Source organism: Hemicordylus capensis, chromosome 5 (assembly GCF_027244095.1).
Source record: "Hemicordylus capensis ecotype Gifberg chromosome 5, rHemCap1.1.pri, whole genome shotgun sequence".
Lineage (NCBI taxonomy): Eukaryota > Metazoa > Chordata > Lepidosauria > Squamata > Cordylidae > Hemicordylus > Hemicordylus capensis.
The window spans coordinates 3,783,340-3,926,660 of NC_069661.1; the positions used below are offsets into that span (position 1 = coordinate 3,783,340).

Genomic DNA, 143,321 nt, shown 5'->3' on the forward strand with positions numbered 1-143,321 from the left:
CAAGGACTCCAATCTGTAACTGACTCTCAGATTTGATCCTGGATGCATCAGAGAGGTTGCTGAGCTGCAGGGTGGTTTTGATCTCCCCCATCTCTCCTTCCAGTTCCTGGAGCTTCCTCGCTTTCTGGAAATCTAGAGGAGACAGGACTGCCAGGTTAACCTCCAAAGAAAATACGGGAAAAGTATGACAAGGATGGTCTGCTTCGAAGTGGCACTCAAGGAAGTGGATCTAGAGGGCTGAGCTCTGGGTGTCATGTTCACACGCCGTGATTCTTGAGCGACCACCTACCCATGACTCTGTTCTTGTTGTCGCTTACATGGATTAGAAATCATACTCCACGTGTGAACAAGTATTGTCAACAGAGGAGGGGAAAGCTCATCTAATCTTTTACCCTCTTTTAAAATTCCCTCTTCAGATGGTGCAAACTAAAGAGCAGGCAGGGAGGGACGGCTCTGCATACAATGAGTGTGGAAATGCTCCCTCTGAGGACATTGATCCGGCAATTGCTGAGCAAAGGGAATTGGGGGCGCTTTTCTCTCGGCAGGCAGAATTCTCCAGCTTGCTAAATGGGGGTTGATTCAAGTTGAGAGCTTGAATCATTATGTGATGCTCGCTCACGGCTCCGTAAGGATCCAGGGAGGGTTAAAACAAACACAAAACCTCGGAAACCCCCAAACCAGGCAGTGGGTGAGGGGTGCTGAAAAGGGCTGAACTCATCACCCGCCCCGTCCCGCTTTCAGCAGAGATGAACTTCTGGTTTACAATTTTTCATTCTCCTCTCCAGTGAAACAAAGTCCAAAGTGTGGCCTGCCTGTGTGTCTCTGCTCCAGCTTCTTGCCCTCCTCCCTCCCTTCCCTCCCCTCCCTCCACTGCTACCCAGGGCTGTCCTTAGGGCATGGCAAGCAGGGCGATCGCCCCAGGCCCTGCTCTTTTAACCCCCATTAGAATTAACTGGAAGGGGCCCCCCCAAACTGGCTGATTTATCTTGGGCCCTGCACCTCACCAGGCCTCTCTAAGGACAGCCCAGCTGCCACCTCCACTGTCAAATCCCAAATTTTAAGCTCCTTGGGGCAGGGGCCTATCTTTGAAACTGGGGTGACCAAGTGATAATGGTGATAAATCGCCACCATTAGGCGACCAGGTTCAAAGAACCCGGGCCGCTGTCCCTCAGGGGCTGTGCTTCGCGGCCCCGACATGCCCCCACATGCCCCCACATGCCTTCCACCCTGTGTAACCTTTTTTCAAGGGGAGAACCACCCCTGGAAATGCTGGAGGCTCTGCAATCTGAAGAGCCCCTCCTTCCGTGGCAGAAGAAAAGGCCAGTGCTGATTCCAGGGCAGTGAGTGGCACCACAATGTAGGCCACCAACCTGCGTTAGCCTTGAAGGTGGGTCGTGGAATGGAGGCTCGCTGGCAACCCCCACCCCTGTGAGCAGGTCTACTAGGAGGGAGGTTTCAGGGCTTCGGAAATAGGCTATGCTCTGAAGCTGCTCAGCTTATTTTGAAAATAGGAACCAAGAGAGGGGAAGGTGACTAAGCCCTTCCTTACAAAAAGTAAAGGGAGTGGGCGACAAAATGGCAAATGCAGTTCAATGTCAGCAAGTGTACAGCGATGCATATTGGAGCAAAAACCCCCAACTTCACATATATGCTGATGGGATCTGAGCTGTCGGTGACTGACCATTAAAGAGATCCTGGGATCGTGGTGGACAGCTCGTTGAAAGTATCGACTCAATGTACAGCAGCTGTGAAAAAGGACAATTCCATGCTAGGGATCATTAGGAAGGGGATTGAAAATAAAACGGCTAATATTATAATGCCCTTATACAAAACGATGGTGCAGCCACATCTGGAGTACTGTGTACAGTTTTGATCACTGTATCTTAAGAAGGACATTGTAGAACTGGAAAAGGTGCAGAAGAGGGCAACCAAGATGATCAGGGGCCTGGAGCACCTGCCTTATGAGGCAAGGCTACAGCATCTGGGGCTCTTTAGTTTGGGAAAAAGTCAACTGCAGGGAGACATGATAGAGGTCTATAAAATTATGCATGCAGTAGAAAGAGCGAACAGAAAGAAAATTTTCACCCTCTCTCACAACACTAGAACCAGGGGTCATCAAATGAAACTGAAGGCTGGGAAATTCAGGAGCAACAAAATGGAGAACTTCTTCACACAGTGCATAATTAACCTATGGAATTCTTTGCCATGGGATGTGGTGATGGCCACCAGCTTGGATGGCTTTAAAAGGGACTTAGACAAATTCAGGGAGGACAGATCTATCGACGGCTGCTAGTCTGGTGGCTGTGGGCCACTTCCAGGGCTCAGAGGCACGATGCCTCTCAAAACCAGTTGCAGGGGAGCAACAGCAGGAGAAGGGGCATGCCTGTGGGCTCCCCAGAGGCATCTGGTGGGCCACTGTGAGAAACAGGGCTGTTCTTATGTTCTTAAAAAGACTACTCGCATTGCATCAGGTCCTTAAACATGTCCATCTTTCTTTTCTTCTTTTTTCTCAGACGTTCTTTCCGTTCCCATCTCCAGGCCCTGAGCTGACTCAAGCGATTTTTCTGCCTTTGGCTGAAATTAATTCTTGCTACTTACACCCTTCCGTCCTTGTTACCGAGATAGCTTGTTTGCAGGAGGGACAGCTCCCAGGAGCACCCCTACACCTGATTTGGAGTGACAGGTGTGCAGTTTCCATTTAGTCTCTCTGAACTCACGGGATTGTGGGCTCACCCTTGAGCTAACTGATATGGTTATGCCACTTGGCAAGTAGCATGGTCAATTTTAAGTCGTGACTACTGGGGGACTATCCCTCTGCTCGCCTCCCTGATTTTCAACCCAGGTGAGGAAGCCAAAGTAGACATGAGTTAATTAAGCATGATTCTTCTGAAAAAATAGTCAAATGCTCCTTTCTATGTTGGCACATTGGATCAGCTTGAGCTTATCATCTTGGCAGGAAGAAATAAGATTTCAGACTCGTCTCCTCCCTAACAGAAGTGTTAATGGCTGGCTTGAGGACCGGGAGGCACGCTTCTTAAAACATTCAAAGGCACTCCTAAGGCCTTTCCTAACTAGATGGGATAAGCTCTGATGCGCCCATTTCACTCAACCCTGCACAGGTTTCTAAACCTATTCACCTCATTGTGCTGGTAAAGCACACCCAGCAAACCAGACACAAGGTATTCTTTTGTCCAGCACCATTGCCACCCTTTTCAGCCGAAATGGGTAGTCAGCATTCCACCTCAGGACAAGATGCTGTCCATTTTAGCCCTTGAGACCACCAAGCAGTATCTCTCTTCTCTGGATTCACCAATTGCATGTTTGTGCATCTTGGCATTAGCTACACCACCTTGCTGTGCCTGGACTCTTGTGCCCATCCTGCTTTTAGCCTGCAGATCGGCCCTTTTTCCAAGCCCGATCTGTGCAGCATGCTTGGCTGCAGCAAGAGACTGGTCACCCAAGATCAGACCTCTTTTGGACTTTTCTTGGCTCCCTGACCCTTGAGTGGCACTTGGGTCCCCCTACTCCTGCCTTTTGCCTTCCTGCCTGTCCCAGAGGAAAGAGGTCCCTCGACATAGGTCGAGCAACAAGGGTCCAACACCCTACCGGAAGGAACTAGGTATACTAATTACTGCCCTGAAACCTTTTGCTCCCCTCTTTTCCTGCTTTCTTTAAAGTCTAAAGTTGTTCTCTTAGACCATTTCTCTGGTCAGCCTGGAGTAGATTTAATTCAGATCCCAAGCCAAAATGCCTATTGATTTACCGTCTTCTTAGTTTTACTAGTTAATATTGTGTTACTTATTAATCAAAACTTCTCTTCTGTACCCCTAAGCCCTACAATAAACCTGATTCTATTTTGCACGTCAACATCTCTGTCAGTCATTTCCAAGACCGAAGCTTTGTACAAATTTATTCTGAAATGATCTGCTCCATCTAAACCCGCTAATCCCCCACACGAGCCCCAAAGTAGTCAGTGGTGTTTGACTATCTCACCGGAGCAGTATCATTAACATCCTTGTAGGTGAGGAGGTCATTTTTGTTTCCTCCATGAGGATTTTCCTGAATTCAGCCCCATTTTGCAGCCTAAACTAAGTGACGCAAGCAATTGGAAAGGACTATGGGACCCAGGGGTGGAGGGAGGGTGGCGCACCTGCTAGTGATCCAGGCAGGCCCATCAGCCGGAGGTCATAGATGATGCTGGAGTTGGTTCCTAGTTCCTTACTTGCCATAAAGCCAAAGCAGCCTGACTAAAGAACTAAGCTTTTATGCAATGCACCCCAAAATAAGGGTTGGTTGTTAGCACATGGCATATCCCCATCACCAGAAGACCACAAGATGCACAAGGCAAGGGCACAGCTATAATTGAACAATGCGGGGGTGGGTGGTACAAATGCCCCTGAGTTCTTGAGGGAAGAGAACCCAACAGCTGGGCAACAGTTTGCTCTTCACTCTCTCCCTTCTGTCTCCCCGACAGGCAAGATGCATTTTTCAGCCTCTTAAAACACAACTTTGAGGGTCGATTCTGAAATTACCACTGATTGGGTCCTAGAGGGATATACAAAAGGCACTTTTCTGGCATGCAGTCTGAAGGCTGAAATTATGCAAAGAGACTAAAAAATCATTTAAATACCACTTCCTCAGTCCGGGGGGAAATGTCGCCAACCCCTTAAACCCCTATTCAAAAAAGAAAAACTTAAAACTGCTCTAACTAAGCCATTTTCCAATGGATCTTTACCAAATTTGCAGGGGATATGTCTCCCCAACTCACTGGTAGGCTGGTAGCTCCTGATCGGAGGACTGCTCAGGACCTCAAGTGAGATGAGTCCTATCCAGGAGGGGAGCAGGGAGGAGTGTACGGCAGTGTCCCTCCTTCCCTCCCTCCCTCCTCTCATCCTCACTGCCAGGCCCGTGCTTAGGTTTAACCCACCCCTCCCTCAGACTGACTGCCAGGCTCAACAGCAAGGGAAATGTTGTCTCCTGTCACCTAGTGAATGTGTGCTGATGGCCAGGCAGATCGGACAAATGGTTCTGATTTTATAAGCAATAGAATGTTCATGGTGGAACGTTGAACACACTCTCCAGCTTAACTACACTGGCATGATTTCCATCTCCCAATGGAGGGAGGTATAAACCCCAGAGATCACTCTGAATCCCCTCTTCCCTTCAGCAGCCACAGGACTTTGGAATCAGGCTCACCTTGAGACTGCTTAGGTTTGCCCTCCAAAAACAAATCTGGGGAGGAAACAGAATTGGTCTCTGGACTCAATCAGTGAGATCAGTTCTAAAGTGAAGTGAAGAAGCAAGCCTGTCTCAGAAGCAAGACTGATTGTGCCCTTACTGCCTGCTTGGATCCACGCTCCGTTCTCGTAGACCTCCTCTTCTGCCATCTTCCTCCCTGTGGCAAGAACTTTGAACCTGATAATGGACAAACGTTGCTGGTTCTTGATCAGCAGCCCCTTCACCACAGGCCTCTTCAATGTGGCAGAAAACAGAGGAGGAGATCTTTATAATACAGGTCTGCTGCGGAAGAGGACCTCAATATAACCAGAGTGTTGAAACTGTCAAAAGTGAGAAAGTTGTGGGTTTGTTGCTGAAGACTCTAACCAAGCACTTGAGTATCCTGCAGTACAAGTTCAGTTCTGGCTACTAAGGCACTCCCTGTCCACATATTTCTTACTAGAGAATGTTACTGCTTTTCTCCTGCTATGTTAAGGGGCTGAGATCATTAAGGCCTAGTCTTATATTGCGGTGATGTTGGCAGTGGAAAGAGAACACACTTCTCGATCACCATTGCAACTGCAGAGAGCCGTCCAGTGGGGCTTTCTCAGGTGGTGTGGGGCCTATCACATCTGGGCCCCTCCAGTCAATTGGCGGCCACCAGGAATTGGACAGAGGGAGTGTGTCCCTGTTGGTTCTGCTGGGCTTTACAGAGGCTTTTGATACCGCTGACCCTGGTATCTTTCTGGAATGCCTTGCCAAAGTGGGACCCAAAGGCAGTGTGTGTGTGTGTTGCATGCTTCTTCCTGCCGGGTTGCTTCCTGGAGCTGGGGGACTCCTGCTTGGCACCATGGCCAGTGACCCAGAGGTGCACCTAGGTCATTTTGGAGCCTGGACCTAAAGGCCATTGAAGCCCCACCCACCTGGCTGGAGCCCCCCCCCCCACAACTGGAGCCCCCCCCCCACCGCTGCAAGTTAAGCATCATCACCTAAAGGCCTTTAACATATTCCCATCCCACATATTTCTTTCCCCACTCCTAGGGTTGCCATATTCAAGCAAGCTTCCCAAATCAGGGTGGCCTAATTTGCACATTTTGCATATTATGCAAATTATGTGGCAGCTAATTTGCATTTTATTTATTTATTTATTTGGCAGATTTTTATACTTTCCCCTCCTTTTCTGCCTTCCCATGTGATCAGATCCAGAGTAAAATTCGGACAATCGGGGCAGTGCATTTGAAATCTGTGTAAATCTGGGTGGAATTTAGCAGCTGGGAGGAGGAGCCAAAATCCGAGGGCTACCCTAAATTCAGGGGAACATGGAAACCCTTCCCACTCCCCCCCCCCCGCTCTGTCTCTAAAGCACCCGGCACAGATCACAGTCACACTTGGATGCCCAGCACAATGCGGGCCAGCAGCGACCACACCATCCAGGACAGACTCAGGAGGATTTGGGGGCGCCCAGAGGGTGTGGAGGTCTTGGACCTCGGCTCCAAAGTCCAGGGGTAAGAGCACCACTGCACTCACCTATGGCACTCCTCAGGGTTCCAGCTTCTCCCCTCTGCTCTTTAACATCTGCATGGATCCGTAATGCCACATCAACACATGGCCGTGAAACCCTCCTGAAGGAGAGTGCCTCCTCCTGCCCTCACTCTAGGGATATATGGGTGGGTGGGTGGGGGGACTGTGGCCATCAGTGCCTGGGCCAGCTGGGCCCAGTGAACACCATTCCCCACTTCATTCATTCATTCGATTTCTATACCGCCCTTCCAAAAATGGCTCAGGGCGGTTTACACAGAGAAATAACAAATAAATAAGATGGCTCCCTGTCCCCAAAGGGCTCACAATCTAAAAAGAAACATGAGACACACACCAGAAACAGCCACTGGAGAGATGCTGTGCTGGGGGTGGAGAGGGCCAGTTACTCTTCCCCTGCTAAATAAAGAGAATCACCATGTTAAAAGGTGCCTCTTTGCCAAGTTAGCAGGTCTCTTTTTGTGCTCCCAACTCACCAAAATGTCACCCCCTCAAATTTAAATTTTGGTTTTCAGATTTGATCTAATTCTCAACTAATTTTAAAATGAGTTTTTAAGCTGCTTTGTATTACATTTTGTATTTTCTTTTCTTTTTTTGTCTGTTATGAGTTAATGTGTATGTTTTAATCCTTTGTTGTGAGCTGCTCTGTAGCGACCAATCTCCCCACCCTCTACGGAGTTAACAGGAAGTGAACCCTTGTCTTAACTGACAGGCTGATGAACTCCAGGGCTCAACCAATCAGTCTACCAGGTAGGTGGGACCAGAGAGCTGCAGGGGGAATTCTGGGAAGAAGAAAGGAAGTCTGTGCTGGGAACATGGAGGAGGACATGCAGCAATGGAGTTTGTTTATCTTTAACAAACTTTCTCAGTTTGTTGGGAAACAGGCAAATGTATTCAGCTGCCTGGCAGTCTGTCCGTCTAGCCCAGCATTGCCTACACTGGCTGGCAGCAGCAGCTCTCCAAGGTTTCAGAAAGAGAAGGGTCTTGAGCTCAGCCCCTGCTAGCTGCCAGGGATGCTCTGTCACTGAGCTACGGCCCCTTCTCAAATCCTTACATTTGATATCAGGCAATCCTAAAGCCTCCTGGATGTTTTACACACAACAGATTTTACCGCATGTTTCCCGGGAGGCTTTACTGTGAACTTAAAGCTGTTTCAAAACCCCGCTGAAAATAGTGGAGTTTTTTACTCCAGAGATAAATCGGACTACACTCGGGTGCAGTGGAAAACCCGAATTGCACGTGTGGACTGCTCCCCGATAACTTGCAGGAACTTCGAGGAAAATCTGGCCGCTATGTGTACTTGCACCCTCCATGAAGAAACCTTCTCTGAAAAGAAGAGCCTGCTTTCTTTAACCAAATAACGGTTGATGATCCAGCAGGAGTTGCACTGACTAACGAACACAGGCAATTCCAAGATATATAATTTCTCCCCCACCCCACTCCCGCCGCAAATTGGAGAGGGAGAAAGAACCGCCTCCTGCTTTGGCCTTAATTTCACACAGCTTCTAGTTCCATCAGGAATCCAAGAAAGCCCTAATCCGTTCTGGTTCGATGAGCGTCTGGATCCTAGGTGTTGTTTTCATCTGCTGAAGTGCAAAAGGTAATTTACATTTCTGGGAAGTTAAACTATATTCTGGTTTGATTCCACAGGGCGGGGGGACTCCCTGCCTTCTCCCTCTTAACCCCAGCCTTTACTTTCAGACATGGGCCCACTGCTTGCATTATAGGGGAAAAGGTTTGGGGGCCCTCACTGAAATCCACAAGTTGCACCCTCTGACTCCCCCCAGTTTTAGCCAAATCATGACCCCGGATTCTTTTATTAAACGTAATAGCTGAAGAGGCAGCACAACGGATCAGGGGCCCAAGCCCCCTCTGGCCTCCCCGATAATCTGAGCACTGCATGAGCCTTATAGGGGGCTGGAAGGTGGTCAGTGTAAGAATGATACTTTATAAAATGATCCCAAAACGACAAAATGAATCAGCCACACGTCCGAACCAGATAAATGGGTGGGAAGGGTGTTTAAAGTCAGCATTGCCAAACATATCCAAGAACAAGCCTAGCTGGGAAGAATCAGGATGGCTTCTCTAAAAGAAAGTGTTGCCTCACCAGGGCCTTATAGAGAGTCAATACACTTGTAGATTGGTGTGGGTAAATCTGGCGCATATATACTTGGACATTCAAAAAGCATTTGACAAAGTCCTTCAGTCAAGACTTGGGAGAAAATTTAGCAGTCATGGAGTTGGATCTCTTATAGGTTGCAAAGATGTGCGTGAGTCCAGAGGCACTAGACTGCCTACGTTGGAGGCAGAATGCCGGACCGAATAGCCTTCTTACAGAACCATTTATAATGATAGGAGCAACTGACATCATTCCAGTGTGTTGTGACAAGAACACAATTTTCTTGATAGCCTGGTGCTCCGTGCCAGTTATCCGGTTGTCCTGATGCCCAGAAACTGGAGAGAAAAGCATGATTGTTTAGATCCAATATGTAGATAATATCAACAAAACAAGTTCTCAAAGTGATTACATAGCAAAAGAACTGAAGAGAAGGGGCTTGCAATCTAAACCATTTTTAAATGGAAAAAGGCAAGGGAAACACCAGCACACACAGCCAGTGGAAAAGACGCTGTGTTGGGATGTACAGGAGCTCTTTCAGATGGCAACCTTACTTTGGGAGGATGGGTGTGTGTTCACATACTGGTCAGATTTACCCCGAAGTCCGTGTGATATTTCAGAGACCACTTCACACACAATTTGGGTCCCGTCCCCCCCGTACTGGAACCTAGCCTGATTTATGTCTGTGGTAAAAAAAACTTCTTTTTGAGTTGGAGTATCTGTTATGCCCTGAATTCGCAGTAAAGCCTTGTGGTCAACTTGCAGTAAAGCCTGCTGTCTGAAAAGCCTCCAGGGATAATTGCTCTCTCCCTGCCAAATATAAAGAGGACCACCAGTTAAAGGTTGGTGCCCCTTTGCCCAGTGAGGGAAACTCACACTGTGGAGGAACCAAAACACCTTTTGCCTTCAGGAGTCATGCTGCAGATCTCTGGGGTAAATGTCTGGGATCTCCACCCCTGTTTCCATCAGGGCTTGCTTATGGGAGGTAGGGAATGTCAAGAGGGCAATTAATCCAGCCCCTGACTGGATCAGGACTGGGTGTCCACTCCAAGCTCCACTTAGAAACCTGCCTGTGCTTCTAGCTGTCCAAGCAACCATGTGATGCAAGCAGACAGCAGCTTGACATTTGTGCCCTGAGAGCACAGAAACATAAAAATAACCAAAAACGCTGTTCCCCTCTGCAGCTGCCAGCAGAACAAAATAGCTTGAGGGTTCTCAAGTGAGTGAGCCAAGCCATATAACCAGGCCATATGGCCCCTCTCCACCCCCAGCACAGTCTCTCCAGTGACTGTGGCTGGTGTCTATCTTATGTTTCTTTTTAGAATGTGAGCCCTTTGGGGACAGGGAGCCATCTTATTTATTTATTATTTCTCTGTGTAAACCGCCCTGAGCCATTTTTGGAAGGGCGGTATAGAAATCGAATAAAATAAATACATAAATAAATAAATAAATAAATAAATAAATAAATAAAACAACCAGGGTCATCTTTTTAAGGGTGGGGCGTTCCTTCCGAACTCCACATTTGCCAGTATTCATTTGACTAGTAAAATTCATTCATTGAGAAGCTATCACGTGTCTAAACCTATATCGGTTTCATACTGGGATCCTTCCATTCAGTAATTTATTCTGCCTTCAGCTCAGATTTTGACAGGAGATTTTATGGGCATCTACATCATGTTTAAACATAATGTCTCAGTACCATCTGCTGAAAATCTGCAAAAAAACAACCCTATCTTTTTCAAGGTAGAATAAAAGTAGAATTGAAAAGAAATGGATCTGCAAAGATGGTCAGCAAATGGCCAGCAGATGGCACTAAGAAATCACACAGTATGTTAAAACTTCGTGTAGATGTCCTGTAAAATCTCTGGACCAACTCCGTCAGGCTGTTGCCACTTGAACAACACCCCCCTCCCCCCCCCCACAAAAAACATCCTGACTTCCAAGCTTTGCCTACCTAACTTTGGTGTCATATTTTGTGCCATCTACCCAGGTCCAGTTGCCTTCTTGCTGTTGGTCAGTGAGTCCAATCCAAAAGGGAGATTTTTGAGCCTCTCTGGAGAGATATTCCTAAAATAAAATAAAATAAAAATCAAGCCACTTGGGAACTGCTGCATTTTATCCTATGTACACACGGAAGACCAAACTAATCCCAGTGGTGATTGGCACCCGAGGTGCAATTCCAAAACAACTTGAAGAGCACCTCAACACCATAGGGGCCACAGAAATCACCATCAGCAAATTACAAAAAGCAACTTTACTGGGAACAGCCTATATTCTGCGACGATATCTATAACAATTGACAATAAAATTCTGGCATCCCAGGTCCTTGGGAAGGACTCGATGTCTGGATAAAACAATCCAATCAATAACACCTGTCTGACTGTGTAAACAAGAAATAATAATGAAAAAGTTGGGCTAGATGGTGCTGCCCTGCCAGATTGGGCCCGATCCGGGTGGTTATCATGTGGGCCTGATCCTGGAGGTTCTTCCCAGGCCTGGGTTAGGGTGCATGTGAGAACAGGCTCTCTTGACTGCCAGCTGACCAGAAAAAGATTGGCCTGGTCTGCTCTTCTGCCTTTATCAGCAGCTCTATGTGCAAAACATCATATGGGTGCTTTCCAGACTAGACCCTACAATGGGTGCTTTCCAGACTAGACCCTACAACAAGAATGTGTCTTGGAAGTGTTCTTCCACACTTCCTGCGTCCTGACACCGCAGTCCCTATGTGGACAGCAGGGTGCCATTCACATTTCCAATGCCTTGTTGCGAATTTAATAGCTGCAATGTAGAGCAAGGATATTGTACATCCGGCGTGAAAAAGTTGATGGTTATTTGGGTCGTTAATTGCTGCGAGAGTGCTCCCCCTGCTGTTTCCGTCCCGAATTAGACTTGCCCGAACAGAGGGATTTTGCTGCTGTTCCAGCAGCTTGGCTGGCAAGCGCCATGGTGAAGCATTTTGTGGCATGGAGAGATATAGCATGATGTCCTGACTTGGGCAGGGGGTGGGATGTCTCTGACGAGTCTATTCGGAAGCCTGCAGCTCCATTAGGATTTGGGAAGGTGGATGCTCACCATCTCTTGCCGTGAGGTGACAGAAGTCAGGTGTGCCCCGTGTGATGCGCAGGTCTGTTCCGCCTCCTGCCACGATTTTGCCTCCTTGTAAAAGAAGTAGAAACTCCCGTTGTGAAACATCCAGCCGCTGGAGACCAATCCCACAACATCACCTTTGGGAGCAAAGAGCGAGGTCAGCTTCACACAAAGGCATTAGGGGCTTTGTAATTCGGGGGCGGGGGGAGACAACAAAGTGGGGCAAGTTGAACATTAAGCATAGTGCAGATAGAAGGTAGATAGGAAGAATGTTTCTGTAGTGACAGTCAGGAGGACTGAGGGCTCATTGGGAGCAAGTGCTGGGAGGTAGGGGGAGGATGCCTGGGAAAATCAAAACAGAAGGACCAATCCAGAGGAGTGGGCGGGGTCCACACTCAGAGCCACCAGCAGCAGAAGAGAAAGCTTTGTTCTGTCCCAGGAATGCTCTGAGGAACAGGGCCGTCCTTAGAGAGCCCTTGCGGGGTGTGGGGCCCAGAGCAAATCAGCCGGTGGGGGGCCCCCTTTCAGTTAATGCTAATGGGGGTTAAAAGAGGTCACCCTGCTTGCCGTGCCCTAAGGACAGCCCTGCTGAGGAAGCAGCTGGCTGAGAAGCTGCTGGGGAACTGGCAGGCTAGAGACCACAGGAAGGCCCCTGCCAGTGAGGAGTAGAAGAACAGGGGCCAGTTCATCCTTGACTGTGTGGGATCCACAGGAGGCTGCCACCAGCCACTTTATTTTAATGTGGGACAAACCACTCTCTCCATATGAGATTCCTGGAGGTGGGGTAAAGTGGCAAAACCCTCCCTAGAAGGGGCCGAGCAGTCCTAGGCCTCCAGAGGCATGTGACTAAGGCCCATCCAAAATGAAGAGCAGCACACTTCACCAACAAGGGTTTATTATCAGATTAAAGGAAAAACAAGACTAGGCAATAAGAACAATGGTCTCTTCATAAAGCAGATTGTAAGAGTGACAGAGAGATGTTTTCACTAACCAGGCAACAGATTCAAGCAATACAATAAAGGAAAACTACTTCCCTCACATGTCTAACTGAACTGGTCTCTATCTTATTACTCACAGGCAGGGGTCCTCCATCTGTCTCCAGCCTCCCAATTCCTCAGCAGCTTCTTAACCAGCTGCTTCTTCAGGGCATTTTTGGGACAGAACAAAGCTTTCTTTTCTTCTGCTGGTGGCTGTGAGTGTAGTGTACTTTCCACACAGTCCTCTGGGTTGGTACTTTTGTTTGGTTTGCACAGGATTTCCTTCTTTTTAGGAAAGGCCCCTTCTTCCAGCAGCTGCTCTCAGTGAGGCCTAGTCCTCCCTCAAAGCCTTACTAACACTACAAACGTCTCCTAGGTAGGGTTGCCAATTCACCAGGAAAAACTGTCCTGCTCTGCTTCTATGGCTTTAGCAGGAACTCAACTTTGTAGAAACTGGCACATGAGGGGTGGTGTTTTGTTTTGTTTTTTAAAAAAATAAAATATATAATGGTGTGGAGGTAAATGTTATCACCTGCTAATGTCTGCAGATTGCATTGCTGCTAAAGGCACAGGAGCAGGGAACATTAGATAAGTTGGCAACCCTCCAGGACCGAATGGATGGAGCTTGACTGGGAACTGCCAAAAGGCTGTTCTGACCTCCTTGGAGAAAGGGTGGCATAGAAACTGGCCAAGTCACTCTGTTTGCCCAGATGGTCTCCTTACTCACTGTACTGAGCTTGGGCATCCTCCAAATGGGCCTGGATCTCAGAGAAAACCTCATGGATGTTCTCCAGCAGCTGGACATTGGAAGGTGCAGAGCCTGGTGGAATTCAAGAAATCAAGTTTTGGTGTGGGTGGAATGGCAGACCAGAAACAAGGTAGCATTTACTGCCTGAGATTCAATGATTCAAGCTATATATATATAGGACCTCTAGGAGGATAAATAATGGGTGTTATTTATCTGAGAAAATAAAAGAGCAGTGTCAGCACATCTGGCTTTGGCAAGTTATTCTGACCCAAGCTCAGGCCTCTCTGAGTGTCATAAGAGTAGCTCCGTAATGGGTCTGCTGACAGGGCCACACAATGCACTGTGCACATTTGATGTGCCACAGGCATGGTAACTAGCAGAAATAATCAGTCAATCAATCTTTAAATGTCACAGTCCAAGACCAGTGATGACAACAATACATCACCCCAGCACTACGAAAGAAACAGTCTGTATAGCTCCTATACACTTAAATGGAAGGTTTCCTCTCATAATACATGCTGTAGTGCAGAATCCTGCCATTTTGATAGTAATTTCAGCATTGGAGTCAGTAAGGAGGAGGGATGCGTAAAAATCATTAGTCCTAACTGGGAAGCAGAAATAATCTGAAAGGAAGGAAGCCAAGCCATCTAACAAGGCGGATCTCCCCTTGCCACACACATCCTGAAACATTTCCCAGCAGCCTTTGCTCCAAGACATGAGCAAAACCAAGGGCTGCAACTTACTCTCCGATTTGGTTGCTGATGCATAAGAGACATTGCTGCGCTGCAGGGTGGTCCTGATCTTTCCGACCACTCCTTCTAGTTCTTGGAGCTTCCTCTCTTTCTGGAAATCTAGAGGAGACACAGCTGTCAGATGAACCGCCAAAGAAAAACACTGGAGAGGCTGAGAAGACTGGCCTGCCCCACGGTGGCACCCAAGGAAGGACTCTAGAGTTCTGATGCTGCCGTGTGCCCAGGAGTGGCTCGTCCTAACAAGCCGGTGGGGAGGTGGTGGTGGCTTCAGAGGAGGCACAGCTGATTCAGCTTTACAGAGCTCCATTTGCTCCTCTCTCTCTCTCTCTCTCTCTCTCTCTCTCTCTCTCTCTCATCCCATCCACCCTAGAGCCACACTGCATGCAGGCTGGCTGTTCATCAGGTAGAGCTGCACCTAGAGCTCCAGGAAGCAGAGGCGGCTGTGCCTCCCAAGGCACACCTTTGTCTGGGTACTCTAAAGATTTGCTAGTGCAGGTGGGGGTGATGCTGGCAGCTGAGAATAAGCGGGAGAGCAGAGCCCCGCCCCACCTTCTGTAGAAGCAGCTGTCAGCACATCAACACCCCCCCCCCGATCGTATACTTTTTGTAACCGAAAGAAAGATAACAGGAGAACTGCGGTTCGAGCACTTTTTGGAAAATTTGAATAGGAACTTTAAAGAAAAAGGAGAGCAGGTCCTTACCTGCTCTCCGCCACCCCATACAGCTTCCTGCTGGGGGAGGGGGACACGCCTCACAATAACCCCTGGCGCAGTGCCAGCATGCACATGCCGTCCGTGCATGCGTGGGTGCTATTTGCATGTTCAGCAACATCACGCTGACCATGCAAATGGTGCCTGCAGATGTGCGGACGCCATGTGCATGCTGGCGCCACGCCAGGGGTTATTGGGAGGTGTTCCTCCCTAGCAGGGAGCTGAATGGGGTGGCAGAGAGCAGTAAGGACCTGGGTGCTTTCCAGGCAAAATGCCTCCGTTCAAGCAAGTCACATTTGAAACGTAAACAGCAGGGGAAGCAGTCTCGCAGCAACTAACAACCCGAAAAAATAGCAACTTCCTTATGCCAGATATACGATGTCCTAGCTCTATATCACAGTGATTAAATTCGAAACAAGGCATTGGAAATGTGAACAGTACCCTGCTGTCTGCATAGGGACTGCGGTGTCACAAAGCAGGAAGTATGGAAGCACGCTTCCAAGATCTGACGTGACCCCATTGCAGGGTCTAATCTGGAAAGCACCCTGCTCTCCTTGTTCTTAAAGTTCCCATTCAAATTTCCCCAAAAGTGCTCGAACCAACCGCGGTTCATGGACATCCCTACTTGGCAACAAGTAGTGCACAGAAAAGCCATGATCAGCTACCCCAGGGGAGCTTCCAGGCATGTGGTAGATAACCAAGAAGGGTCAGTCTGTCGTAAAATTTAAACCTGGAATTCAAAACGTGGTCGATGTCGTCTATCACTCCTTGCCAAAAGGAAGCCATTACATTGCACTTCCACATGATATGAATTAGGGAGCGAGCATAAGGGAGAAGCAGTGATATGATGTTTACGGAATAATTGTCCAGGTGTGTCCAATAGGGATGGAATATCAATTTTTGCTGAATAGGCCTGAATTTAAGATCTAGGGTAGAAGATTCTATGCCTGCTAGAGCATTGGCTGGAAGGATCTGGGTTTCCAATGCCTCATTCCACTTAGCAAGCAGGAGTGAGTGATCAGTCCTTTTTATTGTGGGACATGTATAAGGACCTGTTGGGTTTAGGCAGATCAGCAATACAAATGATATGTTCTAGAACTCCAGGTCCTTCAGAAGCACCTAGAGCAGAGAGCCCAAATCTGGAAGTTATCTCATATTTCTGTTACAGGTGCTGCCACTGAGCTGTCTGGGGCAGATCTTTTGAACACAACTGTTCAAAAGGCAGGAAATTGTGACTGCTGTCTAAAATTTCATCAAGAGTGAAAAGATTCTGGCCCAGTTATTCCACATAAACATATTACCAAAGGGGTCTTTTTGCTATGGGTGTAAGGATCAGAGCCATGGTGACAGCAAATAGCACTCCATGCGTTTTTCAAAACCTTGATGGTAGAGGGACCTCCAGTCTGTGGAAATTTAGAGCCCAACATAGGCCAATAGTATGATAGAGGTTTTACAAAAGAAAGCTCAGGAGTGGACCATGATCGTGTTTTAATTTAAAGACCTGACTAAGCAAGTATGTTCTATGATATTGTAGGATGTCTGGAAAATTAGCTCCCCCCTCTAGGACTGGTAATTGCAATTTATGGAAGGAAAATCTGGGATTGTCTTTATGCCAGATAAACTGGCGGAAACGTTTGAGAAAGTGGCTAAAGGAACTTTTAGGAATGTATAAGGGGAGACCCCCTTAACACATAGATCCAATGGGGAAGGAGATTCATTTTAACTATGTTTATTTTACCTAAAATGCTGCTAGGTAAGACGATCCCATCTATCAATATCAAGTTTCATTTGAGAAAAGATGAAATTAAGATTTTTCTGAATTAAGGAGGAGATATTACAAATGACAATAATTAGTATTTAATTTCTGATTGGCAAATTTTGAATTTCCAGTTGTGAAACAAGGAGGGAGGGGAATGGATCCTTAGAGGCATCAGGACAGACTTGGACCCATTAATGTTGTAGCTGGAGAGTTGGCCAAACTTCTGAATTAAAGAAAGCAAAGCAGGGATATGAGAAACCCTTCTTTCCCGTCTTTGCTTTCTACTGCTCGGCAATCATTATATACTTACATGCACTGTTGAAGCAGAATTAAACACAAGTCAATAAATTCCATTGTCTAGTCAATTCATTAGTCCCATAATACAGTGGTCCCTCGACTTACAAACTACTCGACATAAGTATTTTTCGAGTTACAAACGGCAGTTTTAGATCCGGTTTTAGATGCGGTTTTTTCGACTTACAAATTTTTAGATGGGGTTTCCTCGACTTACGAATTTTACATGCGGTTTCCTTGACTTACGAATTTTACATGCGGTTTCCTTGACTTGCCTGCCTGTTTACTGCCTGTTTATTCTTGAAAAGAAATGTTCCTGTGCAGTTTGCAAGCCTTACTGGGGGTCTGGGTCTTTTTTCTAGGCTCCGGAACGCATTAATCCGTTCCCAATGCATTCCTATGGGAAACCGCTTTTCGACTTATGAACTTTTCGACTTACAAATGTGCATTCGGAACGGATTAATTTCGTAAGTAGAGGGACCACTGTATATGTTGGAGATGGAGTTCCAGTGCATTGACCTTTTGCACCAATTATCTGAATGACCACTAGGGGCCTTGGGTGTCGAGACAGTGAGGAAGGGTCTCCCTATCTGTCCCTCCTCTATGACCCCTGATCAGACTCTTCAGGGCAATTTCCAGATTAGATCCTGCAACGGGGTCATGGCATATCTCAGAAATGTGCTTCCACACTTCCTGCGTTGTGACACCGCAGTCCCTACACGGACAGCAGGGTGCCGTTCACATTCCCGATGCCTTGTTTCGGATTTAATCGCTGTGATACAGAGATAGGATGTCATATATCCAGCATAAAGAAGTTGCTGTTTTGGGGGGTTGTTAGTTTTTGTGAGACTGTTCCCCCTGCTGTTTATGTTTCAAATGTGACTTGCCTGAACGGAGACATTTTGCTGCTGTTGAGCAGCTAGTCTGGAAAGCACCCAGCACTGCCTGTGCTGAGTCACAATCCTTCTTTTTCTCTTAGAGAGCAGATGCAAACATCTCTCTCTCTCCTTAACTATTCATTATGCAGTCCTTTACATTAGATAGATAGATAGATAGATAGATAGATAGATAAGTTTATTTCAGTCACTGACCCGTAAATAAAAATGATAACAGCACATCTGCATGCATTTTACAAAAGTCCTTTAGATTAGTATTAGAACTTTCCTGTCCAAATGTAAAGTGAGGTAAAGTGTGCCGTCAAGTGGATTCTGACTCCTGGTGCCCACAGAGCCCTGTGGGGTTTTTTTGGTAGAACACAAGAGGGTTTTACCATCGCCTCCTCCCGCGCAGTATGAGCTGATGCCTTTCAGCATCTTCCTATATCGCTGCTGCCCGATATAGTACCAGCGGGGATTTGAACCGGCAATCTTCTGCTTGTTAGGGTTAGGGTTAACCCCTGCTAACTCGGCAAAGAGGCACCTTTTAAACATGGCGATTCTCTTTATTTAGCAGGGGGAGAGTAACTGGCCCTATCCACCCCCAGCACAGCATCCCTCCAGTGGCTGTTGCTGGTGTCTATCTTATGTTTCTTTTTAGATTGTGAGCCCTTTGGGGACAGGAGACCATCTTATTTATTTATTATTTCTCTGTGTAAACCGCTTTGGAAACTTTTGTTGAAAAACGGTATATAAATATTTGTTGTTGTTGTTAGTCAAGCATTTTCCCGCTGCACCACTTAAGGCCTTAACCAATAAATACTTAGTATTTACTTTTACAAGAATCTCCATGTGTCTTCTCTAAATAGCTGCAACAACTCAACCATCCTCTGCTCCCTTCTCTGTAACTGGAGTGTGTGCTCTCTTAGTGCTCTGCTGTTTACCTACTGGGGGTAAAATTAACAAACTCCAACAATATACTGTTAGTGTATAGTTATGAAGGTTGAAAGGAAGCAGTATTCATCTTCCTTTTTTAATTCCTTTTTCTCTTTTTCCTTTTTCTCAGCTATTTCTTTTAAAGAAACAGTCTGGTTCTTGTTAAACTCTGTATGCCCAAGCGCACCAATTTATTTACTTATTCTATGCACGACACACAGTGTGCCTGGGTGTGTATCAGAATAAACTATGCTGGAGGCATTTCAAGCAGCTTCTTGCTTGAATCCCACCCCCCCACCCCCCAGCTTTGAAAGTTGCTTGTTCTGAAAGTTCTTGCTCTGCTTGCAGTTGGTTTGGAAGGAACCCATTGTTAGCTTTTCTTGGAAACGTGAGGTTGTGGATCAGAAATTTTATTCTTGCTTTGCACATGCACAGAGGCACTGTTACTCACAGCGAGGGGAACTTGAAGAGGAGGATGAAAGCTCACAAACTCCACAGCTGCCCAGCGAAGGGATGGGATGGGATGGAAACCAATTCAGATTAATTAATCTTGTTTGTGCGGTGATACTTACACAGGACAGTCACTGCAGCAAGCGAGAGGACCAGCAGCAGGGCCAGGAGGAGAGCAAGGAGAGTGGCCATGAAGAGGGCTCTCTTGTGAGATGGGCAAGCGGCTGTTTCTGGAAACAGGGTGAGAAAACAGAAGAAAATTCTCGATGGCTGCCCCGGGATTGTGCAATGCGCTCTCTGCTGAGATACGATCCTCCCCATCTTTGACTATTTTTTAAAAACATCTGAAGACCCATCTCTTCACCCAAGCTTTTTCAGCTTTTTAAATTTATAGGTTTTAATTTTATGCTGTTTTAAATTGTTAAACTGTTTAAGCCTTTTATATTTGTTTTAATTGTTTTTATGTCATTGTTAACTGCCCAGAGATGAAAGTTTGGGCGGTATATAAGTTAAATGAATGAATGAATGAATGAATAAAATTGGGATTTTTTGGTTCTTGCAGAGCAAGGCAAAGCCATTAAAACCTTTCTTCCTCCTTCTGATGAGACTCTAGGGCAGGGGTAAGGTTCCCAACCTTGGCCCCCCCAAATACTGTTGGACTACAGCCCCGGGACAAGAAGTGAAGATGGGCCTCTGTCCACCTCTCCCCTCCCCCCCCCATGTCTTTCCTGCAGAAGAACTGTAAAGACATCATATCGATTTTTATTTTTTCCTTTATATCCTGCTTCTCCTCCAAGGAGCCCAGAGCAGTGTCCATGATTGTGTTTATGATGGGGACAATGGCCATTGTAGTCCAATGACATTTGGGGACTCCAGGTTGGGAACCCCTACCCCAGGCACACCTACAGTTTGAGAGAGGATGCTGAGAACCAGGGCTGTCCTTAGAGAGCCCTGGCAAGGTGCGGGGGCCCCTTCCAGTTAGTTCTATTGGAGGTTAAAAGAGCGGGCCCCGGGCTGGTTGCCCTGCTTGCCATGCCCTAAGGACAGCCCTGCTGAGGACCACTGAGTTGTGCCCCCAGGAAGAATTCTCCTTGGGAAGACAAATGGGTGGGTTTCGCAGACGTCTGAGTAGGGATGGCAGCCTTTGCCAGCCCTGCTCTCTTCTTTCTTTTCCAGTGTTTTGAGTCCTGGTCTGCAATTAGCTTGGAGCCCACTTTAATGATGGGGGTGGGGGTGGGGATGCGGCAAAGATGCCATCAGCACCCCAGACCCTGGAGAGGGCCATTCTCCCAGCCTTTCAGAGCTGGGTGCAGGAGAGAACTTGGGAGTCACGCAGGGCTGAGAAGAGTGGCACCTTGGGAAACTCCCACCTCTCCACTGGGGCTGGGGTAACTTGTCAGACCGCGTTTGCCCCCATGAACCTGCCAGGGCCCTCCGTTCAGCATCTCAGGGCTGGCTCATGGCCCCACCACTAACGGGGCGGGGACTAGAGACAGGGCCTTTTTGGCTACGGCCCCTCAGTTTTGGAAATGTTCTCCTGGAAGAGCTTCACCATGCGCCTTCTCTCAGGTGATTCTGAAAAACAACTAAAGGCACATCCTTTTCGAGAGGCGTTTAGATGTTGTATCTGCTGCTTTTATCTGGCAGGTTTCTTACTTTTTAGCTTCTACTTAAAACTTTTAATTTGAAACTTTAAAAATTTGTCACTTGTGGTTTTAGCCTGGACTTTTACATTTTATTCATTTTATTGATTTATTATTTTGTATATTGTATCTATTTTATTATTGTTGTGAGCCACCCCGAGCAGTACTGTTCTGGAAGGCTATAAATATTCTAAATAAAATAAATAAATAGTTATGTCCTCCATCCATGGCATCAGAGCACCTTGGGCCTGCATTGACGGGATCGCACCCTCCCTGTGGTGACTCAGCAAGGGCAGGAGGAAGGGTCCAGCCCTCCAACCACAAAAGGAGAGAAGTTGTGTATGCCTCTCCCCCCACGCTTGGCCCTTGTAGGAGCTCTACCAGGAAGCAAAGCCTCCGGACTTCCAGAATGCATCATGTGCATCTAGTCTGTTTATTTTGAAAACAGAAATCAAGAAAGGGGAAGGAGAGGGATGAGAAACCTCTCTCTTGCCCAAGCTGGCTTCTGTTGCATCAGACTCTTGAGCATGTCAACAATCGACCTGATTCTGACTCCACAATTCCTTCCGCTCCCATTCCTAAACGAAGACTGACTCAAGCCATCTTGCTGACAGGTACTGGAATTAAGTTAACCTTTTGGAGAGGACGTTTTCATTTCTTCTATAAAACCTCGCTTGATTGGATCACCTTTATCCTGCTCCATCTTGAGTTATACAGACACTTCCCGACTTAGAAATGCTGGACTTATAAACAAAGCTCCATTAACATATTACATTAGGGAAGTCCCCATATGCACATTCAAACAAGTTGTCCCTCTTGGGAAGTATATGTGTTCCAAGTTAGGAACATAGGAAGCTGCCATATACTGAGTCAGACTATTAATCCATCTAGCTCAGCATTGTCTTCACAGACTGGCAGCGGCATCTCCAAGGTTGCAGACAGGAGTCTCTCTCAGCCCTATCTTGGAGATGCTGCCAGGGAGGGAACTTGGAACCTTCTGCTCTTCCCAGAACGGCTCCATCCCCTGAGGGGAATATCTTGCAGTGCTCACAGTTCTAGTCTCCCATTCAATTGCAACCAGGGTGGACCCTGCTTAGCTAAGGGGACAAGTCATGCTTGCTACCACCACACTAGCTCTCCTCTCATGAATTACAAACATTGAAAATGAAACCTCCCTCTCCCCCGCCCTACCCAATGAACCATAATAAAAGGCAGCAATGTGTATGGCCTGTAGTGACTCCGATTTATGCTTAATTAATCTATGGAACCCTCTGCCATGGGATGTGGTGATGGCTACTAGCTTGGATGGCTTTGAAAGGGGCTTAGACAAATTCGTGGAGGACAGGCTGATCAATGGCTACTAGTCTTTAGCCAACCTTCAAGATGCCCCCAATACCAGTTGCAGGGGAGCAATAGCAAGAGGGAAGGCAAAGAGGGAAGGCATGCTGTCAGCTCTTGCCTGTGGGCTTCTCAGAGGCATCTGGTGGGCCACTGAGTGAAACAGGATGCTGGACTAGAAGGGTCTTGGGCCTGATCCAGCAGGGCTGTTTGTATGTTCTTAATAGAGGTGCACCTAGATAATCTTGGAGCCTGGACTTAAACGCCTTTGGAGCCAGCCCCCCCCCCCCGCCCCCCGCAAATTAAGCATCATCATGTGTTGGAGATGGAGTTCCAGTGCATCAACCTTTTGCACCAACTATCCTAATGAACACTAGGAGCATTGGGAGCTAGTGAGGGTCTCCTTACCTGTCCTGCTTGCCTTTGCTCTATGACCCCTGCCTTGACTCCTCAGGTAATTCCTGTAGGGAGTCAATCCTCCTTCCTTTCCTCTTGAGAGCAGATGGGAGCATCTCTCTCCCTCCCCTCCTATTCATTATGTAGCTCATAGTTAGGACAGGTCTTTCCTATCTCAAATTTACTTTACCTAATACATCCTATTTACTGTATACTGCACTACACTCTCCTTGCTTGTTCTTTGACTAACTGCAACAATAAGGCTTTGCACTACTTCCTAACTGGAGTGGGCAGCTTCCTCTTGGTGCTTGGCTAAACAATCACAAATTGCAACATCATGCTTGGCCAGGCAACCACAGCACCCAGGACAGACTAAAGAGGATTTGGGGGGCCCCAGGGGCTGTGGAGGCCCTAGACTTCGGCCCGAAAGTCCAGGAGTAACTAAGAACAGCCTTGCTGGATCAGGCCCAAGGAGGCCCATAAGGTCTAGCATCTTGTTTAACACAGTGGCCCACGAGAGATGCCTCTGAGAAGCCCACAGGCAGGAGTTGAGGGCATGACCTCTCTCCTGCTGTGACTCCCCTGCAACTGGTACTCAGAGGCATCTTGCTTTTGAGGCTGGAGGTGGCCTTTAGCCCTCCAACTAGTAGCCAATGATAGTCTTCTCCTCCATGAAGTTATCCAAACCCCTCTAAGGGTAAGAGCTAGGGTTGCCAACTGTCCTGCATTAAACAGGATGTCCCTCATTTCAGGGGTGAAATGTTGGTCCCTATAGGGACAGCATTTGTCCCGCATTTTGGTGGTGAGGCGAGCAGTGGCAGTGTAAAATACTTGCAGAGGGTGGCATTTTATTCCTTTTGTTATTTAATCTATCTTGAGAGGTTTTTGGCTAAAAAGTGGTATAACTTGAATATGTTCTAAAAATTATAACAATGCTGGCCTTATTCAGTAGCATATAATTCAATAACATATACATCATCATTGATACTCAGGCTCTTGATTACCACTGCATACACCTCCCTGCACCTTAAAGAACATTTGGGGAGAAACATGAATTTGTCTCTCAATTCAGTTCATGAGAAAATTGTCACAACATTCCAAGAATTAACTCAAGTGAAGACACAGGATAGGAATTCAGCGATGCTCATACCTTTAGTTTCAAACTTCAGTATATTCTTGTAGGAGTTCTGGCGGGCCATCCTTCTCTCTTTCCCAAAAAATTTGAGCGTTTGCAGTCCTCAAATGTTGTTGTTTCTTGACCAGGTGTTTCCTCAGCAGCGAGCTCTTAAAACTGATGGAAAATCCAAAGTACGTACAGTCATCTCTTATTTTTGTCACATCAGTCTTTTGAAAATGCAGAGGGTGAGAAAAGTGTGGTTTTTGTGGTTAAACACATCTTGCCCATATCCTGGTTCTGTGTTTTTATCCTGCCTTGCCACTGGAAGTCACACTCTACTGCTCTGTGACTCAGCTCTGGTTCTGACAATCTGTGCAGATTTCTTCCAATCCCGTCAAAAGTGTATGCTCCAAAGCATTATCACTGAATTTAGAAAAAGTTTGTTGAATGTAGAAAATCAGTTATTGGGATCTGCAGAAATAAAATCTGCATTTATTCAGCGTCTGAAAGAATTAGATGCTATCCAAAAAAATTAGATCGCTGACAGACTGAGTGAAATGGAGGCAGATGTAAAATATAAGTTTAAAGGCACAAGGGCTGTATGATAAGCTTGAACCATAAAAGGAGGAGCTATGCTTTTAAGATAAGGACACTGAAGGAGAAGGTGAAAGGATATAATCTTCTATTTACCTTGAGGACCTAGTTATGGGTCATTGTTATGGGCGATTTTGTGGGGCATCCTTATGACATTCTTAGTGATGGAGATGCAGCTCCTGATAGCATCGACTCTTACCACCAGCAATCCTATTAACCACTGATGGGTTTCCTAAATAAACAAATTGATTTGGAACTTTAACTCCATGTCTCCAAACAACATTAAAGAAATGATTGTGGTCGACAATGATTGTGGTCGAACAATGTGGAACATTAATTAGTAGTGTTCCCTTACCTGTGCACTTCTGCTGTGGCTGGGATAGATGAAGAAATCTCCCCCCCGAGCTCTCTAAAAGGGTTATGGGCCCAGTAAACCCAGAGAAAGCATACAAAAAGGCACAGTAAGTAAGTGGAAAGCCTGCTTGATTGGCAAGGAGTTCCAGAGAAATGGCAGGGAACCTTTGTGCCATCGAGACAGCAACACAGGGATAGGCAGCAATCCTGAGGCTGGATGGATTTAATTCTGAAACATGGTCATTCAGGATGGAGTCCTTTCTCATGGCTCAGGGACTGGAAAGCATCTTGCAAGAGGACAGACTTGAAGCAGCTGAAGAACCAGCAGCATGAGATGCCAAAGCCAGAAGAGTCAACAGATTCATCTGCTTGCACGCGAGTGACTCAATCATTGTACATTTGAGAAAGACCAGGATAGCTAAGGAAGCTTGGGAGACTTTAAATCATCTGTAAGCCACCTAATGGTGCAGTGGAGAGATGACTTGACTAGCAAGCCAGAGGTTGCTGGTTTGAATCCCTGCTGGTATGTTTCCCAGAAACACCTATATCGGGCAGCAGCGCTATAGGAAGATGCGGAAAGGCATCATCTCATACTGTGCGGGAGATGGCAATGGTCAACCTACCTCCTGGATTCGACCAAAGGCAACCACAGGGCTCTGTGGGCACCAGGAGTTGACACTGACTCGACAGCACACTTTACCTTTACCTTTTCTAGAAAGACTACTAATACTAGTGCTGATCTGACTGTGAGACTGTGTAACTAATACGAGACTCAGAGAAGGGCAGAATTTAACTAGCATGTTAATCAAATTCTGGACATTTCAAGAAGATGTGAAAGTGAAAATGTAAAAATACCACATCAAGCAATCTATTTTGAATAGTCTGCCAGAAAAGTTTCAAGTGATACATTGTGTTTTGGAATCAAGGGAGGAGATTGATTTGGAATTTCTGATTTCTAAACATCAGGATTTTGATATGAGAGAGAGATGCAGCCTCTAGTGAGCAATCTGACCAAAAGAGTCAGGTTTCAGCATTTCAGACCAAACAAAAGGGCAAAGTTGTTGCCTGTGTAAGAAGCCACTTGCAAGTGAATTGTTCTCAGAAAAAAGGCCCTGACAGCAGAAGATGGCTCATCACCCAGAATCTCTCCAAGCCAGAAGGATGTAAAGATAAAGTGTGCTGTTGAGTCGGTGTCAACTCCTGGCGGCCACAGAGAGCTGTGGTTGTGTTTGGTAGAATATAGGAGGGGTTTACCTTGGCTATCTCCTGCACAGTATGAGATGATGCCTTTCAGCATCTTCCTATATCGCTGCTGCCCAATATAGGATGCTAAAAGAAATGTGCTAAGGAAACCACAGAAAAAGGATATGAGGTGAACTCAGATTTTTTTTTTTCCAAACTGTTGAACCTGCTGAATGTGATAATGGTGACTGCAAAAATGACTATGGGAATATAGTTGTTGATAGTGACCCAACTGCAAATCTTATTAAAGACAAGGAACTGTTTTCTGAGCTGGATTTGAATTATAAAACCTCAATAAGCCTGACAGATGGCAGAAAGATCACTGCAGAAGGCAGAGGGAAAGCATAATAGCAATAGCAATAGCACTTACATTTATATACCGCTCTATAGCCGGAGCTCTCTAAGCGGTTTACAATGATTTTAGCATATTGCCCCCAACATTCTGGGTACTCATTTTACCGACCTCGGAAGGATGGAAGGCTGAGTCAACCTTGAGCCCCTGGTCAGGATTGAACTTGTAACCTTCTGGTTACAGGGCGGCAGTTTTACCACTGCGCCACCAGGGGCTCAAATGCAGGCTGCCAAAGGGAAGGAGCATAACTTTGAGGAAGCTCTTTATATCCCTGCATTGAAAGCAGTTTAATTTCAGTCAGATATGCCACATGGAGGGATTGTTGAACTGTTACATCCAAGACAAACAGGAGTTGTTAATGAAACGATCTTTAAAGGAAAGTAGTTTGTATGAGATTGATGGCATTAATGAGAAAGCCAATGTTACAAAATAATGTTTGCATAAACAATGTGAAAAATTGTATCACCAAAGAGCAGAAGGCTTGAGAATTCAGCCCTGCAAGTTCAATAATGCCTGATATGAGTGTTGTTTGAATAGCAAGAGAACTAAAAGCTTTCACCAGAAAACAGAGAGTCCCCCTAGAATTGATCCCTAGTGATGTCTGTGGTCCAATGCAAGTTGAATCATCAGGAAGAAACAAATGTTTGACTCTCTCCTTGATGACTACTCCAGATACACTTTTACTTATACACCAAAAGAGAAAACTCAAGTTCTGGAGAAATTTAAGGAGTATGTTGCAATAGTGAGCAACATGTACAGCAGAAAACCTCAGAGACTAAGAACTGATAATGGAGGTGAGTTGCATCAAAGAAAATGGCCAATTATCTAAAGGAACAAGGCACTGAACATGAATGAACAGTGCTTTACACCCCACACCAGAATGGCATAGCAGAAAGAAAGATTTGTTCCGTATTAGAGATTACAAGGTACAGGATGCAGGATGCAGGATTATTTATTTATTTAAAATATTTTTATACCGCCCAAAACTTACATCTCTGGATGGTTTACAAAAAAGCAAAATAAATATCAGAAAAAGTTTAAACTTTACAACAATTTAAAATTTGAACACACTTTAAAGCAATGTTAAAACTATTAAAACAATATTTAATTAAAAGCCAGGGTGAACAGATGCATCTTTAAAGATGTTTAAAAAGTTGTCAGAGATGGGGATGATCTTATTTCAGCAGGGAGTGTGTTCCAAAGCTTCGTGGTAGGAGCGGAGAAGGCCTGTCCCCGAGCAGGCACTGGATGAGCCGGTGACCATTGCAGATGGACCTCTCCTGATTATCTCAATGGGCGGTGGGGTTCATGATGAAGAAGACGTTCTCTTAAATACTCATGGCCCAAGCCATTAGGGCTTTATGGGTTATAAACAGCACCTTGCATTTTGCCTGGAAACTTATCAGTAGTCAGTGTAGCTCTTTCAATACATAAGTAACATGGTCTCTCTGAGATGACCCAAAGACCAACCTAGCTGCCGCATTCTGGACCAGCTGTAGTTTCTGTACCACATACAAGGGCAGCCTCACATAGAGTGCATTGCAGTAATCCAATCTGCAGGTTACCAGCAGATGTACCACTGTTCTGACGTGGTTTATCTCAAGAAATGGGTGCAGCTGGCGTATCAGCCAAAGTTGATAGAAGGCGCCTCTGGCTATTGCCTCAGCCTGGGACACCAGGGAGAGGCTTGGATCCAGAAGCACCCCCAGACTGTGTACCTGTTCCTTCTGGGGAAGTGTAACACCATTCAGAACAGGCAGATCTAACTCATCTCTCGAGTTTTGACCCCGCACAATAAGTACCTCTGTCTTATCTGGATTCAGCTTCAGTTTGTTATCCCTCATCCAGCCCATCACCACCTCCAGGCAGGCATTTTGGGAGGGTAGGCCCTCTCCCGATGCTGTTGACATGGAGTAATAGATTTGGGTGTCATCAGCATACTGGTAGCACCCTGCACCAAATCTCCTGATGATCTCTCCCAGTGGTTTCATGTGGATATTAAACAACATCGGAGATAATACAAAGCCCCGAGGGACACCATACAAAAGGTCAGATTTAATGGAGATCATCCATCATGCCGACCAAGGTAATCTCCATCCCATAGCTCACCCGAAAACCAGTCTGAAATGGGTCTAGATAACCAGTTTCCTCCAAGACCGTCTGGAGCTGGGAGACCACCACCCTCTCAATTACCTTGCCCAGCCACAGAAGGTTGGAGACAGGCCTGTAGTTGCTCAGCTCAGAGGGATCCAAGGTAGACTTTTTCAGAAGTGGTCTAATAATTGCCTCCTTAAGATAAGGAGGCATCCTGCCTTCCCTCAGAGAAAGGAATCTCTATCAGGCCATATACAACACCCCCCCGTCAAATAGTATAAGCCATGTCAGGCAAGGGTCAAGAGAACAGGTGGAAGGCGGCACCATTCTGAGCAACTTGTCCACATTCTCAGGAGTAACAAACTGGAACTGATCCAACCTAACCACACAAGAGAAGTCGCTGGATACCTCCACTTCAGACACTGAAGTAACTGTAGAGACAGAGTCTAAGTTGGCCCGAATACGAGAGATTTCCCACACAAAGAATTCATTACACAGCGGTTAATCGATGGTTCCAGATTCTGATTCAAGGGAGGAGGGGCACACACCAGCCCTCTCACAACCCTGAACAACTCAGCCAGATGTGAACTTGTGGATGCAATATTGTCAGAAAAGAATTACTTCTTTGCTGCATGTATTGCCCAAGCATAGATCTTCAAATGTGCTCGATGTTGCAATCTGTCGGATTCGAGTTGAGTCTTTCTCCACTTGTGCTCCCGTCGTCTACTAGCACCTAACCACTTCAGCCCCCGTAGTGCTTCCATATACCAAGGGGCCAGTTTTTAAGCAGGTCAGAGAGTACACTTAGGCGCAATCATGTGTACTGCCCCAGTGAGTTTGCTGTTCCAGTTCTCCATCAGGGCATCAGCAGGATCACCGGTAGAGCCAACACTAAATCCCTTCAAGGCTTCTTGAAATCCTATTGGATCCAATAACATTTTAGGGCGGACTGTCCTAATAGGTCCCTCAGCCCTGCGAAGGTGGGAAGTAATTGTGAGTCCAACCTTAACCAGATGGTGGTCCGTCCATGACAATGGGGAAATCACAGGATTCCCCACCCACAGAACACCACCCTTATCAGAGCGAACGACCAAATCAACCATGTGACCAGCAATATGTGTCAGTCCCAAGACCACTTGAGATAGGTCCATAGTTGTCATGGCCGCTCTGAACTGAGCCGCCTCAGATAGATTGGTCCCTAAATGAACATTGAAGTCCCCCACCACCACAAGCCTGGGAGACTCCAACACCAAGACCAAGACCAAGACCAAGTCCATTAGCTCAGTTAGGGACTCTGTTGAGCAGCGGGGCGATCAGTACACCAACAGAAGTCCCAGTCTATCCCTGGTCCCCAAACTTAAGTATACATATTCGATATGGTCCGACACTTCAACAGGGATCCTGGCAAGGGAGATGTTATTCTTATAGGACACAGCCACTCTACCTCCCCACCCACGTCCCCTCAGCTGCTCCTCTACAGAATATCCTGGCGGGAGAAGCTGGGACCAGACTGGGCCACCAGCCTCCCCCAACCAGGTCTCTGTAATACATACCAGGTTGGCGCTTTCATCCAGAATAAGATCATGGATGGTTTCTGATTTTTTCTGGGCCGACCTGGCATTACAGAGGAGTAAGGTGAGGTTTCAAGGGTGGTTGGCACTTGGCAGTGCTCCTCAAGTTCAAAGAGCTGGCAGGACCGCTGGAATTGGAAACAGCGATTAGATTTCTAATTCCGCTTCCCCTGTAATGGCCCACTGGCCGTCTCGGGAGGGGGATCTTCCTAGAACTGATGCTCTTTTTGGAGGCTCATGTGGCGGCGATGACCAGGAGAGCCTTGTATTAGCTTTGACTAGTATGCCAGTTGAGACCCTACCAGGAGAAAGGGGATCTGATTTTGGTGACCCAGGGGTTGATGATGATATCCAGATTGGATTACTGCAATGTGCAGTAATCTCTAAAGACTATTTGGAATCTTCCGCTGGTTCAGAAAAGTGGCATAGGGAGGCCAGCGGCAGCCCCGGTTCAGCTTGCTGCCAGTGGCCCCCCTAGCCATGCCCCCTGCCTCCGTCATCAGACACAGGGTCTGACATCAGAAGCAGAGGGCATGGGGCCTCTTGCAAGCAAATTCCAGCCAGCACCGCATTTGCAAGGTGGCTAGCAGTGGCTCTCCCTGCTTTAAAACTTGGCCAGCGCTGGCTTCCCAACCTGGCTGGGAATGTGTCTCCATGCCTTTTAATGCTGTCAACATGGCACTGGCTGGAATTTGCTTGCAAACGGGGTGCACAGTCCTGTTTGCGAGCGAAACCACACCCCCTGCATCTGACATCAGACACAGGGGGTGTGGCTGGGGCACCAGCTGCAGACCCTGAGTATAGTGACCCGGGTTCTTTGAACCCCCTCCCCCCCCCACACACACATGCAATGGTGGCTCCTCCCCTGGTTCAGAACACTGCCATGAGGATTTTTGTGGGTGGTAGTTGCTACAACAGCACGAGTATCTTGGCTGCCAGTTTATTTCTGGGGCAGAGTCAAAGTGCTGTTTTTAGCCTTCAAAGCTCCACATGGCTTGGGACCAGGGTATCTTTCAGCCTGCATCCACCTGTATAAATCTGCTGGGTCCTTTGTTCTTTCTTGCAGGCCCTGCGCTCAGCCCCACCACGGACACAGATCCGGTTGGTGAGGACCAGGGACAGGGCCTTCTCAGCAGTGGCCTCTACCTTTGGAATGTAGGAGCTTCACCAATCTCTCTCCCTGTTGAGTTTTTATAATAGCTTGGAAACCCTCCCAATAACACAAGAAGAGCCTTGGGCTGAAGGCCTATCCAGTCCAGTGCCCTGTTTCCAACAGCTGTCCACCAGACCACTGAGAAGTCCAGAACCAGGAGGCAAAGCTCCTCTCCTGCTGTTGCTCCCCTGCAACTGATATTCGGAGGCATCCTTCTTCTGAACGAGGAGGTAGCCTAGCCATCAAGACTAGTAGCCACTGATAGACCTGTCCTCCATGAATTTGTCTAAGCCCTGCTTAAAGCCATCCAAGTCAGTGGCCATCACCACATACTGTGGCAGAGAATTCCATAGATTAATTATGCGCTGTGTGAAAAGGTATTTTCTTTTGTTGTTCCTGAATTTTGGTTTCATGGGGTCACCCGTGATATTCTAGTGTTGTGAGAGAGGGAGAATAGCTTCTCCCTTTCCACTTACTCCACACCATGCATGATTTTGTAGACCTCTATCATGTCTCCCCGCAGTCGTCTTTTTTTCAAACTAAATAGCCCCAAGTGTTGTAGCCTTGCCTCCTAAGGAAGGTGCTCCAGATCCCTGATCATCTTGGTTGCCCTCTTCTGCACCTTTCCCATTTCTTCCAGGAGACACTTTAAATCTGGTTTTAATTGGTTTTCCAGTGCCACCAATTTTAGCATCTGGTTTTCCTACTGTCTGCTATATTTGTGTTGATTGTTATTGGTGGGGGGTGTTCCTCATAAGCCGCCTCAAGCAGCTGTGTGCTGGAGGGGCGGACTAGACATGTTTTAAATAAATGCATATATAAGTTGCAGCAAGTTCAGACTCATAGCTATAGATGCATTGAATAATATACTAAATATGTAATGGGTGCGGCTTGTCCCAGCTTTTACATATTCAAAGCCCTCCACACAATATTTTACAGCACTAGACAGATGGGCAGCCAAGCTGGAGGATGCTTCCCCACTCCAGACCCGCCCAATTGTTGTATGGCACTTTGAGTCCTTTGGCAAGAAAGCGCTGGCCCCATTTGACTATTAGAAATATATATTAGCTAACCCGGCTAAAGACAAGCTGGAGGGGGCCAAAGGAGGCCCGGCTAGCTCCATTTGCTCCTCTCTCTCCTGGCCTGTTCTGCCTGCACTCTGGGGATTCTCTGCCATGGGATAGGGTGATGGCTACTCGCTTGGATGGCTTTAAAAGGGGCTTGGACCAATTCATGGAGGACAGGCCTATCAGTGGCTTCTCCTCTGGTGGCTGTGGGCCACCTCCAGCCTCCGAGACGTGATGCTGCTGAATACCAGTTGCAGGGGAATACCAGCAGGCAGAGGCGTCTCTAGGGAAAATAGTGCCCAGGGCAAACACTGAAATTGCGCCCCCTGTCCAAGCATCTGACACCCATCTTTCAGATAACTTTACCATAATATCAGCTGAAAAATACAAGTCAAGCTCGTTAATCTTTTAATCTTTCAAAAACTATTTAGCAGTGGACATAGCCAGACCAAAAAATGCTGGAAAACTACAAATTTCAGTATGCTGGGGCTCATGAAATACCCAAATACTATGTGGAGGTGTACTTGGAACTAAACAGAAGTGCCTGTCTAATTCCCTACTATGCATTGTAGCATCACTATTTCATAAGTTTTAAAATTTGACTTTTCCCAGATACTCTGAAAATAATTAAAGGATATGCAGAGTAAACTGTGTGACTGCTTGGAATATATTCTAGTCTTTCAGAAAGACAGTTAAAATGAGAGAAAGAGAGCAAGAAACTCCCAGTGGGCCTTAATACTAAGGCTTTCACACTGATTCAAAGACAAACTCACCATTAATAACCATATTTTTAAGACACCACATTTAACTCACTTATCATAAGAAGCAAAGTAAGAGCAAATGAATACAATCCTAGCTCATAAGCGTCAGCTCATTATTCACAAGCCCTGATTCTCTGTACATAGTGCCAAACTGAATATGTGTACAGTGACATACATATATACACACACACACACACACACACACACCTGTAGCCCCTTTGGGGGGCTTCCTAAAGGCTGGGGTTTTTTTTTTGCAAAGGTTCCTCCTCCCCCCACTGGCCTCTAGGTCCTCGCAGGGACCATTTGAGCATGTGCGGTGGCCATTTTTAAAAATAATCTTTTTTTTAAAAAAAGGCCACTGAAAACAAAATGGCCACCGTGCACGCTCAAATGGCCTCTGCAAGGCTTGGCATGACCTAGGGCTTCACAGAGGCCATTTGAGCATGCACAGTAGCCATTTTGTTTTTGGCAGCCTTTAAAAAAAAATTTAATTTTACAAAATGGCGCCCCCCTTCAAGTGGCACCCGGGGCATGTGCCCTGCCTGCCCTACCCTAGATATGCCCCTGCCAGCAGGAGGGAGGGAGGGAGGGCTGTTGGAAGTTCTCTGTGGTGAGAGAATCCCTTTTTCATTTATAGCAGAATGCACAGAGGCACAACACAGCGGAATTTGCTTAGGCATGCATGTATGCTGAGAGTAAAGTAACTTGGAGCCAATTCATAGTTTCAAATCAATATATGAGGCATTTATTAAGGAACTCCATTCTAGTTAGGAAAATGAGGAGTTAGGATCTCTATACTATCTATCTAGCTGGATGCAGATGGATTCTGCATCTTCTCTGCACACATGGTGCAGGGAGACAGGCTTGCCATGTTACAAGGTAGAAGGGCAGGTAGGGAAGAGAGAGAGAGGAAGGAAGTTAATTCCTGAGATTAGCAATCTACATTTCAAAGGGATAGTGTCAGAGCAGTAGAGAAGGGATAACCAATGTCTTCACCCTCTAGCCCTCTGACTCACTAGTTTGTCCTCCTATGTTGCTGAGACAAGAGACAGTGCAAAGTTCTTAACTTCCAACACCCCCTCTCAATGTCTCGTGACTCAGTTCACAAGATTCATTTTCTCTCACAGCTTTTCAAAGCAGGGTCTTGGTAGTGGCTTAGTGAGAATGTCTGCGAGCATTTCATTTGTTGGGCAGTAACTTGATTAGTCCATCCTTCTGCAGACTTCTCACTACATGGTACTTCACATCAATATGTTTGGTACGCCTCTTTACATCTTCTTGTTTGGAGAGTTGAATGCAACTTTGGTTGTCTTCATACACTGGTATGGGCTGTGGTACATCTGTACCTAGGTCCTTCAGTAGTTGACACAGCCATTGTATCTCATGACTGCCCTGTGCAGCTGATACATATTCTGCTTCAGTGGTTGATGATGCTACTATGTCTTGCTTTGTGCTTGACCAGCTTATGGCTCCATCTCCATAGAAAATTATGTGACCGCTGGTGGATTTCCTTTCTGTTAGGTCTCCACCCCAGTCTGCATCTATGTATGCTTCTAGTTTTGGTTGACTGTTAGCTGGTAGCTTGAGCTTAAAGTGTGCAGTACCCTTTAGGTACCTAACAAGTCTCTTAATTGCATTCCAGTCCTTGACTGTTGGTGATGCAGTCTTTCTACAAAGTAAGCCAACTGCTGTGCTAATATCTGGCCTAGTGAGTGTACTAATGTATAGAAGTTTACCCAATGCTTCACGATATCTATGGTTGTCAGATAGTGGCTCAGTTTGATCTTCTTGCTTTATGTAGTTCACTTCCATTGGAGTTGGTGTAGGATTTGCATTTTCCAGTCTGAGCAGGTTTATCAAGTTTTTAATTTTCTGTTCTTGGTTGATGAGGAAACTTCCATCTTTCTCTCTTTGTACTTGAATGCCCAAGTAGTGTGCAATGTTGCCAAGTTGCTTGACTTCCACATCTCTATTCAGATGATGCATTATTTCCTTGCTGTCATCTGGATTTTCATAGGCAAGAATCAAATCATCAACATACGCCAAAATGTAGGTCCACTTGCCATCTATGCACCTCGTGTATAGGCAGGGATCCGCGTTGCTTCTTTTGAAGTTTGCTTGAAGCAGCATATCATTTAGTTTTATGTTCCATGCTCTGGCAGCCTGTTTTAAACCATAAATGCTCTTTTGAAGTTTGCATACATAGTCCTCTTTGCCTTTCTCTAAGAAACCTGGTGGTTGTTGCATGTAAATGTCCTCTTCTAGTTTGCCATGCAAGAATGCAGTTTTCACATCTAGGTATTCAACATGCATTCCTTTGCTAGCAGCAATACTTAACAGAGTCTTTACTGTGGTATGTTTAACCACTGGTGCAAAGGTTTCATCATAATCTTCTCCATATTTCTGTGAATATCCTTTTGCTATTAATCTGGCTTTGTAGCGCTGAATCTCACCATCAGCATCATGTTTGAGTTTGAAAACCCATTTGCAGCCTATAACTTTCCTTCCTTGAGGTAACTTAGTAAGAGTCCAGGTTTTGTTTTTCTGTAGAGCCTCAAGCTCTTCAATTGCAGCTTGTTTCCACTTCTGGGCTTCTGGTTGTGGTAGCTGGGATATTTCCTCCCATGATGAAGGTTCTGGTTGTTCCGCCATTCTTGCGAGGTAGGACAGTCTCAGGGCTGGAACACCTCTCTTTGAGCGCGTTGATCGCCTCACCTCACCCTCTGTGGCCTCTCCCATTATCTCAGGTGCATCTGGTGGATCGCTGGGGGTCTCTGTGTCGAGTGTGGTTGGATCTGGATCTGCTGTCTCCTCCTCCTCAATTCCTCTGAGATCAGGAAGCATATAATCCAGTCATCAGGGTGTTTGGTCTGGTTGCTTGCTTCGGTGTAGGCCCCCACTGAAAGTGTAGCTCTTTCATTCTCATCAAACTACACCGCTCTGCTTATGGTTATCTTGTTGGTGTCAGGATCCAGAATTCTGTAGCCTTTGGATTGTGCCGAGAAGCCTACAAAAATCCCTTTTGTGGCCCTAGCCCCTAACTTAGTCCTTTTTTCCTTTGGGATGTATGAGTAAGCCGTGCTTCCAAAGACACGCAGACACGTCATGGACGGCTTATGACCATGCCAAAGTTCATATGGTGCTGTTCCTATAGGCTTTGTGTGCATTCTGTTTTGTATGTATGTAGCAGTCATGATGCCTTCTCCCCAGAGTTTCTGTGGGAGGTGTGCGTCAGCAAGCATGCATCTTACTATGTCCAGTAGACATCTGTTCTTTCTTTCTGAGATTCCATTTTGGGACAGGCAGTAAGCTACCGTGGTTTGATGCACGATTCCATGTTCTCTCAGGAACTGCTGTGTGGTGCTAGACTTATATTCTCCTCCATTTTCTGTGCGCAGGATCTTTGGCTTCCAGCCAAATTTGTTGCTTGCCATCGCTACATAGTCCTGGATTTTCTCCAGCATCTGTGATTTCTCCTTTAGTAGAAATACAACTGAATATCGTGAGAAATCATCTGTGATTGTTAAAAAATATTTTTGATTACCTATGGTTGCTGGTAGTGGTCCAGATATATAGCTGTGGATCAGTTCTAGGGGTCTTCTGGTCTTCCTTTCACTCTGCTTAGGAAATGGCTTGTTAACTGCTTTGGACTCAAGACAACAAACACAGTTAGTTACAATATCACATGGTACAAAATCAATGCTAATCCCTTTTCCTTCATGTTCTGGATTGACTCATAGCTCCTGTGTCCTAGGTGTCTATGCCACAGTTGCAAGCAGTTTTCATGCAGGCATGACTTAGCAAGGTTCACTTCATTAGGCTGGTATGCCTCAGGTTTAGACCGGGCTGGTCTTTCTCTGTCTGTCTTTGATACAGATTGCTCCTGCACACTGTAAAGACCTTTGAATTTAGAGCCTACAAGGCAAACTTCGCCATTCTGGGTAACAACACATTGTCCATTTTTAATATACAGTTCACAGCCTTGTTTCTCTAGCTTGGATATTGAAACCAAGGAGCTTGAGAAGTCAGGGATATACATATTTAAGAAAAAATGGTTTAACAGATCCATCCAGTAACTTGCAATACAAAACTCCTTCACCTTTCTTCTTGGCTTTAATTGTAGTATTACTGCCCAAATAAACAGTCTCTTCAGGAATATCAAACAGTTCAGTATAGAAATCCAAATTATTTGATATATGAACCGAAGAACCAGAATCAAAAATGAACTTTTCATCGCTTTGCATCAAGCAAACATTAAAACTTTTGTTCGAATAGCTTTCTGTAAACTTAAAATCCTTTGTCTGATTCTTGGGACAGTTCGCCACCTTGTGGCCAAATTGGTTACACAGAAAACATCTAAAGGCATTAGTCCCAGTTGGCCTCATTTCAGGAGCAGTCTGCCTGCTGGTGGTCATGTGACCTCTCTCTCTGGACTGAGTTTCCTTGGCAACGAAGCCAGACCTCTTTGTATGTAAATATGGGGGCCCCATGTGATTTCCTCTTGCAGCATTCCCTCCCTACCTTGGGTTTCCTCTGGAATGATCAATTGTTGCTTTAAGAGCAAAGTTACTTGCCAATTCACTTTTATAGCGAGAATTCAAAACTTTTCTCCTGTTTGCTTCAGAAGATAATGTTTGTACTGCTTCCTCAAAGCTTAGATTGGTGTGGGTTTCCAATTGGCCAATTATACAGCTATAGCTGGGGGGCATGCTTAGGAACAGAGCTTCCAGCTTCTGACTCTCTGTAAATTGATCCCCTGCCTCTTTAAATTGAAAAAAGAAATCTTCCAAAAATCCCATATATGTAGCAAAACAGTCCCCATCTTTATTCTGGAGATCCTGCATTTTCTTTCTCAAGTTAAAGGTGTATGCCCACCCCTTCTTCATATGCAAGGAATCTAGCTTGCTTAGCATTTCCCTTGAGGTTCCAAGATCACATATCGTGTAAAGGTAATTTTTACTCACAGAAGCTGCGATCAAAGCTTGAGATTTCACATCCTTGATTAGCCAATTTTGTCAGGCAGTCTTCTCAGCAGCTGTGGTTCCATCTGCAGGTTGGTGGGGGAGGTTTCTTCCTCAGTAACTTTTTCGAGTCCTTCTGCTTTCAGTGCAAGCCTCAATCTGGTTTTCCATTCCAAATAATTGTCTGCGTTCAGGATAGTCAGCCTGAGTTTTCCCTCTAGGTAAGTAGCCATCCTCACTGGCTCCAAAAGGCAGTTGCTGCAGGTTAGCAATTCAAAGTGTTCACGCTAGATCTCACTGGATCTCCTGGAACAAACCTAACTCTCTGGTTGCAGTACACGCAGCTCAAAATACTGGGCTCCCATAACCTGTTGGAAGTTCTCTGTGGTGAGAGAATCCCTTTTTCATTATAGCAGAGTGCACAGAGGCACAACACAGCGGAATTTAGTTAGGCATGCATGTATGCTGAGAGTAAAGTAACTTAGAGCCAATTCATAGTTTCAAATCAAGATATAAGGCATTTATTAAGGAACTCCATTCTAGATAGGAAAGTGAGGAGTTAGGATCTCTAATCTATCTATCTAGCTGGATGCAGATGGATTCTGCATCTTCTCTGCACACATGGTGCAGGGAGAGGAGCTTGCCATGTTGCAAGGTAGAAGGACAGGTTGGGAAGAGAGAGAGGAAGGAAGTTAATCCCTAAGATTAGCAATCTACATATCCAAAGGGATAGTGTCAGAGCAGTAGAGAAGGGATGACCAATGTCTTGACCCTCTAGCCCTCTGACTCACTAGTCTGTCCTCCACTGTCTGAGATGAGACAGTGCAAAGTCCTTAACTTCCAACAAGGGCAAGCCCTCCCCTCTTGCCTATTGGCTTCCCAGAGGTTTCTTGCACACCACCATGGGAAACAGGATGCTGGACTAGATGGGCCTGTGGCCTCATTCAGTAGGGCTGTTCTTATGTTCTTTGCCATTCATCAGGTGGAGCTGTGTGGCTAATTGGTTAACTGTGTGGAAGTAGAGGCTGCTGTACCTCCTTTTACACACACACACACCCCTACACCTTATTAGGATGAGCCACTCCCGATATACAACACGTGCAGCACAAAATGGAAGTTGAAGGAGAGGAAGTAAACGGAGGACAGTTACGAGAACTGAGAATCCAAAATGTGAAACTAGTTCTATCTCAAAAAGGCTGTTAAATATTCCTTACAATACATCTGATTTCAATGTTCATTAGTAAAGCTTAATACAGTGTCTAAAAAGTATATTTTAGTATAGCAGTATGTATGGAAAACATTTTAAAAAGGAAAACATATAGGGTGTGAGGTCAGTGGAATTTTGTATTCACAGCATTCTTTGAAGATGGTGTGAGTCAAGAATTCTTTGGAGTGCTGGGCTTCTGCTCTTGGCCAGTGGAGATCTCTGGAGGATTCACCAGCTGCACTGGATGATGATCTCTTTGTAAAATTGATCTCCATCAACCACTGTATTGATCTAGCAGTACAAGCGTTGTTTGTGGAGTTCAGTTCCCCCTTCAACAGGTCACTTGACCCTGGAAACAGGGTTGTTGTTTTTTTTTAAAAAAGATGAAGATTTGCATGGAGCAGGCAGGGAGTGGGGGTGGGTGGGATGGCCCTGCCCAATGGTGTCCCAGAGGGGCTATGCCAAAGCTGCTGCTGGTGCCCCCTCTCTCTGGGCAGGCCCTCCTCTGTGCTGTCATAGTCCACCTGGTAGCCACAGGTGTGCTGCTGACTGTGAGTGCAGCTGGCTCAGGGCAGCCAATCAGCTTGGGAGGGAGGCCTGCTGGATGCACAGAGGGCAGAGGAGGATAAGGCCAGAGCGGAGGCAGCCGGAGGCAGCCGAGGAAGGCAATGAGAGACCCCGATGAAAGGTAGCACAGGGTGTCCGGTGACACAGCGGAGACTCCAAAGAGGAGCACAGGCAGCTCTCGGATGGTAAGAAGTTAGATAGAGCGGCACTGAAATATGCACACTCCCTAGGTAATGCTGGCGCCCAATCCACCCCCAGCGCAATGCCCCCCTGAAACCTACCTTGGGGGGCCTCCTGCTGTGCCGAACCTCCGTTTTTAACATTTCAGCTGCCATGTGGCAGAGGGGGGCTGCCGAGGGGTGAGCCACGCAGGTCTTGTCTCTCTTTTGTTGGTGGCGGCAGCTGCCGCCACTGAAGGAAGGAGAAGGACTGCTTGGCTCACTCCCTGGCAGCCCCTTTCGGCCGCACGGCAACAACAACATGGAGGTTTGGCATGGTGGGGCAGTGCTGGGTGGCTGCAGCAGGTGCCCCCTAGCCATTTGGAGGCCCCCCACCTAATTATTTATTTACTATTTATTATTAAAACTTTTATATCGCCCTTCCAAAAGGCTCAGGGCGGTTTACATTAAAACACCATTAAAATCAATTAATAATGAAACAAAAATGATAAAACATAAAACAATGATTAACAATTAAAAACATCATAAAACAACAATTAAATAATCAGAACAATTTAAAAACAAATTTTAAAAAGCTGAGAAATGGCACGGCGGGGAAATGACTTGAGTAGCAAGCCAGAGGTTGCCGGTTGGAATCTCCACTGGTCTGTTTCCCCAACTATGGGAAACACCTCTATCAGGCAGCCGCGACATAGGAAAATGCTGAAAGGCATCATCTCATCCTGCGTGGGAGATGGCCATGGCCAACCTCTCCTGTAGTCTACCAAAGACAACCCCAGGGCTCTGTAGTCGCCCAGAGTCAGCACTGACTCCTTGGCACACTGTACCATTACCTGGACCTTGGAGGCCACAGACCAGGGCCCCAAGGTCCAGTGGTTTGAGTGCCTCTGTGCACTCCTTCAGATGGAATTCTGTGACCTCTTTAATACATATAATGTTTTTATGCATACAATGCTTTTATTGTACACATTTATTTGTTTTGACTGTATACATTTAAGAGGTCTAAGAAGTTTGTCTTGAATGGTTAGTCTGCAGACCCGAAAGGAACCCATTGACAGAAGGTGCCATGGGAGGTAACAGTGAGAGCAGGAGGAGGAGGAGGAGGAGGTCCCTTGGGCTGGGTTGCTTAGGCCAGGAGCTCCCAACCTAGAGTCCCCAGACGTTGTTCAACTACAGCTCTCATCTCCCTCAGTCACAATGGCTAGAGGGGTTCACATAATTTTGCAGACCCGGTTCTCAAATGAGTACTGGCAGAAATGGCATGGTGCCAGTGTCCTCACTAACAGGGATTCCCAGATGTTGTTGACTACAACTCCCATAATCCCCAGCCAAAGGCCATTTCAACTGGGGATGCTGGGAGTTGTAGTGAATGACATCTGGGAATCTCTGTTAGGGATTCCCTGGGTACCAAACCCTCCAGGAATTCCTGGGGCAATGAAGTTTTGAGAGAGATTATTTGAAAGAAGAAGCCTGCCAATTAATTGTTCAGGAGGTGTCTGAGAAAACCGATACATATCTCTCTGAGCAGAGGTGAAGTGTGCAAATGTAGAAGAATAAAGGGTGAATTTTAATTCGGGGATACTTCAGATTTTATTTCAGCCAAAGCTCCCTGGGGCTTGATCTCACAGCCTGATAGGTTCAAGAATGGAAGGATATGAAGCAACAGTTCATCTGAGCATGTACAAAGTGCCTTTCATAGCAATGACCAGCAGATCACCCCACCTTCACAAGCTTCCTGCAAGACATAAATGGCATATTGCCACATAGTGTAATATGCCAATGCGGAGATCTCCATATGCTCCCGACTCAGTTATCTAAGCTCCCTAACCAGGTCTTAATTTCAACATAAGAACAGCCCTGCTGGATCAGGCCCAAGGCCTATCCAGCATCCTGTTTCACACAGTGGCCCACCAGATGCCCCTGAGAAGCCCACAGGCAAGAGGTGTGTGCATGCCCTCTCTCCTGCTCTTCCTCCCTGCAACTGGTATTAAGAGGCATCGTGCCTCTGAGCCCTGGAAGTGGCCCACAGCCACCAGACTAGTAGCCAGCCATTGATAGACCTGCCCTCCATGAATTTGTCTAAGCCCCTTTTAAAGCCATCCAAGCTGGTGGCCATCACCACATCTGTAGGTCTTAGGTCCTAATCCTAACACCCACCTCCTCTGTTTTGTTTGTTTGTTTGAAGAAGAATAAAACCATTCTAGATCTTAATGCTGGTCCTTGCAAAGCAAACATCAAGCACAGAGCACCTCTGAGCATGCACAGAATACTTTCCCCTTACCACTGAATAATCACACCCAGCCCCAGGTATCTGTTTGCTCTGTGAATTTTGTAAATATTTAACGTTTCTATAAATAAATAAAATAAAATAAATAGAATTTAAATAGCACATTTACATTTCCAAAGCACTCCACACACAATATTTTACAGAACTAGATAGCTCGGCATCCAGGCAGCAGGATGCTTCCTCCACCTGCCCCGCCAAATTGTTGAACAGCACTTTGAGTCCTTTGGTAAGAAGGCCCCCTCCCCATCTGACTATTAGAAACGTAGTTATTTATTTTTGATAAAACCCCTAAAGACACTTGCTTGGGAGTCAGTCCCACTGAACTCTGTGAGCCTCCTTCCAAGTAACCCTCTTCAGGCTTGCACTGTTTTAAAACGAAGGAAATGGCGTTGGAGGCGAGGCTTGATTGGCAGGTGGGAAACACTGGCAGCCAGCCCCTTTTTAGCCCCCTGTGCAATCCAGGAGAGTCTCCACTGGGCCCCACCCAGCACAAGCCGGCTGCAAGAATTGTCCCGTTCATGAAGCAGGATCCACCCTCGTTTATTTATTTATTTTATTTATTTAACATATTTTTATACCGCCCCAAACTTACGTCTCTGGGCGGTTTACAACAAGATAAAACATTAAAACATTAATTAAAAACAAAAACAAGAAATTTAAAAAACAATTAATTTTTTTTAAAAAACAATGCTCTAAAACAACATTAAAAACAATCAAAACAGTATCAGTTAAAAGCCTGGGTGAACAGATGCGTCTTTAAGGGCTTTTTAAAGGATGTCAGAGATGAGGAGGCTCTTATTTCACTAGGGAGTGCATTCCAAAGCCTCGGGGCAGCGACGGAGAAGGCCCGTCCCTGAGTAGCCACCAGACGAGCCGGTGGCAAAAGCAGACAGACCTCTCCTGATGAGCTCAATGGGCGGTTGGGTTCATAATGCATTGCATTTGGATGGGAGACTACATGTGAGCACCATAAGATACTCCCCTTAGGGGATGGAGCTGCAGTTTGGTGGGACAGCAGCTGTTTTCACACACAGCACCAAACCAGAGGCAAATTCACCTCCAGTTTGGCGAATTAGTGGAACCATGGTTCCTGGACCCAACCGTGGTTCCGATTTTGCAACAAAACCTGGGAATGAGCCCTTGGTTTGCAGTGAGTTTCACTCACCCAACTGAGGGTCCGCTCTGACCACTGTGGTGTCCGGATTCTGATTTAACTCCAAACCTGTGTTAAGGGAGGAAGCTCCTCCCCCAGACTGCGGCGCTATTGGCTGGCACAGACTGTCCTTCTAGGGGCATGGAGGAGCCTGCACAGCCAGTCCAGACCCCGTTACCAGCTCCCAGACTGGGATTCTGATCAACTGGGAGTGGGAGGTGGCAGGGGACAGGCGGATGGAGGCAAACCACGTTGGACCTATGGTTTGTGCTTAGTGTGAAAGTGGCCAGTGTCTGCATGCTTGCAGCCAGAAGGTCCCAGGTTCAATCCCTGGCAGCATCTCCAAGTAGGGTTGGGAGAGACGCCTGCCTGGAACCTTGGAGAGCCGCTGCCAGTCTGTGTAGACGATATTGAGCTAGATGGACCAATGGCTTGCCTGACTCCGTTGAAGACTGCTTCCTATGTTCCTATAAGGGACTGCTAACTGTTCTGAGATGGCAGGGAAGGGTGCTTGTTCCTTCAGGTTAGGTAGCCAAGATGCCTGGACTCTTGATGATGCAAGGCAGCCTGGGCAAGTCCCAGGGAAAAGGTACCCACTGAGCTTGGCAACTCTTGCCTCTTTTCACTCCCTGGGCCTGCTCCCCCCACGCCCCATATCATATGGAGCTCTAGATTGCTAGTGACCCAGGCAGTATTCCCTCTAAGAGGGATTCCCAGATGTTGTTGAATACATCTCCCAGCATCCCCAGCTGCAAAGGCTTTTGCTTGGGGATTCTGGGAGTTGTAGTCAACAACACCTGGAAATCCCTCTCAGAGGGAACACTGGACCCAGGTATTCTGGATGGTGTGATGGCCATCTAATTAGAGTCAATTTAATTAAAAATGAACTTTGAAACTGAGAAGTTTACAATCAAGTGGTGAGCAGGCAGGGGCATCATTAGGGGGTTGCCCATGGGGCACAGGCCCCCAGTGAATTGCTCAGAGCCCCAAATCTTGTTGGCCCCCTCCTTCCTCCATGCCCTCTTCCAGGAAGGAATTGCAGCCATAGAAGCACCTTCACAGAGCAGGGGAAAGAGAACTCCCGGCCTCACCTGGCTCTCTGCTGCTTCCACCTTCATAGGGGCTGCATTATAATATTAGAGAGACTTTAGAAAACATGCATAATTATTCATGAGTTGGGTATGATTGGGTTTAACTCAATTTGGCAAAGAGGCACCTTTTAACATGGTGATTCTCTTTATTTAGCAGGGAGAGAGTACCTGGCCCTATCCACCCCCTGCACAGGGCCTCCAGTGACTGTTGCTGGTGTCGGTCTTATGTTTCTTTTTAGATTGGGAGCCCTTTGGGGACAGGGAGCCATCTTATTTATGTATTATTTCTCTGTGTAAACTGACCTGAGCCATTTTGCAAGGAGGTGATATTGAACAATGGCTAACAACTGGGAAAACTCATCTCATAATGAAAGACCCAGCAAAAGGTGCAGTTCCAAGTAATTATAGACCGATAACCTGCCTACCGACCATGTTCAAGTTATTAACTGGAATAATAGCAGATGAAGTAATGCAACACTTATTAACTAACAAGCAGCTTCCTGTTGAACAGAAAGGAAATTGCCCGAACACCAGAGGCACAAAAGACCAGCTGCTGATTGACAAAATGATTTTAGAAAACTGCAAGAAAAGAAAAACAAATCTAAGTTTGCATGGATCGACTACAAGAAAGCCTTCGATTCATTGCCTCACACATGGATACTAAAATGTTTAGAAACAACTGGTGTCAGCAAAAACATTCAGATATTTATTTAAAAAGCAATGAGCATGTGGAGTACACAGTTAACAATCAATGGTGAGACACTTGGACAGGTTAGCATTAGAAGAGGCATGTTCCAAGGGGACTCACTATCCCCTCTGTTGTTTTTCATCGCCATGACCCCACTTTCACAAATACTAAACAAAACAGGTCTCGGATACCAAACATCTGAAACATCAAGTAAAATCAACCATCTGCTGTACATGGACGATCTGAAGTTGTATGGAAAGTCCCAGTCAGAAATCGAATCACTGTTAAACACTGTCCGTATATTCAGTAGTGATATAGCAATGGAGTTTGGACTAGACAAGTGTGCTGCATTAATAATGAACAGAGGGAAAATAAGAAAAACAGAAGGAATAGAACTGCCCAATGGAAACAACATCAAGAACCTGGAAGAGAAAGAACCTTACAAATACTTGGGCATTCTCCAGGCTGATAACATTGCACACACTGAAATTAAAAGAAAAATTGGAAGTGAATACATCAGGAGAGTTAGAAAAATCCTCAAGTCCAAACTCAATGGCGGGAACACCATACAAGCCATAAACATCTGGGCTATACCTGTTATTAGATACACTGCAGGAATAATAGACTGGACCCAGGCAGAGCTAGAGACGCTAGATCGTAAGACCAGGAAAATCATGACCATCAATCATGCTCTGCACCCCCGCAGTGATGTCGATAGGCTATACCTCCCTTGCAGCTCAGGTGGAAGAGGAATGCTGCAAGTCCATCAAACAGTAGAGGAGGAGAAAAGAGGCCTTGAAGAATATATCAAGGACAGTGAAGAAGATGCACTTCAAATGGTCAATAACAAGAAACTTCAACACCAATGAAAGAAAGCAGGCCTACAAGAAAGAACAAGTCAAGACTCGAGCAGAAAAATGGAAAAATAAGCCACTGCATCGTCAATATTTGCACAATATAACTGGAAAATCAGACATCACCAAGACCTGGCAATAGCTTAAGAATGGCAACTTGAAGAAACAAACAGAGGGTTTAATACTGGCTGCACAAGAACAAGCACTAAGAACAAATGCAATAAGAGCAAAAGTAGAAAAGTCAACAACAAACAGCAAGTGCCGCCTTTGTAAAGAAGCAGATGAAACTGTGGACCACCTAATCAGCTGTTGTAAAAAGGTCGCACAGACTGACTACAAAGAAAGGCATGACAAGGTAGCACGGATGATACACTGGAACATCTGCAAAAAATACAAGCTACCTGTAGCCAAAAATTGGTGGGACCATAAAATTGAAAATGTTGTAGAAAATGAAGATGCAAAAGTATTATGGGACTTCCGACTACAAGCAGACAAACATCTGCCACACAATACAACAGATATCACTGTAGTCGAGAAGAAAGAAAAACAAGTTAAAATAATCGACATAGCAATACCAGGGGATAGCAGAATAGAGGAAAAAGAAATAGAAAAAAATCACAAAATACAAAGATCTACAAATTGAAATTGAAAGTCTGTGGCAGAAAAAGACCAAAATAATAAACCAAAAGTGTTAATTGGTGCCCTAGGTGCAATTCTAAAACAACTTGAAGAGCACCTCAACAAAATAGGGGCCACAGAAATCACCATCAGCCAATTACAAAAAGCAACTGGGAACAGCCTAGATTTTGCGACGATATTGATAATAATAACAAAAATATTGATAATAAAATTCAGCCATCCCAGGTCTTTGGGAAGGACTCAATGTCTGGATAAAACAAACCAGTCAATAACACCTGTCTGACTGTGTAAACAAGACATAATAATTAATAGCTGTGAGCAGGGCTAGCAGACTGATGCCTGATCCCACTGTCGACCTGCATGGTTAACCTGACGAATGGCCAGTCTGGAGGCAGTGCAGCTTTCTGGCAAGGGAGGAGCAACCCTGATCTACCTGGAAGCAGAGACAGCTGTGCCTCCTTTCAGAACTGTTACTCCTTGGCACAGCTATTTACTTCAGCTGGCTGGCTGGTTCGCAGGCAGGCAGGCAGGCAGGCAGGCAGCAGCGCTTAAGATTGGCATTGGCAGGGTGATGCCAAGCTCCCCGCAAACTTCCCAGGTGATTGCTTTTATAGTACACAGTTGCACATTTTTGTACCCCTCCGGAGTACACTTTATGGGTTTTAGTCATGCATGTATACCTGTGTACCAGTTATTTGAATGCCTGGTGATAGGAGTTGTAGTCCAGAGACCACCCAGAGATGAAAGTTTGGGGCGGTGTACAAATCTGATAGATAGATAGATAGTCTATCTATCTATCTATCTATCTATCTATCTATCTATCTATCTATCTATCAACATTCAGGAGCCCCAGGTTGTGAATCCCTGGTTGAGGGACTTTCCAGAGGGCAATAGATTGCAAGATGTTCAAAGCTTTGGCATAAATTCCAAGTGTGATCTTACTCCCTGTACACATACTACAGCAACTCTGCACTAGTTCCTAGCACAGCCTTATCCTTTGTACACCTGCCGAGCAGGGAGCTTGCAGTGACCACACCCCCTGCGGGTCAGCTTTTGCATTCTGAGAATAAGTCACCCTTTCCTCCAGTTGCCACAAAAGTAGTTATGAAAAAGGATGGATTTTTCTTGGAATACTAGAGGGGGCCAACAGGTGGCCCTGAGGAAACCGTGCAAGGTCACTGCTTAATGTATGTTCAGAGGATAAGATCACTCTAGGAAGTCTTCACTATGAATCACACCGCCCATTGAGATCATCTGGAGATGTTCGTCTGCAGTTGCCACCAGCTCGTTTGGTGGCTACTCGGGGACGGGCCTTCTCCGTTGCTGCCCCGAGGCTTTGGAACACTTTCCCTGCTGAAATAAGAGCCTCCCCATCTCTTACAACTTTTAAAAAGGCAGTCAAGACACATTTGTTCACCTGGGCTTTTAATTAGATGTTGTTTTAATTGTGTTTTTAATAGTTTTAATGTTTTACATTTTAATTGTTGTAACATTTTAATCTTTTTATCTGGTTTTTTAAAAAATGTTTTGTTGTAAACAACCCAGAGATTTGTTTTTTGGGCAGTATACAAATGTGTTGAATGAATGAATGAATGAATAATATGGAAGCTTGCTAAAGCTTTGTACTTGGAATTGGCACAAAAGCCTTGAGCATCCTGCTGCTATCTGGAAAGGTTAGGAACATAGGAACATAGGAAAGTGCCATATACTGAGTCAGACCATAGGTCCATCTAGCTCAGTATTTTCTTCACAGACTGGCAGCGGCTTCTCCAAGGTTGCAGGCAGGAATCTCTCTCAGCCCTATCTTGGAGATGCTGCCAGGGAGGGAACTTGGAACCTAGATGCTCTTCCCAGAGCGGCTCCATCCCCTGAGGGGAATATCTTGCAGTGCTCACACATCAAGTCTCCCATTCATATGCAACCAGGGCAGACCCTGCTTAGCTATGGGGACAAGTCATGCTTGCTACCACAAGACCAGCTCTCCTCTCCGGTTCTTAGGCACTCCCTGGTTCTTAGGCACTCCCTGGACATTTAACATAGTAATCCAGTTCTGAAGCTTACTGGTCTCCTCCTTGTCCTGTCCTCACTGAACAATGAGGACAATTTATCTGAGAGCTTTTTAAAAATAATGCAAATGTTATCAGCTATTCTCTTCCTACTTTCTCCAGTTTAAAGTGGTTCTTCTCTTCCCATAAGACTGGCCTTTATTGCCTTCATAGCTCCCCTCTGAATCATCCTAGACTTGTCCGTCACAGAAATACTTTAGAAATAGAAATAGCTTTAGCTGTGAACTGGAGGAGGAGCGTAGCAGCCACCCCATGCTTGTGCTTCCTACTGCTCACAACTGCAGAATAAATAACAAGGCGGAGGCATCAAGGTGGATTTGTCCTGTGCTCCGTTTTTCATGGGTATTCCTTTTTTTTTTTTTTGGTCTTCCAAGCTATGGCCCCCAAGGCAGAGAAAGATGCGAAAGGTGCGAAAGATGCGAAAGGTGCGAAAGATGCGAAAGGTGCGAAAGATGCTAAAGGTGCACCTTCTCCAGGGCTTCCTTTGCATTCCAAGGGATACTGGAAAGCCATTGGGATCTTTGCATTAGTGAACATTGTTATGACTGCAATATTCGCCGGCCTCTGTAAGTTCAGCTATACCTGCTAATGTATCCCCTCCCAAAATATAGAATAAGTTGTGCTACCTGCTGAATGGTGCTAACTAAATTAAGACCTGATGGTGGGATTTGTCAGCATTAAAAATGCACTCTGGGATGTAGCAAAATGCATACTTCACAATGAATATTTCTGATGTTTTTAGATAAAGAATGCTACTGGTTCTCATTGAAGTGGCCAGTCATTTTTAGAAGCACAGACTTCAAATGCAGACGGGTAACCCTGGCCCTACTAGTCTGTGGCAGCAAAACGACAAAGAGCCTTGTGGCACTTCAAAAACAAGCACATTTATACAGCACAGTAGTAGCAAAAGCTTTCATGGACTACAGTCCACTTCATCAGGTGCAGTGCAGGAAGTGTTCTCTCTGTGTGTGTCTGTGTGTGTGTGTGTGTGTATTTACACACATACACACACGGTTGTCCACTTCCCTCTATGAACGGTGCCACTGACCTACTCTGCATAGATGCAAACAACGCAGACATGTGTCTGAAGGAGAATGTAGAGTCACTGTGAAGAGAAGGAGAGTTCTCACTCCGATCAGTTTTGAATTCAGGGCAGGCTTTTTTTCCTTTTTAAAAAATTGCCCAACTGTCTCAGGGAAGTTATTCCCAAACTTGATATCTCTAATCCTTAAAAATGCCCACCTCTGTGTGTGCTTTAAAATTTAATTTGTCTTTACAATCAGTTTGGAGTACTGATTGCATTCTTTATCTCCATGAAGTCCAGGAGATGATCTCTAGCAGAAGGACTTCATGCCCTTCAGGGATCATTTATTTGTTAGGTTGGTTGACATTATCTGCAAGTTCTATGAAGACAAGAGGGCTTGTCAGGGCCAGAGTGACCCGCGTCCCAAGATGTCCTTGGAACAAGGGCCTCTCTGGGGTAAGAACCTAAGAACAGCCCTGCTGGATCAGGCCCAAGGAGGCCCATCTAGCCCAGCATCCTGTTTTGCACAGTGGCCTGCCAGATGCCTCTGAGAAGCCCACAGGCAGGAGTTGAGGGCATGCCCCCTCTCCTGCTGTAACTTCCCTGCAACTGGTACTCAGAGACATCCTGCCTTTGAGGCTGGAGGTGGCCCACAGCCCTCCGACTAGTAGCCGCTGAAAGAGCCCTCCTCCATGAAGGTATCCAAGCCCCCCTTCAAGCCATCCAGGTTGCTGGCTGTCACCACATCTTGTCTGCCTCACTCATCTGCCCCTCCTCCTCTCACCAGCCAGCCACTCTCCACTGCTGCCCGCCGTGCCACCACCTGCCACCACCGCTATCCTCCGGCTGCCCCCTGCAGCTTGCCATCCAGCTCCCAGTTGGTTAGAAGCAGGAAGGTCTGCTTCCCAGAAGCCTGGGAGCAGGATGGGAATGGAAGATGCACGTGAGCCCTGATGCAGACACCGGGTGCATGCACTCACTCCATTCCCATCTGGCTCGGGGGCCACTGGGAAGCTGGGAGGTCCTCTTCGGTTCCTCTCTGGAGAGGGGTGGAATGGGGCTTCCCTGCTTCCCAGAGTGCCCCCTTTGAGCCAGGTGGTGGGTGGTACTGGGCAGCCATGCAAGGGGCAGCCTGCAGAAGCAACAGTGGCAAATGCCCGGAAGGAGAGGATGTGCCTGTCAAAGGTGCATGACCAAGAGGGCCATGCATGCCACTGGCGTTGGGTGGTGGTCAGTGAATACAGGCCCCCTTTGCCCTAGCTAAGCCATTGGGGCTGGTGGCGTCACTGCTGCAGAGCCTGATGCAGCAGCAAAGCTGGAGAGATGGGGCAGTAGCACTAGAAACATTGCCGTATTTCTTCCCATGGTCGCGCATGGGGAGAACTGCAGTCACGTTTCAATTTGTTCCTGCTCTGCAGCAGCGGCCCTATGGCCAACTTGTGGGCTTGGGAATCATGGCAGCTGTTACTTGTGAAGTGCTACCCAAGAATGGCTTGTCCTAGCAAGCCAGGGAGGGGCTCCAGTAGAGGGCACCTGCTTCCTGGAGCTCTGCTTGCTCCTCTCTCTCCCAACCCATGCTGCTCGCAGGCTGGCCATTTGTCAGGTTGAACTGGACAATCGCCCAGCTCAATCTGGCGAATGGCCAGCCTGCAGGGAGTGCAGTTGTTGTATTCTACCCAGTGATCTTTTGCAGTTTGTTTTTTTTGCACATTTGTCCCAAGTGGGATCCTGTAGAGAATGTGGGCAGTGGAATGAGTCAGAAAGGGAAAGGGTGGGAAAGGAGAAGGATAAAAGGGAGTTGTTGCTGAATAAACCCCTGCTAAATGGGCAAAGAGGCACCTTTTAAATGCGGTGATTCTCTTTATTTAGCAGGGGAAGAGCAACTGGCCCTATCCACCTGTCCCCAAATACCTCCAGTGACTGTTGCTGGTGTCTATCTTATGTTTCTTTTTCGATTATGAGCCCTTTGGGGACAGGGATCCATCTTATCTATCTATATAATTCTCTAAGGCATATCCGTAGCTAATCCCATGCATGGCAGCTCCTGTGAGAGTTCGCAAGCAGAAGCACCTGACTGGGCAGTGGGGATTCCATATGCAGATAGGGAGTAGGAGCCTGTGAGAGCAGAAGCACCATGGTGATTGGGCAGTGGGTATGCCATATAAGTAAGTAAGTAAGAAGTGGGGTCCTCCAGGGATCTGTACTGGGACCAGTGCTTTTTAATTTATTCATAAATGATCTAGAAGCAGGGGTAAGCAGCGAGGTGGCCAAATTTGCAGATGATACCAAACTCTTCCGGGTAGTGAAATCCAAAACGGATTGTGAGCAGCTCTAAAAGGATCTCTCCAAACTGGGGGAGTGGGTGACAAAATGTTGGGTTCAATGTTGGCAAGTGTAAAGTGATGCACATTGGGACGAATAACCCCAACTTCAAGTATATGCTGATGGGATCCGAGCTGTCGGTGACAGACCAGGAGAGGGATCTTGGGGTCATGGTGGACAGCTCATTGAAAGTGTCTACTCAATGTCCGGCAGCTGTGAAAAAGGCCAATTCCATGCTAGGGATCATTAGGAAGGGGATTGAAAATAAAACGGCTAACATTATAATGCCCTTATACAAAACTATGGTGCGACCACACTTGGAGTACTGTGTACAATTCTGGTCACCACATCTTAAAAAGGACATTGTTGAACTGGAGAAGGTACAGAAGAGGGCAACCAAGATGATCAGGGGCCTAGAGCACCTTTCTTATGAGGCAAGACTACAACACCTGGGGCTTTTTAGTTTAGAAAAAAGACGACTGTGGGGAGAAATGATAGAGGACTATGAAATCATGCATGGTGGAGAGAGAGAGATTCTTTTCCCTCTCACACAACACTAGAACCAGGGGCCACTCCATGAAATTGATTGCCAGGAGGTCTAGGACCAACAAACGGAAGTACTTTTTCACACAACGCGTGATCCACTTGTGGAACTCTCTGCCTCAGGATGTGGTGACAGCCAACAACCTGGATGGCTTTAAGAGGGGTTTGGATGACTTCATGGAGGAGAGGTCTATCAATGGCTACTAGTCAGAGGGCTGTGGGCCACCTCCAGCCTCAAGGGCAAGGTGCCTCTGAGTACCAGTTGCAGGGGAGTAACAGCAGGAGAGAGGGCATGCCCTCAACTCCTGCCTGTGGGCTTCTCAGAGGCATCTGGTAGGCCACTGTGCAAAACAGGATGCTGGGCTAGATGGGCTTTGGGCCTGATCCAGCAGGGCTGTTCTTATGTTCATATGCAGATAGGGGGAGGAGCCTGTGATAGTTAAGGTCAGTGGGAATGCAACTGTTACTGGTTGGAAGATGTTCTTGATTGTAGAGGAAAGGAATCTATATATATAAAAGGAGAGTGGGCAGGGTCTGAGAAGAGAGGGGTCATGATGGAGGACAGGAGGAAAGAGCCCCTTCAGGAGAAGGAGGCTGCCGTTGTGTGAATTAGATGAGGAAACAAGATGAACAAGATCTGTTAACTCAGAAAGGGAGAGAGAGGAGGGGGGGACGACAGGAGAAGAGCGAGTGGAGGAGAGAGAAAGAGAGAAAAAGAAGGGAGGAGGAGAGAAAGAAGGAAGGGCGAGGGACAGGCCTGAGCCTGTCAGCGGCCTGAGGGGAATGAGTGGCCATGGCGGTGGCAGCAAGGAAGGGCCCAGTCAACCACTGATGATGTTTGGGGCTACTGAGGCCATTGGCGCAGGCAGGCAAGGGATGTGCCCAGGCCTGTCAGCAGCCTGAGGGGAATGAGCAGCCATGGTGGTGGTGGCAGCGAGGAAGGGCCCGGTCAACTGCTGCTGCTGCTCCTGTGGGGAGGAGCAGGAGTGGGGCTCGGGTGAGGTTGGGGAGGTCTTTGGGGATAGGGGGCTGCAACTTGGCCAGTAGGCTCCAGCAACACTGCAGCCATGACCAAGAGGGGTGAGGAGGATGAAAGCAATGGGATGGAGGAGGAGGAGCAGGAGTGTGGCTCAGGTGAGGGTGGACAGATCTCTGAGGTGAGGGGGGCTGTAAGTAAGGGGGACTCTGGGGTGAGGGGAGCAATCAAGTACTAGCATGCAGATGCTCTGCATGGGTTAAGCTCGTTTATTTTTATTTCTTTATGTAAACCACTTTGGAAGCGTTTGTTGAAAAGCGGTATATAAATATTTGTAGTAGTAGTAGTAGTAGTAGTAGTAGTAGTAGTAGTAGTAGTAAAAACTACATAAGATTTCCTTGTGTGTATGAGGGAAGCAGCTATAAAAGATTTGGCAACAAGATTTTTGAACCAACTAAGTGTTTGAGTCTGCAAAGCTTGTGAATGTTCCTGCAACCTCATTCGCTGGCATTGCTGGGCCTACATTCCCAAACTGCTCTCTACTTTTGCTGCTGATGATTGTTTCTCCGGCTTCCTGAGCTGCACATTCCCGAAAGTGCTTCCCCCTTCCCAGTTCTGGACTGGATGCCCAATCCTGGGACCGGAGTCACTGAATGGACCTGGTCTCACGATCAGTGAGGCCCGGTTTGGGGCAGTGAGTGGGAAGAGCGGGCTAAGCCCGCTCTCCCTGCTCACGAGCGGGCAGGGCGAGCAGGGAGTGGGCACTCACGGCGCTCATGAACAGAGTAGGCACTCACAGCGCTCACGAGCGGGCAGGGAGTCCTGGGCAGCCGGATCGGCTGCCCACGTGACGGAGCTGGCGGGTGGTGGGGGGAGCGCGCGTGGCCCCTGCAAGCCCCAGTATGCCCTGGGCAGTATGTGCAGGGCATACTGCGGAGCCTCCTGGCTGGGGGTCTACTCGTGAGTAGGCGCACCGCGAAGGTTCACCGTGGCTACTCACGATTCTAAAAAGCAGGTTTGCTGGAGCACTCGCTCCGCAAACCTGCTTTTTACCAGGGGTTCTCTAGTGGGTTACCCGCTCAAGAACCACCGGGCTCGGCTGCGATCCCGGTGGTTCTTATGGTCAACAAAAATCGGGCTAGCCTCTGCTATCCCGATTTTTGCTGATCGTGAGAAGTGCCCCAATGTCTACTGCAGTATGGCTTAGATCCCTTTTCTCTTGTCCACCCCAGGAGAGCCTGCTCTTCCCTGGAAACAATGGAGGTCCTATTTCTGCAATTATCTTCTCACTACACAGAGCTCCTCTTTTTACTCCAGCAAAGCAAAAGGCTATATTACTTCACTGCCTGGGCCCTGAAGGCTACAGAATATATAACCATTTGCCCCTTTCTGCCAACTTGGATGCCAGTTCTTATGAAGTTGCTCTTCAAGCCTTGGACAATCACTTCAACCCTACTGTGAATGTGATTGCTGAATGTTACAAGTTCTATTCAAGATCCCAACGGCCAGGTGGATCTATCAATCAGTATATCACAGCATTCTGTGCTTTAAGTGTAACCTGTGAGTTTGCCAACTTTACTGCTGAAATGATCAGGGATCAGATTGTTATGAAAACAAACTGCTTCAAATGGCATGTAAAATTGCAATTGGAATGGAAACATACCTTTTAATAGAATCATAGAGATGGCTGAGAGGGTGGGAAATGCTCTCTCTTTGGTACCACCAAACCCACCTCCTGAAATCCAGGCTGTTCAGTTTAAATCCTTCCCAACCCAATCTTCTTCTCATATGGCACTGCCCCAGAAAGTGGCAGCACAAGAAAGGAGGACCAAGGCTACTGATCTGGAGATTCTGCCCACAAAGCCAATTTTGCTAAATGTCCTGCCACCTTAAGTGGCGCAGCAGGGAAATGCTGGACTAAGAAGCAGAAGGTTGCTGGTTCGAATCCCCGCTGGTATGTTTCCCAGACTATGGGAAACACCTAGATCGGGCAGCAGCACTATAGGAAGATGCTGAAAGGCATCATCTCATACTGTGTGGGAGGAGGCAATGGTCAACCCCTCCTGTATTCTACCAAAGACAACCACAGGGCTCTGTGGGCGCCAAGAGTCGAAATCAGCTCGAATGCACACTTTACCTTTACCTGTACAGAAGGTCACTTGCAATAAGTGCAAGGGGGGGGGCACAAAAAGGGCAGCCTCACATAGAGCGCATTGCAGTAGTCCAATCTGGATGTTACCCATGCATGAGTGACTGAAGTCAGGTCTGATTTCTTTAAGTAGAGTCACAGCTGGCATAGCAGCCATAGCTGGTAAAAGGCTCTTATGCACGCTGCTGCCACCTGCGGCTCCAAGGACAACGTGAGGTTCAGAAGCACCCCAAGCTGCAGACTTTGTCTTTGATAGGGAGTGTGGCCCCCATCCAAGACCAGATTTACCTCATTATTCAGATGATCAGTTCTACCAACCCAGAGCATTTCCATCTTATCTAGATTAAGTTTCAGTTTGTTTACCCCCATCCAGTCCAGAACAGCCTCCAAGCCCCGGTTCAGAGCACCCACAGCCTCCCTGGTGTCTGCTGACTTAAAAGACTTAAAAGATAGGTAGAGCTGGGTGTCATCAGCATATTGATGGCACCTCAGCCCACACCCATGGATGACCTCTCCCAGGGATTTCATGTAAATGTTAAACAGCATGGGGGAAAGAATAGTTCCCTATGGCACCCCATAGTCCAAAGGCCAAGGGGTGGAGCAGGCATCCCCCAGCACCACCTTCTGAGTACAACCCTCCAGGTAGGAGCAGAGCCACCATATAATCGTGCCCCCGGGTCCCAATCCAGAGAGACAACCCAGAAGGATACCATGGTGAATAGTATCAAAAGCCACTGAGAGGTCCAGGAGGATCAATACTAGGCTTGACAACTAGCAGTGCAGCCAGATTTTTGATCCCTCTTGCGGCCCCTCCGATGTTCATCTCGCTACTAATTGGGGGCCCCCCTGATGATGCCCAGGTCGTGGCAGAGTCCACTTCTGGGTCCTCCCAGGCTGGCTTCAAGGGGGAAGGGCCTGCTGCTGAGGTCCAGGGGGTGGCCCCTCCTCCAATGAAGCTGGGCCCTTCTTCTTCTGTGCAGGGTGGAAGGGGGGTGGGTGACAGTGGAGGGCGAGCACAGGTCAGTCAGGGCAAGGATTCTAAGCATCTGGAGATGACCTCCACGTGGCGACACATGCAACAGCGTCACCCAGTTCTCTTTGACTCCACTGGTAGCACTAGTGAACCTAGTGTGCCTGTGACTAGCGCTGACATGGGCCGTGAGAAGGTTTCATGAAGCAGGGCACGCTGCCAGTCAAGCGGTGGGCACAGTCATCGGGCAAGAAGCTCCCCAGTCATGTGGACCTATATCACCTCACCCACCTCACAGGGGAGATGATGGCCACTGACGACCAACCGTTTCAGTTGGTTGAGAACTCCAGCTTCTGCCGGCTGCTCCAGGCACTGCTAGTGCCCGACTACACCATCCCCTCAAGGACCACATTCAGCCAGAAAAAAATATATATATAACTGTTATATAACAGTATATATATAACTGTTTGGTTCATGAACCCTGCCCCCCGGACCAGACCAGACCGGGGGGGGGGATTTGAGGGGGTGCTGGACTGAGCTGGCCCAGTCTGATCCGGTTCCATGCACACCCCTAGCATTGATTGATTGGTTGATGATTGATTATGTGCTGTCAAGTCGGTGTCACCTCTTAGCAACCACATAGATAGTTTCTCTCCAGGATGATCTGTCTTCCACTTGGCCTTGAAGGTCTCTCAGTGGTGCATTCACTGCTGTTGTGATTGAGTCCATCCACCTTGCTGCTGGTCATCCTCTTCTTCTCTTTCTTTCAACTTTTCTCAGCATTATGGACTCCTCAAGGGAGCTGGGTCTTCGCATAATGTGTCCGAAGTATGATAGTTTGAGCCTGGTCATTTGTGCCTCGAGTGAAGATTCTGGACTGATTTGTTCTATGATCCATTTGTTTTCCTGGCTGTCCATGGTATTCGCAAAAGTCTTCCCCAGCACCAAAGTTCAAAAGCGTCAATACTTTTTCTATCTTGCTTCTTCAAAGTCCAGCTTTCACATCCATAGAGTGTCATGGGGAAAACCATTGTGTAAATGATTCTAATCTTTGTAGGTATAGACACATCACAGCATCTAAATATCCTTTCCAAGGCCTTCATTGCAACCCTACCAAGTGCTAGTCTGTGGCGTATTTCTTGACTGCTGTGCTGGATCCTTTACTGTTGATGGTCGATCCTAAAAGGCAGAAGCTATCCACTATTTCAATGTCTTCACTATCAATTCTGAGACTGGTTGCTGTACCCATTGTCATTAGTTTAATCTTCTTTACATTTAGTCATAGTCCTATTTTTTCACTGTGCTCCTTGACTTTCATTACTAGAGCTTGCAGATCATCTGCATTCTTAGCTATCAGAGTGGTGTCATAAGTGTAGTGTAGGTTATTGATGTTTCTTCCTCCAACTTTAAAACCATGCTCATCTTCTTCCAATCCAGCTTTTCTCAATATATGTTCAGCATATAAGGTTGGTATTTAGGAGAGCCCTAAAGACCTACCTGTTCGGCCTGGCCTTCCAGTGCTCTTAAATTGTTTTAAAGGGTCTTTGATGTTTGTGAACTGCCCAAACATGTTTGTGAACTGCCCAAAGGGTCTTTGATGTTTGTGAAACTGCCCTGAGCTATTTTGTAAGGGCAGTCTAAAAATCGAATAAATAAATAAATAAATAAATTTAAGTTGAATAAATAAGGAGAAAGTATACAGCCTTGCCTTACTCCTTTGCCGATCTGGAACCAGTCTGTTTCACTATGTTCCATCTGGACTGTGGCTTCCTGTCCTGTGTACAGGTTTCTCATGAGAACAATGAGATGTTCTGGGATGCCCATTTCCCAAAGGATATTCCACAACTTGACATGGTCGACGCAATTGAAGGCTTTTCTGCAGTTAAGAAAGCACATATTGACTTATTTGGGGGATTTTTTTGGCTTTCTCATTTATCCAGCATGCATCAGCAATGATGTCTCTTGTTCCTATCTTGTAGATAGTTGGTAGTGTGTAAATAATACTGAATAGCTGCTGTATAGATGGATTTGTATATATACTTGTGTACTGTATTCTACCAAAGACAACCATAGGGCTCTGTGGTTGCCAGGAGTCAACACCGACTCGATGGCACACTTTACTTTATATATGTGTTTATTTAGCGTCCCCCCTTCTTCCCTCTCCAGTTTAGTTCTGCTGACATGCATGCACACCAGACATGCATGCATTGGCCATGATGAGTAAGCAGTCTCCTGCCACACCACATCGTGTGTGGCTTCCACTGATCCGCCTCTTAGCCAGACTTTCCTATCCTTTTAATTTTTTTGGAACCCCCCCTCTCTTCCCACTCTTCAGTCTAGCACACACACGCACACACCAAACATGTGTGCACTGCCGATGATGACGATGTGGTCTGGTGCCATCACCTGCCTGGGGCCCTGTGCAGCCTCCAGCAAAGATGTGGTGGACCTACCACTCTGAGGTGCATTTCCCCACAGGCAAAACACATGCACATGAAGAGAAGAGCAGAAGAACAAGGTGTGTGCATTGCTTTAAGTTCTCCTTCAGTGTGGTGGTGTGTTTTTGCCTTGCCCCTCTTTTTTGCAGTTTGCATGCTGGGTTGGTTTTACTGCCTTGTGCCATCTTGTTGCTAGGTCTAGTTTGTTTGTGGCTGCTGTAGTCTGTGGTGTTTAGTTTGGTTCCCTTGTTCTTGCAGTTGTGCGGGCACAGTAGCAGGTCTGTCTCTGTGGTGGTCTTTGGTTTTCAGCTTGGTGTCTTTTTAGTTGTGTCACTGTGTGTTGGTGTTGCTAGGGTCACAAAACCAGGGTGGGTGGTAGGCACCCATAGGTGCCAACTGCCACCCAAACTCCAAAGCAATTGGGCATTCCTGTGATTTTAGGTGATTTAAATTTCCCCCCCAATTTTTGCATTTCTCCCATAGGGGACAATGGGGATTTGAGGCACTCCAGCTGGCCCATTCTCCGCTTTGTGGGGTGCCTGGGTACCTCAAAGTGGGTTTTGGGGCATGGCAGGTTATGCCACAACTCCCCCCAGGCAGCCACAAGCCAGTAGGGTTCATCGGTGTCCCCCCCCCCGGGTTTTTCATTTCTGGCCTTTTAACAGTCTATCAGAGTAGCTTCTCTGGGGTGTGTGTATGAAGAGTTCATAGGGACTCATTGAGATAACTCATATAGCAGCAAGTCCAAACACAAATTGGATTCTTGGGGGCTGTATGAGTTCTCTCAATGAATCCCTCAATGAAAACACACACACACACACCAGAGCAGCTACTCTACCAAAGGGGGTATGTGGCTGCCTCAGATCTCCATTATTGCCTATGGGAGAAATGCAAAAATTGGAAAAAATTTCAAAAAAAGCATTAAAAATGGCAGGAGTGTCCAATTGCTTTGGGGTTCAGTGGGTGGTAGGCACCCCTGGGTGCCTACCATCCACCCCGGTTATGTGCCCCTAGTTGTTCTGCATAGGGAATAATGGGCCAGTTCAAGTCCCCATTATACCCTATGTAGAACCTTTTAGAACCGGTTCGAATTGGGTTTGAACTTGAAACAAACTGCGGGGGGGGGGGGTGTCAAGCAAAACCAAAACTAAACCTACCCAGTAATGGGCAGGATGAGGGATAACAAATTGAAGCTGAATAGAAGGAAGACATAGGTGCTCATTGTAGGGCTCAGAATCTGAGGGAGAGACCATATTATGCCTGTTTTGAAACAGTTGCACTGGCTGCCGACATATTTCCAGGCAAAATACAAAGTGCAAAATCCATTATTTGAACTCTTTATTGGCTTTTAGGAGAGCCCTTAAAACCTATCTGTTTGGCCTGGCCTTCAGGGTTCTTAAATTGTTGTAAAGGTTTTTAATATACCTGGTTTTTCAGGATTTTTAAACTGTTTTTATTGTTTAACTGTTGTTTTATGGTATTTTAAAATCTCTGTTTTAATTGTTGATTGATTTTAACTGTTTTTGTTTTATCTGTAAACTGCCCTGAGCCATTTTGGAGAGGCGGTATAGAAATTAAATACATAAATAAATAAATAATACCCACCCTGGTTCGAAGGTGGTTCAAATTCGAACCAAACAGGCCAAGCCAGTTTTGTGCACATCCCTAGAGCATGATGCTAAACTGAAAGACATCTTAAGAAAACTCTGAGAACATGGACATACTATCTCTGCAGAGAAATTTCAGTTTTTCACACACAGACCCGTTGATGTTGATGTGCTTGGGTCACACAATATCTCAGAGTGGTGTACAACCCAAAACAGACAGTGAAAGTTATTTGGGACGCACCAGAGCCACACAACAAGGATGCACTTCAATCATTTGTAGGACTCTATGAGCATTATTCTAAATTTCTTAGACAATTTGCCTCCAAGGTTGCTCCGTTGTGTCTTTTTGAATGTAGAATCTAGCATTAAACTGGGATGCCTCCTGCAAGGCTAGTTTTCAGACTATCAAATCAGCCATTGCTGGCTCTCACTTCTTTTGACACCAACAGGCACACTATTGTAAGCACTGATTCGTCTAAATATGGTTTGGGTGCTGAATATGGTTTGACCCAGCAAAATGGGGTCAGGGAAGATACAGCTGCCTTTGCTTCCAGAGTGCTTACTGCATCAGCGAAGGTGTATTCTGCTATTGACAAAGAGGTTCTAGCATGTTTCTGCGTGATAAGGCACTTCAGGACTTACCTGTGGCACAGAAAATTCACTATAAGCCCCTATCTGCTTTATTTACTACTTGGGGATCAAGTTGAGCAACCTCAAGAATAGCTAAATCACTGGACTTCTGGATCTTTATTTCCAGGTGGAATATCTTCCAGGTTTTCAACATACAACAGCAGATTGTTTTTCTTGACTTCCACTTCCAGGCCAAGAGGAGATCCCAGAAGACGAGGATGAAGTAGTAATTGCGCAAATAGATTCATCTATTCATGGAGTGATCTTCTGAATGGAAAGCAGCCCTCAGTGCTGATCAAGTGCTTACTGAACTTAAAGCTTACATAACTAATGGATGGCCATGCACAAACAAGGAACCTGAACATATTCAACCATACATGCATGTAGCAAGTGAGCTGTCTCTTCTCAATGAGCTGGTGCTGAGGAGTGATCATTTGGTGGTGCCAACCTCCTTACAAGCAAAAGTGATCAAAATTGCCTGCAATGGTCACCGGGCATGACCTTGTCTAAAAGGCAAATCAGAGAAAGTTTCTGGTGGCCAGGTATGGACAAACTGAAATGGACAAATTGAAAATGTAATTTGGCATTGCATGGGTTTGGCTTGTGCTGTAGCTGACAAATCACAGAAGACGTTTACCACCCCCTTGACTCCAGTACAGTATCTCTGGAAAACGTGCTCTGGATATAACAACCTGTTATAGTGATGGTGGATTATTATTCCAAGTGGCCAGATGTTTCATTTGCTGACAACATTACTACAAACAAGGTGATTCAGTTCATGGCTGCAGTTTTTGAGAGGGAAGGTCTTCCTAAAGACTGGTGGCTGACAATGGGACACAGCTTACCTTGTTTGAAATGAAGCAATACTTTCATAATCAGGGGATAAAACACAAGACTCTTTCCTTGTACCATCTTTGAGGGAATAGTTTAGTGGAAAGAATAAACAGATTAGTGAAATAAAGTTTACAACTGGCCACTACACACACCAATCCTGGAAACAGGCAATCCATGAAACTGTATTTGCTAATCAAACTAATTCTCATTCTCCTATAGGAAAATCAACTTTTGAACTAATGAGAAGACACAAAGCTACCACCAAACTTACCCAATGACAACAACTGATAGGGCTTCCCGTACCATCTCACCCTGAGGATGCAGAGATTTGTGGTTGGGTAAGGGAGAAGCAACAAAAATGCATTGGGGTGTGAAACAAAGAACATTTCAGGTGGGGGAGCTTTATTTGAGGACGGTTGCCTTATAAAGTGAGAAAGGGATGTTCTGGAAATTCTGGACAAAAACAAATAATCTAAATCTGAGGAGATTCTGTCCTATTGGATGATGGAAAGAAATGGAAGAGTTCGAGACTTTCCTGCAAGCATCCTATGAGACAAGAGGGAAGGGAGTCTGATCTCAAGAGAGGAATTGGAGAGGAATTTGATTTTGCCTCCAGTTTTGACCTCACAGATGAAGCTGTTGAAAATGATGAGCAATCTTCAGTACCAGAAGAACAAACAGCTTCTGTGCCAGGGAACCCAAGAATTGAGAGAAGGGTGCATGGCAGGAGACCACCTAAAAGACTTCACAACTTTGTCATTAAATTTTGAATGCTTTAAAGAAGATTGGGAACCTTTTTTGCTTTATTTAAAGAATTATTTTCTCAATATGGACTTTTCAGTAGGGTTTGAAATATAGTAAGAGCAGCAGGTTGGGGTGGGTAAAAATCAAGCAGTATTGAATGCAGTTTGAATATTTTGAATTATTATAGCAGTGGTCTATATGTATAGTTATTGTGAACTGTGCAGATAGGTGAGCTGGAAGTCAACATTTATTTACGTGTAGAGTTAGGAAATGAATGTAATTGAATGTAAAAGTTATTGTAAAATCTAATAAAAATTTAAAATGCAAAAAAAGAGAGGGAAGACTTTGTCATTAAATTTTAAATCAATTCAATTTTGGGTTGATATAAAGGGGAGGGATGTGTTAAATTGGGAAAGAGGCACCTTTTAATGTGGCGATTCTCTTTATTTAGCAGAGGGAGAGTAACTGGCCCTATCCACACCCAGCACAGTACTTCCAGTGACTGTTGCTGGTGTCTATCTTATGTTTCATTTTAGATTGTGAGTCCTTTGGGGACAGGGAGACTTCTTATTTATTTATTATTTCTCTGTGTAAACTAGAGAAATAATAAAGAAATAGAAATAGAATAAGTAAGTAAGTAAGTAAATGTGTTGTTTTCTACCCAGGGGTGTCGCCAGACTATTTTGCGCCCCAGGCAAGGCTAAGTACTTGTACACTCCCCCAAAAATTTCTACTTCAGTTTTCAAAAGCAGATGTTTTGTAGAAAAAATGAAAAGCACAAAACTTGAAACTGCTAAATTTATTTTAAATTGCGAGAATAGGTAATACATCCATTTTTTATTCTCTTTCTCAAATACAAAAGAAAATGTTTTGGCACACAACTCATTTTTAACTAGAAGGGCACTCAGGAGAGCGCATACATCCGCCAAGGGCAACACAAACCTCAGCAACACATCAACATCTCCCTTTGCCTGCCTTTTCTTTTGCAAATTTTGTCACCAATTCAATCAGATCAAGTGCTGATGCCTGTTCATGTTCCATTGATACAGCTGCCAAGCCAGCTCGTCTCTTTCCCCAATGCGACATTGTTGCGCGTATGTAAGTTTTTATAAGTCTGAGCCTTGAGAAACTACGTTCACCACTTGCCACTGATACTGGAAGTGTGAGAAGGATCCTTAAATAAGAGGAAATAAAAATATATGAGATCACTGTGATACAAATTGAATTAAGTTTAACAGTATTGTTAGTGTTGAAAACAATGAACTGTTCCCCCCCCCCTCATATTTCTACCCGTTATTCTGGTTTCTCATACTCTTAACACATTGACACTGTACACTCTGCGCCCCCTCTGAGGTCTGGGCCCTCGGTGGCTGCCTAGTTGGCCTAATGGTAGCACCAGCCCTGATTCTATCCAGTAATCCTTTGCAGTTTGGTTGGACATTTCTCCTGGGGGGCGGGATCCTGTAGGGCGTGTCGGGGAGGAGTCAGAAAGAGAAAGGGAGGGAAAGGAGAAGGAGAAAAGGGAGTTGTTGCTGAACAAAGCATTAGTTAAATCTACATAAGATCTCCTTGTGTTTATGAGGGAAACAGCTAAAAAATAGCAGCTCTCATCAATGCTAGGGTGGGGCAGGAGAGAGAAAAGCAAACAGCTCTTTGGGAAGGGGAGGCAGCCGGCTCATTAGGAGGAGCCACTTCTGGTGCTAACAGATCTCTTTATCCAGCTTTCCTGTTTTTGTCTATCAAATACTAGATGAGGGGTTCTTAAACTTGGGTCTCCAGATGTTGCTGGACTAACCCCCTTGCCATGACCTTCAGCCATTATGGCTGAGGATGATGAGAGTTGCAGTCCAAGACTCAAGTTTGAGAAATGCTGGACGACTACTACTACGACTATGACGACAACTACTATAAATATTTATATACTGCTTTTCAACAAAAGTTCTTAACACGGCTTATAGCCTCCCCAGTGACGTTTGCCTGGCTTCCTCAATTTGTTCTTTTAGACGCCAGGTAAAGACCTTTTTGTTCACCCAGGCCTTTTAAATTTTGGTTTTCAGATTTGATCTGATTTTAAAATGATTTTTAAATTTTAAAATGAGGTTTTAAGCTGTTTTGAATTGTATTTTGTATTTTCTTTTCTTCCTTTTTGTCTGTCATATTTTCATGTGTTATGTGTTTTTATTGTATGTTTTAATCCTCTGTTGTGAGCTGCCCAGAGAGTAATTTGTTATGGGATGGCTAACAAATAAAGTTGTTGCTACTACCACCACCACCACCACCACCACCAAAGATGGCTCCCTGCCCCCAAAGGGGTCACAATCTGTAAAGAAACATAAACAGACTCCAGTAACAACCACTGGAAGGATGCTGTGCTGGGGCTGGTTGGTACTGTTCCTTTGGGGTCTGGAGGACAGTATTTAGGGGGTGGCCCTTACAGGCACCAAGTCCCAGGTTCAATGCCTGGCTTTTCTAATGCAAAAGCTCTTGGGTGAAAGGGCTGTTGAAAAGGCCCCTGCCTGAGTCCCGAGAGAGAGACACTGCCAATGAGTGAAGGCAGACCAGGGCGAGATGAGCAGCGGCTTATTTGTAAGGTGGGGGCAAATCCTTGATTTCTGACAGCTTAAAGTCATGCAGCTGGAAACCTTAACCACCACCTTGTCTTAATAACCTAGATGCATATTCCGTCAGCAGCAAGACAGTTATTATAAACCATCCAATGACGACATTGAGGGTTAAAGTGGGAAATTTGCTCAAGGATTCCACATATTCGGAACGCCCAGGTAGGTAGAAAGGCAAAGCAGATGACTTGTGATTGGTTTGTAAACAGGTCTCTCTTGGAAAGAGGGAAGACGAGAAAGACCTTTGAAGGCAGAGCAGAGAAGCTTATGCATTACTTGGCGCTTCAAAAACACCGCTGCAGAGGCACAGACCTGGATCAGGAGCAGGGGAAGCCTTTGCTCTGACGCCCGTGCTCTGATCTGAATTCCCATCAAATATTGCCGTTGGGAAGGTTTACCCCACTTTCCTCACTAAGGTGCACTGCAATTGGCAGTCAAATTGTCGGGGCCCGGCTGGAGCCGCCGCAGAAAACCTGCCATCCCCGATGGGAAGGTGGGGTCTCTTCCCTCCGCGGCAGCTGATCACGGCTGTGCCTGAAGGAGTTGAGGGGGGAAAGGGCACAGGTGGGGGTGGGCTGATGCCAAAAATTGCACTCAGAGTCCGCAGCATACAGCCAAATGCTGCCATGGCGGGCTTGTGTCTGGTGAAGTTGGGTGGAAGGAACTCCCGGAACCAGAAGTGAGGCGGGATCCAGAAGTGCCCAAAGGAGTGGGACATCCGGGAGTGGGTTTTGCATGCCGGGCCTGCTCGGGCCTATTTAGGGGATGGCCGGTGTCATAGCTCCTCCCAGAGCCAGAGGAAGGGGGCGTTCACTGGAGGTGAATTCATGACTGTAAGAGATTCCGAGTAGGCTGCTACCATCCACTTGCTTTTGATGTGGAAAACCCATTTTCTATACAAGGTTCCAGGGCGGCGGGGTGGTGGTGTTAAAGTGGCAAAACCCTCCCTAGAAGGGGCTGAGCAGTCCTAGGCCTCCAGGAGGCATGTGATTTCCAGAATGAAGAGCAGCACACACTGCACCAACAAGGGTTTATTGTCGGATTAAAAGAAAAACAAGAGTATGCAATAACAGATGTCTCTTCATAGAGCAGATTTTGAGAGAGAGAGAGAGAGAGAGAGAGAGAGAGAGAGAGAGAGAGAGAGAGAGAGAGAGAGAGAGAGTCTTTTATTAACCATGCAACTCAGACTGAAGCAACACAATAAAAGGAAAATAACGTACTCCATGTGTCTAAGTGAAATGACCCCCCTCAGCTCCCGGCAGTCTTAGAGGAGACAGATTATCTGGAACCATTTCAACTGGCTTTCGGGTGGGCTATAGGGTGGAGACTGCCTTGGTTGGCCTGATGGATGATCTTCAGCTGAGAATCGAAAGAGGGAGTGAGACTGTTGGTCCTTTTGGATCTCTTGGCAACTTTTGTTACCATGACCATGGTATCTTTCTGAGTCACCTGTGAGTTTGAATTGGAAGGCACTGTTTTACCGGGGTTCAGCTCCTACAGACTCAGGCACTTTTCAGATGGTGTCGCTTAGAGATTGCTATTTCCTAAAGTGAGAGCTTTTCTATGGAGTTCCACAGGGCTCCGCACTTTTTAAAGTATGTTTTTAACATCTAAGTACGTTTTTTAACATTTAAGTACGTTTTTTAACATCTACATGGATCTGCTAGGAGAGGTCATCAGGAGTTTGGGTGCAGGCCGGAGCTATCAAAATGCTGATGTCACCCAGATCTTTCTCCATTTCAGCTTCATCAGGAGATGGCATAACTTCCCTAAATGCCTGCCTAGAGGCAGTAATGGGGTGGATGAGGGCTAAGAAACTGAAGCTGAATCCAAGTAAGATGGAGGTATTTAGGGTCAGAACAAGAGATTCTTTAAATCCACCTATCCTGGATGGGGCTACACTCCCCCAGAAGGAACAAGTATATAATTTAGGATTACTCCTGTTTCCAAACATCTCCTTGATGACTCAAGTTGTGGCAATGGTGTGGGAGTTTTCCAGGTTACCCACTACAACAGTGTCACGACGTGTACTCCAAGTGTGCTTCCATACTGCCTGTGTTTCGACATCACAGTCCCTGCACTGTCAGCAAGGTGCCGTTCATATTTCCGATGCCTTCTTTCAGGTTTTACTGCTGCATTACAGTCCTATAATGTCGGATGTGCATTGCAAAAAAAAAAAGAAAAAAGAAAAAAAAGAGAGCTGTATTTTCCCGTTGTAGGAGTTTTGCACAAGCTGGAAAAGACTGCTCCTCCTGCTGGTGGCTTCACGCAACAAACAGCTTCAACCCTTTATTTACGTTTTGAATGTGATCTGCCAAGCCGGAACATTTTACCGCTGTTGTACCGGGTAATCTGGCAAACATCCAGGAGTGCTTTTTATCCGCTTTGACTGACATGCAGGTATGCCAATTTCTTGAGATAGAACAATGGTGTATATGTTGGTAACTTCCAGGCTTGACTACTGCAATGTTCTCTATGTGGGGCTGCCTATGTATGTAGTGCAGAATGCAACTGGTGCAGAATGCGGCAGCTAGGTTGGTCTCTGGGGCAACCCCAAAAAACAATATTACTCCTAATCTAAAATAATTCCACTGGCTACAGATATGTTTCTGGGCAAAATAGAAAGGGCAGACTATTACCTATAAACCCTTCATGACTTAAGAACATAAGAACAGCCCTGCTGGATCAGGCCCAAGGAGGCCCATCTAGTCCAGCATCCTGTTTCACTCAGTGACCCACCAGATGCCTCTGGGGAGTCCACAGGCAAGAGGTATGTGCATGGCCCCCTTTCTCCTGCTGTTGCTTTCCCTGCAACTGGTATTGCGAGGCATTGGGCCTCTGAGGCTGGAGGTGGCCCACAACCATCAGACTTGGGCCCAGGGTATTTAAGAAAGCGCCTCCTTCATTATGAATGCTGCCATCCCCTGGGATCATCAGGAGAGGTCCAGTTGCCGCTGCCACTGGCTCATTTGGTGGTGACTCGGAACTGGGGTTTCTCTGTGGCCAGCCTGGGACTTTGGGATGCATTTCCTATCAGAATAAGAGCTCCCCCATCTCTAGCTGTCTTTAAGAAAGCTTTTAAGACACACTTGTTCCTTCAGGCTTTTAGTTAAAAAAATTAAATTTGTTTTTAGCCATTTTAATTTCCCCCCCATTGTTTTAGTTGGTTGTTTTTAAATTTTTGAATTTTATATAAACTGCCTGGAGATGCTTCATATAAGGTGATTTATCAATCAATCAATCATCAATCAATCAATCAATCAAACAAACAAACAAACAAACAAACAAATGCAGCCTAGTAAAATCTACTGGAAATAAGATCACTTGCAGATAGATACACCAGGACCTTTTCCAGACTTCAAGCTTTACTGTGGGAGGAAGTGGCTTAATTTAGCATGAGTATATAAACCGCCTTTATGTGCAAACAGGTTCGGAATCGAACTGGTTCGACAGTTTGGGGCTGAGCCAAAACACCCCTGGTTCAGCTCGACCTCATACCGAATCTCCCTCGGTTGTTTGGGGGATTCATGGACCAAATAATTTTAAATATTTTCCCCCAAAACTTACCCCCTGCAGGATGCTTCTCCGAGGCGGCGGAGGGTCCTTGGAGGGTCCCCCTTCCCCCGCTGGCCTCTGTTATTGCAGCCATCACCCAGTTTGGGCTGTCTCTGGCCCTTTCTGGGCCTTCCTCCCTGCACGGTGGCCATTTGGGAGGCTACCGCGCATGCACAAATGCCCCCTGCATGGCCTGGGTCATGACCCAGCCACTCAGGGGCCATTTGTACTGTGCAGTAGCCTTCAAAATGGCCACCATGATGGGGGAAAGGCCCGGAAAGGGCCGAAGACTGCCCAAACAGGGCGATGGCTGCAATAACAGAGGCCAGCGGGGGGAGGGGGGACCTCTACAGACCCCCTGCCACCTCAGAGAAGCCCCCGGGATGGGGTTAGTTAAATAAATTTTAAATAAATAAAGATAGATAGATAGATACTGTTTGGTCCATGAACCCCCCCAGACCAGACTGAACTGGGGGGGTTCGAGGGGGTGCTGGACTGAACTGGCCCAGTCCAGTTTGGGTCTAGTTTGGACTCGAACCAAACAGGGCCAGCCGGTTCCAAGCACACCCCTAGCATATCAACCTAAATAAGCAAAAATCAAAGTAAATCGGGCCCGTTCACATTGCTGCCGCTGCCACCCTGCTGCCTTCTCCTTCCTTGCCTCGGTCTCCCCACCGACTCCTCCTGCCTTTGCTGCCCTGTGTCCGCCCAGCAAGTGGGCACTCATCCAGCCTCTCGCCGGCTTCCCAAGCTGAGCAGAGCGGTTCCTTTCTCTTGCATGCAAGTGAGAGAAAAAGAGCTCCCTCTAGCCTCTTGTCTCACTCATGTGAGAGAGAAAGGAGCCACTCCACCCTGCTTGCTGGTTTGCCAGCAAGCCGGAGAGATGAGAGGTTGGAGTGGGCTTCTCCCTCCCTTGCTCACGCAAGAGCAAAAAGAACCACCCCACCTGGAAGTTTCTGGCATCAAGCCAGACAGCAATTATACTTTGCAAGGGCAGGTGTGCATTCACATATTGTCCAGATTTACCTCAAGGTCTCTGCAAGTCATCAGGGAGCACTCCACACATCATTCGGGTTTTTCATTATGCATTGGAGCTTTGCCCAATTTATGTCCAGGGTAAAAAATTCCAACTTTTTGTGTCCGTTTTTTGAGCAAATTCAAAATAGCGGATATGCCTCATAACTCACAGTATTTCACCCCTATTAATCCTGCGGCAAAGGCTCTGGCTTGAAGACTGGAAGAGGCAGGGAAGGAGCAGAGTGGGTGGGAAGCAGAGGTAGCAGGAAGCAGAGGTGGGGAAGGCTAAGGCAGTGTGTGGGCACCCGATCATGTGGGGCAGGAATGGCGGAGTATCCCATGGAACAGGTTTTAGAAGTACAACTGTTAAAGGATGCATTCACTGTGCGTTAAGGGCAAATTGACAAGGAAAAAAAACTCCTAATAATGCCACTGGCTGTATGAACAACACCTTGCGGTACTGAAGTCACTGTAAATTCCTGCAACATATGAACAAGCCCCAGCCCTAAGCATAAGGAAGCATAACATCGCCATTTGAGCCCCTGGTGGCGCAGTGGTAAAACTGCCGCCCTGTAACCAGAAGGTTGCAAGTTCGATCCTGACCAGGGGCTCAAGGTTGACTCAGCCTTCCTTCCGAGGTCGGTAAAATGAGTACCCAGAATGTTGGGGGCAATATGCTAAATCATTGTAAACTGCTTAGAGAGCTTCCAGCTATAGAGCGGTATATAAATGTAAGTGCTATTGCTATTGCTATTGCTATTTGGAAAAGCCAGAGGATGGTCCAAGCAAAGCCATAGTCCAATCAGCCATGAAACAGTCCAGCCCATGTGAGAAACCTTGTGGGTGCCTTCTCAGCAGTTCCCCCTGCAGGGCAAATAGGAGCTCCAGGGGAGGGATCCAATGCAGATCGGAGCTGCCACTGCAGTGTGGAACAAAGAGCAAATGATCGCATGCTATGGCCCTGATCCAGATTGGGACTCCCACAATTGCTTGCGGAGGGGGGCAGGGGCTTGCAGAATTCTGAGCACGAAATCCCATAGAACATGGCATTTTCCTGACCGCAAGGTGCCGTTCACATTTCCGACGCCTTCTTTTGGATTTCGTCTTTGCAATTTAGTGCTACAACGTTGCATGTGCGTCGCGAATACGATCCTGCCAAGCCGAAGCATTTTACCCCTGCTGCAGCGTGTAATCTAGAAAGTGCCCCGGGGCACATAAGCATTTTCTTTGGAGGAACCGCTTTTCTCTTCAGCTCCTTCCACGTGGCAAATGGGTTGCTTGACAAACAGAGTTGGGCCATCCAAGTAGAGACCGTCTACCTGCAACAGCCAGGCATAAAGACAGAGCTGATGAAGCAATCTATTCATATCTGGTGTTCCTTCAAGCAGGGCGGTCTGAGTTGGGAGCTGCTCACCCTAAGGAGGCACAGCAGCCTCTGCTTCCCGGAACTCCATTTGCCCCCTCCTATCCCGCCTCGCCCTGCCCCATCCCAGCACTAATGAGAGCCGCACTGCCTGCAGGCTGGCATGAGAATATAACAGAATATTTTAGAATTTAACAACAAAGGTAATACACAGCAGGCACCATTTAATCCAATAAGCAGACTTTTCTCTTTCTGTTTACTGTTGTGATTTGGGCAAGGCTCGGTTTGCCTCACAGGTAAAACAAAACTTGGGATCTCTTTTTTGTTTTGAAGCCAACACCCCACACAATTATACGGTTGAGAGCCAATGTGGTATAGTGGTATAGTGATTAGAGTGTTGGGCTAGGACTGGAGAGACCTAGCTTCATATCTGTCTGTGGCGTCTGTGTTTTAAGTCCTTTGGTTGGTTGGTTTTTCTCAGTCTGTCTGTCTGCCGGTTTACTGATGATGTTGCTTTAAGCTCTTCATTGGTTTTTGTTTGTTTCAGTGTCTTTTGCAATAGCAATACTGACAGTATTGTAACCTCTTTATACAAATCTATGATGCGGCCACATTTGGAATACTGTGTACAGTTTTGGTCACTGTATCTCAAAAATGATACTGTAGAACTGGGAAAGGTGCAGCAGAGGGCAGCCAAGATAATCAGGGCCCAGGGTGCTTTCCAGACTAGCTGCTCAACAGCAGCAAAATGCCTCCGTTCAGGCAAGTTGCATTTGAAATGTAAACAGCAGGGGGAGCAGTCTCATGGAAACTAACAACCCGGAAAAACAGGACCTTCCTTACGCCGGATATACGACATCCTAGCTCTGTATTGCAGTGATTAAATTCAAAACAAGGCATTGGAAATGTGAACGGCACCCTGCTGTCCGTGTAGTGACTGCGGTGTCACAACGCAGGAAGTGTTTAAAATGCAACAAATATTTTTAAAAGAGTAAAAAGAATTAAAACTATTTCACAGAATAAACAGTTAAAACAATCTCATGAGATAAAAACAATTAAATGGTTTTAAAATGATTTCAGTTAAAACGCTTGAGAAAACAGGAGAGGCTTGAGGGCTTTCCTAAAAGCAAACAGAGTAGGAGATGCTCTTATTTCGACAGGGAGCCTATTCCAAAGCCCCAGGGCAGCCACAGAGAAGGCCTGGTCCCGAGTAGCCACCAAATGAGCTGGTGGCAACCCTAACCGGACCGCTCTAGATGATCTTACTAGGCGACAGGGTTCATGACAGAGAAGGCGCTCTCTTAAGTACCCTGGACCCAAGCCACTGAGAGGTCCAGCACTTTGTATTTCGCTCGGAAACCTATCAGCAGCCAGTGCAGTTCTTTTAAAATCAGTGTTATTATATGGTCCCTTCAGGTTGTCCCGGAGGCCAGTCTGGCTGCCGCATTCTGTACTAATATCACTTGCCGTTTTGGGCGTGGAGTGCATTACAGTAGTCAAGCCTGGAGGTTACCAGCATAGGGACCACTGTTTTAAGGGCACTTATCTCCAGAAGTGGGCGTAGCTGACATATCAGCTGACCTAACCTTATGAGGCAAGGTTACAACATCAGGGTGGTTTCCAGGTAGCGAGCCTTATATTGCAAAAAGTGGTGTAAACGGCAACATGTTTTGTGCCAAATTCAAACCACAGTTGAAATCCGTTGCAAGCTACAACGGGGAAATACAACTATTTTTCTGCGATGCATATGCGATGTTATAGGGCTACAACGCAGCAACAAAATCTGAACGAAGGCATCGGAAACGTGAATGGCATCTTGCTGACAGCGCAGAGACAGCACAGGCAGTGCAGAAGCACACTTCAGGGATATGTGTGACACTGTGGCAGCCTGTGCCATCTGGAAAGTGCCCTGGTGCTGTTTTTAAAAGGAAAAAAGTGACCAAGCATTATAAACTTATTCATGGTGTGGAGAGAGGGGGTAGAGAGAATTTTTCTCCCTCTTCCACAACACTAGAACCAGGGATCATCCCATGAAATGGATTACCAGGAAATTTAGGACCGACAAAAGCAAGTACTTTTTTCACACAGTGCATAATTAAACTGTGGAACTCTCAGCCACAGGATGTGGTGATGGCTACCACCATGGCTTATACAAATTCATGCATGACAAGCCCATTAATGACTCCTAGTCTTGGTTACCACCAGGCTCAGAGGCAGAATGCCTCCAAATATCAGTTGCAGGGCAGCCACAGCAAGAGAGGGGGGCCTGCCTTCATCTCTTGCCTGGGTGCTTCCCAGAAGGACTGTTTTAGATCTGAGCTTTCGGTGGGGGGTGGGGGGGGGTGGACAGGGTGGTTCCTACTGTGTGGGACAGAAAGGCAACTATTTTAACCAATTAAAAATGGGTTAAACACTCATACTAATAATCAGTACTAATACATAATACATATTGGGGAGAAGTGAGGAAACATCTTCTAACTCTCTGAATGCTTTCAGCCGACGACGTCGTCACCGTGGTGGCCACTCTGCCAGAATATCACCTTTCTTATGAGAGCACCTTTAATAGCAAGAAGGAACATTACTGTAAGCATCTCTTAAGTGGGCGGCTGTGATGCCCCACTCATTTGGAAAGGGCGAGGGTGGATGGCCCAAGCAGGACCTGGGTTCCTGTGTCTCGCTGCAGCTGCAGGAAGGGGAAAGGTCCTCTCTCCCGTCTCGCAAAGCCGAGAGGCCACTTTGACAGTCGTGGAGAAAGGCCAGCCGATGCCTGGCGTGGTTGCATGCATCCTCTAGAGACATTCTCCCAACGGCAAGTGCTTCTCTCCCCTTCTGTTCCGGGGTAGAGTGCAAGCATAGCGGGGCAGCTGGTAGTTGCTTGCTGCAGTGACCATTGCGGGGAGCCTATGTGGGAGAATTGCGTCCAGTCCCCTAGGTGAACATTGCTCCCCTGAAGTGGCAATTTGCTGCTTTTTAAATCTGTCGCAGAGGTGGCCGACCTGAGGCTCCCCAGCTATAGTCGTGGTGGTAGTAGCTGTTGGACTACAAGTCCCATCATCCCCCAGCACAATAAATTGCGACCAGGTGATGGGAGTTGTAGTCTCCATTGCAGCTGGAGAGTTTCAGAATGGCCATCTCTGATCTATGAGGCTCCTCACTCTGCCGTGAATAAAAGGAAACACACACTTCCCTCCAGAGCAGCAAAGCTGTCGAACAGTGCTGGGAAGATCGTGGCAGCAGCTGTCTCTTTAGAAGGGAAGGGCCCCCTCCAGGGCTGCAAGCAGACAGCAAGCTTGAAGAGCAACCCCTCCCTGATATTTTGTTGAGCGGGGAGGAAACACACCTTTGGAGGGGAGAGATGGGTTTTCAGGTTTGCCAAGGGAGCAGGCCAGTAAAATGAGGGCGGGGGGGGCCCTCTCCAGTTGCTTAGTAAGGGACCATCTTCTGCCCCCCTGTGTGGTTGTTGTATGGAACAGCAAAGAAGCACTTCGGCTTGGAAGAAAACACATTTAGTGTCAGGTCTGTTTTGGTTCTAAGAGAGGGAGACAAGAACGAGGAAGGCCTGGGCGCAGCCTTCAGCAAGCCCCCCTCACTCAGGGTCTCAGTCCCCACTCCAGCCCACTCAATGGTCCATCCATGATTCTTGCCTCCCTCCTTCACCAGAGATGAAATCCAAGTGATCTGCAGCAATCCTTCTTCCACAGAAGGAATTCTATGAGGAACAGCACCGCTTTTGCACATAAGAGATGCCGTGGGTGCTTCTGCCCTTAGGGGAATAACTACCACGGTCTGGTGCCCCTGGAGGCGCAGTGGTAAAACTGCCGCCCTGTAGCCAGAAGGTTGCAAGTTCGATCCTGACCAGGGGCTCAAGGTTGACTCAGCCTTCCATCCTTCCGAGGTCGGTAAAATGAGTACCCAGAATGTTGGGGGCAATATGCTAAAAATCATTGTAAACCGCTTAGAGAGCTCCAGCTATAGAGCGGTATATAAATGTAAGTGCTATTGCTATTGCTATTATTCTTTTCACCAACAGAACCCCTTTGGCATTGTGACCATCCCTGCAGGGCGAGTACTGTGCCTGCTCCACAGACCCACCTTCGGAGGGCTCCCACGGCCACAGGGCCTCTCCCCCAGCCCCCCAGCAGCCCCCTTGCTGTTCCCCAAAACACAGGCATTTCCCAGCCCCACATTGTGTGGCCCCAGAATCAGGCCCAGGAGCAGCTCCTGCCCTCAGTGGGGGCGGAGGTCGTGGTGGACTCTCTTTGCCTCTCGGGGCATTTTGCATTTTTGATATGAGAGCAATTGGCGTGGGAGAGATCCTGCAAAAACACGGAATGCGCCCTGCAGTCTGCTCAGTGTTTACGTTCCTGTTAGGCATGGTTGGAGCTGGATTGACCAAACATATTCCCAATTTCAGTCTCAAACCACTCTGACTGTGGGAATATATTCTCCTCCTGCAAATCCTCTTTGGCACCATAATTTCCCTCGGCTGCTGCCTCTTCTCACTTTCTGGATTAGTCACATGACAGATCCCATCCAATCAGAGATCACTACCCTGTTCTAGACCAAGCCAGGGCTTCTGCCGAGGCAGGGATCTGGGAGGGATGCAGGCCTTGGACAGCTGCGAGAGGAAAAGTGGCCAAGAATCAGCTCTCTCCAAGCAGGAATCTCCAAGATTTGGGTCCAGTAGCATGGGAAGAATGCTGCACTAGCAGCTCCTTGGAGCAGATGGCCTTTTTTTTTTTTTAATGGCAGCTGCCCATGCAGAGTGACTTGGTCCCCTTCCCTTTCCTGAGGAAGGCTCTGATTTTCAAAGGAGCATCTCAGTGGAAAATCCACCCCCTTGATGTTGATTTTTGCTAGAGCGCACTACCTCTGCCTGATTAACAGTCCATGCTGCTCCCACTGTCCCATGAGATTTGCACTCTCTGTGTCAGGCCTTTGATCCGCCCAGCTCGGTCATGTCTACACTGACTAGCAGCAGCTCTTCAAGGTTTAAGGAGGAGGTGGGTCTTTCCCAGCACTCCCTGGAGATGTTGCCAAGGACTGAACCTCGACCCTTCTGTGTGCAAATGCTCCGCCACTGAGCTATAGTCATTCCTAATAGCAGTCAGGCTTCAGAATGGGATAAAAGTGGGATTATCCATTTCATTCCCATAGCCACCCTTTAGGCATGTTGCCGAGAGAGAGAGAGAGAGAGAGAGAGAGAGAGAGAGAGAGAGAGAGAGAGACTTGTTTAAGGGTTGGGTGGGGAACTGAACCCAAGATGCCCTCCTGCCAGCTACACTGGACTCTTCTCTTTGAACCTTTTCCTTCGTAGTTAGAATCTTCACCCCTAAAAAAGATCGTGGCTGGCACCTTTATGAGCGGAGCCTCTACTACATTTCAAAAGGAGAAAAGAGCTGGTATGATGCTGAGGGCTATTGCATGTCCAAAGATGCCCACTTGGTCTCCATCCTCAACGACGAAGAACAGGTGTTGTATTTTTCTTCTTCCCTTCATCGCATTTGGGATTGCTCAGTGAAGTGCTCCGTTTGCTCTTTTGCTGGCATCTTTTGGTCCACCTCAATTCTTTTTTACTCACCCATGCAAATATTCCCTGCTCTCTTGCAAAGAACAATGTGGCTGCTTTCTATCCACACATCATAACCCTTGTGGCATCAAAGCAGTACTTTGCTGGTTGTGTCCTGGAGAATTCTAGAGCTCCCCAGAAGCTTATGCAAAGCTCTTCACTGGAAGGACCAGTAAGGGCAGACATGTTTCCTACAATATGCAACCACTGGTCTTAGCAACAGGGTGAAGAAACTAGAATGCTAAACCCCTCTCCTTACAAAACCTAGCTTCTTTAAAAACAGATATCTTTAGCTTCCCAACTAAACAAATCTTCTATGGAAACCTTACACCAACCAACAGTAATGAGTAATGAAGGTAGAAAGTCAGCAAGGAGGTGGGAACTATCTAGTATCTTGCACTGAGTGCCATATGTATCACTGCCTGCTGGCTGGGCATTATCATGGGTTTTGCTTGGTGCAGTGAGCTCTTATCTCTCAGGGATCAAGTTTCTTCCCTTCATGTCAAGGGCCCTTCCAGATGATGATTTATTCCACCTTCAGCTCAGATTTCAACGGGAGATTTTATGAGGCATCTGCATGATGTCTAAACATGTCATGTAGTTGCTTAGTGCCATCTGCTGACAGTCTGTGAAAAACCTGTGTCTTTCAAATTAGAATGAAAATAGTATTGATAAATCACAGGTTTTCACAGATTATCATCAGATGGCACTACGAAATTATGCAACGTGTTTAAACGTCATGTAGATGCCTGTATAATCTCCCATCAAAATCTGAGCTGAACATGGAATAAATTACCCAGGGGCAGAGCCACCATTGGGCGAATGGGTTCAAATATCCCAGGCCATGCCCAATCGGGCTGCAAGCGCGGCCCCAGACACACACCTCGTGTCTGACGTCAGATGTGGGGGTGTTATTTCAGTCCCAAACGGGGCATTGGCAGCGCAGCCGGAGCAACTCTCCCTGCCTTAAAGGCAGGGATAGCCTCTCCTGGTTGCTCCCTCCCAAACGGGGCTGTGCAGCCCCATGTATGAGAGAGATCGGCCCACGCTGCATTGCATGGCCAGAACAGCTCTCCCTGCCTTTAAGGCAGGGAGAGTCATTCCGGCCTGCCGGGCCGATCTCTTTTCCAAACGGGGCCGCGCGTTTGGAAGGGAGACCACTCCCCGGCTGACGTCAGACGCGGGGGCATGGCTAGCCGGGTGCGTCTGACGTCAGATGCGGGGGGTGGGCCCAGGGTGCTGCTGTGGCGGCCACACACAGGCCTCTGCCAGTCTGGCTCCACTCCTGAAATTACCGTCTGGAAGAATCACAAGAAAGAGTCCCCACTTGGAGAAGCTGAGAGAGGCAGAGTGGTAGGCGGATGTGACCTTCAGAGCAGTGACAGATGTGTTCTGCTCCAGGGCTGAGAGCTTTTCTGCTGTCCTGAAGAATGAGGGTTCCAGGGAAGGGGGACATCTTTCCAAGGGAGAGGGAAGGATCCTTTGGAAGGGAACCATTCCTTGGATGATGAACTCATATCCTCTCATACATATTATATTCTTTCATGGGTGGGAGGCTCCTAGGAGTAGCTGATCCAATCACTGGGAACAGGAAGAGATGGTTTATGCCAAGTGTGTAGACTGCATGGTGACTTGCCTTCCTGGTGCAAAATTTGTAGACGCAGTGAGTTCTCTAGATAGGCTGGTAGGTAGTACTCGGGAAGAGACAGTTGCATGTTCTGATGCACGTTGGTACCAGTGATGTTGGGAAATGTAGTCAGGTGGTCCTGATAGAAAAATTTAGCTTGGTAGGCAGGATGTTGAAAGCCAGGTGGCATTCTCAGGAATGTCACTGTTCCACTCTCCGGGTCAGCTAGATAGGGAGAGCTGAGGAGCCTCAATGTACATCAGAAATGGTCGTGTCAGGAAGAGGGATTTGGAATTGTTAAGCCCCAAGGGACATTCTGGGACAAGCCAAACCTGTGTTGGGGGTTGTAATTTTTATCTCCCAGTTAATTAGCAGAAAGAAGCTACCCACTCCAGTTACAGAGTAGTTTGCAGTTTCATTGTTGCAGCTATTTAGGGAAGACACATGGAGATTCTTGAAGAACTAAATACTAAGTAGATTTATTGGTGAAGTACAGCTTTGGATAGGAAAGACCATCTAAAGAACTGCATAATGAATAGGTAGGGAGAGAGAGAGAGAGATGTTTCCATCTGCTCTCTAAGAGGAAAGGAAGGGATTCTGACTCTCAACAGGAAATACCTGAAGAGTCATATCAGGGGTCATAGAGTAGAGACAGGTAGAACAGCTAGGGAGACCCTTACTCACTATCTTTACTCCCAATGCCCCTCGTGGTCATCAGGATAGTTGGTGCAAAAGGTTGGTTACCTGGGACTCCCAACAACCTGTACCAAAAGGGCAGGTTCCACCTGAGCAGAAATGGAACCAGACTGCTGGTACTTACCATCAGAAATATTGCAAAAAAGCTTTTAAGCTGATCCCTGGGAGGAAGCCCATGGGAGCTGAGCAGCATCTGGTCCGGAGGATGATTCATCCTCAGGGGTGAGAACCTCAGTGTTCCATGACATCCAAAAGGAGTGAGGGGGTTACTCAACAGCCTGTAGTGAGGGACTTTGTCAAAGCCTTTTGCAAGTTAGAGGATGGTGGGTTTTGGATGGACATGAGGAGAGACTTTTTAATGGAAAGAAGAGTTTGACAAGGGAACCAGCTGTTCCTAGAGGGGTGGTGGGCTCTCCCTTGCTTGGGGACTTCAAGGAGAGGCTGGCCAGTTATCTGTGGGGGATGCTCCAGCTCTGGATTTCCTGCATTGAAGGCTGTTGGCCCACGAGGCCCTCACCTAGGGTTGCCTTCTCCCAGGGCTGTCCTTAGAGAGCACCCTAGTGGGGTGCGGGGCCCTGGGCAAATCATCCAGTGTGGGGCCCCCTTCCAGTTAATTCTGATGGGAGTTAAAAGAGCGGGGCCCAGGGTGGTTGACCTGCTTGCCATGCCCTTAGGACAGCCCTGCCTTCTCTCCCGGAATTTAAGGTAACCTCCGGATTTTGGCTCCTCCACCAGGCGGCTAAATTCCACCTGGATTTACATGGATATCAAATGCGCTGCCCAGATTCGCCCAGATCCGATCACATGGGAGGGCAGAGAAGGAGGGGAAAGTATCCAAATCTGTCAAATAAATAAACAAATAATGCAAATTAGTTTCTGCATAATTTGCATAATATGCAAATAGTTTGCATAATATGCACATTACGCAAATAATTTGCATAATATGCAAATTAGGCCACCGGATTTGTGAAGCTTGAATATGGCAACTTACCAACTCTAGGAGTCCATGGTTTCCTGCTTTGATCCTATGATTTCCTGATGTTCATGTTTTGTTAGCTCAGGAGTTCTCAAACTTGGTTCCTGAGATGCTGTTGGACTTCAAGTCCCATAATCCCCTTTGGCCATTGGGGTTGGGAATTGCGGGAGTTAAAGTCCAACCCAAGTCTGAGAACGCCGTGTTAGCTGATTTTGATATTTCCTCTTGCTAACTGAGCAAAGAGGCACCTTTTAAAAGTGATTCTCTGGATTGAGCAGGGGGAGAGCAGGGGGAGAGCAACTGGCCCTATCCAACTCCAGCACAGCATCCCTCCAGGGATAGTGTTGCTGGTGTTGTGTTTCTTTCTTAGATTGTGAGCCCTCTGGGGACAGAGAGCCACTTCATTTATTTATTTATATTGATGTAAACGGCTTTAGGAACTTTTGTTGAAAAGTGGTATATAAATATTTGTTGTCTTCGTATTTTTGAAGGGGTGCTTTCTTTTGCAGAACTTTATCACCTCGCTGCTCAAGCACCCCACCTGGATTGGCCTTACCTATGAAAATGAAGAAGACATGTGGAAATGGACGGATGGCTCTGGATTACGGGCACAGTGAGTCTGCAAAGGCCAGCGAAGGCTTCCCACTCCGGCAAGAGTCCCAGCAAAGTCTAGGGCAGAACTTAGCATATCTGTACCCTCTGGAGATGTTGACATAATTGCTCTCAAGTCCCCAGTCCCCAAGCAAAAGTCAAGTCATCTGGCAAATCTGCTGTAGGGCCTCATAGATACATTACGGTGTGTGGTGGTGGCCCATTCTAACAAGATGGAGGGGCGGAGAACGAGCAGCAGTGCAGTGGCGTTGCTGAGGGAGTGGCGGCCTCTGTCCAGCTCCCTATCGCAGCCACGCATGCGCATACAAGCCCTCCACTTCCAGCGGCGCACATGTTCTGTGCCCGTGGCATGCGCTGCCTGCACTCATCCCCAGCCAAAGACTTCCTGCTCCCTCCAAACACTTCCTGCTTCCACCTGGGAACAGGGAGAGCTGGTCAGCAGCAGGCAGTGGAGGAGCCCTCTCTCTCCCGGTCTTCGGGCCCCTCCCTGGCTGCAGTTGAGCTGTACAGGCTGCTCGTCCACCTGGTTAGGGTGGGAAATGTTGGGGGTTGTGATTTTTATCCCCCAGTTAATTAGCAGAGCACTAAAAAAGCTACCCACTCAAGTTACAGAGTAGAAGGCAAAGTTTTGTTGTTGCAGCTATTTAGAGAAGCCACATGGACTTCCTTGTAGAAATTTAGAACTTTAAGTGGATTTATTGGTGAAGTACACTTTGGATAGGAAAGACCTAATCCTAATCTATAGAACTACATAATGAAAAGATAGGGAGAGAGAGAGATGTTTCCATCTGCCCTCTAAGAGGAAAGGAAAGGATTCTGATTCTCAACAGGAAAGACTTGAAGAGTCATATCAGGGGTCATAGAGTAGAGACAGGTAGAACAGCTAGGGAGACCCTCACTCACTATCTCTACTTCCAATGCCCCTAGTGGCCATTAGGATAGTTGGTGCAAAAGGCTGATGCACTGGAACTCCAACTTCCGCCCAGTGAATGACTAGGGTTGGAGATTTCCCTCCCTAACGGGCAAATGAGCAGCCCACACAGCTCAATTGCAGCCAGGGAGGGGCCAGAAGACAGCGAGAGAGCAGGCTGCCAGTACTGAAGCAGCTGCAGCTCCACCCTTCCATCTCATTAGGACGGGCTGCTACTCCTGATGCACCAGGTGCACTCCTAGACCAAGGTGGGGAGAGCAGCAGAAGGGAGGAGATATCTGGGCCACTCTTCTATATGGGCGCACATGAGAGATGGGAGCCAATGGGGACCATACCATGGCTTGACAATTGACTGTCTCCCCCAGGCAGGCAAGGATTTGTGCATGTCTCCCTCCCAGGGAAAGGAAAGGCCAGAGAGGCCAGGTGGAGAAGAAGTACACACTCACCCATCATTGTGTCTCTTCCAAAGTGCAAGATCAGGATACTTGCAAGACCAGGTTGCTGAAGCCTCTCTTCTTCCTGGGAAAACAGACAGTCCTATTGAGAGACATAGGAACATAGGGACACAGGAAGGTGCCTTCTACCGAGTCAGACCCTTGGTCCATCTCGCTCAGTGTTGTCTACACAGACTGGCAGCAGCTTCTCCGAGATTGCAGGCAGGAGTCTCTCTCAGCCCTACTTTGTGGATGCCAGGGAAGGACCTTGGAAACCTTCTGCATGCAATGCTTTTCTCAGAGTGGCCCCGTCCTCTAAGAGGAGTCTCTTCCACTGCTCACCCATGTAGTCTCCCATCCAAATGCAAGCCAGGGTGGGCCCACCTTAGCAAAGAGGACAATTCATGCTTGCTACCACAAGACCAGCTCTCCTCCCCAGTGCTGGGGAAGTTATTGAGGTTGTCCGACTGGGAGAAAGGCAGACAGACCCTGGCCATGGGGCACAATCCAACCACATCTGGGGACCCAAGTTGGAGAACCCCATTCAAAAATTAAGGTTAAGTCCAAACTTGTCATCTGAGATCCTCTGGCTCAAATTTGAGTTGTGCGGGGGCGGGGGAGCAAAACCACCACAGCTCACTCACATAGGAACATAGGAAGCTGCCATATACTGAGTCAGACCATTGGTCCATCTAGCTCAGTATTGTCTTCACAGACTGGCAGCGGCTTCTCCAAGGTTGCAGGCAGGAATCTTTCTCAGCCCTATCTTGGAGGTGCTGCCAGGAAGGGAACCTGGAACCTTCTGCTCTTCCCAGAGCGGCTCCATCCCATAAGGGGAATATCTTCCAGTGCTAACACACTACTAGTCTCCCATTCACATGCAACCAGGGCGGACCCTTTTTAACTAAGGGGACAAGTCATGCTTGCTGCCACAAGACCAGCTCTCCTCTCCACTCATGTTTTACCATCATTGCCAGTTTTGCAGCTGTGGCAACAGTCCTTTGGGCAAATAGCAGCCACCATTTTTATTTCCCCTAAGTTCGGTTCGACATTGGACCACCACCCCCCATATTGTTTTTGTACTTACCCCCTCCAGGGGGCTTCTCCGAGGCTATGGGTGTGTGTGTGTCTCCAGAGGTTCCCCCTCCCCCCGTGGCGCTCCATTATGCCTCAGATCACCCTGTTGAGGCATCCCATTCTGGGCCTCACCCCCATCGCGGTGGCCTCTGGCCACACAGAGCTCCATTGGGCAAGCATGGCGGTCTCCAAAATGGCCACCCCGGTGATGAGGCCCGGAACAGGCTGAAGACTCCCTGAGAAGGGTGATTTGAGGCATAATGGATGCCTGCGGTGGGAGGGGGAACCTCCAGAGACTCCCCCATGGCCTTGGAGAAGCCCCCAGAGGGGGTAAGTATAATGATGATGATGATGGTGATGATGATGATGTAACAGTAAAAGTTCACAAAGCTCCCCCACCCCGAACTAGGGGTGGGTGGGTTTGAGGGAGTGCTGGACTGAACTCTTCTGGCCCGGTTCGGGTTCACTTTGGACTTGAACGGAATTGGACCAGCCAGTTCTATGCACACCCCTACCCTGTTTCCCCCAGTGGCCCATCAGATGCCTCTGGGACACCCACAAACCAGGAGAGGAAGGCAGCCCCCCTCTCCTGCAGCTGCTCCCGTGAAACTGATATTCGGAGGCATCCTGCCTCTGAACCTGGAGGTAACCTAGAGCAGGGGTGGGCAAACATGGACCTCCCGCTGTTTTCTAACTACAGCTCCCATCATGCCTAACCACAATTTATTGATGGTATTTGTAGTTCAAAAAACAGCTGGAGGGCCAAGTCTGCCCACCCCTGGCCTAGAGCCCTCAAGACTAGTAGCATATATAGACCCCGTGAAAAGACCCCATTGATAGACCCCGTGAGACTCCAGGCATTGGTCTAAGCCCTGCTTAAGGTCAGCCATCACCTTTCAGTCCCACCTCATTCTGCTGCATGTACAGACTATAACGGACTCAGCCAGGTCCCTGCATTGCCCTATTGGCATGCTGAAATGAGGGAGTATTCCGCAATTTGGGGGCTCGGGTCAGGAGAGCTCTAAACATATTTGAGGACCATTGTTTCCCCCCAGAATGCACTGGGGATTGGCCTTATGCTGCATGTTGGATTAAAAATGAAGTGATTCCATCCCCTGCACCCCGATTGCACCAGTAATGATGCAATGTCATGATGTCACATTGTATTCTCGGGGGCGGGAGCGAGGGGAGAATGTCAGCAGGGCGTTTTCCACACAGCAGGCTTCACTGTGAGTTTACTGCGAAGCTCTACTGCGACTTTGAAGTTGCCCCCAAAAAACCAATGCAAAAAGTGGATTTTTTAAAACCTTCGATATAAATTGGGCTACACTCTAATGTGCAATGAAAACCCCGAATTGTGTGCGAAGTGCTCCCCGATAGCTCGTAGGGACTTTGGGGTAAATCTGGCCGATATGTGAATGCAAACCCTCCATTCCGGAGGAGGTGTGAGCTAAAAGCCCCGTGTGAAAAACGCCCTGGCAGGAGCCTACAGGAGGTTTTATACACTGCAGATTTTACTGTGGGTTTACCGGAAGGCTTTACTGTGAACAAAAAGCTGTCTCAAAAAAACGCTGAAAATAGTGGAGTTTTTTACTCCAGAGATAAATTGGGCTACACTCGGGCGCAGTGGAAAACCCAAATTGCACGTGTGGACTGCTCCCCAATAACTCACAGGGACTTTGGGGGAAATTTGGCCAATATGTGTACTTGCACCCTCCATTCCGGAAGAGATGCGAGCTAAAAGCAAAAACCTCACGGTAAAACTGCTGTGTGTAAAACTTCCAGCCAGTAAAACTACCAGTGCTTTAAGTGCAGGGTGCTTTCCAGATTAACCCCTTCCACAGGGTCAGCATGGGTCTGCTAAGTGTGCTTCTTCCACACTTCCTGTGCTGTGACACTGCAGTCCCTGTGCTGAGCGCAAGGTGCCGTTCACATTTCCGATGCCTTACTTGGGATTTTCTCTTTGCGTTCTAGTGCTACAACACTGCAAGGAGCTGCAGAAAAGTACAGTAGCTGTATTTTCCTGTTGTAGGAGTTTGAGATCCTGGGGGTCGTTTTCAATATGAACCTGCCAAGCTGAAGCATTTTACTCCTGTTGTAGCGTGTAATTTGGAAAGCACTGGGCACCACAGCATTAAATTGTTTTGAAAATAAGAGGGGACCCACGAACACCACCATTAGGTCACGGTAACCCCCCCCCCGCACAATGCTTTTCAACATTTAACCACTCTGAAACGTTTCTCGATTTCTCCCAGGTAAATTGCCCTTGTTGTACCCCTCCCCCCACCCCACCCACTCCTCCACATGAGATTAAGGAGAACCTCCCCCCAAGTTGAAATTGGTTCAAGAAATGGATCAATATCTCTTGGGATCCGCTCTGCTCTACCTGTGCCCCTTCCCCATCCTTGCTGCCTAACAGGAGCCTTTCCTCCCCCCCCCAGGTACTGGCCTGCTGGCAAGCCAAGGGTCGACGGGCTCTCCAGAGGAATCAAAAAAGTCTGTGTCTCCATCGTGCCTTCAGATATTGGATATAACTGGAATGATGAAGATTGCCATGCAACAAATGGATGGGTGTGTAAGGAGAGTCTAGATAATCCATAAAGGTGGTCCAACCAGCTGCCTAGAGCAACATAGACTTGACGAGAGGACAGCCTTCATTTTCATTTCAGCATCATATATGAACACAATAACCTTTCTTATATCGAGCTCAACCTAGCTCAGTATTGACTGCCAGTGGCTTTCCAGGGCTTTCGGGAGGAGTCTCTCCCAGCCCTACCTGGAGAATTTACAGACAGGGCTGTTACCCCGAATCTCCTCCAAAAGAGAGTGAGTGCATTCACACACCAGCCAACTTACCCCAAAGTCCATTTGAGATCCTCGGAAGCAGTCCACACACAAAACGGGCTTTGTCTTGTGAATTCTAGCTTATCTCGATGTGTTTCCGGGTTTTTAAAATGCTGGGTTTAAGCGGCTTTTTCAGAGAGCAAATAGGGAGAGGCACTGAGGTAGAATCATTAGCATGATAAGAGGGAAACCCTCTTTAGGAATGCAGATATATTAGGCTTTAGAAATCTCTCCGCACCCCCCCCCCCCCATTGGCTAGATGGAAAACACGGAGGCAAGCGCTGTGAACCTGCACCAAAAAACAACAACACATCCAAGAGCAGAGGGGAGGGGCTGCTTCCCTTAATGCCCTGAGTTTAATTCGAAGTGGCTTCGCTCAACATTTACTCTGAAGCCAGAAGCCATGTGCGAATAACTCTCTGGAGATGCCACCCGGGAGTGGACCTGGGGTCTTCTGCATGCAAGCAGATGCTCTGCCACGGAGCTGCGCCCACCCCCAGCCCCAAACATAGGAATTGTATGGGAATATCATATACCACCATTCCAGATACCCATTAGAACAACTTTAGCAAATCCTGCAGGTGATTACTGCTGAAAGCATTTGTGGAAATATTTTTTTGTTTTTGGCAAGAGGTTTTCCATTGGGCTTCTGCTTTACTGTGTGTTGAAGAATGTTCTCTTAGCAAATGAAGTCTTTTCATTCTCTGGTTCCCAAAGGGAACACAGGAAGCTGCCTTATTATACCCACTCAGACCCTTGGCTCATTAGCTCAGTGTTGTCAACTCTGACTGGCAGCGGCTCTCCAAGGTTTCAGGCAGGAGTCTCTTCCCAGCCCTACCTCGAGATGTTGCCAGGCATGCAGGGCAGAGGCTCCTCCAAGAAAGTATAGATGCGCCCCCCCCCCAATTCCTTGGAAAGTCAACTCAGCCACAGAAAGAACAGGGACATCCTGTCCCATCCAAGCAGCCCCCTGAACGCAAGAGAGATGTGGAGGTGTGTGTTGTTTGCCGTGGTTTGTGGCATCACTGATCTGTGTCCTATGCAATGGGTCTGTCGGAAAGGTAGCCAGTTTGGCAGAGATTTGAGGCAGGGCAACATTCAGCAGATGAGGTGTGCTGCTCGCTGCCCTCTTTCCGCTTCAACAGGAGAAGCTGCCTCTGCAGAACTTCCACCTTTGCCAGGGCTCTCAGAGGGGGAGACCTTGTGCCTTGGGAACAAGGCAGGAGGTCAGCTCCTGGGGCTTCTTGGGGCCAGCCGGCATCTGTTAGAGGCTGTAATGTTTACCCCCAGTAGGTAAAACAACAGAGCACTAAGAGAGCACACACTCCAGTTACAGAGTAGGGAGCAGAGGATGGTTTAGTTGTTGCAGCTATTTAGAGAAGACACATGGAGATCTTTATAGAACTAAATACGAAGTATTTATTGGTTAAATACACTTAGACAGGAAAGACCTATCTCTAATCTAAAGGACTACGTAGTGGATAGGTAAGAGGAGAGAGAGAGATGTTTCCATCTGCTCTCTAGGAGGAAAGGAAGGATTGTGACTCAGCAGAGGAAGTGCGGAAGAGTCCGATCAGGGGTCATAGAGTAGGGTCAGGTAAACAGTCAGGGAGACCCTCACTCACTATCTCTACTCGCAATGTCCCTAGTGGCCATTAGGATAGTTGGTGCAAAAGGTCGATGCCCTGGAACTCCATCTCCAACAGAGAAAGAGAACTTGTGCCTTGGAAATAAGGCAGGAGGTAATCTCCTGGGGCTTCATGGGGCCAGCCGGCATCTCCATTCCTCCTGAGGGAGGGGAGGAAACCAAGGCAGAGCAATTGCAGGCTTGGCTTCCCAAACACATTTGGGAAAACATCCTCCAGCGTGCAGCTCTCACCCCCCACCCCACCCCTGGCAGTTGTGGCTCCCCCAACACATGAACATAGGTAGACAAACAGGCACATGAACATTTAGCATAAACTAGCTGAGCTTGGCACAGAGCATCTGTGCCTCTAGCTGCCACCACCACCACCCCCGCCGTTTCTCTGCCCGCCCACCGTTGTTTTTCTCTTCTCCCCTCTCCCGCGCCAGACCATCCATCATCATTTTCTCCTGATCACTGCCATTCTGCCCCTTCATACCGCCGCCGGCTTGCCTTCCCTCCTGCTTGTTCATCCCGCCACTGTCCATCTGTCACTGTCTTCTTTGCCCATCAGCCACCACCATTTTCCCCCCTCCCACCCATACCTGTGGTTATCTGGCAGCTCTGAACTCTTGCAAGAGCTGCCATGCATGGGAGTAGCCACAGGTATGTCTTAGAGAATTAAATATAAAGATGTAGTGGACACACACAACCCATGGAAACAATAGTCTTGAGGCACCTGAAAAACAAATCCTTTTCAGGGGTAGCAGAAATGCTTTGTAATTCATCTGGGGGTCCCCCAATGCTGACCAGTGGTTTTGTTGCTAAGATTGCATAATCTTAGCTCACAAGTGCACAGGCTTCAGTCATGTAGGGAACACAGGAAACTGCCCTATCCCGAGCCAGACCCTTGGTCCATCTAGCTCAGGATTGTCCACAACAGCGAATCTCAACCTTGGGTCCCCAGATGTTATTGGACTTCAACTCCCATAATCCTCAGCCCCAATGGCCTTTGGTTGGGGATTATGGGAGTTGAAGTCCATCAACATCTGGGGAGCCAAGGTTGAGAACCCCTGGTCTACATTGACTGGCAGCCGCTTCTCCAAGGTTACAGGCAGGAGTCTCTCCCAGCCCCACCTGGAGATGCTGCCAGGGACTGAACCTTCTGCATGCAAAGCAGATGCTCTACCACTGAGCTATGGCCCCATCCCTAATATATGCAAATATATATTCAGCATACGTGAAGCTGTCTGCCAAGAGGGGAAGGGCGGGAGATCTGGAATGAACTCCACCAGCCCCATTCATAACTTCCTCCAATTTTATTCAAGCCCAATCATGACTCCTCTGAAACCTTCCCCAAAAGAGCAGCAGAGTCCATCACGCAAGGTCCTCCTCTGCCTCTGCTACAATTCAAGCACAGATACAAGTCCTCCTTCCATCTATAGGGTCTTATGCACAGAGAAGCTAGAGTAGCGTGACTGTTGCTTTAAGAGAGGAACGCTCCAGCATAGCACGTGAGGAGGATGAGGTGAGAATGCAACATGGGAGTTGCAAGCTAAGGGAGATGACTGGACCGGTTCAACATTATCAGGACTTACATCACTCCAAGGATCTGAGCAGTTATTCAGCAGCCGCCGCCCAAGATGATGGATTCCAGGGGTGGGGAGAGCATGAATCCCGTGCTTAAGGCACCCATTCACAGCAGGGGGAGGGGAGGGGAAAGGGCTGCACTTCGGTGGGGGCGGGCTTGTGGCTTCCTCCAAGAGGGCTAGGACTGCATGAAGAAGCTCCTGCCGTGGCCCCAGCCTGGCAACCTCCTCCCTCCGCTGGCCACTATTAGCCAGCAGGGGCAAGGGGGCTCTGTGGTGGTAGGCCAGGCCATCCCAAGGGCCGCGGCCACAGGAACACACCCCGCCACACAGGATGAACGGGGTATTGGGCACGTCCCTCGACCCCACTGTGGAAGTGGCGGTATCCAGGCTGAGGCAGACGCGAGCGATTTGGGGCTCCTTCGCAGCACCTTCGGGAAGAAGCAGGCCCCGATCCACGCAGAGAAGCTCCACTGGGCAGCCGCACCCCCGGGAGGCAGTGGGGGTGGCGAAGTCACATTCCTTTGCTGCCGTCACTGCCACAGGGTAGCACGATGAGTCACTCTGACCCGTGTCCAGTGACTCTAAGCCCTGCGGATGTGCGTTCACTCACAGGTTTTTTTGATGTCTGCTCAGTTAATTTTAGATCCTGCTTAGGCTGAATCGGGAAGATGGCCCCACTCTGAATGCACATGTGCAAACGCTGCCTTGATACTGCTGCCCAGAACAAAACTAATTCCGCACACAAATGAAAAAAAGAGGGGAAAAAGAAGAGGGAACACTGTCCGTGTCTGGTTGTATTTGCCACCTAACCGCCTCCCAGCCTGCTTTCTTGCCCCCCAGCTCCCTGGGAAACCAGGGGGCCAACTGGGCTGTGCACAGCAGGAGGAGAGGGCCCTTGGGAGGGAGCATGTCCATTGCCAGGTCACCTCAGTATTCCACAGAGAGGCCAGGGTTTCAGCCACAAACTTCTAACTTTGTGATGGGCAGATGCTCACTTGTGCTGCTCATAAGAACTTCAGCAGGGGCTGTGGGCTGGGACATTCCATAGTCTCCTAGCTGGAAGGCATCTGAAGGGATCAAACGGCATCAGAAGTGGGGCTGAGCGATGGCCTGCGTGAGTGTGACTGGAGGAGTAGAAGAAGCAATGGAGCTATCGCTAAATGCATGTTTAAGACGTTTTCAACCACAAAACCACACATTTCTGGCTTTCTGTTTCTGGAGCATATAAGGGCACCGTTGGTTAGGATTTGGACATACTTTGAGGCTTCTGGTGAGGGAGAAGCTGGTCAAGGATTGACACCATTCAGCATTCTTGGCAAAGGCAGAAGGATGGCCTGCGAGAACATCTATGCCAATGAAACCGAGAACATCTATGCGAATGAAACCGAGGACATCTATGCCAATGAAACCGAGGACATCTATGCGAATGAAACAGGGCCCAAAGTGGATGGTAAGGGAGCTGCTAAATTCCTGACTCCAAGGTGCCTTCACTGGCCAATGGTCAATGACCCTAAAGGCAAGACATTTAACATGCAATTATTATTTTTGCTTGTTTCAGAAATGGTCTCAGAAATAGTTGTTGCAGGGGGTCCGATCCTGCCCGTAGAGCTAAAATATCTAGTTCTAGGGTTGAGTGAAAACCACTCACATTTCAAGTTCAGGGACAAAATCCAGTTTTCTCCGGACATGTGCATTTTAAGGTGCAAAACAAGCTTGGCCTCAAGCTGAGCCTGGTTCCAGGATTCTGTAGCCGCTGCAGGCACAGAGAGGGCCCTGGGATGGTCACCTCCCAGCAAAATGAGAGTCCCCGTTTCTTCCTGAAGGTCTGAGCAAGAAGTCTTCAGACGGCCTCCAGCTGTACAGATGCAGAGAGCTTTCTTTTCAAGTTTCTGCCTGCTGGGCTGGGTAGTACCAAGGCTTGGAAAGCCAGAAAGAGGCACAGTCATCGGGAGGCTTTCGGATGACTCCTGTGTAAGTGCATGCCTGCTTGGGGCGATGCAGAAGGGCGACGGCTGCTTGACCCTCCTTTCCCTGCGGCAAAGGCACTGGACCTCTCAGCCAAAGGTTCCTGCTGACCAGGATAGAAACGGCAGCTGCCACCACCAGGCCATTACGCTGGGCTTGCAGTGTATGTGGACTAAGGCAGGGTCTCAGTTGCTCCAGGGCTTAGCCTTGACATCTCTTTCCAGTGCCACCTCTCCACCCAGAAGCACATGAAGCCAGGGAAAGCCCCTGTGCAGCTGCAGAGCTGCAGGGAGTGCAAGCATGGGCAGATGGTCAGCCCCCCTGCTTGGCCCCAGAGGGCCCCCAGACAGACCCTTCCCCTCTCCTCCTTCATGTGCATGGATGGATCCAGGGAAAGAGCGTGCTGCAATGGCAAAGACTCTCCAGGCTTGACAGACAGGGCTTCTACCCCAAACCTCCTTTGAGAGAGAGTGTGTGCGTTCACACACCAGCCAAACTTACCCTGAAGTCCCTTCGAGATCCTTGGATGCATTCCGCACACAAGTCGGGTTTTGTGATGTGAATTCTAGCTTATCTCGAGGTATTTCTCAATTTTTAATATGCTGGCTTTAAGCTACTTTTTCTGAAAATGCTGGAGTAAATAGGGAGAGGCACTAAGGTAGAATCATTAGCATGATAAGAGGGATACTGCCTTTGAAATGCAGATGTGGCGCTTTAGCAATCCCCTACCTCTCCCCCTCCCCCTCATTGGCTAGAAGGAAAACGCGGAGGCATGCCACATGAACTTGCAAAAACAAAACCTGAGAGCAGAGGGGCGGGGCTGCTTCCCTTAATGCCCCGAGTGTGATTCAAAGTGGCTTCGCTCAACATTTACCCCGCAGCATGAAGCCATGTGCAAATAACTCCCTGTGTCTCCCCCAGGCAGCCACACCTGAATCCAGGCCTGGAGTTTGCATCCAGAGTCAGTGCAGGAGGCAGACCTTGAAGGGCAGCAAGCAGAGATGCTGCAGGTCCGGTCAAGCGAGGGCAGAAGGCTAGGCTCTTTTTATTCTGGCCAGCCCTGACCTAGCTGCAGGTTTCATCCAAGTTTAGTTTAGTTTTATTTATTTATGGTCATTGACCAGAATGGTTTCATCCAATAGGGATATGCACGAATTGATTTTTTCCAATTCTATTTGTACCCAAACTGAATCACCCCCTTATTTGTTTTGGGTCCAAATCTGCCCGCACCTGAAATCACCCCAGATTCGACTTGTACCCGAATGTTCCAAATCTGAATCGATTCGGGGCAAAAAAAAGAGTGGGGTGGGTGGTAGTGCCCAATGGGTGGAAACTACCACCCAAATTTCAAAGAAATTGGGCAAAGGGGTGATTTAAAAAAAGTTAATGGGTGCCTGCTACCACCCAACTGGTTACCACCCAGGTGATATTTATTTTTTTCCTGAAGTTTGTGCATCTTTAAGCTTTCCTCCCATAGGGAACAATGGGGAATTTCAGCAGCCCCATAACTCCACTTGGGGGGCACCAGGGTGGCCCAGAGTGGGTTGTGGTGTAGTGCATATAGGGTACCAACCACCCCACAAACAACAAGCTCCTGTGGGACTGGGTTTTGTTGTTTTCAATGTCTGAGGTGCTCTGAGAGTGTTCTGAGGTGGTAGTTTCACCAATTTATTTGAAATCTGGGTGGCAGCAGGCACCCATTGGGGCACTACCACCTGACCCACTCTTCTGCCCCTGAAACCCCTTTTCTGCCCTCAATCTGCCACAAAGACATGCCAACTTCAAAAAAAATTTTTTTAACCCCTTTGCCCAATTTCTTTGAAATCTGGGCGGTAGCTTCCTTACACCCTTTGGGCACTACCACCCACCACAACCTGCTCTGGGCCACCCAGGTGCCCTAACGTGGAGCTATAAGGCTGATGAAATCCTCATTATTCCCTATGGGAAAAGCTTAAAGATACACCAATTTAAAAAATAAAAATAAAATCACCGCTTTGCCCAATTTCTTTGAAATTTGGGTGATAGCTTCAACCCATTGGGCACTACCACCCAACCCACTTTGGCCACAAAATGGAGGTTCGAATCTCTGAATTTTTAGGGTCAGAATCTGGGGTGATTTGTTTTGTACCCAAATCTGGGCAATTGACACAGGGGTGATTTGTTCTGTCTACAAATCACCCGAATCAGCCAGATTTGGGTACAAACCATTTTGTACCCGAATCAATTCGCATATCCCTATCATCCAACCATTACCAATTGTTGCTTGTCCCTAACCCCGATCTGGTCCCAAAGAAGCCTCTCAAGAACGGCACAGTCCCTGGCAGCTCATTCCATGGACCATACAGTCAAAATCCCATAAGATAAAAGCCCCAAACCCCTGGTAGAGAGGAAAACAATTGCCCCACAGCCTTGCGACAATAAGGTCAAGCTAAAGGGAAGGTCTGCCCCCCGATGCCCCCTCCTTGTGGTTTAAAGCCCTCTCCACAGAACCAGAGGACAACTTGTGGAGGAAGAAACTCCACTGCCTCCCCACATACAAGGTGGTGGTGGGGTGGGTGGGTACAACCAGCAAAAAATAATTCCTGCCTAGGCCAGCAAAAGCCAGCCCGGAATCTGCTGATGGGAAGGGAAGGATCCGCTGTGTAAGAAGGTAGCACATTGCCATGCACAGGGGCCTATTGCAACACAAGGGGCCTTTTGCAAAGCAGGGCGTTTGCTCATCTTTTGCCTCCCCCCCGCTCTTGATTTCTATTTTTAAAACAACTGACGAACTGCTTCAGACCTATTTCCGGTGCAGTGGAACTTCCCTTCCCAGCTCGGAGCGAAGTGATACTCTGGGAATTAAAGGCTGCAGGTTGGTGAGAGCACGTGACTGAAGCAGTGCCTGCTGGACACCAGCACGGCCTCACTGCTGACTTCTGGGCAGAGTGGGAGGTGTTTTTAGTTTCGACTTTGCACTGTGTTTGCATACAGCACACTCGCCAAGCCACTTTCCAGATCACACGCTACAACTACGTGTCCACTGTGTGAGCTTCCATATTGCCTGGGTTTCGAAGGAAGGGGAGCAGGGGTCCATTGTCACCTTTTGTCCCAGGGACCACCTTGCTACCGCCATGGTGGAAGGAGCTCATGGAGCTGATGTTTGAAGGACCCAAGTCAAGAAAGCGTCTGCAGCCTAAAAGCGGCTCATTTTATTTATTTATTTATTTATTATTAAAACTTTTATACCGCCTTCCAAAAGGCTCAGGGCAGTTTACATTAAAACACCATTAAAATCAGTTAATAATTACAACAAAAATTATAAAGCATAAAACAATGATTAACCATTAAAAACATCATAAAACAACAATTAAATAATCAGAACAATTTAAAAACAAGTATTAAAAAGCTGAGAAAACCTGGTTGAAGAGATGTGTTTTCCGGTGTTTTCTGAAAATTGCCAGAGATGGGGAGGATCGTATCTCAGCAGGAAGCGCATTCCACAATCTCGGGGCAGCGACTGAGAAGGCCTGTCTTTGTGTAGCCATCAAACGAGTTGGTGGCAACTGGAGACGGACCTCCTCAAGTGAACTCAACGGCTGGTGGGGCTCATAGCAAAGAAGACGCTCTCTTAAATACCCAGGGCCTAAGACATTTAGGGCTTTATAAGTTATGACTAGCACTTTATATTTTGCCCGGAAACCTGTTAGCAGCCCATGTAACTCCATCAACAAAGGAGTAATGTGGTCTCTCCAAGATGACCCAGAGACCAACCTGGCTGCCGCATTCTGAACCAACTGAAGTTTCCGGACTACGTACAAAGGCAGCCCACGTAGAGAGCATTACAGAAGTCCAGTCTGGAGGTTGCCAACAAATGTACCACTGTTTTGAGGTCATTGATCTCGAGAAATGGGCACAGCTGGCGTATCAGCCGGAGCTGATAGAAAGCACCCCTGGCCACCGCCTCAACCTGAGAAACCAAGGAGACATTGATCCAGAAGTACTCCCAGTCTGCGAACCTGTTCCTTTTGGGGAAGTGTGACCCCATCTAGAACAGGTAGATCAAAATCATCTCTAGAGTTCCGACCCCGCACAATAAGTACCTCCGTCTTATCTGGATTCAGCTTCAGTTTATTCTCCCTCATCCAGCCCATTACTGCTTCCAGGCAGGCATTTAGGGAGGATATGCCAGCTCCTGAAGAAGTTGACATGGAGAAGTAGATCTGGGTGTCATCAGCATACTGGTAACACCCAGCTCCAAATCCCGATGATCTCTCCCAGCGGTTTCATGTAGATGTTAAAAAGCATTGGAGAGAGTATGGAGCCTTGAGGAACACCATACTTAAGCTCAGATTTTGAAGAGCAACAATCTCCAATTGACACCATCTGGAATCTGTCCGAGAGGTAGGAGCAGAACCCCTGTAAAACAGTGCCTCCCACCCCCAACCCCCTCAGACGCTCCAGAAGGATACTATGGTCGATAGTATCGAAAGCCGCAGAGAGATCCAAGAGGACCAACAGAGTCACACTTCCTCTGTCCATTGCCAATTGGAGATAATCCATTCAGCTGCTTTTCAAAGAGAAGAAGCTGCTTTTCAAAGGGAAGCTGCTTTCAGCTGCTATTCAGCTGCTTTTCAAAGGGAAGAAGGCAGATGAGAGCGCCACATCTCTGAATGTGTGCCCCTGTGATAGCTTTTGCATTTGCACTCTGATACAAACAAACCAAATTCATGGGGAGGCGTCCTAGTGGATCCTCGGAGAGGGGTATGTTTTTGCCGATCCACCATCTTCTTTCAAGGTGGTGGCCACTCAAATAATCAGCAGCAACACCCCTTGGTAGGTCTTGTGTTGACAGTCAGATACAAATGCACAGCACATGGGAGCACAACTCTAGGCTAGAGTTGCCATGATAAGAGAGGCAGAGAGTAGATGCCATTAGTTCTGCTTAGGGAATGATGAATATGCATTCATTCAAAAGGCAGGGATCTCTGCAGAGAAAGCATCCTCACAGGAGGGGTTGGGAATTATCCTAGGGGTGGGGACTTATTGGTCATGGTTCCTAGCAAGGTTGGCAGGCTTCCTTCCTACTGCACCTCTGCAAGACTTGGGGAAAGGACCCCCATACCTGTGTGCAGCTTGAACGGAAGCGAGAAGGCTCAACACACACACACCTCAGAACAGAGGAGAGCTGGTCTTGTGGTAGCAAGAATGACTTGTCCCCTTAGCTAAGCAGGGTCTGCCATGGTTTGTATTTGAATGGGAGACTAGGTTGGATCAGTTCCAGTTTGTGACTCCTGAGGATGTGGACAAGCTGATTGGAATGGTGCGGCCTACCACCTGTTCTCTTGACCCTTGTCCGACATGGCTTATATTATCTGGCAGAGGGGTTGTTGTAGAAGGCCTGGCAGAGATTATAAATGCGTCTCTGAGGGAAGGTAGGATGCCTCCTTGTCTTAAGGAGGCAATCATTAGACTGCTTATGAAGAAGCCTACCCTGGATCCCTCGGACTTGAACAACTACAGGCCTGTCTCCAACCTTCTGTGGCTGGGCAAGGTAATTGAGAGGGCGGTGGCCTCCCAGCTCCAGACAGTCTTGGATGAAACTGATTATCTTGACCCATTTCAAACTGGCTTTGGGGCTGGCTATGGGGTAGAGACTGCCTTGGTCGGCCTGATGGATGCTCTCCAATTGGCAATTGACAGAGGAAGTGTGACTCTGTTGGTCCTTTTGGATCTCTCAGCGGTTTTCAATACTATCGACAATAGTATCCTTCTGGAGTGTCTGAGGGGGTTGGTAGTTGGAGGCACTGCTTTGCAGTGGTTCCGCTCCTACCTCTCGGGCAGGTTCCAGATGGAGTCCCTTGGAGACTGCTGTTCTTCAAAATCTGAACTTTTGTATGGTGTTCCCCAGGGCTCCATATTGTCTCCAATGTTGTTTAATATCTACATGAAACCGCTGGGAGAGATCATCAGGAGATTTGGTGCAGGATGCTATCAGTATGCTGATGACAGCCAAATCTATTTCTCCATGTCAGCATCATCAGGAGAGGGCATAATCTCCCTAAATGCCTGCCTGGAGTCGGTGATGGGCTGGATGAGGGATAACAAACTGAGACTGAGTCTGGCTAAGACGGAGGTACTCATTGTGCGGGGTCGGAACTCGAGAGATGATTTTGATCTGCCTGTTCTGGACAGGGTCACACTTCCCCAGAAGGAACAGGTACACAGTCTAGGGGTGCTTCTGGATCCGAGCCTCTCCCTGGTCTCCCAGGTTGAGGTGGTGGCCAGAAGTACCTTCTATCAGCTTCGGCTGATACGCCAGATGAGTCTGTTTCTTGAGGTGAACAACCTCAAAACAGTGGTACATCTGCTGGTAACCTCCAGACTGGATTACTATAATGCGCTCTATGTGGGGCTGCCCTTATATGTAGTCCGGAATCTACAGCTGGGCCAGAATGCAGCAGCCAGGCTGGTCTCTGGGTCATCACGGAGAGACCATATAACTCCTGTATTGAAGGAGCTCCACTGGCTGCTGATATGTTTCTGGGCAAAATACAATGTGCTGGTTATCCTTATCTATAAAACGCTTGGTGTCCGTCCGTGGACGGACACCAAGCGTGTGTCCGTGCCTCCCTGGCCTCTTCTGGGCATGCGCGAAGCGCATGGCCAGAAGAGGCCAGGGAGCCAGGACCGCCAGCACCCGGCGGCCATCTTGGGCGGCCAGAAGCGGCCGCCCCGAAGAAGCCGGGTAAGCGGTGGCGGGGGACACTGGCCGAGGCGGCGGCAAAGCCGCCGCCTCGGCCAGAGGAGACGGCGCGGCCAGGGAGGCGGCAGAGCCATGGCCGAGGCCTGGCCGTGCTGCCGCTTACCCGGCTTCTTCGGGGCGGCCGCTTCTGGCCGCCCAGGATGGCCGCTGGACGAGGCGGCGGAGAAGAATGCGGCGGTGGGCCCGGGCAGCGGTGGACCAGGCCGGAGCCGTGGGCGGCGGTGGGTGGCGGGCCCGGCCGGAGCCGCGGGCGGCGGTGAGTGGCGGACCCGGCCAGAGCCGCGGGCGGGAGGGGTAATGGCGGCGGTGGTCTGGAGCGCAGAGCTCCCCTAGCGCCCGTTATCCAACGGGCTACAAAACCACTAGTAACCTATAAAGCCCTAAACAGTTTAGGCCCTGCGTATTTAAGGGAACGCCTTCTTCGGCATTAACCCCACCGCCCACTGAGATCTGCTGGAGAGGTCTGTCTGCAGCTGCCACCGGCTCGTCTGGTGGCCACCCAGGGATGGGCCTTCTCCGCTGCTGCCCCGAGGCTTTGGAATGCGCTCCCTAGTGAAATAAGAACCTCCCCATCTCTGACAGCTTTTAAAAAGTCTTTAAAAACACATCTGTTCACCCAGGCTTTTAATTAATGTTGTTTTAATGGTTTTAGTGCTGTTTTAAAATATTATTTTAAAATTTTTAAATTGTTGTAATGTGTGTGCCCCCCCCATTTTTGTGTTAACAAATGTTTTACTTTGTTTTTATTCTGTTGTAAAATGCCCAGAGACGTAAGTTTTGGGTGGTATAAAAATGTTTGTTTAAATAAATAAATAAATAAATAAATAAATAAATAAATAAATAGACAGACAGAAGTGTGAGCACTGGAAGACACTCCCCTGAGGGGATGGAGCCGCTCTGGGAAGAGCAGAAGGTTCCAAGTTCCCTCCCTGGCAGCATCTCCAAGAGAGGGCTGAGAGAGACTCCTGCCTGCAACCTTGGAGAAGCTGCTGCCAATCTGTGAAGACAATACTGAGCTAGACAGACCAATGGTCTGACTCAGTATATGGCAGCTTCCTATGTACCTTGACAGCCTGCAGTGAGTTTCAGACCCTCCAGCACTTAACAGGTATCAGTGAGGGCACTCTTGTGTGCTTCTCCTGCCATCCCTACTACAAACCTAACATCTCACCATTGCCTGAGCTCTGGCCCTCTTCCCATCAAAGGCTCTTCTCAGCCTGCTCTGGCTTGTACAAGAGCTGGTCCCATCCTGCCCCACCAGCTTCCGAAGTGGCTTCCCCTCTGTGCTTATCACAGGGCAGCAGAAACTCCACTACAGGCAGCAACAATTGCTATTGAGACCAGCAGCTACCATAACATAGTGGGTGGAAGGGAAGGAGGAAGCCGGTACTTTGTACCCCCACATGCCTGGGTTTGCATGCATGTGCATCCAGCTGCCCCCAGCTTCTAGAGGTCATTTGTGGTGGGTGGGGTGGGGAGTTGCAGCCACAACTGAAGAACCAAGCCATGTGTGTGAACACCAACAGGATTTTAAGAAGCTGTCCTGGCACCTCCCGCATTGGAAAACAGTGAAAGGCACTGAAAAGAGGGGCAGTGATCTACCAGGACGGGGACCAGAAAATAAGGAGCAACTGAGCAATGGGACCATATGTATCTTAGAGATCTTAGAGATATGTATCTTAGAGATCAGCTTCTGCTCCTGTAGTGTGGGGAGAGCCCCCACCCCGAGACAGCTCACCTCTTCTGCCCGGACACTGCAACATGGGGGCTGGATGCTTGCTGTTGGACCACAGCCTGCTGCTCCAATGGGGCCTCCAGGGTCTGGCGTGCTGACGGCACCTTTGGGGCACAAAGGCCTCTCTCCCCACCATTTATCTGGGCTCCAGATTAATGACGGGTCAGAACTCAAAGGGAGAATTAACTACTGGTGACTGGTCAGTAAGGGCAGGAGGGGCAGTGCCCCCCCCCAGCAAAAACAACCAAGCTAATAAAAGATCAGACTTACCAGCAGCCAGGGAAGCCCAGAGCAGGGAGCTTCCTCCAGCCCCTCCTCCCCTGCCTTCCCTGCCCCCTGACCTGGAGGAAGGGAAGGGGGTCAGCTTCTATCTCTATGACCAGGTTCTCCCCTGGCCCCCCTGCTCCAGTGCCCACTAGCCGCTACGTCGTTTCCGTTCCAGGGTCCAAGACCCTCCCCTCCCATTTCATCTTCAGTGCTGCTCAGCATCGTCACTCCAGCTGTGCCAGTCACTAGAGCTGCTCCAGAAGGAGAAAGGGAGAAAGGAAAACAGAGATGGAGATCTGATTTATCATGAAATGGGGTGGGGTGGGGGAAGGAAAGGTTCTCATCTGTTTTTCATCCTCTGTTTGCAGAAACCTTTTACAAGGAGGCCCCTTCTCCTCATCCCAAGAAGCCCATCTCCTCCTCCTCCTCCTCCTCCACCACCCTCCTCCTCACTATCCTGGCTGTGCTGCTGGCCGTCTCGCTCCTCGCAGTGTCCATTTTATGTAAGTACAGCTGCAGAAGTGAGTTTGAGCTCCCCATGGTCAGATCATGGATTCAGATCAGGAAGGACAGGCCTATCAATGGCTACTAGCCTGAGGGCTGTAGGCCACCTCCAGCCTTGGAAGCAAGATGCCTCCGAATCCCAGTTGCAGGGGAGCAACAGTGGCAGAGAGGGCATGCCCTCACCTCTTGCTTGTGGGCTTCCCAGAGGCATCTGGTGGGCCACTGTGGGGAACAGGATGCTGGTCTGGATGTCCACCAGGACCCCAAGATCCTTCTCCTGGTCCGTCACCGACAGCTCAGATCTCATCAGCGTATACTTGAAGCTGGGGTTTTTCGTTCCAATGTGCATCACTGTACATTTGCCAACATTGAACCACACTTGCCACTTTGTCGCCCACTCCCCCAGTTTGGAGAGATCCTTTTGGAGCTCTTCACAATCCGTTTTGGATTTCACTACCCAAAAGAGTTTGGTATCATCTGCAAATTTGGCCACCTCGCTGCTTACCTCTAGTTTCAGATGGTGGGGGTGGGGGGAGAGAGACCCCTGCACCCTCAGGATGGCTCCAGCCCACTCTCCTCCCCCACCTCTTTCTCTCCCCTCTCCCTCCATGTCTTCCAAACTGCTGCTTCACAAACTCCCCTGCTCCGGTCTCTGGGAGGTGCGACCTCTCCCATCTCTGACAGCCATTTCCCATCCTTCCCTTTATCCTAATCATTTCTTCCTAGGGGCAAAACCTCAGCCAACCGGCCTGGGCTATTAATCATAAATCTGCTTAGCAAAATAGTGGTTTTGCCACAAAACAGGGGAAGAAGAGAAGACTACGAATAGGGAGGGAAAGTGGGCCTAAGGGAAGCCCTGCTGGATCAGGCCAGGGCCCATCCAATCCAGCATCCTGCCTCATTCTGGGGACAGCCGGGTGCAACTGGGAAGCCCACAAGTGAGGGGAAGAGGGCGACTCTCCGTGTTCCCTAGCACCTGGTGTTTGAGGGCATTCATGGCACCTCTGATCCTGCTGGAAATATATAGTTACCAAGGAAATCCTGCTGGATCCTGCTGGAAATATATAGTTGACAGCCTCATCCTCCATGCATTTGCCTAACCCCCTTTAAAAACCATCTAGATTGATGGCAACCACCACATCTGGCAGCAACAAATTCCATAGTTCCCATAGCAAAGAAGTACTTCCTTTTGTTGGTCCTGACTCTCCCAGCACTCAGCCCCCAATGGCCAGGACTGGACCAGGTGCCCAAGCATTCTGTAATAGAAGAACAGAAAAACCATCCTTTGATTCTATCAAAATGTTAAATAAAAGGAAAAAAGGGAACGTTGCAAAAAAGGATAATGCAAAGCATAAGAACACAAGAACAACCCTGCTGGATCAGGCCCAAGGAGGCCTATCTAGTCCAGCATCCTGTTTCACAAAGTGGCCCCCCACCAGATGCCTCTGGGAAGTAGGGATGTGCACGGAACCGGCTGGCCCGGGGCCACGCAGAGGCCATGTGTGCAGGCGCGCGGCCTCCATAATGGCTGCCGGGCCACTGGGTGAAGGCCAAAAACTGGCCGAAGAGCGGCTGAACCGGCTGAGGGGGGTATGAGGAAGGCCGGCAGGGGGAGGGGGAAACGTCCGTGGACCCCGCCCCCCGCAGCCTCCAGGAACTCCCCCGAGGGGAGTAAAAGATTGTTGTTTTGTTTTTTTTACAAAATGAAGCTCGCGACACCCCCCCAAACATTCAGGGGTGTTCGGTCCAGGGTCAGACCGAACAGGGGGTGGTTTGGTTCAACACTGAACAGTCGAACCGAACTGGTTCGACATCAAACACGTTCAGCGTCGAACCTGTTTGCACACCCCTACTGGGAAGCCCACAGACAAGAGATGAAGGCACGCCCCTTCTCCTAAGTTGCTTCCCTGCAACTGGTTTTTGGAGGCACCTCTGAGGCTGGAGGAGGCCAATAGCCACCAGACTAGTAGCCCTTGGTAGACCTGTCCTCCATGATCTACCTTAGAGGCATGAGTTAAACCATTCAAGTGTAATGTTTGTCCTTTTCAAGTCACCTCTCCTCTGTTACATGCTACATCTTACAATAGCGTAAGAGCCTAAGAAGAGCCTTACTGGATCAGACCAATGGTCTGCTGGGTTCAGCATCCTCTTTCCCACAGTGGTCCACCAGATGCTCCTGGGAAGCCCACAGGCAAGAGGTGAAGGCATGCCCTCTCTCCTGCTTTTGCTCCCCTGCAACTGGTATTAAGCCCTTCCTAAAGACATCCAGGCTGGTGGCTGTCACCATATCATGTAGCAGCTCATGTCTGCTGAAGTGGGGAGTGAGGGCTGAGGAAGTCTCAGCCAAAGTTCAGATTTCTGGCTAAGACCTTTTCAGCATGCCCACAATTGCATTGTTTTTGGGCTGGGGGTGATATATGCTCATCTTCTCAACCTTCCTGGATCCTTAGGAAACCACGAGCAAGGATCAAATAGTGATTTAAGCTCACAATTTAAATCACCCCCCAACCTGGAGAATTCCAACTGCAGAGAGAAAAGAGACGCCCAATTTGTTGGAGATGCAGCTCTTGAGGGCATCGTCTCTTAGCATCAACAACCCTGTTGGCCACTAGGAACATAGGAACATAGGAAACTGCCATATACTGAGTCAGACCATTGGTCTATCTAGCTCAGTATTGTCTTCACAGACTGAGGTTGCAGGCAGGAATCACTCTCAGCCCTAGCTTGGAGAAGCCATGGAGGGAATTTGGAACCTTCTGCTCTTCCCAGAGTGGCTCCATCCCCTGAGGGGAATATCTTGCAGAGCTCACACATCAAGTCTCCCCTTCATATGCAACCAGGGCGGACCCTGCTTAGCTATGGGGACAAGTCATGCTTGTTACCACAAGACCAGCTCTCCTCTCCAAGCATTACGGGTAGAGACAGCCAGGAAGGGCATTCCCCCTCTGACCAGGCTTTCTCTACTCTACTTCCCCTTTGTTAGACAGATAGTCTCAGTTTCCATTCTTTCATTTATGCCACATTCACATGTAACATGAAACAGCAGTTAAATGGTGCAGAGGTTGGAATCTGTGGAAGTCTGGATGCATGCAACCACGATCTCATGGGGAAAGTGACCTGAGGTTTCCCTCGCCAAACTCCAATTTGAACCTTCAGTTTGTAATGAGATTCACCACCCCAAACATGTGGTTTTGCTGCAGCAGCGTTACATCCAAATGTGGACGCCGCCATAACTATGGTTTTGTGCAGTTTCTGGCATCTGTAATCATAGAGAGGGCAGCCCAGACCCGCCCAGGATTATGCCCACTCCATGCCTGCAGCGCATCTCGCTGGCCGCCTCTCTGAGCACTTGCCCCGCCCCCTGACTCCGATCTAATAAAGCAGTTGCCCGGCAACAGGGATGCCAGCATGTCCAGTCCCAAGCATCCAAGCTTGTAAATGGGAAAGTCACAGAGGGGCATGCCTCTTCCCACTCTGTCCCTTGTTCCCCGCTCCTGGCAGTCAGGAGAGAAAGGGGACAGGATGGCAAGGCAGGCACGATGTGCTTAGCTCTCCAAAAATGAAGCAATCATGATGTATGTTCACAAGCATATGCCGTTGTGGTGGCAACATAAACAGGGCAACCCCATTAGATCGCTGGGACAGCAACGTATGGCAGGGTGGTGGTGCCTGGGGTCTGGTTTAAAGGGCAGCCCCAACCAGGAATTCTTGGATGGTTCAGGTCTATTTTTTGCACAGTGATGTTGGGGAAGGAGAGCCCAGCCCCTTCCCCTTAGGTGGACGTGTGCGGTCCCTAGGCTTACTCACGAGAAGGGACGGGCAGCAGGGTCAACATTGTCTCAAGTGAAAGGGGAGATTCCTCCTCTGTGATGATGATAGTAGGGTGGCAGTGCAATCGCTGGCAGGTGAAGGGCTTGCATGGCATTTAAGTGCCCATTCCCTGCCAAGGGTGGGCTGTCCATCCCCAAAAGGCACAACCCCACTCAGCACGCCCCCGTGAAGATTGTGGCCAGTGGCTGCTGCCCTGCAGACGTGCTGACTCCTTGTCCACAGTCTGGTGACACGAGCATTATGGAGCTAGTTGGGTTGCAGCCTCAGCAGACCAAGAAGAGGGAGGGGCTCTCCTGTCTTGAAAACGGAGGTTGTTGGGCAGAGGTTGGGCAAACGTCTGTGATATGATGATGGTTATAAAAATGAACCGCGGGTTTGGCAGCCTCCGGTTTCACGTTATTTGTGAATGTGGCTCTGGAGAGCGAAACCTCCCTTCCTCACGTCCTGTGAGGTGGGTCTCACGATCAAGGATACTTGCCTCCATGGGGGTTTGTGGGGAGAGCGGACTAAGCCCGGATCGGCTGCCCACATGACTGCCGGCTCCGTTACAGAGCCTGCAGGGGCTGGGAGGATCGAGGGCCGCGCGGCCCCTGGAAGCTCCAGTATGCCCTGTGCGAGTGTGCAGGGCATACTGGAGAGACCCCCAAGCTGGGAGGTGGCTTTTCAGCCTCCCAGTCGGGGGTCTCCTTGTGAGTAGCCATGGCGCGGAGCCTCGGCATGGAGCCGCACTGCAGCTACTCACAATTTCAAAAACCGGGTTTGCAGAGTGCTCGCTCTGCAAACCCGGTTTAAGCACCGGGCTACGGAAGCGGGTGACCCGCTTAAGAACCACCGGGCTTTCAGCTGAGCCTGGTGGTTCTCATGGTTGTAGAAAATCGGGCTAGCAGAGGCTAGCCCGATTTCCTACAATTGTGTGAATAGCCTCTGTTGTAGCAACCAACTAGGCATGTAGGCTTATTTATCTCCCCGATGGATTTCCTAAATAAACTACTTTATTTAGAACTTTAACCCCAGTTCTCCAGCCAATGTTAATTAGCAGTGCTCCCCTTCTGCTTCGGGGATGGGGGTGAGTAGATAAAGAAATCTCCCCTCCAAGCTCTCCAACACAATCCTCTTCCCTCAGCCACTGCAGGATCATTCAGCGCTCACCTGAGATCCACAGAGTGTTGTCTTGAGAATATGACTTTACGAGTCCAGACCTCAAGGCTTCCTCCTTGGAGGACCATCTTTTATCAGACCACATTTTCCTCTTCACTGGAGCTTTTCTCTGGAGGCTAAACCTGCCATTGTATGATCTCTAGACTTCCAGAGACAGAAGCAGCTTCATGAACTAGAAGGAAAGGTGGAGGAAGTCAGAACCGCCCTGCAACTCAGCAACTTCTCTTATGCATCAGGAAATGAATCTGAGAGTAAGTTATATGATGAATACAAATGCAAATGGTGGCCCTTGGTTTTGCCCAGGAGCAGCAAGGGTATTGCTAGGTACTTAAAGATCCAGCGCCTGGACCCACAGAGCCTGACCCGTACCCACCCCATTAATATTTTGTGTCCCCTCCATAACCACCACTGCCCTCAGGTTCCCTTCCCCACCCCCCTTTCAGCTTTGCACTAGGCAAAGCCCTAATGCTGCTGGGTTGTCAGGCGGCTGCAACTCAACAGCTTTTTGCTATTGCTTACAGATGGAAATCACCAATGCACTTGCAAACGTTTTAGTATTTCTGTCTTTTAAGGTTTAGGTGTCCCCACGCCCAACCTTTAGCACAAATTGCTTAAAGGTTCTAGTTTGAAGAAAGTAGGAAAGTAGAATCTGTCTTGTTTTTCTTCCTTCCAGCTCTCTCTCTCTCTCTCTCTCTCTCTCAAATCCTTTATTCAAGTTATTCAAATCCTCTCTCAGACAAGTGGACAAATGCATCTTCCTCAAAAAGAAAGAATATAGAATTGCCAAAATGTCCGCCCCAAGAAGGAAAAGCCACTAAGTTTAAGCAACTTAGAAAAATTATGTATCTACCAGACTGGCGCACACAGAATCACTCCAATTTCTTAGGTTTTAAAAATAGGCAAGCACTCCAAGGGCAAGTGAGATCAATCTAGCAAAGTCTTAATTTAATACAAGTATATAAATGTATGGAGGTTTTGTAATCACACAAAAATCACACCATGATTCATTGGTGTGAGGCGGTGTAGAAATGTAATAAACGAATAAGAACTGACCACAGAATCATGTACTGTATTCTTGGTAGAGAAGTGGGGCGGGGGGAAATGCTTCATTTTCAAAAATCAGATTTCTTCTCTTTTTTCTACAAAGTGGTTTTCACCTTGCAATAAAAAAAAAATATTTTGGCATTCACCATTTTCACACCTGTGAAGGAAAATATTTTGATTTCTAAGAAATAATGGCATTTTATTCGAAGGCCATCGTGGAGGAACAGCTATCCCACCGTGCTACCACGGGTGACAGATCCCACTGCTGCCACCATATGTGGAGGAACAGCCCTCTGTTCCTCCTAACCTTTTTACCACTGCCACCAAGAGGCTTCACACAAAGTGCTTCTGCCCTGAATGTCCTTCAGAAGGGAGAGTGTGTGTTCACACACCAGCCAAACCTACCTTGAAGTCCCTTCAAGATTTTTGGACCCACTCCACACACAAACTGGGCTTTGTGATGCGAATTCTAGCTTATCTCAACTATGTCCGGGTTTTTAAAATGCTGGTTTTAAGCACTAACGTAGAATCATTAGCATGAGAAGAGGCATGCTCTCTTTACAAAGGCAGATCTATCTCTGCAGGGAGCTCTCTCGCTCTCCCGCCCCCCCCCATTGGCTAGAAGGAAAACACTGACACCTGCCATGTGGACTTGTTTCAAAAGAAAACTGAGAGCAGAGGGGAGGGGCTGCTTCCCTCAATGCCGCGAGTGTAATCCGAAGTGGCTTTGCTCAACGTTTACCCCGAAGCCTGAAGCCAAGTGCAAATAACTCCCAAGTGGACTTTTTGTATGGCTGCGTCCACAACAACAGCCCTTCAAAAAAACACCCCTCAGTAGTGTGGAAAGGCTTATAGGCGTGGGGTAAAGACAATAAACAAGCTTCATATATATATAAAGAAAATTTACTTTTAGAAAATTTGGTTTAATTAAAACGTTACTTTTGCAGCAAAAACAAAACTCAAGACAGCAACAACTATCTGTTTTCAACAAAAAGTTTTCCAAAGCAGTTTACATAGAGAAATAAATAAATAAGATGGCTCCCTGTCCCCGAAGGGCTCACAATCTAAAAAGAAACTTCAGATAGATTCCAGCCACAGTCACTGGAGTGGTACTGTGCTGGGTGTGGACAGGGCCAGTTACTCTCCCCCTGCTAAATAAAGAGAATCACCATGTTAAAAAGGCACCTCTTTGCCCAGTTAGCAGAGGTTATTAACTGTTAAGCAGTTATTACCAGAGCAGATCAGGGAAAATAAAAACTGGAAAAACGCTTCTACTTCCTGACTCTCTCCTGGTCCCTACTCAGAGTCCTCTATGCTTTCAGCTTCTGGCTTGCTGGATGGTTCTGACTCCAGCACAGTTCTGGGGTTCAATCCAGCCAGGCTCTTCTTTTTCTTCTTAGTGATTTCCGCTGGGTTTCTCCCTCCAGCAGACTGACTTCCAGGACTCTCTGTCTTCTTCAGCCTTCAGCTCTGACCGTCTCCAGCAGACTTGACTTCTCCGTCTTCCAGGCCTCTGTCTCTCAGGATTCTGTTGACTTCACTATCTACCAGGACTCTGACTAGCAGACTGCTGCTTCCCGCTCTCTAAACACTCTCAATAAGTACAGTTTCTCTGGCCCATCAGTTCCTCAAATTCCCTCCACTTTTTGAAATCTCCTTTCCTTCCAAAAATCAAAACAAAGTAGTGGCTCATCCTAACCAGCTGGGCGGGGGCGGGGGGGAGGCTCTGGTGGCCCCTCTCTCCCCCACCCGGCCCCACCCTGGCATTAACAAAAACCCTGCTGCTTGCAGGCTGGCCATTTGTCAGGTAGAGCTGTGTGGTGACCAGGGTGCTTTTCAGATTGGACACTGCAACAGTGTCACTCCATGTCCGTTAAGTGTCCTTCTGTATCTGCGCTGTAAGAAGGTGCCTTTCACATTTCCAATGCCTTCTTTCAGGTTTTACTTCTGCATTACAATCCTACGGCATTGTAAACAAAACAAAAAAGCTGTATTTTCCTATTGCATGGAGGTTCGGCAAGGTAGAAAAGATTGCTCCCCCTGCTGGCGACTTTGTGCAACAACCTGTATTTATGTTTTCAAAACTATTTTCAAATGATCCTGCCAAGCCAAAGTACACTACTGCTGAACAGTAGATAACCTGGAAAGCACCCAGGAGCCAGAGGTGGTGAGAGGCACCTTTAAAGCACAAATTAAGGGGTGCTGACCTCTGCTTTGGCTGCAGCTGCAAACTACTCCAAGAAGCAGTACGCTGCCCAGCACCCCCTGCGGCGGTGGATAGGCTCCACCACTCACCTGGAAGCCAGGTGAGTGGCGGACCCGATCCCCCGCCACAGGGAGTGCCAGGCAGTGTGCTGCAGCTTAGAGTAGTTTGCAGCTGCAGCTGGAGCAGAGGTCAGCACCCCTTAATTTGTGCTTAAAGGTGCCTCTCACTGCCCCTGACTCCGCACCGGCCGCTCCTGGTGGTGACTGCCTTGATCTGCCTGGCGGACAGGCCAGATGATTTCTCCAGTTTTATTTATCACCATATTTGGCATCAACATCGTCAAATATGGTTTTTCTTTTGTTGTTTTTTCTCAAATATGCAGGAAACTTGTGAGGTAGGCCACTATTTTGCCCCTTTCACAGACAGAGACCCAGAGGTGCACCTAGGTAATTTTTGAGCCTGGACCTAAAGGCCTTTGGAACTCCCCTCTCCGCGCCACCAACTGCAGGCTAAGCATCATCCCCCTACACACACACACACACACACACACACACACACACCGTGACACACGCAGTATTTTTAACAAGTGGATTCTTGAGGGCAGAAACAGCAACTAAACTCTCATCGAATTTGTATGCTGCCCCAAACTTCCGTCTCTGGGTGGCTTACAACAACATAAAAACAAGTCAAAATACAAAAGTAAAAACCTGCTTGGGGCGGGGCGGCCTACCACTTGTTCTCTGGACCCTTGCCCAACTTGGCTGCTTTGATCTAGCAGGGAGATTGTTGGAGGTGGCCTAGTTAATATCATAAATGCATGGTATCCTTCTGGGTTGTCTGGGGGAACTGGGGATAGGAGGCACTGCATTGCTGTGGTTCCACTCCTATCTCTCGGGTAGATTCCAGATGGTGGAGCTTGGTGACAGTTGCTCCTCAAAACAGGAGCTGTTATATGGGGTGCCCCATGGCTCCATTGCGTCACCAATGCTTTTTAATAACTACATGAAACCGCTGGGTGAGGCCTATGGAATGGACTCCCAGCAGATATCCATAATTTAGGCTTGTTGTTGGCCTTTATGAGCACTCTAAAAACTTACTTGTTTGGCCTGGCCTTCCAAGGTTTTTAAATTTGTTTTAAAGTATTTTAATTGGTTTTAAATGGCTCTGAATTGTTTTAAAATTATTTTTATATTGTTTTAAGCAGTGTGGTTTTTAAATGGTGTTTTATTGTTTTTTTAAATTTGTTGTGCTTTGCCCTGAGCCGTTGGATGAGGTGGTCTAGATATGCAATCAATCAATCAATCATTCAGTCACCTCCCTGCCAGATAGTATAAGCCATGTCGGGCAAGGGTCAAGAGAACAGGTGGTAGGCTACACCGCTCCAAGCAGCTTGTCCACATCCTTGGGAGTCACAAACTGGAACAGATCCAGCCTAACCACACAAGAGGAGTCTCTGGACACCTCTGCATCAGACACTGCGGTAATTGTGGGATCCAAGTCTAAGTCGGCCAGAATACGAGATATTGTATCCACAAAGCGCTCATTAAACACATCACAGCAGGTAAAAGATGGTTCCAAATTCTGATTCAAAGGAGGAAGGGCACAGACTAGCCCTCTCGCAACCCTGAATAATTCTGCCGGACATGAACTTGCAGATGCAATACGGGCTGAAAAGAATCGCTTCTTTGCTGCCTGTATTGCCAGTGCATAGATCTTCAAATATACTCTGTGTTGTGATCTGTCGGATTCGAGTTGAGTCTTTCTCCACTTGGGTTCCAGTCGCCTACCTTGCCGCTTCAGCCCCCGTAGTTCTTCTGTATACCTGTGTAGAGAGGGATCCTGGAAACTTAGGGAGATGTTATTCTTATAGACCACAGCCACAACACCTTCCCATCCACGTCTTGTGCTCCTCAACAGAGTACCTTGGAGGGAGAAGCTGGGACCAGACTGGGCCACCAGCCTCCCACAACCAAGTCTCTGTGATACATACCAGGTCAGCCCCTCCATCCATAATCAGATCATGGATGATTTCTGACTTATTCTTGGCTGACCTGGCATCACAAAGGAGCCGGGTGAGGCTCTGTGAGTAGTTGGCACTGTTCCTCAAGGTCAAAGAGCTGGCAGGCCAGCCGGAAGGGGAAACAGTGACTACATTACTGATTTCCCTTCCCCTGGAACGGCCTGCTGACCTGCCAAGATCACTTCTACTCCCCACCACCACTGAAATAGCTGCCCCACCAGCAATGTACACTCCCCCCTGCCTCTCCATCTCCAGACCACCGCAAACACATAATAGATTGATTTCACCCAAGACTTCACAATAGAAGCTCTCTCAGCAGCAACTTCAGCTTCTTGTTCAGTCACACAACAGCATGCTCTGCCCCATCTCTCAGTCCCATGCCGATGGCCCGGCACCAAAGGCCAGCCAAAAGGGGCTCTGGCTTCTTTGTTCCCTCCATCCTTATAAGCGCCCACAAACTCAGAGTCACCCCTCTCACAGGCGGCTCCAAGATGAGGCTGATGAAATTAGTGCCCACTGGTGGAAGTTTTCAGGCACTTCGAGAGAACAAAAGCAACAGAACCACAGCTGAGCAGAGCCAGTTTTCTGGCTATCCAAGTTGGGTGGGAAGAGAGCCTCTGTAGAGACATGAATTTGCACAATCATGTTTTACCCAAAGCTACACATTGAGTCTTTGACAGAGACAGAGGGGAGGGAACACACAGTTATCACTGTCATCTTACTTGCCCATTCAGGGCTAGAGAGAACACTTCTATGTTTAAACAGCTGCCGGGCTGTTCAACAGGTGCTGCTCTCACCTCTCACTCCATCTGCGTGATGTTTTCACACAGAAAAATGCTCCCTTTCTTCTGGTCTTTTGCTTCACTCCTCCCCAAATCCTGCTTTCTTCCGAAATCCCACCAGGCTCTCCACTTACCAAGGCCCAGCTGCTGGAGAACATCATCCTGACCTGCGCTGAGACCCAGGCCCATTTGGAGAACGTCAGTGCCTCCGAAGCAGCTGCCCAAGATAATTACCGTGAGTAATGAGCAGTGTTCCCTCTAACAGGGATTCCCAGATGTTATTGACTACAGATCCCTTAATCCCCAGCCAAAGGCCATTGCAGCCGGGGATGCTGGGAGTTCTAGTGAATAGCATCTGGGAATCTCTGTTAGAGGGAACCCTGGTAGTGAGCCCAGCTGGCCAAATGGAGTGACTTGGTCTGTTTGTCTCCCATCTTTCTCCAAGGAGGTCAGAACAGTACACTTGGGTTTTCCAGGTGGGTCTCCATTCAAGCCCTGGCCAGTAGGGTTGCCAGCTTTAAACAGCTTCTGCTCCTTGCAGGCGACAATGCTGGCCTCCATGACAGAAAAGACAGAGGAGCAGGCCCTTTTGTTCTTAGTCAGTTGTTTACCCTACTGGCCAGGACTAGACCCACTCAGCTTCAGATCTGTTACTAGTATCTGGGGACCTTCAGAGTATTGACTGAGATTTTGTGGAGAAGATGGGAAAGTCAACTCCAAATGTTTTGCAAGCCTGACTGTGAGGTCTGTTTACAGTCTGGAATTCAGGGGTGTGGAGGTTCCTCATCTGGCTGAAGCTCTATACATCCCTCCCCCCCCCCCTTTTGAATTACTTGCTTCTTCCCCTTTTCTCAGTCTGGCATAGCAGGATGGTTTAGGAGAGAAAAGCTGGTCTAGTGGTAGCAAGCATGACTTGTCCCTTAGCTAAGCAGGGTCCGCCCTGGTTGCATATGAATGGGAGACTTGATGTGTGAGCACTGTGAGATATTCCCCTCGGGATGTAGCCGCTCTGGGAAGAGCAGAAGGTTCCAAGTTCCCTCCCTGGCAGCATCTCCAAGATAGGGCTGAGAGAGAGTCCTGCCTGCACCCTTGGAGAAGCTGTTGCCAGTCTGTGAAGACAATACTGAGCTAGATGGACTTGTGCTCTGATTCAGTATATGGCAGCTTCCTATGTTCCTGTGTTCCTAAGGCATCAGGCATGAAGGCAAACCCAGTTAGGTCATGTGAAAAATCAGTTTAGTTTCCAAAACAAGTTTCTTGTGAATCTAGTTTACAGGTTTTAATTAGAAGATGTGTTGTTATTCTCCCCTATTATTTATGGGCAATAACTATCACTTTGTGTTGGGGGTTGTTAATTTTACCTCCAGTAGGTAAACAGCAGAGCACTAAGCAAGATGGCACACGTTCCAGTTACAGAGTAGGTAGCAGAGGATGGTTTAGTTGTTGCAGCTATTTAGAGAAAACACATGGAGAACTCAATACTACAGGTGAAACTCGGAAAATTAGAATATCGTGCAAAAGTCCATTAATTTCAGTAATGCAAATTAAGAGGTGAAACTGATATATGAGACAGATGCATTACATGCAAAGCGAGATAAGTCAAGCCTTAATTTGTTATAATTGTGATGATCATGGCGTAGAGCTCATGAAAACCCCAAATCCACAATCTCAGAAAATTAGAATATTACATGGAACCAAGAAGACAAGGATTGAAGAATAGAACAATATCGGACCTCTGAAAAGTATAAGCATGCATATGTATTCAGTACTTGGTTTGGGCCCCTTTTGCAACAATTACTGCCTCAGTGCGGCGTGGCATGGATACTATCAGCCTGTGGCACTGATGAGGTATTATGGAAGACCAGGATGCTTCATTAGAGGCCTTCAGCTATTCTGCATTGTTTGGTCTCATGTCTCTCATCCTTCTCTTGGCAATGCCCCATAGATTCTCTATGGGGTCAGGTCAGGCGAGTTTGCTGGCCAGTCAAGCACAGTACACTGTATACTTTTCAGAGGTCCGATATTGTTCTATTCTTCAATCCTTGTCTTCTTGGTTCCATGTAATATTCTAATTTTCTGAGATTGTGGATTTGGGGTTTTCATGAGCTGTACGCCATGATCATCACAATTATAACAAATTAAGGCTTGACTTATCTCGCTTTGCATGTAATGTGTCTGTCTCATATATCAGTTTCACCTTTTAATTTGCATTACTGAAATTAATGGACTTTTGCACGATATTCTAATTTTCCGAGTTTCACCTGTAAGTATTTATTGGTGAAGTACACTTGGATAGGAAAGACCTAAACCTAATCTAAAGGACTACATCATGAATAGGTAAGGAGGGAGAGAGATGTTTCCATCTGCTCTCTAAGAGGAAAGGAAGGATTGTGACTCAGCACAGGAAAAGCAGAAGAGTCAGATCAGGGATCACAGAGTAGGGATAGATAGGGAGACCCTTACTCAATGAAGCTATTCTGACGATCACCAGAAAGTGGGCTAAGGGAGCCTAGCCCACTTCCTGGTGATCGTTGGAACCACCAGGCTCATGGGCGAGTGCGGCGGTTCCAAGGCAGCTAGCCTGCCTAATTCCTCCTCCCCTTAAGCGAAGTTAACGGAGCAAGCACTCTGTTAACCTTGGGGTTTTTTTGCTCATGTGCTGCCGCGGCTCGCAGTGACACATGAGTAGACCCCCAACTGGGAGGCTACAAGCAGCCTCCCAGGCTCTGGTGCCCCCCCAGAATGCCCCACGTGCTCGCACTAGACTAGAGAGAACACCAGTATTTTGAATCAGCTGCAGGACTCTCCCTCCATCTCAGTGAAGTTTTTCACCAGACAGAAAACTCAAAGTGCTCTCTTTTTTCTGGTCCCCTACTTTACTCTTCCCCAATCTTGATTTCTTGTGAAACTGCATCAGGCTCTGCACTTTCCAAGGTCCAGCTTCTGGAGAACATCACCCAGACTTGTTCAGAGACCCAGGCCCGTTTGGAGTACATCAGTGCCTCAGAAGCAGCTGCCCAAAATCGTTACAGTGAGTAGGAGCCCAGTTGGCCAAATGGAGTTGCTTAGTCTGTCCCACCTTTTCCCATGGAAGTCAGAGGAGCATGCTTGGAGCTCCCAGGTGGTCCTCCATCCAAGGTGGCCAGTAGGGTTGCCAACTTTAAACAGCTGGTGCTCATGTGCATTTAATAGTAGTTTGATTTGCAGACACTGGCAGGCAATAAAGCTGTTCAATCTCCATCATGCCAGGAAAGACAGAAGAGCAGGCCATTTTGTTCTCAGTTGGCAACTCTACTGGCCAGGCCTTGACCCACTCAGCTTCAGATCTCTTACCAGCATCTGGGGACCTTCAGAGCATTGACTGCAATTTTGTGGGGAAAGATGAGAGACTTAGCTCCATCTCCAAATGTTTTGCAAGCCAGAATATGGGTGGGTCTGTCCTGAATTTGGGGGTGTGGAGGTTTCTTATCTGGTTGAAGCTATACCAATCCTATTTTTGCTTTTTGAATTACCGCTTGTTCCCTTTTCTCAGTCTGACACAGCAGCTGGTTAAAGCATCCGGCATAAAGGCGAACCCAATCAGGAGGTTGGGTGAAAAACAATTTACTGGTTTCAATTAGATGGTGGTCATGGTGTTATGTGAGAGCCAGCGTGGTGTAGTGGTTAGAGTGCTGGACTAGGACCGGGGAGATCTGAGTTCAAATCCCCATTCAGCCATAAAACTAGCTGGGTGACTCTGGGCCAGTCACTTCTCTCTCAGCCTAACCTACTTCACAGGGTTGTTGTGAAAGAGAAACTCAAGTATGTAGTGCACCGCTCTGGGCTCCTTGGAGGAAGAGCGGGATATAAATGTAAAATAAATAAAATAAATAAAACGCTCCCCAGTTACTTGTGGGTAGTACCTATAACTTTGGACTTAGTGACTTCCCTTCTTCATCCTTCAGCACAGAAGTTTCCCTCCTGGAATTCCTTCATCACTTTCAGGTGAAGAATTGTCTTTAAAAGAGGCTTCTCCTCATGAAAGGCACTGTGGTCGCCAGGAGTCGACACCTACTCAACGGCACAACCTTCCCTCTCCCTCTCCCTTTCCTTTTGCTTTCCTTTCCTCCTCATGAAATATTGCTTATTACTGAGGTCATCCACACCGTCAAAAACTGTGTTGCATCAGGTTTGGGAGCTGAGTGTGCTCCCAATTTTCAGTTGTGTGGAAGCAAGGTAGGAAGAAAACCTGGGTAGCTTTTCCACCTACCTGGCTTCCACACAATCACTTCTACCCAGGTTTTCCTCTTACTTTGCTTCCATACAACCAAAATTGGGAGCACACACAGCTCCCAAACCAAGATAGAACACAGTTTTTGATGGTGTGAATGACCTCATTGTGTAGCTCTGAAGCAGGCTTTGGCCCTCTGAGGTAACTGTTCCACTCACTGAAGGTTAACTGGAAGGAGTAAAAGGGCGTTCTCCCTTCTTCTGACATTGCTTTTCTCTTCCTGAGCTAGCCACCCAGCTTCTTCCTTCCTTCCTTCCTTCCTTTGCCAGACTTGCCCTCAACTACTCCTTTCTCCGGCCATATTGCAGCTTGGCTCTCTCCAGCTGCTTGTTCCCCTCCCAGACTCCCCTCCAACCTAGAACCTTAGGAAGTGACTCTTCCAGCAACCACTTCTAGCCTCTGTGGTGCAACCACATTTGTTCTTTGCTCTCTACCTGAGATACCTCATAGGGGGCAAGAACTCCAGCATAAGGGTGACCAGAGGCAGAAGGAGAACAGATGTTTGGTCTCTAAAACCTGTGAGAAGAGAGAGAGCTCTGGTGGGGAGAACTTGTCCTGGAGAGGGCAGAACCTGCTGAAACTCCCTCCTCTGCAGAAGTATGGAAGGTTCGGTGGCCCCTCCTCCTCCTCTTGCATTTGGGCACCCTCCCCTGTTTGGTTTCACAATCAAAGGTCAACGGGAAGGGAAGTTGGCGTGAGTCAGAGGCACCAATGCCTTGGCCTGCATCTATTGCCCATCAGTTTCATTGGGTGACTCCGGGGTCTAGTGCTATGAGAGAGGAAGATAAATGTATCTCTGCCCCCCTTCTTTGCATCATGTTGCAACTTGCAAGCTCCCCCCTCCCTCCTTGGTCTCCTGTATTTAAAGCTACAGAGCGCCCCAAATGCTCTCACCTCTCCCGCTAAGGAAGCTGCTCCACCCCCTGCGTTGCCCTTTTCTGCAGCTCATGGCGCTGACCTCGCTCTTTGCTCCCAAAGGGGATCTTCTGAGAGTGGTCTCCAGTGGCTGGAAGCATCACGGCGGGGGCTTCTACTTCTTTTCCAAAGAGACCAAGTCATGGCAAGAGGCAGAGCAGGCCTGCGCATCGTACGGGGCCCACCTGACTTCTGTCACCTCGCGGCAAGAGATGGTGAGCATCCACCTCCCCATAGCTGAATGGAGCTGCATATACTGACCGGGCTGCCTCAACAGCATCGCAGGTTCCTGATGCATTGCGAGTGCAGAGTCGGGATTGTACTGGACTTACTGCTAGTCTCTGTCGGCTGCTGGGATCCAAACCTCCCCACCACCACCAGCGCCAGCATGCTTTAGAATTAGCCAGAAGTGCCTGACCCTGGAAGCAGAGACCTGCTAGCTGCGTCTGCTGGCAACGGAGGCACGAGGGATTGTGGAGACGGGTCTCTTGTCTCCAGACAGCCACTCATCCTGTGCTAATGCCTCCTTGGCCTCTGGATGCTGCAGAGAGGCTTGGGATCCAGTTAAGACAAATCCGGGTTTTGTCTTGTCCTTCTGCACTGCCCAGAGCCTTTTGGATGGGGCGTTATAAAAATGCAATTAATAATCTTTACTTGGGTTAACCTACCAATTTAAGGTTACCTTCATTTTTAATTTTAATTCCTGTTTGACAGGTGAGTACCTTTTGACTGCTGTCCTTGGGATTATGCCCTTTGAACCTGGGTGGGGTTTACATTTGAGTAAACATGCACAAGGCCAGGCTGCCCAACCACAAAGCCCGGGACTCAAAGGCCACTCTCCATGGTTCTGTGGCCAGCCCAGGATCTGAAAGGGCTCTCCCATTTCTGAGTCGGTCTCTGGATCACAGCAGCTCTCCAAATGGCTTTCAATCCTTTTGCAGGAATATCTCACCGGGGAGACCAACGGCGAGGCCTTTTATATTGGACTCACCGACCAGTGGCAAGAAGGCAACTGGACTTGGGTGGATGGCACAAAATACAACAGCCAAGTGAGGTAGGCCAAGTGCGGAGGGTGATGGCGGTGGAGTTATTCGGCATCAGTTCTTACTGGGATGGATAAGTGGCAGCAGAAGGGTGGGGTTGGTCCTGCTCTTGGGTGAAGGTGGCGACATGATGTGCCAGTGGCACTGGCTGGGAGGCCAACGGGGGCCAGAAGCAAAGGGGGGCAGTAGGCCAGGTCTCTCCCCAACCGCAAGGGTGGTTTGCGCCCCACCCCCCTTGGCTCGCTTGCCTGCATAGATTGGAAATGCCAGCTCTGCTAGCCCCATTATGGGTCATCTGTGTTGTCCATTTGTGTCATGGTGTGGCTGAGCTCGAAGTGAGAGGCTGGGGGGTAAGCAGGTTCCTTTCCGTGCTCCTTCCATCCACCCCCCATCACCAAGCCCTGCTAGGGGCAGGATCGCTATACCCAAACCTTCCCACTGTCCTCTCAAAGGGGATTTGTTGCTCACCACAAAGCTTTGTTGAATGAATTGTGATGGCAGCAAGTATTTTGGTTTCCTCTTCACAGTGAAATGTCCCCCCCACCCCACCCCCCGCAACTTTCTTTCCAGTTTCTGGGCACCAGGACAACCTGATAACTGGCACAAGGCACCTGGTCAACGAGAAGATTGTGTTCAGATCAGATTTAAGAACCTGAATGCCTGGATTGACGTCAGCTGCACACAGAATTTGAAATGGGTCTGTAAGAGGGTCTTCTCCTGAGCAGGAGTGTGTCAACCATGTGGCGTATCTGACCTACTGCCTCTTTAGTGCAACCTTCTGTCCCCAGCCAATTGCTGGCTGATTCTAGATCCTATCTCATGACTGCTCAATATTCTTTAGAGTCTTTGGTGAGGGAAGCAGATCTCAGCCAGGCTTCCCCACTCCAGTCTAGAAATGTGCTTCTCAGACTTTGGTTGGGCAAGCGTTTCCTGCCCAGAAGCTGACCTGCTTCTTCCTCGGCAAGGTTTGTTCTTCAATATGCTTGAAAACCCTCCCCTTCATTATTTGGTTTGGTTGATTCACCTTGCCATTTCCTGCGTTTCTTGGCCATTCGTGTCCCTCTGAGAAGGGCCTTCCTTTGAAGGAAGGACTTTGCAGGGGAGCAGAGGGGATTCAGCAACAGGATGCCTTCAGCAGCTGCAAAGCAAATTTATTGTCTGCAGTCAAGCAGATGACATCAATGCAGAGCGTCTAGCTGATTGTGATCTGGTTGTTTTGGAAGTTAAAGGGTGTTTGCGCTGTCTCTTGTCTCAGACAGTGGAGGACAGACTAGTGAGTCAGAGGGCTAGAGGGTCAAGACATTGGTCACCTCTTCTCCACTGCTCTGATACTATCCCTTTGAAATGTAGATTGCTAATCTCAGGGACTAACTTCCTCTCTCTCTCTTCCCTACCTGCCCTTCTACCTTGCAACATGGCAAGCCTCTCTCCCTGCACCATGTGTGCAGAGAAGATGCAGAATCCATCTGCATCCAGCTAGATAGATAGATTAGAGATCCTAACTCCTCACTTTCCTATCTAGAATGGAGTTCCTTAATAAATGCCTCATATATTGATTTGAAACTATGAATTGGCTCCAAGCTACTTTACTCTCAGCATACACGCATGCCTAAGCAAATTCCGCTGTGTTGTGCCTCTGTGCACTCTGCTATGATGAGAAAGGGATTCTCTCACCACAGGGAATTTCCAACAGGTTGGGGGCCCTCGATGAATGTCCCTCCGTCCAAGTTGGCCCCCTCCTGTGGCTGCATATATCCTTTTTTTTTTAAGCATGGGAGATCCATTTACAGATCTCCCGCAGTCTCTTTGAATTTGGACCTTACAGGGTTGTGTTAAAGATGATACAGATGTGAAAATCAGCTGTAAAAAGGCAGTGTGTGATATACTGATGTTGGCAGATGAATACATGGCCGAATTGCAAGGAGGCAGCTACTCATGAATGGAGCAGGGGAACTTTGGCAAACAGGACTTACTTCTGAGTAAACATTACAGAAGCATCTTGGTCTTGGTCAGCTCCTCTCGCACTGCATGAAGTGCTGTGTGGAAGCTTCGTTTTACTCCCGCTTCCAACTAATGATGGTGGGCAAGAAATGTCTCCCCACACTAGTGGACCCCGGAGAGGAAGCAAATGTGTGTCCTGCTTAGGACTGGAACAGAAACATCTCCCAGGGGGAACTGGAAAGGGAGTGTTGAAACCTGACATTCGAAGAGGGATTTTGGGGCTCAGCATGAGTAAGTGCTGAGAGAGAACTGAGCGGCCTCCTGCACAATTCCTCCATGGATTCGAATCACGTCCATAGAATCTAGCTAAAGAAGATGAAAAGGAGAGTGATGTCAGTCCATCCCTGTGACAGCTATGGAGGCTCCAATCACCACCACCTCCTCCTCCTCTTCATATCTCATTTGCTTGGTCCGAATAAAGGTGTATTATGGAGCGTATGTGTTTTGTTCTTATTGACAGATATCTGACTTCTTTTGTTTTTAAAAGTGACCCTGTGCATCTCCGCTGTCAACCATTTTGACTGACTGATTAAGTGCCCTCAAGTCAGTGTCGACTCTTAGTGACTACATAAATAGATTAACCATTAGGGGGTGCCATTTCCAAATGAAGGGAGAAAAAGCTTGATGACTGATAATAATTTGCTTCTATTCCTAACCTTCTTGACTGGGATGTCAACAGGACAGCTTTCAGGGGTCTCTCTGTTGTTGCAACAAGACGGAAGAAGAGTCCTGCAGCTTCCAGCCAAGAGTCCATCTAGTCCAGCACCTGGTTTCCGAATGTGGCTGCAGCATGAAGTCTGCAAGCAGGATCTGGAGGCAACCAGCAGCTGCCCTGGACAGCTGAGACCAGAGTCGTCCCATCCAGCCCTCAAGGGCTGCTCTGCAAAGCTCTCTAAGCCAGCGGCCATTTCTGATGGCCGACTCTGCCCGGCCCTGACCTGATGCCTCTGAGGCCAGGGCCCCCAGCTTCCCTGAGTCCCTTCTCCACTTTGCATTGGTCGCTGGCATGCTTGCAGGAGACACACCTCCACATCATTGTTGGCCCAGCGCTGTGCTTGTCTTGCTGGCTGAGTCTGCACCCAACATCCTCTCCCCCCCTCCTGCTCCCCTGTGCTCTGTAGGTGCTGCTCCCCCTTGTTCACGGAGGAGGTGGATGTAGCTTCCTCACCAGCTTCATCTAGAGTCCCGGGGGTGGGGTGGGGGTGCCATCTGATGTCGCAGCCACGGGGGGGCTCTTCTGCCTCCAGCCTCACTTGTGTTTATCACAGCACTGCCATGGAGGAGGAGGCTGCTGCCCACTGCGCTGTGGCTTTGCGCAACAAACAGCTGGACCTTTTATTTATGTTTTCAATATGATCCTGCCAATCCGAAGCATTTTGCCGCTGTTGTAGGGTGTAATCTGGAAAGCGCCCTGGGATGGATGTGGCAGAGTCGGTGAATGCGCTGTGTGACCTGTGCCCTCCTTGGCTCGGGTTTGGAGGCCAAAAGGGGCCAGATGCAAAGGGGGCAGGAGGGCAAGTCCCCCACCCCTTGCCATGACTGCACAAGGACTCCTTTTTGCCCCCTCCTCTCTCTCATCTTGCTTGCCTGCATAGATTGGAAATGTCTAATCGGCTAGCCCCATTACGGGGTGTCCCTTTGTTCTGTTTGTGTCATGGTGCGTCTGAGCTATAAGTGAGAGGCTGGGGAATAAGTGGGTTCCTTTCCGTGCTACTTCCATCCCCCATAACCAAGCCCTGCTTAGGGGGCAGGACGGGCAGGACTGTTATACCCAAATGTTGCCATTCTCCCTTGAAGGGGATTCTTCATTCACCAAAAAGCTCTGTTGGATGAATTGTGATGGCAGCAAGTATTTTGCTCTCCTCTTCATAGTGAAATCTCCCCACCTCACTTACCTCAATTCTTTTTCCAGTTTCTGGGCTCGAGGACAACCTGATAACTGGCACGGAGCTCCTGGGATGCGTGAAGATTGTGTTCATATCAGATCCAAGGACCTGAACGCGTGGAATGACATCAGCTGCACCTTGAAGTTTAAATACATCTGTAAGAGGATCTTCTCCTGAGCAGAAAAGCACAGCCACAGCCTTGGAGGCACAGACTAAGGGTCCACTTAGCAAAACGTTCTGTCTCCAACAGTGCCTAGCCAACTGCTTGCTAGTTCTAGATCCAATCTCGTGACTGCTAATTTGTTTAGAGGCCTCGGTGCGGGACTTGGGCTCTTTGAAAGCCCAAGTCTATACTCGCCAGGTTCCCCCACTCCAGTTGCAAATTAGAAGCAAATGTTGGTGAGGCATTTCCTGTGCAGAAGCCGACCTGCTTCTTCCTTTCTCAGCAAGGCTTGTTCTTCTTTTGATATGCTTGGGGATCCTACCTTTAACCAGTCCCAGTTTACCTGGGACAGACATCTGGCTGAATTATCCTGTCATTTCCTGAACATATGCATATGAGTATACATACACAGGATAACATTGGGGTTGTAGTATTGGCCCCCTCCCAGTCCCCTCACTAATGGTGGGGCTTGGGAGGGGGGGTGATGAGGGGAGGGCAGGGTGCAACTTCAGTGGCTGCCACACACATTACTTCTTGCAACCCTGCAGGTAAAATCAGTGCAGAAGATCAAGTTAAATGCAATTTAACTGCTGTGCTTTGTCCAGGATTGCTGAGGAAATCCATGTTTGCACAACCTGCTCTGTGGGAGCATGCAGGGCTCGGCAATCCTGGCCAGCATTTTAATTAGGATCGCCATGATTGTGAGAATGCAGCCCAAGTAAACCTTACAGTAGGATCTTGGCCCTGGGGATGGGCAGTGCTAGCTCCTCTTGCACGACATGAAGTGCTGGGTGGAAGACCCCTTTCCCTCCCACTTCCAACTGGTGATGGTGGGTGTAGCAGATTAAAGCCTTTGTCTCAGAGCAGCTCACGTGAGGATGGGGGAATGCTGAATCATCCCTGGCAAGCTGCCTGGCTAGGCTTCTCCTAAACTAATCTATATTTCCGGTAGAATCAAAATGCTGCTGCCACCACCCTTCTTATTGACAGAGCTTGAAACTCCCTGGGCTTGGGGTGGGATCCCAGGGAAAACTCTCTTTATTTTGCTATTGGATAAATACAAAAGCCTTTCATGTGATGAGAAAACCTATAGCTGCTGAGCACTTGAGGACACTTTTGCACCAGAGAAATCCCCCTTCTACCCCCTCCCTTTCTTGAGTTAAAAACCAACTCTGAGAGGCTTGTAAAAAGAAGAACAAAAAACACACACAGATTTATTCAATTTCTACAGACAGCTTCTGTCTGAGGCTTCTAACTTTCTTAGATACACTCAAAAATACTTAGTAGGTTACAAAAATAGGTTGTCTTAGGTACGCTTAAATGTTTATAGAGTCTTTTGCAATGCCCTAGGTAGGATGCGCATAGGCTAGTTTTTCTTATTTTAATAACGTTACAGGTAAACAATAGTAGAACAGTATCAGGACTATGCAAAAGCACACACACAGACAAAGACATATAAGTTCCTAATGCACAGACTGACTAAACATACTGTTCCCTATGCCAAATTCCCTTTTCTTTGAACTCACCCAATTCCTGATGAGAATAAAGCTTCCTGCAATCCTTTCTTTCAAGGATCTACAGAGTTATTCCATGAGAGAAACCTCCATGCTGGCTTTGACGATGATAGAGCAAAAATTCCATTGCCACTCACTAAGCCTTTCCACATACACTCCTCTCCAACAAAGACCCCCCTTCTTGTTCCCAGAATTCTCAGCAACCGTTCTCTAAGTCCCACCCATCTGCTGTACTGATTGGCTGCCCTGGAGTTCACCAGCCTGTCAGTCAAGACAAGGGTTCATTCCCTGTTAACTCTTTAGAGGGAGGGGAGACTGATCACTACAGTGGGGAAGAAAACCCTCTGCAGTGCTGGCAGGCCCCAGCATGGAAGGGCTGGAATGGAAATGTCTCCAGGGGGTAAGTGGAAAGATATTTTTGAAACCTGGCATTCAAAGAGGGATTTTAGGGAGAAATGCCATCAGTGCTAAGAGAGAACTGAGCTGGCATGCTTCCTTCATAGACTCAAGCCACATCAGTGGAGTCCAGCTAAAGAAGAAGAGAAAAGCACCCAAGTGATGTCAGTCCACCCCTGTGTTCTGGAGCCTCCTCTCTTTTATTCCTGGGGTACAAAGAGAGAGGGAGGCCAAGGGGCCAAGCTATCCCAGAGCCCCACGGTGCCCCCCCAACATATTTGGAAGGGTGCAGGAGGAGCAGCCCAAAACTACGTTTTGCTCTGGGCTCTAGCAAGTTACCTCTCTGCAGCCCTGAGTGAAAACAAGTTGCAGATGACACTTCGCTCCACTTGCCCCCTCCCCAGAATGTCTTTTCTGTTCCCCCCTTGATTTAATTTTAACATTCAGCCTAGGGAAGAGTTCTGCATAACCCAAAAGCCTGCAGGCTGCATTTGCTTGGTTCTAATAAAGGTATTTTACTGACTGTGTGAATGTTGTTGTTACTGATAGACAAAATCATCTGACGTATTTTGTATTTATTTATTTACTTACATACTTACTTATTCGGTTTCTATACCACCCTTCCAAAATGGCACAGGACAGTTTACATTAAAATTTAAAAGTGGCCTCTGCATAACACCACCACTGTGAGCAATTAGGTGGTGCCATGTACAAATTTAGAGAAAGAAAGGCTTGATTAATAGTCTGACCCTTTCCCTAATACTGCTTAGTGGGATGCATATGCACCAGATTGCCATGGATCTGTTTCTAGCCAGGCTAATGAATACAGGACCAATTTGTATGAAGGCAAATGTTCATGGCTGGACTAGTATGGACAATACTTTGCCCAGTTAGTCCACCCTACCTGCTCTGCATGCACGTGAAGTTTTTGCAGATATTCTCTGCTTTTTGTGCTCTTCTTGGCCAATGAATTTTAAGCTGCTACCTGCCCACTATAGTAAACAGGAATGGATGAATTAAAGGCCAGTTGTTAAGCAATGCTGTTGCTCAGGAAAGAAATAACTAGGTCAGGGCTGCTCAACTTTGGCCCTCCTACAGATGTTGGCCTACAACTCCCATAATCCCTGGCACAGCTGGGGGCCCCAAGTTAAGCAGGGCTGAACTAGGTAGTTAGGCAGTTCACAAGTTATCCTACTTCCACCTCAAGAGTGGTGGAATTTGACACATCCACCCAATTCAACACATCCGCCTTCTTGAATTGGGGTGGATGACACCATCACAGAATATGCCATTGAGGTTTCCCTATGTGACATGGCAACTGTACTGAATTTGTTACAAACTGGTCCAGGCATTGCAAAGTTGTAGGGGAGAAGACACACACACACAGTCGCCATCTTGAAATTGGCTCTGGAATTCATTGATGGTCTATCAAGGTTTAATGGCCTCTATAATCTGAATGTGTATACCAAGTTTGGTGCAAATTGTTTAGGTGGTTCAAATGTTAGCCAACATCCACTTCAAAAGCATATCTGCCATCTTGAACTGGAGTGGATGATGCCATCACAAAATATGCCACTGAGGAGTCTCTATGTGGCACTACAACTGTACTGGATGTGGTCCAAATTGGTCCATACATTAGTCCGATTCAGCTGTAGCAATTGGTCCCTCCCTTACCCTAAAGAGTGAACTGGAAGAGAACCCTGTCCTGTCTGTCAGGCAGTGACCTCTAGGGATCAGCCACTCAGCACACGGTGACCGGGACTTAGAGGGCGGCAAGAAGTGAAGGGGTTCTTTGTTCTTAGTTGGAGCCAGGCAGGGGAAGCAATACGTTGGCTGGCCAAGCTATGGCAGCAACCAGGAACTCTGCAGGAGCCTAAAGTCTCTACCATGGTTTTGGTGAGTTCAAGGAAGAAGCCAGTGCTTAGCTTCAGATAAAGGTTTAGCCAGAGAACCGTGCGTTAGGTAGCTGGTGTCAGATTTCTTTATTTTTGTGCTACTGCAGATCCTTACAACTGGTCTATTGTGTTTTATCTGTAAGATAAGAATGTTGTACCTGTGCCCTTTTTATCCATCCAGGGCACTGCAAAAGTTTCTATAACCTTTAAAGGTGCTTTTAAAGGTTCCTTACAACTGGGAGTGCCTTTTGAATTATCTTTGCAACTGGGTAACCAAGATTTTAAAGTGTAACACTCCAACTTTCAACTGGAGTGCTCTTTTTGAATTATTCTTTCTGAATTATCTTTTTGAATTATCAATGAATTCCAGAGCCAATTTGAATTATTCTAGAAAGTACTGAGTGTTTCTTTCTTTTTTTAATCTGTAATTGAAGCTGAGAGAGAGAGAGAGAGAGAGAGACAGACAGACAGACAGACAGACAGACAGAAGGCTGAAACAGTCTGTAGTATTTTGAATAAAGGTTATCTTTCTTTTGGTCCTTTACAATTTTAACCAGCCTCTTTGAGTGGATTTTCAACTCAGAAAGTAGGGGGGGGGGCTGGAAAGGGGTCTTACTCCAGATGCATAAACCTTTGAGGCACAAGTGCACTAACTTGAGGACTATCTAATCAATTCGAACCAAATTTGGAACAGCTGTAGTGAGTGACACACAGGGACACCTCAATGGTGTCAAAGGAGTGCTTTCTATCAGCTTTGGCTGATTCGACAGCTGCGTCCATTCCTTGAGGAGGATCACCTTAAAACAGTGGTGCACCAGCTGGTAACCTCCTGGCTTGACTATTGTCATGCGCTCTACGTGGGGCTGCCTTTGTACGTAGTTCGGAAACTTCAATTAGTTCAGAATGCGGCAGCCAGATTGGTCTCTGGGGTAACCCGGAGAGACCATATTACGCCTGTTTTGAAACAGTTACACTGTCTGCCGATATGTTTCCGGGCAAAATACAAAGTGTTGGTGATTACCTTTAAAGCCCTGTACGGCTTAGGCCCAAGTTACCTTAGAGAGGGCCTTCTTCTGCGCGATCCCCACCGCACATTCAGGTCATCTGAGGAGGTTCGTCTCCAGTTGCCACCGGCTCATCTGGTGGCGACTCGGAGGCGGTCCTTCTCTGTGGCTGCTCCGGAGCTGTGGAATGCGCTCCCTGCGGAAATCCGTAATTTGAGTTCCCTGTTGGCCTTCAGGAGGGCCCTTAAAACGTATTTGTTTGGCCTGGCTTTTCAGGGGTTTTAAATTTTTAAATTTTAACTTGATTCAGGGGTTTTAATTACTTAACTTCCCCCCCCCCCTTGGCCTTGTGCAGAGGGGAGGGAGTTTGTCCCAGCCTTCTCTGCACGAGGCCCAAGAAGGGTTCCGATTGGCCCTTTTGGTCAAGGGGCGGGGTTTCGGCCAGGATTGGCCGATCCCCGCCCCATTCTCTTTTCAGTTGGGGCCAAGCAGTCATAGGAGAAGGAGCTCTTTCCTCCCTCCCTCCCTCCCTGGTACAGAGCGGGTCTAGCGACTGGTCGCCTGAAGGGGCCGAGTAGGAATTTTTTGCTCCCAACATATTGGCTACTGTTGGGTTTTTTTTCACCTACTCCGTTCTGTGTTCTGGGTGTGTAGTTAGAGTTAGGTTGGCCACAATGGCAGGAACAGTGCGGGCGGGGTGGTAATTTGAGGGTTAGAATATCAGTGAGCACCCTTGGATATGTAAAAGGGTGATTGGTTGATCGCTCCTTTGTAGCCTGTGCGGCACGGGGAGAATGATTGCCATGAACCCTGCTTCAGGACTTCTCCAACCTTTGGGCTGCGCGGTCTGGGGTGGACGAATGCCTAGAAGTATCCAGATCCTCTCTTACAGAAGGGGGGGTTGACTTTTGAAGGAATTGGGTGGGGTGTACCTGCCCATTCCTGAGCCAGGGTGTGTCGCCCAGTAGGGTGCTGGGTAGGACTTCAGAGTTCTGACCTGCTTCTATTGGCCCGCACTGTTCTCTAAGGGTGATTAATCACCTGGTGTTCCAGTCTGCCATGCCTGTGTAATAATTAATAAAGTTGTGGCCCTTTTCATCCATATTAAGTCTACGTGTCTTCTTGAGCTGGGGGTCTGGGGACAATGTTTAATTCTTGTTTTAAAATGTTTTTAAATTGTTAATTGTTGTGTTATTGTTTTTAATTTGTTTTAGCTTTTCATTGTTTTACAAGTTTGTTTTAATTGTAAACCGCCCTGAGCCATTTTTGGAAGGGCAGTATATAAATCAAATAAATAAATATAAATAAATAATAAATAAATAAATGGTGCTCTTTGTAATGATGACATCCACCCCGATCCAATATGGCAGATGCATGAACATTTGAGGCACAAGAGATCTAACTTGTGGACCTTGATCTGCACCCAATTTAGTCCAGTTGCAGAAACAGTGAAAGGAAAGCAGGCTGATTAGTTCTTATTAGAACAACTTGTAATTTTTACTAGAACAACTTGTAATAAGAGAGCCAGAATGGTGTAGTAGTTAGAGTGCTGGACTAGGACCTGGGAGACCTGAGTTCAAATCCCCATTCAGCCATGAAACTAGCTGGGTGACTCTAGGCCAGTCACTTCTCTCTCAGCCTAACCTACTTCACAGGGTTGTTGTGAAAGAGAAACTCAAGTATATAGTACACTGCTCTGGGCTCCTTGGAGGAAGAGCGGGATATAAATGTAATAATAATAATAATAATTAATAATCCTCTCTAATAAAACGCTTGGTGTCCGTCCGTGGACGGACACCAAGCGTGCGTTCGTGCCTCGACTGTTCTGAGCATGCGCGGAGCGCATGCTCTGAACAGTCCAAGAGAGACACAACCGCCAGCACCCGGCGGCCATGTTGAGCGGCCGCAAATGGCCGCCCCGAAGAAGCCGGGACTGCGGAGGAGGGAGAGACTGGCTGAGGCGGCGGCAAAGGACCGAGCGGCAGGAGCCGCCAAACATCTTGGGTGGCCAGAAAGAGCTACCCCAGGAAGCCAGGAATGCAGGGAATGGGGAAAGCATTAGCGGCGGCAGGAGGACCGAGCGGCAGGAGCCGCCTAACATCTTGGGTGGCCAGAAAGAGCCGTCCCAGCAAGCCGGGAATGCGGGGAAGGGGGAGAGCATTAGCAGCGGAAGGACAAGCAAAAAACCGGCGGAGGGCAGTGGGTGGCGGGCCCGGCCGGAGCTGCGGTGGGTGGCGGGAGGGGGTGAGTGCCGCCCTGAAAAAGCCGAGGGCAATGGCACTCACCACTCAACCGGGAGCCCAGAGGCAGCGATGGCGCACCCGGAACAACCGCAGGGAGGCATTGGCGGAGGGGTCGGCCCGCCCGCCAAGAAAGAAGCAACGGCGGCAGCGGGTCCAGCCCGGCCACGAAGAGCCCAAAGGCAGCAAAAGCACGTCCAGCCCAGCACCCAAGCACACCACTCAAAGTCGCACACAAACACCCCTCCCCAAAACAAACAAAGCTACAAGCATACATGTTAAAAACACACACACACAACGTCCCCCGCCCAAGAGCCAAATGAGTAATAAAAAAAGCACCCACACCCGCCCTTCCCTCCCCCTCTCACTATCTCTGCGTGTGGGTTACTGGAAGCGGACTTAGGAGTGAATGGAATGGCAATTTGCAAAGTAGCACTGGGCGCCTCTCCCCTCCCTCGCCTTTTCCTTTACATCCGTCGTCCTCCTTTTCTCTCTGCATAGCCTGCCGATGACAAAAGAGGGAAGAAACTTCCTTTTACTCCTGGAATATCCAGAGGACTTTTTCTGCAGGGGCTTGAGTTGGGCAAAGCTCTCTGCATCTGTGAACATTCTTGCTGGGATGGAAGGGGGTTCACCGCCCAAGGAACAGGCTTGAGAGGCAGAAGCTTGCAGAAGCTGCATACAAGCCCTGTACATCCAGATCGAGCACAATCCTGTTCAGATTGTTTTCTGCTGCTTCTTCCCTATAGCAGGTAGAAAGCCAGGGAGCCTTGCTAAAGGGTGGAGGAAAACAAAGACAGAGAGAAAGAGAAAACAAGGAATGAGGAAGGGAGACAAAACAATAGATAAGATAAAATTTAAAAAGCAGGAAAAAGAGAGAAGAGAGAAAGAAGGGAAAGAAAAGAACAAAAAACAAACAAACAAAAAAAACCAGAGAGAGGAAAGAAAAATAAAAGAGATAGAAGTGAAGAATAAAGGGAGAAAAACAAAAGAAAGAAAAAGAGAAAAAGGTAAAAACAACAACCCAACAGCCCCAAAGAACACGCCCATTAAAGAAGAATAAAGATAAAGAAAACAAAAAGAATTACAATAAAATAAAAAACAGAAAAAAGAGAAGGAAAGGGAGAGCAAGAAAAGGAAGGAAAGGAAAGAAAGACAGAGAGACAGAAATAAATTTAAAAAAAAAACCCAATAGAAGGGAAGAACAATTAAAGGGGCAAAAAAACCCTAGCGCCCGTTATTATAATGGGCTTAAAAATACTAGTGATAATAATAATTTACTCATAAATGATCTTGAAGTTGGGGAAAGCAGCGAGGTGGCCAAATTTGCAGATGATACCAAACTATTTAGGGTAGTGAAATTCACAACAGATTTGTGAGGAACTCCAAAAGGATCTCTCCAAACTGGAGGAGTGGGCAACAAAATGGCAGATATGGTTCAATGTTGGCAAGTATAAAGTGATGCACATTGGGTCAAAAAAATCCAACTTCACGTATATGTTGATGGGATCTGAGCTGTCAATGACTAACAGGGAATTATTCACACATACCTTCATGCCATGGGTTAGCTGAAGAGCAAATCTGCTTTGCAGCAGATTTGCGAGATGATTGAGTCGGGGGATTAAATTGACTGTTCACATAGGGTCAGCTCCTCTCCACAATCCCTGTCAGATCTTTTTCCTGTGTGTTCCCACCAGCTTGCTCCAGGTTTTTCCTCCAAGCAATCACAAATTGCATCACAGAGAGGAGGATGTGAGAGAGCTTTTTTGTTGTTTGTTTGAGCTACAGAGGAACAGAAGACCAGCATGACAAGTTGCCAAAAGCTGGATCAAACAGCAGAACGCTTAACCCTTGCCTTTCTGAGTGACTGCCTTCATCACCTCATGTCCCTCCCCCCTGCCCACACACACCCAGACAATTTAAGAGGCAGGGAAGCTTAAAGCAGAAATCAGAGCCTTCTCTCTGTCATGAAGAAAATTGCAGGCTAATGGACTCAGCACAGACAAAATGGCTCAGGTTACATCCATTCTGCATATCTAAAGCCTAATAATATCTAATATCGAATCACTGAGTTTTGAAAAATGCCGAATTACTGACATGGCACTGCACACATCAAGGGAGAGGCAGTGAGGCATAGCAGAAGCCTTGAGGTTTTTTCAAAAGCTGCAGAAACAAGAGGATTTTTAAAAGCCGGACATACGTAGGGCTAAGCCAGAATGTGCAGCCTTGATTCAGTGGAAAACGGACTCCTGTCTGTACTGGTCTCTGATAGCCCGCAGCTACTTCGGGGTAAATGCAGCTAATATGTGGACTGGCACACTCCATTCCGGAGGAGATACGAAGTAAAAGCTCTGTGTGTAAAGCCCCAGGAGAGGGAAATTGGGGTCGTGGTAGACAGCTCCTTGAAAGTGTCGACTGAATTTGCGGCAGCTGTGAAAAAGGCCAGTTCCATGCTAGGGATCATTAGGAAGGGGACTGAAAATAAAACAGCTAATGCTGAGATGGCAAAGCTTACAGCACTTATAAGAGATGAAAATTTGGAATGTTTCAAAGAAGATTGGGAACCATTTTTACTTTACTTAAAGAACTATTTTTCTAATATGGACCTTTCAGCAGGGTTTGAAATACAGTAATATCAGCAGGTTGGGTAGGGTAAAATTGAGTCGTAATGTGGAATATGTATGTTTTGAATTATTATAGCAATGGTTTATATGTATCGTTAACGTGAACCCCGCAGACAGGTTAGTGGGAAGTCAACATTTACTTAATTAAATAAATGAATGTAATTTGATTGTAAACCTATTGTAAAAGTCAATACAAATTTTAAAATGTAAAAAAAAAGGAAATAAAATAAAACTGCTAATATTATAATGCTCTTATACAAATCTATGGTGCAGCCGCATTTGGAGTACTGCATACAGTTCTGGTCACCACATCTAAAAAAGGACATTGTAGAATTGGAAGAGGTGCAGAAGAGGGCAACCAAGATGATCAGGGGCCTGGAGCACCTTTCTTATGAGGCAAGGCTACAACACCTGGGGCTATTTAGTTTGGGGAAAAGACAACTGAGGGGAGACATGATCGAGGTCTATTAAATCATTCATGGTGTGGAGAAAGTGAATAGAGAGAAATTCTTCTCCCTCTCACATAACACTAGAACCAGGGGTCATCCCATGAAATTTACTGAGAAAATTTAGGACCAACCAATGGAAGTACTTTTTCACACAATCCATAATCAACTTGTGGAATTCTCTGCCACGAGATGTGGTGACAACCAACAACCTGAATGGCTTTAAGAGGGGTTTGGATGACTTCATGGAGGAGAGGTCTATCAATGGCTACTAGTCGGAGGGCTGTTGGCCACCTCCAGCTTCAGAGGCAGGATGCCTCTGAGTACCAGTTGCAGGGGAGTAACGGCAGGAGAGAGGGCACGCCTGTGGCTTCCAGCGGCATCTGGTGGGCTACTGTGTGAAACAGGATTCTGGACTAGATGGGCCATGGGCCTGATCCAGCAGGGATGTTCTTATGTTCTAGGAGCTGTACTGACTCTGAGTACATTTTCATCACTACTAAATTCTACAGTTGTCCCTACAAAACTGGTGCTAGGGATTATAACTTTCATGCCTGAACTTTCTCAAGGTCATCATTTACATCCCATATAAGTACATAAAATGTAACATCAAAATGACTCCTTTTGGTTTAAAATACTAGTACAGGCTGGAAAAGAGTGGGGAGAATTCATGGTGGCTTAAAGCAAAATTTAAACACAAACAAAACCTCCCCTCCAAGCTCCCTAACATTAATAAAAGCATTTTACTGACTATGTAGATTTGGTTATAATGAATGGATTTTGTCTGTTGACCTGATCTGTTCTCACCTGATTTCAAGCCGTTCTTTGGTTTTGTTTTTTAAAGTGACCCTGTGCATCTCTGCTGTTAACCATTAGGGGGTGCTATTTCCAAATGTAGAGAGAAAAATGCTTGTTTGATAATAATTTGATTCTATTCCTAACTTTCTTGACTGGAATGTCAACAGGAGAGCTCTCAGGGGTCTCTCTGTTGTTGCAACGAGACAGAAGAAGAGTCCTGCCGCTTCCAGCCAAGAGTCCATCTAGTCCAGCACCTGGTTTCCAAATGTGACTGCAGCCGGAAGTCTGCAAGCAGGACCTAGAGGCAACCAGGAGGCCTGTGCAAAGTCAGCTTGGTAAAATTGGACATAGTCCAACTTTTACCAAATTGGTGGAGTTTGGAGATCGTCCGAATCCAAACACCCCCGTTCATATTTGACTTCTCCATCCCCCTTTGGAAAAATCCAGAGCATTCTGAAGCTCCAAATGGGGTCAAGAGGCTGCTCCCCCCGCAAGTGATCATGGCTGGAGGTGGGGGAACCCCATCTTCTGCCCTTTTTCTGCCTGCCCTCCCATGCATATCTCAAAATTTTAAAGGTTTTTAAAAGAAATTTAGCCCCTTTTTGACTCAGAAGCATCAGCCAATTTCCTGGTTTCTCCTGAGATTCTCGGCTGTGAGGTAACTTTCCCTTAGATTCTCTGATGTTACATCACTTCCCCTGCACTTTTCTTCCAGATTCAGTGAGTATCTGCAATTACTTTTAAAACATTTTCTAAAGGTTTGTCCGACCCCCAACCCCATTTCCGACCCTGAAATTTGGAAGGGTCCATAGGACCCTGAACCAACATTCACGGGGTCGGATGGGATGGGGTTGGACCCAATCCCCACTTTCACATTCATGCACTAGCCTACTAACCAGCACCTGCCCTGCACAGCGGAGATCAGAGCAATGCCCTTGAACTGAGAAGTCCCATCCAGCTCTGAAGGGCTGGTCCCACTGCAAAGCTATTGGAATACCTTGGTGGTGCTGGTGAGTGACCCAGACACAGGGAGGATAACGCTAACTGATTACCCTGATTCTTGTCCCTGCCATGGGCCTCCACCAGGCCTAAACCACCCATCCCTCATTTCCCCACTGCACTCTCTCCCTCGCAGCCAGGACAGGCCACTCTCTCAGCGATTAAACTCCTGCATCACATTATTACAAACCAGAATGACGTCCTACTTCCTCCAGAGAGCAGGGAGCTTAACCAGCTTTTTAATGGGCATAAGAAGCCCATCAGGGATATTAAAAAGAGGCGTCCCTGGCCCCATCTCCCTGGCCAAAGCAAAAAGAAGATGGAAAATGCTGTAACTTGGGAGAGAAGGGACACTGGGGGCAGAGGGTGAACAATTAGTTATGGGGCAGCTAAAAAATAAAGTTGTTGTTGTTGTTGATGAAAAGCAACAGTCCTAGGGAGCATGGCTGTGTGTGCATTGCAGGGTTCTTCCACACACACTCTTGAAGCTTGATTTCAGAGGAAGTGTCCAGCACCTTGAGAATCTCTTTCTGAATAGCTCTGTGAAGAAGGCTGACCCTCATCATCATCCTGGTAACTGCCCTGCTCCTGAAATGACCCCCGGGGTTCATCTTGCCAGCTCCTGCCAAGTGCTGGAGTCTGGACTAGTTAGCTACATAAGCAATGGGCCAAGCCCCCAGTTTCTGCCCCGAGATTAAGAAGGATCCTCCTTGATGGAGGCTGGCATTGTGGGAATATGTGGCCAGGTAGTCGGTCAGGCTGGAACTCTGCTGCCAGTTTCTAGGAATAGTAAAAGGTAGTTGAGGCCTATAATTAAGCAGGTGCAGCTTCAAAGGCAGCAATTTCTCTAATTGCACCTTATTCTCACTTCTCCCCGAGAACTAATTCACAGGTTGAAGCTTCCTCTGGACAAGGGAAATGCCAGACTCATCTTCCTTGCCCACATCCACTTCCTCAGGATGCTGAAGAATATACTTTAATGTGTCAGGTTGTGCTGGTCTTGAGCTGCCTTCTTTCTTTCTTGCAGGGCTGCCAGCAAAGCGAACTTTAGTTTCAAGTTTGGATGAGTGGAAACAATCCAATTTTGCAGAAACATGAATGTTATTCTGCACTTTCAAAAAACCTACTCAAATTCACAATTTTGGGTCTTTCCACACAGCAGTGTATGGAGGCATGTTCAGAACTTTTGCACAGCTTCTCAGTGCAATTGTCCTCCTTGCACACACCCTGCTTCAAGCTTCTGCTCTCTTTCCTGGCATGTTCAGTACACACACCAGGCAGGGACCTTGTGTGATTTTCACAGTGCCACCTAACAGCCAGCTCTTGCAGTCCGAGAAGAACCTGTCAGTTTCCATGGCATCTGGGGAAGAGGGTAGGTTCTTCTCAGAATGTGAGCGGTGACCTGAACAAGGTCCCTGCTTCGCTTGTTTACGGACGGTAAGGTCACGCTAGGTAGTAGCATGGAGCCTTCTGCAGTGGTATGCATGTCCATCCCTAGAGGTTTTGTCTTCCTCTGCCTCCCCACCACGGTCCCTACGGTGAAGGGCAAGCACTCCCTCACATAGACGATCTGTGTACCAGATTCAAAGTGGGCAAAGCCTTCAGAAGTGTCGTCTTTTGATTTATTTCATTTATTTTATTTATAATAATAATAATAACAACAACAACAACAATTCGATTTCTATACCGCCTTTCCAAAAATGGCTCAGGGCAGTTTACATAGAGAAATAATAAATAAATAAGATGGCTCCCTGTCCCCAAAGGGCTCACAATCTAAAAAGAAACAGAAAGCAGATACCAGCCACTGCCACTGGAGAGATGCTGTGCTGGGGCTGGATAGGGCCAGTTGCTCTCCCCCTGCTAAATAAAGAGAATCACCATGTTAGAAGGTGCCTCTTTGCCAAGTTAGCAGGGGCAAAGTCAGGTTAGCATACTGCCCAACCTAGAACGGCACAGGGCAGTTTGCATTAAAAAAAACCCCATAAAACATATTACAAAAGCAGTTAAAATATTAACATAAAACTCATTTTTAAAACCATTGAAAACCAATTAAATATTTTGAATAAGACATTATAAGGGCGATGAAATACGCATTTCCACACTGCAAAGCTTTTTCAATGACCTTCTTTAATGCACAATAAAAGTTAAAAGTTTAAAAACATCCAAAGTTTAAAACTTAAAAACTAAACCTCAGATGTAACAAAATAGCAAACGTTTCGATATAAGACATCATCCTCAGTGCTATACAAAGGTGGCTGAGTTTTGTTCTTAAATACAAAAATCATTTAGGGCTTTAAAGAATCAAACCAGCCCTTTGAATTGGGTCCAGAAACGGACTGGGAGCCGGTGCAGCTGACGAAGCACTGGCAGGATATGATCAAAACCTCTAGTCCCAGTTAATAATCTTGCAGCCTTATTTTGGACCAGCTCCAGTTTCCAGACCGTTTTCAAAGGCTGCCCCACGTACAACACATTGCTTTAAAAAAATTTTTAATTGGTTTTTACAATATCTTAACAATCCCATTACATCTAATTAAGTAAATATTGACTTCCCACTCACCAATCTGTGCGATTCATTAACATTGCTGTAATCTAAGCAAGAGGTAACCAGAGCATGAGTAACTTTGGCCAAACTATCTTTGTCCAGGTAAGGTTGCCGTTGGCGTACCAGCCGAAGCTGATAAAAGGCATCCCGAGCCATCAAGGCCACTTGAGCCTCTGGTGACAATGCTGGACCAAAGAGCACCCCCAGACTGTGAACCAGCTCCTTCAGGGGGAGATGTGCACCCCCATCTAGAACAGGCTGAACATCATCCACCTGGGCAGATGAACCACTGACCAACAGTACCTCTGTCTTGTCTGGATTGAGTCTCAACCTATTCACCCTCATCCAGTCCATTACTTCATCCAAGCACCGATTCAGGACAGTCACTGCTACTCCTGCATCTGGTGAAAAAGAGAGATACAACTAAGGGTCATCTGCATACTGATGGCACCTCAAGCCAAATCTCCTGCTGATCTCCCACAGTGGTTTCATGCAGCTGTTAAACAGCACAGGGGAAAGAATGGAACCTCCAGGAACCCCATAGCATAACTGCCAAGGGGTTGAGCAGTAGTTCCCCATTGCCACCTTTTCGGAACAGCCCTTGAGATAGGAGCGGAACCACCTCCAGGCAGTGCCTCCCACTCAGCCAGCCTAGCCAAAAGGATACCATGGTCGATTCTATCGAAAGCCACTGAAAGATCCAAGAGAATTAACAGGGATGCACTCCCCCCTCTCTCTCTCTCTGTACAAGTCGTCCCACAGGGCGACCAAAGGAGTTTCTGTTCCAAAGCCGGGCCTGAAGCCTGACTGAAATGGATCTATAGGGTCTGTTTCCTCCAAGAGGAAACAAACAACAAATCAAACAACAAATCAACAAATCAAAACCATAGAAAGGGAGAGGCAATTCCCAAAGGTGCTGCTGAGTTTCCATACATTGATTTGTTCCGTTGATCGACGCCTGATCAGCACCTTTGGGAATCTCACCCCCTTTCTTCAGTTCTGCATGCCGTGTACCCACCCTCCCCAGCTCCTGCCTCCCGGACCCTCCCTCTCCCCTCTGCCTACCTTGTTTTTTAATTAATGTGTGACCGTGGACTGGAAGCATCATTAGGGCCATGTGAAAACCTTTCCTGGAGGCTTTACAGACGGGGCTTCTAGCCTGAATCTCCTTCGGGAGAGAGAGTGTGTGTTCACACAGCAGCCAAACTTACCCCGAAGTCCCTTCGAGATCCTGGGACCCACTCCACACACAAGTCGGGCTTTGTCTTGAGAATTCTAGCTGATCTTGAATTATTTCCAGGTTTTTAAAATGCTGGTTTTAAGCTACTTTTTCTGAAAGAGCCGGAGCAAATAGGGAGAGGCACTGACAGAGATTCATTAGCATGATAAGAGGGATACTCTCTTTAGAAATGCAGATGTAGCTCTTTAGTAATCTCCCCCCCCACCTCCATTGGCTAGAAGGAAAACACAGAGACATGCCATGTGAACTTGCATCAAAACAAAACCCGAGAGCAGAGGGGCGGGGCTGCTTCCCTCCATGCCGCGAGTGTGATTCGAAGGGGCTTCGCTCAACATTTACCCCGCAGCATGAAGCCATGTGCGAATCACTTCCTGGAAAGCAAAACTCAGCTGAGGTGACGAGCAAACAGCAGTGGCATCTGGCACCAGTTCTTGCCCACCCATTTGCCTCCGGCCACTCGCTCAGCTCTTCTGCCTCCCAGACCGACCTCCAGCCGCATGCCCTGCTCCTGTCCCTCAGCCCTTTGGAGCGGACGGTTTCACAATGCTCTTCTCGGGTGACGTGCAGAGTGGCCTCAGTGTCTTGAGCTCGGCAACAACCCCCCTTCTGTGCTTCCAGCAGCCACCTGCCTGCGCTGAAATTACATGCCCTCCGAGAAGCCCAGCAGGGAGACGGTTCCACCCCACAGGCCTCCTTACAATGCAGCCGTGGCCCTCATCGAGTTGTGCTAATTGCAAGTTGTGCGGCTGCCTGATATCATGCTGGGCGGTAATTTCTGAGTCGTTTCTTGCAGCAGGCGACGGGAAGCGACCTGGGCCTTCGGCAGCTTCCAGGCACTTAGGAAAGATTTCAAAAGGCCCATAATAACCGAGGGGGGTTGGTCTGGGTTCAGGTTCTGGGTCCCTGTCCCTGAGACCGTGGCCCGGAAGCCCTGCTCCCTCCCCACTTAGAGCTCAAGGGGCCAGAGCTCAGTGGCAGAGGCCCTGCTTTGAATGCAGAAGGCACCGGGTCCAGTCTTTGGCATCGCCAGTCCAAAGGATCAGGCCACAAGTGGTGGTCAATGGACCCACATGATCCTGCGTTACGTCCGAAAGCAGCCAGCAAGTGTGGTAAGTGCCCTCCCCAGGCCAGACAGGGAAAATTCAGCAGGGAAAACCCACTCTGGGATATATAGCAAGAACAGGTTTCAGTTATTCAGCCAGCCCTTGGACCTGAGGCCTACCACTGTAAGGCCCAGCAGGGAAAGGTTTCTGAAGGGCGGGAAAGAAATCATGTGCCCCTTTTTCCTCTCCTCACTTCCTGAAACCTCCCCCTTGCCCAGAACCACTAATGGCGATGCAACACTTCATGAACATTCCTGTTAAGAAGTGAGGATACACCAAAACGTGGGCAGGACCTGCCATCCCTTTATTGTCATAAGAACATAAGAACAGCCCTGCTGGATCAGGCCCAAGGAAGCCCATCTAGTCCAGCATCCTGTTTCACACAGTTGCACACCAGATGCTGCTGGTCTTGTGGTAGCAAGCATGACTTGTCCCCTTATAGCTAAGCAGGGTCTGCCTTGGTTGCATATGAATGGGAGACTAGAAGTGTGAGCACTGTAAGATATTCTCTCTTCGAGGATGGAGCCGCTCTGGGAAGAGCATCTAGGTTCCAAGTTCCCTCCCTGGCAGCATCTCCAAGATAAGGGTGAGAGAGATTCCTGCCTGCAACCTTGGAGAAGCTGCTGCCAGTCTGTGAAGACAGTACTGAGCTAGATAGACCAATGGTCTGACTCAGTATATTGCAGCTTCCTATGTTCCTAAGCCTACAGGCAGGAGTTGAAGGCATGCCCTCTCTCCTGATGTTACTCCCTGAAACTGGTACTCAGAGGCATCTTGCCTTTGAGGCTGGAGGTAGCCTATAGCCCTCAGACTAGTAGCCGTTGAGAGACCTCTCCATGAAGTTATCCAAACCCCTCTTAAAGCCATCCAGGTTGTTGGCGGTCACCACATCTTGTGGCAGAGAATTCCACAAGTGGATTATGTATTGTGTGGGAAAGTACTTCTGTTTGCTGGTCTTAAATTTCCTGGCAATCAATTTCATTGGATGGCCCCTGGTTCTAGTGTTATGTGAGAGGGAGAAGAATTTCTCTCTATCCAAGTTCTTCACACCATGCATGATTTTATAGACCTCAATCATGTCTCCCCGCAGTCGTCTTTTTTCCAAACGAATAGCCCCAGGTGTTGTAGCCTTGCCTCATAAGGAAAGTGCTCCAGGCCTCTGATCATCTTGGTTGCCTTTTTCTGCACCTTCTCCAGTTCTACCAGTTCTGTCGCAGCAGCTCTGACTGGATGAAGCACGGGTGTGTATATTGTTCTGTTTCTCATCTTATGCTGTGTTTCCTCTGTACTTTTCTCCTATGGTTGTGATACTATTGGCTCTCACTCCTCACCAATGATTCTTGCCAATGAAGTGTGTAGGCAGCCAGCTTCCACCAACGTGGGCCATTGACCGCCTGCGCCGCCATCGTTGAGAAATGGTGTAATGTGCACTTGTTTTGCGATGGGGCGTGAAAGATCGCAAGAGGGGCCGTGTTGTGATGTCATTTTGAACTTTAGAGACTTGTTGCAAGATCTTTGTATGATACACTGAAATGACCCGTATATAATAGCAACTACAGTGGCTAGGCAAAATCAGTCCAAGTGCCCTGTGAGCTGAAACAATCTGTTTATGCTCAGCAACTCACACTTCACATGTTATGGAACTGAAAGCATAGCCATTAGCTATGCATGATATGTGCAGGAGGGAGAATTGAGAGAGACTTTTAAGGGTAGGAAAAACGTTTTCCCCTCCGTCCCTTCCTGGAGGGCTCCAAATTACCCAAGATGGATAAAACAAGGGTGAGAAACCAGGGTGTGGCTAGAAATGGCCTGAACTTCCCCCTTTTGTGCTGGACTATAAAAGTTGTGCCTCCGACTTGCTGTCGACTCCTGGTGCCCACAGAGCCATGTGGTTTTCTTTGGTAGAATACAGGAGGGGTTTACCATTGCCTCCTCCCACACAGTATGAGATGATGCCTTTCAGCACCTTCCTAAATTGCTGCTGTTATAAGTGTTTCCCATGTTTTTGGAAAACAGAATATGGGTGTTTCCCATATTCTGGGAAACATACCAGTGGGGATTCGAACCAGCAACCTCTTGCTCGCGAGGAAAGTCATTTCCCTGCTGTGCCATTAGGTGGCTTTGGACTATAAAAAGGTTGAGTAATTTATCAGGAATTGCCTCTCGGCCTTCCACTGTAACAAAAGGAGATCTCATGCGGCTGATTGGTCAAAGGTCTCTCCAAGAATTCCAGCCATCAGATATCAATCTCTGATCATGATCGTTTATCTGATAGTAAGTATATCCAGCTTGAGATTGCTATGACTGTTGAACTGAATGTGACCCATTGAGCTAAATGTGAGGAATCTGTGCTTTCAAAGTTAGCAAGTACAGAATTGTATCACCTAGTCAAAGAACGTTACGTTTAACTTGTAAAAGACATTAGCCTCTCCGAGAGGTTAGGAAAAGGCAAACCTTTTTTAACAACCTATTTTTAGGTCTTTTTAGCTTTATGTAATAATAAACTCTTAACATATCTTATATATATTAAGAACGTCTCCTTATATTCTTTAAAACAAAACTGCATGAGAGGAAGGGAAATGCAGTAATAGTCTCCACTCCAACTTGTGCCTATAAACATTTTGCAACAAAAGGCAGTATAGAAATCAATCAATCAATCAATCAATCAATCAGTCAATCAATCAATCAATGTTGTGAGCTGCTCGAGCAGGATTGTGCTGCAGGGGTGGGGTATAAATTTTATGAATGAATGAATGAATAGGTTGGTATCACAAGCCTGTATCAGAGGGATTCATGACACCCATTTTCTTACTCGGGTTCAAATGAGATATGGCACAAAACTACATATATCTTTCCCCCAGTGCTCCTTATTAACTAAAAGCAGACTGGGGAGGTTGTGTGTGTAAGGAGAAAAGCTGTGAAGAAAGTTGCTGTAACCCTCCCTACTGTGACCATTGTCTTCTCAGAACTTCCCTCCTCCTCCAGCTGCTTTTCTCCATGTGGGTGAAAAGATACAGATACCTGTATCCTTTCTTCCACAGATGGAAAAACATCTGGGAATAGATGTCTCTTTTCTCCAGCAGGTGTGAAAGCAGCTGGGATGGATTTTGAGTGGGAAGGTGGCCAGAGGGGAAAGAGTTAAACAGCCTCGTCTCCATTCCCACACGTTACTTACGCTTGTAGGTTCCTGAGGATGCTATTGCTTAAAAAATGTCAAAAGAAAGATACACCTGACTGCATGCAACATCTGGGCTGAGCCTCCCTCCCTCCCTCTCTCACACCGAGGGAGGGAGGGAGGGAGGGAGACTTCATCTCTCTCCATGTAGACTGGCAGACTGGGAAAGACCCTCTTTACTCAGGGAAGGTATAAACACTGTCCTTTCAAAACAGACAGAGTCAAGAACCCAGTGAAGCATCCAGATTTTCATCTTACCTAGGAAAAGAGTTCACCTGTCAAAACAAGCATGTCATAGAGTGTGAAAACACTCCGTTGGAAAAAGACGCCTGGCCAGCAGCAGCTGCTGCTGCACCTTCTCCTGCCAACTTCCCCCCGTGACATTTTGGCAATTTCTGAACAAAGCAGTCATATGTCTAGGACTTGGTCAGGGGTCTGCGGTGGTGGAAAGAGCCTCAATTGGCCAGAAAGCCCTCAGCCCTGATGCAGCTCTGGTGTCATGCAGCCAGCATGCAGCTCCAGATGGCTACACCTCTGCAGGGCCTTTTTCCGGACTATGAGATTTGCACCGGTTAAAGCATTGCAAAGTGCAACGGAATACTGCAACGATTTCAAACTGAGAGTTAAGGGTTGCTCAATGCTTCATTGTAGGCTGGTGGACATTCATGTTTTCTGTCCACTGTAATGTGTTTTCCAGGCAGGAGGTGTCCATATTTTCCTTGAAACGCAAGGGAGGGGAGCAGGGGAGAGGACGCGGGCAGGGAGGTGGAGTGGCTGTGATCTATAAGAACAATATCTCCCTTACCAGGATCCCTGTCGAAGTGTCTGACCATATTGAATGTGTGTACCTAAGTTTGGGGACCAGGAATTGACTGGGACTTCTGTTGGTATACCAATCACCCTGCTCCCCAACGGAGTCCCTAACTGAGCTGATGGACCTGGTCTTGGGCTTGGCACTGGAGTCTCCTAGGCTTGTGGTGCTTGGAGACTTCAGTGTCCACTTTGGAACCAATTTGTCTGGGGCAGCTCGGGAGTTCATAGCAGCCCTGACAACTATGGGCCTATCCCAAGTGGTCTCAGGACCAACACATATTGCTGGTCACACACTTGATCTGGTCTTTCACTCTGAACAGGGTGGTGTTCCTTGGGGTGCGGACTTGGGTGATTTCCCCATTGTCATGGACGGACCACCATCTGGTTAAGG

The 143,321-nt window shown here is 47.7% G+C and overlaps 2 protein-coding genes across 3 annotated transcripts; one reads left to right on the plus strand and one right to left on the minus strand.

Moving 5' to 3' along the window:
* Positions 1–8,757: 8,757 nt before the first annotated feature.
* Positions 8,758–24,105, minus strand: LOC128328005 (C-type lectin domain family 4 member F-like). Its single transcript, XM_053257502.1, has 7 exons — positions 23,985–24,105; positions 19,580–19,687; positions 14,425–14,532; positions 13,661–13,753; positions 11,942–12,093; positions 10,824–10,936; positions 8,758–9,207 (listed from the first exon to the last, which is right to left on the minus strand). Exons 1-7 carry the CDS (start codon positions 24,031–24,033, stop codon positions 9,048–9,050), a joined length of 783 nt encoding a protein of 260 aa, XP_053113477.1. The 5' UTR covers positions 24,034–24,105; the 3' UTR covers positions 8,758–9,047.
* Positions 24,106–39,902: 15,797 nt separating this feature from the next.
* On the plus strand, positions 39,903–86,157 carry LOC128328052 (CD209 antigen-like protein 2). 2 transcript variants are annotated; one of them, XM_053257613.1, is made up of 7 exons: positions 39,903–40,059; positions 49,206–49,397; positions 65,741–65,848; positions 74,118–74,204; positions 76,939–77,093; positions 80,999–81,102; positions 85,985–86,157. In XM_053257613.1, the coding sequence occupies exons 2-7, from the start codon at positions 49,208–49,210 to the stop codon at positions 86,142–86,144; spliced, it is 804 nt and encodes a 267-aa protein (XP_053113588.1). In that variant the 5' UTR covers positions 39,903–40,059; positions 49,206–49,207; the 3' UTR covers positions 86,145–86,157. The 2 variants fall into 2 exon arrangements, with proteins under 2 accessions (XP_053113588.1, XP_053113589.1); XM_053257614.1 differs by lacking the exon at positions 49,206–49,397.
* Positions 86,158–143,321: the final 57,164 nt, after the last annotated feature.

Excerpts from the sequence above, each read along its gene's own strand:
- LOC128328005 (XM_053257502.1), bottom strand. The coding sequence starts at position 24,033 with ATGGCCCGCCAGAACTCCTACAAGAATATACTGAAGTTTGAAACTAAA. Across the intron at positions 19,688-23,984 it reads ACTGAAGTTTGAAACTAAAG|AAACAGCCGCTTGCCCATCT; the intron begins GTATGAGCATCG and ends CCCTGTTTCCAG. Across the intron at positions 12,094-13,660 it reads GGATGCCCAAGCTCAGTACA|GTGATGTTGTGGGATTGGTC; the intron begins GTGAGTAAGGAG and ends TTGCTCCCAAAG.
- LOC128328052 (XM_053257613.1), top strand. The coding sequence starts at position 49,208 with ATGGCCCCCAAGGCAGAGAAAGATGCGAAAGGTGCGAAAGATGCGAAA. Across the intron at positions 49,398-65,740 it reads TGCAATATTCGCCGGCCTCT|ATGCATATTCCGTCAGCAGC; the intron begins GTAAGTTCAGCT and ends TTAATAACCTAG. Across the intron at positions 65,849-74,117 it reads CACATATTCGGAACGCCCAG|CCGACGACGTCGTCACCGTG; the intron begins GTAGGTAGAAAG and ends GAATGCTTTCAG.